General features: G+C 40.9%; 2 protein-coding genes across 3 annotated transcripts in view; one reads left to right on the top strand and one right to left on the bottom strand.

Moving 5' to 3' along the window:
- The window catches only part of LOC126291725 (N-alpha-acetyltransferase 20), an 18,216-nt gene extending 14,445 nt beyond the window's left edge, over positions 1-3,771 (top strand). For both annotated transcript variants that reach the window (XM_049985392.1, XM_049985393.1), the window contains exons 5-6: positions 108-244; positions 3,357-3,771. In XM_049985392.1, coding sequence (XP_049841349.1) covers positions 108-244; positions 3,357-3,442 — 223 coding nt within the window. In that variant the 3' untranslated portion in view covers positions 3,443-3,771. The remainder of the gene's footprint in view (positions 1-107; positions 245-3,356) is intronic.
- Positions 3,772-21,308: 17,537 nt separating this feature from the next.
- Positions 21,309-105,632, bottom strand: LOC126291727 (protein crooked neck). Its single transcript, XM_049985394.1, has 14 exons — positions 105,486-105,632; positions 105,273-105,362; positions 105,031-105,185; positions 104,432-104,634; positions 90,840-91,008; positions 89,192-89,324; positions 83,608-83,769; positions 76,969-77,097; positions 73,089-73,301; positions 53,433-53,579; positions 44,511-44,705; positions 29,391-29,651; positions 25,787-26,068; positions 21,309-21,506 (listed from the first exon to the last, which is right to left on the bottom strand). Exons 1-13 carry the CDS (start codon positions 105,522-105,524, stop codon positions 25,799-25,801), a joined length of 2,166 nt encoding a protein of 721 aa, XP_049841351.1. The 5' UTR covers positions 105,525-105,632; the 3' UTR covers positions 21,309-21,506; positions 25,787-25,798.
- Positions 105,633-106,165: the final 533 nt, after the last annotated feature.

Below are 106,165 nucleotides of genomic sequence, written 5' to 3' on the forward strand. Positions count from 1 at the left end.
TAGGTTATCAGATGTATTTTTTTTTTTTTTTTTTTTTTTTTTTTTCAAGAATTCCATGTAGATCACTTAGACTTTTTGTTTCATTCAGATGCAAAAATTTGTTACAGAAAGCGCGCCTACTTTGTTGATCTGTTTGTACGTGTCTCCAACAAAGTTGCAATAAACATGTACAAGACCCTAGGGTACATCGTATACAGAACTGTTTTGGAATACTATTCAGGTGATCCTGATGAAAATGCTTTTGGTAAGTGTCAGTAATAGTGTGTGTGTGTGTGTGTGTGTGTGTGTGTGTGTGTGTGTGTGTGTGTGTGTGTGTGTGTTTCGTATTCCAGTACTGGACTGAAAATAGTCAGCATAGTATTCTAGCACATATTACATTTGCTTTATGTACTAAGAAAATGAGCTTACTACCTTCTGTTTGATTGTTCCTTCTTTTAAGAGATAAAGTTCTTAATGTTTTCAGTTACCACCCCCACTTGCATTGTGAAGGATATGGACATTGTACCATTTTCTTAGCATTTCAATTCCAGTGTAAGTTTAAAACTGGAAGGAAGCATTAGTACCGCTTAATGTGTGGGGATTTCATGTAGTATAGGCAGGTGATGGGTGGAATACAAATAATGAAAACAGTAAATATGTCTCAGTGTATAGATGAGGTGTTGAGATCAGCAGCCACATGAACTGATACATTTTGTAAACAGCAAAGCAACAAAATCTCTGTTAATTGTGTCTCAAACAAAAATTCATTTCTAAAGTGATTTTTATTGTGTGCTACTTCACAAGTTGTGTATTTTTAAACTTAAATATACAGAGTTCAAATAGCACACACATCTAAGAATATTGTCCAGTAACTTATTTGTGAATATCTACTACTTACACTTCAGCTTTGTGATAAGTAGTTACCTTTACTCCTTAAGTTTGCTGTCTGTTAATTCACACTCTTTTAGTGACAAAGTTTCTCAAGATGATATTGCTGCAAGAGAAAGAATTCTTATGATGCAAGTTTGTATGATCAGGAGCTGTTTTGACATTGCACAACTTTCACTGAGCAAAACACAAATAGCACCTATTACATATAGTGTTACAAAATTATTTTTACTACATATTTCAGAAATGGAATAAGTAGTAAGGTGTGGTTTTCAAGTATAATGTTCACACATACCTAAAATTTCAGTGGCTGTTAGAGATCAATATGTGTACTGTCTGGCCTTGCACGCCTTCGTTAATGTGTGAAATTGCCGCTCTTACGCAAGTTAGCAGTTCCTCTACTATGGTTTGGTAGACTGCATGGAAAGTGCCAGCATATCAAAGTACAGAAATTCAAACTGTTCCAACACATCCAGATAAAAAGCCAAGGTTGACGCCTCTGCAAAGAAAAAGGACCTGCGACATAGTCATGATGCAGACCACATCACATCCTTACCTTTGGACCAAAATTTTCAGGCTAAGGTGGGTGCTCTTGGAGCCACAGAGCCTCACATGGCAGCTTACCTTCCTGGTCACATGAAAGCCAGCTTCACCCATGATCATTGCCTTTCTTTTCTCTCCAGATAGTGTGCCATCATGTATGAATTTGAGAATCTAAATTGCAAATGCTTTGTACTTCTGCCTGTTACCAGATTGGAGTACATGCAGCAGCTGCACCTTATAGGCTTCAGTATTCATTCTTCTGTGTAGCTTCCTGTGCACTGTGGTTAGTGGTTGCTGAAACTGTTGACAGTTGATGGATTTATTTACTTGGGCTCCATATAAAATCGTGCTGCACTCACATCTGCATACCTCATGATTGTATGCTCAGAACTTGTCCCCTTCATGATACATCAAAGTTTCTTGAACCTTGCGTGCCAGACATGATGGTGTGCATATCTGTAATGTCTGGAACTTCTGCTGGACCTGGGTGTCAGATTTGCTCTCTATCAAGCATTCCACACACTGTGCCATCTGCTGGGAGTGGTGGTTTTTTTAACAACAACCTGCAGACGTAGTCAACTTCAAACATGGGTGAACATTAAGCTGCCAATCGCAACTTTCTCTCTATACACTATATCCTGGAATTTATGCGATCAAGGTTGTAAAGATCACTTTGGAACATTATGTAGGAATTTCGTATCACATTTGATGCAACTGGTTAAGTCATTATTTTGTGTTTCATAAAACTTCTTGTTAATTGACTGATGCAAAATGTCCAAAGAAATCTACAGTTCATAGTCGTGGAAAGTCCACTAGCTGGCATACTAAACTATCTTTCCTGTATATTAATGGCTTTAACTTGCCCAGAAGTTGAGACAGCACCCAAGGCAAAACGAGCAGCCTTCTGCACTAAAATACTGGTTGTAATGTGATAAAAAAATTAATGTTCAGTAATGGAAGCAACAGTCTCTAAGAGTGGAGAAATGTCAGTACCTGGGGCACAGGAACTGCTCATGCCATTGAGGACATGAAAAAACCTAATCAAAAATTTTCCAGAATGTGCATTTCATATTTTGCCAAGACTAGTCTGTCTCCTTTCTCACCTGAACCTGTAATTGGTAGTTCATGCTTCAACTAGCATCTCCTTAATTTTGAGTCCAAGCAGAATGATGATGCTGTTTACTTCCAACAAAATGTTGGCATTGTCAAACATCTGTACAAGACTGTTGGATTGGCAAGGTTAATCACTAGTTATAATTTTAGTCTACTGGGCCTCTGCAATAATGTGATTTAATTTATTTTCAAGGGGATATCTTCAGATGTTCCTCTTTCAACACCAGATACTAGAGTTGTACAATGTTAGGATACGCTATGGATGAAGTTGGGTGCTATAGACACATCTGACATGTCACCCACAGCAGTGAATTCATATCGAACCTCCTTATTGATGTAGATATTTAGTGTGGCTGTCATGCGTGCCGACAAAGACAAAAAAGACAATGAACCTGTGTAAACTAGCTGAGCATTGTGGACTTCACAATTTACAACCTATTTTTAATAACTGTATGTTAATGTTATGGTGGAATAAACTGAAAATTGTGATGGCTTAAGTATGTGTCCTAAATGTGAATCCTGATAACTATGTTTTGGCATATATTGAAGGTAATTTCTTCAAACTACATCCAAACTTTAATAATTTTATTTACATTTAGCTATGATGATTAGCGTAGGGGTCCTGAAATCAGCCATTCTGTGGGCTGACGCTTCATTTGGTCGTGCAGAGAGGTATCTGAGATAATCTTTGCAGCCATTTGGGGTGGACAAAACGCTAAGCTGAGCTAATAATATACATAACTATTAATATAGCATACAGAAGTTCTTTATAATAGCTGGTTCTCTAGATATATTTCTTGGTTCATTTCTCATACCTGTGGGTTCTTTTTCAGATATGCGGAAAGCGCTATCTAGGGATGTGAAGAAAAAATCGATGATTCCGCTGACTCATCCTGTACGACCAGACGAAGTGGACTGACGACAAGTTGTCTACTGAATGTCCGTCGGCAGGGTGTTTGACATTCAGTAGATTGCTCTATGTGAAAAACTGTCAAAGCATTTCGTAGGCAACAAAATACCTCTGCTAATTCTGGTTCAAAACAATCTGACTGAAAATACAAACCGAAAATTTTCATTTCTCGAGTGATTTCTACTGTGTACTACTTCACAAGTTTTGTACTTTTAAACTGAAATGTGCAGAATGTTGAATATACACCTGAGCATTGGAGAAGAAACAATTGTCTGAACTATAAGTGCGTGCGAGAAATAAAGTTTTTCAGTAACAGGGAACAACCCTGTGCCTTGGCATCCCAACTTATTTTATTATATTTAGTCCAGCCCATGCTGCAGATTATCTACTTGGTATATTTCACATTCTTCCGTAAGTATTAAGATATGCCAAGTTCTTTTTGTCTGAAATAGTTTAATATGTATGACTTAAATTTGATACTTGTCCTATATTGTTAAATACCTTTACATCTACATTCAGACACTAGAAACCATTATGAAGCACAGTGCATGGCAGAGGAACATCAGGGTTCCTATCAATTGTCGAAAGTGGAAGTTTGCTAGCAGCTCTCTGACATGTAACATTTTTTAACACATTACTGATCAGCTATAATGGTTCCAGGTAACTGCAGTATTTGAGTATACTGCTAATAGACCCACACAACATTCATGCTCAAATCATTGGGGAAAGGATGACATGTAAGAAATATCAATATTTAGTTCAGTGCTCTGGAAAGTCTATGACTCTGATGGCTTATTATGGAAATTTATTTTTACTATGATTCAGTAGTGAGGAGATCCAACCTGTGTTCCAAACACTGTGCATTGTATTCGGAGGGGGGGGGGGGGGGGGGGGTGGGTGGAGAGAGAAGGTAGTCTTAAAATATGATTTCCTTGACTATATCAGAAATGCTGTTTGACAGCACAATAAACTTCTTAAGGGATGTCTTCCTGCAAGAATTGCTAAGATTACTGTTTCCATAGAGGCAACAAAAAGCTGTAGCTTTTCATAGCCACAACTTAACCCATACTACACATTTCCAGTAATACCACATTAATTCATTGCTTTTGTGCACATTCTTTACATACTGCTATGTATGTGTATTTAGGGGTATGAGGCATTGTTACTTTGAGTTGCTAACAGAATTTTTGTGAGCCCCTAACAATATGTAGCATTGTCACCAAGATTTAAAATGTTGTTTTACAGTAAAAGCTTCTTTTGATTAGGTCTCTCTGAAGAATTTATTTACCTCTGATGCTGTCAGCAGAAAAGAAAGCAAGTGTCCGTTTACCATTTTGTCAGTTGCTGTGAATATGTTCTCAACTAAGATATCATGAAAATTCAATTTAATGCGGACTCTGAAGCAACTCCAGAGGTGAAGTTAAGCTGGATATGAACTACAGACTAACTTCATAACCTAATATACATTGATTTGGTTACTACTTCTGTTACATCAATGCTTGTGTAGTTGCCACGACAGTTTCAATAGGTCCGACATCCAATTTTAGCACACGGAATCACACTTGCTGTCTATCTGGACAGCAAAATTGTAAATTTAAATTCACTTCTTGTAAAAATGGCAAAATTTCTTTGTGATATGAATCACAGGAATATTTTACATGTACTAACCTGCATTTTAACCTACTTTACTGGCATGGCTAGCATCATACACCCTGAACTCCTTTGGCACTCTTGTCCATTTTATGGGTGGACCACCCATCATTTGCATGACATCTTCCTCATAAATTTATTTGACTAGATCACAGGTAAACAATGCAACACTCCAGCAAGAGCAAAATCTGAAGTGGTGGATCACATATACTGTCCACAGGTTGGTTCTGCCTCCCATTGCATAATTTCCCACTACTCTATACAGATCAACACCACTCATATGTAGAGCCAAAGAATTAACCACTTCATTTGTGGACAGTTTTATTGGTTCATAATCACAACCTGTTTCAGGCAATTACAATCTCATACTCAGGTGTACAAGACTGCAAAACAGGAAATGAAGAAACTATAATAAGAGATTGTGTACTCTCGTTTGTTATAACAGTGGGGATTCACTGTCCAACTACAAATGAGGTTGATATGATGGATTAGTAAGAATGAAAAGATGGGTGTCACTCCAGGCAGCCACAAAATAATGTAGAAGGGAGCAGTCAAAGGAAGCAAAAAGTGAGAGAAGTCACCAAACGTGAGGCATATGGCATCCACGCACTGAACAGGTGACATACGGAATGACACATTGATAGAAGGCAGCTGCACACACAAACTAGTGATAGAATCATATTACAAGACGAAGTGATGCCATCTCGTGCCAAATAGCATGAGAGGTGACTGGCTAGTCTGAATATTAACAAATGGTTAATACACAACTGAATATAATTAAGTGTACTTCATCAAAATATAAAAATAAACTGGAAAATTGTGTACTTGGGTGCACAGTGAGTGAGTGCCAAACCATCTGTTAAAAATTATATAAAAAAATAAATATAGCCACAAATGAACCAGTAGTGTTGCTGCATATAAATAAAATGAGCATTAAGTATCCATAAAGAAAATATAGTATCAATTTGGCAACTAAAATTAGAGACATGAATAGAAAATTACTTTGAGTAATATTGATGAGGTTTGGATACTATTTCCAAAAGGAATAATTGTTTAGATGATGCACATTCAACACCGTTTGCTTGTTAATGGTGGTTGAACTTGTCAGAAATTATGCACAGTGTAAACATATTTCCTCTAATAAGAAATTAAGCATGTAACCTTTAGTATGACCAATGCCCATTACCTTTCAAATAACTACATTGGCAATCATTACACTCAATTCCAAGTCAGTCAAAGTGCACACTTTTAACATCAGATTCAAGAAAGATCAGGACCTTAATCATTCTGAGACCACGTTATCTACTCACTTGAAAGCCAAGGAGCACACTATTGGTGACATAAATAACTGTTCAAGTATCCTTAGGCACCATAAAGGTCACGTCACAAACTGCTCTGAAGCACGTGTATCTTGTAAACGATTCATTTTTTGGAACAGTACCCAAACGTCAGCAATATTCCCCTCACTTTCCTCTCAAAGGAGTTGTATTTTATTTTTAAATGTCGAAGGAATCTCCCAGCGGCCCTGCTTATATAGGCTTGTCTGATGCAATCCCCCGTGATCATGCGCATCTCCCATGTCATGTCAACCTTCCAGAACATTCTGTCATAGCTAGCCACGTAGCTCCAGCATTCCTTGCCTCAAAAACGCAACCTTTCCTGCTTCTCATCGTCCTGGCTGATGTTAGGTTCCTTTCCTACATGTTCATCTTATGCATTTCTACTCACATCCGAGATCCATTCACGACACCTCCCACTCCGAGGGGAAAATTTTGTAGTCTCTGTCCTCAGAGACTGCAAAATTTCGCTATCAATGAGTTAGCTTATGTGTCTAGCATTCAACTTTTTATTAAATCATAAAATTACATTTTCTTTATGCATTTACTTTTTCTTTAAATTGCATTCATGTCTTTTAAAACCATTTCTTTAGCAAAAATCACCTGATTCTTTTACGTTTCAATGGTATTTTACCAAATCCTATTATGAATATAAAAATTCATGAACAAAGTAACACTTTCTCTTTTCAATAGCATTTAAAATCATCTTGAAATTTACATATAGCTAATCAACCCCCCCCCCCTCCCCCAAATGAACCATGCACCTTGCCATTGGTAGGGAGGCTTGCATGCCTCAGCGATACACATGGCCGCACTGTAGGTGCAACCACAACGGAGGGGTATCTGTTGAGAGGCCAGACATACATATGGTTCATGAAGAGGGGCAGCAGCCTTTTCAGTAGTTGCAGGGGCAACAGTTTGGATGATTGACTGATCTGGACTTGTAACACTGACCAAAACGGCCTTGCTGTGCTGGTACTGCGAACGGCTGCAAGCAAGGAGAAACTACAGCCATAATTTTTTCCCGAGGGCATGCAGCTTTACTGTATGGATAAATGATGATGGCGTCCTCTCGGGTAAAATATTCCGGAGGTAAAATAGTCCCCCATTCAGATCTCCGGGCGGGGACTAGTCAAGAGGACGTAGTTATCAGGAGAAAGAAAACTGGCGTTTTATGGATGGGAGCGTGGAATGTCAGATTCCTTAATTGGGCAGGTAGGTTAGAAAATTTAAAAAGGGAAATGGACAGGTTAAAGCTAGATGTGGAAATTAGTGAAGTTCTGTGGCAGGAGGAACAAGACTTCTGGTCAGGTGAGTACAGGGTTATAAACACAAAATCAAATAGGGGTAATGCAGGAGTAGGTTTAATAATGAATAAAAAAAAAAAAAAAATAGTGCGGGTAAGCTACTACAAAAAGCATAGTGCGCATTATTGTGGCCAAGATAGTCACGAAACCCACGCCTACTACGTAGTACAAGTTTATATGCCTACTAGCTCTGCAGATGAAGAAACTGATGAAATGTAAGAAATTATTCAGGTAGTGAAGGGAGATGAAAATTTAATAGTCATGGGTGTCTGGAATTTGAGAGTAGGAAAAGGGAGAGAAGGAAACATAGTAGGTGAATATGGATTGGGGCTAAGAAATGAATGAGGAAGCCGCCTGGTAGAGTTTTGCACAGAGCATAACAATCATAGCTAACACTAGGTGCAAGAATCATGGAAGAAGGTTGTACAAATGGAAGAATCCTAGAGATACTACAAGGTATCAGATAGATTATATAATAGTAAGACAGAGATTTAGGAATCAGGTTTTAAATTGTAAGACATATCCAGGGGCAGACATGGATTCTGACCACAATCTATTGGTTATGAAATGTAGATTAAAACTTAAGAAACTGCAAAAAGGTTGGAATTTAAGGAGATGGGATCTGGGTAAACTGAAAGAACGAGAGGTTCAGAGTTTCAGGGAGAGCATAAGGGAACAATTGACAGGAATGGGGGAAAGAAGTACAGTAGAAGAAGAATGGGTAGTTCTGAGGGATGAAGTAGTGAAGGCAGCAGAGGATCAAGTAGGTAAAAAGACGAGGGCTAGTAGAAATCCTTGGGTAACAGAAGAGATACAGAATTTAATTGATGAAAGGAGAAAACATAAAAATTCAGTAAATGAAGCTGGCAAAAAGGAATACAAACATCTCAAAAATGAGATCGACAGGAAGTGCAAAATGGCTAAGCAGGCATGGCTAGAGGACAAATGTAAGGATGCAGAGGCTTATCTCACTAGGGGATACGATAGATACTGCCTATAGGAAATAGAGAGCCCTTTGGAGAAAAGAGAACCACTTCTCTGAATATCAAGAACTCAGATAGAAACCCAAGCAAAGAAGGGAAAGCAGAAAGGTGGAAGGAGTATATAGAGGGTCTATACAAGGGCGATGTACTTGATGACAATATTATGGAAATGGAAGAGGATGTAGATAACATGAAATGGGAGATACAATACTGCGTGACGTGAAGAGTTTGACAGAGCTCCGAAAGAACTAAGTCGAAACAAGGTCCCAGGAGTAGACAACATTCCATTAGAACTACTGACAGCCTTGGGAGAGCCAGTCCTGACGAAACTCTACCATCTGGTGAGCAAAATGTATGAGACAGGCGAAATACCCTCAGACTTCAAGAAGAATATAATAATGCCAATCCCAAAGAAAGCAGGTGTTGAGAGATGTGAAAATTACCAGAATATCAGTTTAATAAGTCACAGCTGCAAAATACTAACACTAATTCTTTACAGATGAATGGAAAAACTGGTAGAAGCCGACCTCGGGGAAGATCAGTTTGGATTCCGTAGAAATATTGGAACACGTGAGGCAGTACTGACATTACGACTTGTCTTAGAAGAAAGATTAAAGAAACGCAAACCTACGTTTCTAGCGTTTGTAGACTTAGAGAAAGCTTTTGACAATGTTGACTGGAATACTCTCTTTCAAATTCTAAAGGTGGCAGGGGTAAAATACAGGGAGCAAAAGGCTATTTACAATTTGTACAGAAACTAGATGGCAGTTATAAAGAGTCTAGGGACATGAAAGGGAAGCAGTGGTTGGGAAGGGAGTGAGACAGGGTTGTTCTCCCCGATGTTATTCAATTTGTATATTGAGCAAGCAGTAAAGGAAACAAAAGAAAAATTTGGAGTAGGTATTAAAATCCATGGAGAAGAAATAAAAACTTTGAGGTTTGCTGATGACAATGTAATTCTGTCAGAGACAGCAAAGGACTTGGAAGAGCAGTTGAACGGAATGGACAGTGTCTTGAAAGGAAGATATAAGATGAACATCAACAAAAGCAAAACAAGGACAATGGAATGTAGTCGAATTAAATCGGGTGATGCTAAGGGAATGAGGTTAGGAAATGAGACACTTAAAGTAGTAAAGGAGTTTTGCTATTTGGGGAGCAACATAACTGATGATAGTTAATGTAGAGAAGATATAAAATGTGGACTGGCAATGGCAAGGAAAACATTTCTGAATAAGAGAAATTTTCTAACATCAAGTATTGATTTAAGTGTCAGGAAGTCATTTCTGAAAGTATTTGTATGTAGCGTAGCCATGTATGGAAGTGAAACATGGACGATAAATAGTTTGGACAAGAAGAGAATAGAAGCTTTCGAAATATGGTGCTACAGAAGAATGCAGAAGATTAGATGGGTAGATCACAAAACTAATGAGAAGGTATTGAATAGCATTGGGGAGAAGAGAAGTTCGTGGCACAACTTGACTAGAAGAAGGGATTGGTTGGTAGGACATGTTCTGAGGCATCAAGGGATCACAAATTTAGCATTGGAGGGCAGCATGGAGGGTAAAAATCGTAGAGGGAGACCAAGAGATGAATACACTAATCAGATTCAGAAGGATGTAGGTTGCAGTAAGTACTGGGAGATGATGAAGCTTGCACAGGATAGAGTAGCATGGAGAGCTGTATCAAACCAGTCTCAGGACTGAAGACCACAACAACATCCTCCACATCACAGTTATTTACTCTCTTTGTATAGAATTCATAAGCACTTACATGAACATTACTATCACAAGGACATACACATTATCTAGTCATAACTCACTAGAAATATCTACTTTCTGTACAATCATGGGGACATAATAATTTCTTTGTTTTCAAGGGCACAAGAATAATTACATCTTGTATTATTACATTAATACAATCTTATTCTTTTATCTCATGTCTGATCTTGACATTAACATTACTGGTGATTGTCTTTCGATCTCTTCCGAATATCTTGTTGCTACTATCCTTCTTTTGTAACTCGCATGGACGCGCTCTCTCTTGCCTCGTATCTGATCGCATTCTTTCATAAATAATTTTCTCCAACTTCCCTATAAGCAGGTTGGTACCTAACCATTTCTCTACTTGGATGCTGATTTATAATTTTATTTCTTACACAGATCTTTTTACAACAATCATACCTCATATTCTTAAACATAAATTTGTAGCATTCTCTACAACATTTACAGTAGTTGCAATTACATAGAAGGATTATTATAATTACAATACTTGAGCCCATATAACTCCACATGGACATACTGCTTAGTGAAAATCTGCCCAAGGTGGTCCTTTGCTGATATAAAATTTCATTTTCCAATTCATCTAACTTATGTCTAGCTGCATTTGAGTCATCTAACTGTCTCACAACATGTTCAACTGTCAAATTTAAGGTAAGCTCTGTTATATTTTGGTTTTCTTCGTCAAAAATGCAACAATCTATCTCTGTATTCAGATTTGGAACAATATTATCATTTGTTACATTTGTTCTAATTATGTGCTCAGATTGTATTAATATTTGAGCACCATGAACTACATCTCTGGGCTCATTATCATCTTTTGGTGCTACAAATAACCATTTGTTACCACTGATTTGTGTCCATATGCTTTCATTTAATACTATATAACTTTGGTTACAATCTTTCGGTATCTTGGTAACTGGTTGTAGCTTTCTAGCTTCACACATCTCATGATCATAAGCAAACAAAAGAACAAATGTTTGCTTACATATTCTGTGACTTTGGTCTACTTTTTTACATAACAATTGCTCATAGTTTAATTTCACATATTGTCTTTTCACATCATCTATTAACAGTACCTCTTTCTCCGGAGATATATATGTAAACAACTATTTCATGGCATCTACTTCAACTGGTAGGGGCCACATTTTACACATATCAAATATACTGCTATCTATCAGGGGAATGTTTAATACATAACTTAGCGGCTATAAAAACATAAAGGTCAATTACCTTAAGTAACTGATAACCATTGTTCCCTGTAAGTGCTATTGGGAGTCTTTTGTCTTTTATATCATCTTTTATTAACTCCAAATATCTAACTACTTGCACAGGAATAATCAAACGCGATTCTAAAATACCTTTCTGTGATTAACAAACCATATTCCCATTCTAGCTCGTTGAAAATAGACAATAGTTTAATCAGCTGCTCATTAATGGTTATCAAAATAACTGCTCTCTGTAGCCACTTATCAGTGCTGTTTTCAAACTGTATAATGTTCTGACTGAGCCTTTCCATTCCTTGAGTAATTACCTGTTCATTTCTGTCTATTGAGCTGACAGTTTTAATCAAACTTGTTAATGGGGTCTTTACTATTATGACTTGTTCTTGACTTAATTTTAACAGCTGTTTCTGTTCTCCCTCTAACACGCAAATTTTTGACTTGAAATATGATGCGTCATAATCAACTAGAGTTCCAAATAAAACTTTACTTTTTTCTCCAACAAACTGTAGCACTACCTGTTTTCGTATTCTTCACTCCACTTCACTCAACTGTCCAATTAGACACGGAGATTTTTTATTTTTCCAATGCGCCATTCTAATGCATGTTTCGCACTGGCACATTCAGAAGCATTCGTATTAAGTAAAGCGAATCTTCTCTGATAGAATGTCACAGCTCTGGTAGCTAATACTTTGGTGTTTTCATATTTCTTTTGTAACTCTAGCAAGTCAAAATAACTTACAATTCTCCATGTCACACTATAGAGACTGACAATCCTGGTGATGGTTGGTATTTTGTAAGGTGAAGATGTAGATGAAGTGCCACTGTTTGGACCGAAGTAATCCTGAAGGCTATTATGGCCATTCTAATTATTGGCTGTGTCATTGCCATCTGGTAATTAGAAAAGTTCTTTCAGGTGATTGGCGTGTACCATCAGGTACTTATTGTTTCTTATCTGTATGACCACACTTGCTCCTTTAGTTTCTTTTACTATGTATGGGCCTCACCATTGACTATCTAATGAATTGGAACTCTATTGGATGCTGGTTTCTGTCATAATATTCCTTGTTCTTTAATCTAATTTGGGCATTATAGCTTTGCACACACTGGTGCATAGATTGCATTCCCTCTTTTAGTTCAAGCAAGTAACTGTCATAATTATTTGTTACTTCTGCTGGGTGCTTTTGTAGTACTCCCAGTACATTACACAACTTCACGAAGAACTCGTGCAGTGTGCACCCAGTTTATGCCCAATCTATGTAATGGTGGAGCATTTCAGTTAAGTTTGTGTGTGTTCTTCCTAGCACTCCATTAGTCTTCGGGCAGTATCAAGTGGTTTGAATTTTATCTATGCGCAATAATTTTCAAACTCTCCGCATTGTTCCACTAACAAAATAGCTGCCCATATCACTTAGTAATATGGATTGTATGCCAAACTGCAAAATGATCTTTAAATTGGCACTCTTGCTACCGTTTTGAAATGTTGTTTCTCCATAGGTTCTGCGACCAGAAATTTTGTTAATGCATCTTGAAAAGTAAGGATGTACTTATTGCCCTTGTCTGTGGGGTCATTGAACCAACAATATCAATGTCACACTTTTCAAATTCATGCTCAGGGGTAGTCATAATTTCCATGGGCATTTTAGTTTTGTTCTGTGTAATTTTATTCCTTTGACAGCTTTTGCATTTGTGAATATACTGCTCTATATTTACTTTCATGCCTTCCCATGTACAATATTCTTTTATAAGTTCTTCCTATCCCATGATGACCACCAATTTGTGAATCATGAAACTGTTTGAGGATTGTATTCTTCTCCTTTAAACTCAACTTAGTGACCGATTCCTGCACGGCTGCCTTTTTTTGTGACGGCCTATGTATCTTTGCCTTCCACATGGCCCTGCTTATCTCCCCTCCTGCAGCTGGCTCTTTTACGTCACCACTTGCGAACACAGAGACCACTTCTAAATTACTGCTCATCCCAGCTGTTTCAGCTGTTCCTGACTCCTTTCGGTCGCACACCTGTCGTCATCTACCTCGGTCGTTGCCCTCAGATTTCGTATTCTGGATAGGGCATATGATACCTGGTTTCGTTTACCACTTTTGTACAGAATTTGGTAGTCATATTTTTCTAGTTACAGTCTGAATTTCATTAACCTTGACGACGGATTGGTAACACTGCTTACCCATGTTAATGGCTTATGGTCTGTGCAAATTGAGAATTTTCGACCAAACAAATACAGTCAAAAATATTTCACTGCCCTACATATAGCTAACATTGTGTTCTCTCTATGGTGCTACATGATCGCTCAGCTTTACTCAGTGCTCTTGAAATATGTGCTACAGGTAAATCATTACCCATTGTGCCTTAACTCAAAATGGCTCCAATGGAATTTTGTCTAGCATCTGTGGTTACTATAAATTCCTGTCCAAAATCTGGATACTGCAATATTGGGGGATTTATCAGTTTTTCCTTCAACTGATGAAATGCTTCCTCTTGTTCCATTCTCTAATTATATATGAATCCCTTCTTTACAAGTTCGTAAAGGGGTTTTGCAATTTTACTATAATCGCTTATAAAACGCTTACAATACCCGCTGAGTCCGGGAAAATGTTTTAACTGTGTAGAAGTCCTTGGCTGCGTATATTGTCTCACTGCTTCGATCTTTTTTGGATCTGGCCTTAATCCTTCTGCTGTAAGAATGTGCCCCAAAAATTTCACTTCTTTACGTAAGATCTCATACTTGTTGACCTGTAATTTTAAATTATATTTCCTGAGTCTTTCAGATGTTTCTTCAAGTCGACTATTGTGTTCTTCCAGTGAGGATCCAAATATTACTACATCATCTAGGTATATAAATACCTTTTCTCCCTGCAGTCCCATTAACACTGAACTCAATAGTTTTTGAAACGTACTAGGAGCTGTCTTTAGGCCCACTGGCATCCTTTTATACTCGTAATGCTCATAGGACGTATTAAACGCCATTTTCTCTTGATCTTCCTCATTTAATCGCGTTTGATAGGCCCTTTAGCTAAATCAAGTGTCGAAGTAGTTTGCCTTTCCTAGGCCATCTAAGATCTCTATTATTGGAAGAGGATACATATTATTAATTGAGATCTCATTCAGGCGCCTATAATCCGCTACAATTCGCCATTTCTGTTTGCCACTAGCATCCATTTTCTTAGGAATCATCAATAATGAGAAATTCTATGCATTCTTGCTTGGAACTATATCGTCTTGCAACATTTTATCAATTTCCTCTTGCAAGACCTCTTTTTGCCTCTATGGTATTCTGTAGGGTCTTGAACAAACTATTCACCCTTCTGCTTCTGGTATTAATTTAATTTCATGTTTTGTAACGTCTGTATACATTAATTTATCTCCTGGCAAGTGGAAGATATCATTATATGCCATGCATATTTCTGAAATGGTATTCCTTTCTTCACTATCTAATGTTCAACCCTCAGGTTTCTCTCTCTTCACTTGCCGTCCCTTATACACCACCTCAGGTGGTACTGTCTCTGTCACTAATACCAGACACTTCACTTCATAGATAGTCTCTCATCCGTTGTGTTTAGTACACTTATACAAGTGCCCTCCTTAACTCGTACCAGTGCTTCTGGTACATGAACACCAGGATTCTCTTCCTGTTTAGGAATAATCACCCCTGATTCATTCCTTGCATTGGCTTTGATTCTAAGAATTCTCTCTTCTCAAGGACCCATTACTATTCTTTGCCCCTTTTGTTTCACTCTCGTGGTTTCTCGTCCGCACTGACTTAATCTCTGTGTCACGGCACCAACGGTATCCGTATTTTCACACTGTTTCGCAGTTCCATCTGCCATTGAACCGGCACCACCCACGTTCGACCTATATTTTTCTTCTCTTATGGCAAACGCATCTGAACTGTTGACTCTCCATTTCGCAGATTCTACTGCCATTGGACCGGTCCCAACTGTGTTCGATGTGTCTTTTATTTCTATTGCGACTCCAATTGCTATCGAACCAGGTCCAACTACATTCGTTAGTTGTTTACTTCGTGGCACCAGCCGCCTTCTCACTTAATAGCTATCTCTCGCGGCTACCGTCGCCATCCAACTGGTTCTGACCTTGTTCAATCTGACGTCTCGGTTTCGCGGCTCCAACCGCAACCGAACACGTACATCTCTTTCCTGCAGCTCCTACCGTGCTACCATTATAACTGTTTCTACAGAATTCCTTCCCTGTAGACTGACATTCCCATGCCGTTCTTAACTCCGCCTCCCACTAATTCATACACATTTTGCTCCATAATCTATCACTGAATCCTGTCTTGTTAGGAAATCTTTCCCTAGCAAACCTTCAAACAGCAGATCTACCTCTGTCTCTATAACATGAACTGCATGTTTTACAGGCAGATCCCTTGCAACTCTACTGAACCTTCAGTCTTTGCTACAGTATTAGTGATTCCCCTTATCCTAATACTGTCTCTTGGGTTACATTTCAGTGTTCCATAAACTTCCCTTTTTTACTTAACTTATTTGTGCCCCACTATCTATTAAAAACTTCACTGAATTTCTTTTTCCTTTTGTGCGCCCTAACTATATAAAATTGTTTCTATTTGTGCAGTCTACTGTAAACACCTTACTGAAAGTGGCACAATGTGACTGCCTCATTGCGCCTCCTTATAGTTTACCGGCCTCTTATTCTTTTGTTTCACCAACCGTGGGCATTCATTACACTGTCTTGCTTAACGGCCTCTCTGGTTGCATTTAAAACACATTACATCACTTGAATCTGTACAAGGTGCTTTGTGACCTGACAAATTACACCGAGTACACTTAACCAGTATCAAACTTTCTATTTCTCTACAGTGCCCCTTAAATTCTCTATTTATCTCTGCTAGCCTGTCAGCCCTCTCCCGTTCCAAGTTCGCTAGCCTGTCTGTATTTTCTTTCTCTACCCAAAGCTTTCTATCTGCGTCTTTTTTGAAAACTCATACACATCTGTGCACATGACAGTCTTTTGCCATGTGCCCCGACTTTCCACAATTGTAACACAATGGACTTTTAGTCTTGTCCATCCTTGGTGTTCCAACCATATTTCTCACGGTCGGCTTCTCTTTAGCCAATGCTATTGTGCTTCCCTCCATAGCAGCAATGTCAATGGCTTCAGAGTGTGTCATGGACTCTCCTCTAGCCATCAATGTTGTTTTGATTCTGTAGTCATAGAGTCCCTGTATGAACATGGCTCTTCCTAATTTCAACACTAGCACAATACTCCCAGCCAATTCAGCTTCTGCTATCACACCTCAGATGGCTTCTCTAAACTGATGATGTAATGTGTCAATACGTGAACCCCACTGTGCAATGCTTTCACCTCTTTCCTGATGACTTGCAGTTTCCATGCAAAGTAATCCTTGTGTTTACAAGCATAATTTTCAACAAGTATAGCATGTACATTGGACCAAGTGGTTTTCAAGTCTCTAACTAATAACTTACTTCTAGCTGCACCCACTATGCACACCTTGACAAACTTCAGTTGCACACCGTGCTGTTCAGGGGCCACTAACTCTAATGCACTTTCACAGTTGTCTAGAAATTCATTACCATCAAAAGGTTGAGGCAACAATTTTAATGCATCACTCAAACTAACATGTTGCCTGATTGGTAATGATTGCACAATATTATTACTGGTTGATTCTGCCTGCCCTGACTGTAGCATTTTGTACCAACAAGGTTTATCTTACATTATTAAGTGTCTTTGTAGTATGTGCTGATTTGTGCATCGTTTCTTGTTGCTCGCATTGGCTCGGCAGCCACACGCCTCATTATCTACTTCCAGCAGTTGACGGGCCTCTGCGGCCCTCCCGAGGACCGATAACGCCGCCTCCCCCTCTGGAGCTGCGTCCTGTTTACGCCACGCTGTTGACAGCTTCCTGCGTCTCGAAACAGTGCTGTGATGGACCTTCCCAGCCTGTCAAAGTCGTCTCCTTCTTTTTTCGCCTCAGTACGCACCTTGTATCAGATTGATTGCTCAAAGCCATTAGTCTTTTCTTGACTTTGGGATGAGTACTGCCAAAGGTTAAAATCATCCAACACCTATTCCTCAAATCCGTGGCCTGGTTAATCCCGGTACTATGTGTAAGACCAGCAAGGCTAAGGCTTCCACAAAAAGCCAACACCCATTAGAAGGGATGCCTGATTTGTGCCAACCTCACACCTGGCACCGAAAAGTGTGGATTGTCTGTCATGTCTATAGTTTCCTGCAAAAGCGGATCAGGATGGGAGCTAGATGCTAATTCCAGTAATGAGGTGGCTCATCCAACTCGAAATACTGGTGCTGGAAATTCTTTGCAGATAAGGGAACTTGGTGGGATAAGAGACATATACTTCTGACGAAATAACTGAGATTTAACACGAGGTAGGATAAGACCACTGTTGGACCCTAAGAGGCACAAACACAGTCAATGTAAGTTTTGCAATCCTGCATGTACCCTGTGCAGCTAAGTGCCATGAGAAACTAAGTCCCAGCATCTGAAGGGACTGTCAAAGGAATCTCCCAGCAGCCCTGCTTACAAAGGCTCGTCTGATGCAATACCCCGCGATCACACACGTCTCCCGTGTTTTGTCGTCCTTTCAGAACATTCTGTCATAGCTGGTCATGTAGCTCCAGCATCCCTTGCCACAAAAACGCAACCTCTCCTGCTTCCCAGCACCCTGGCTGATGTTAGGTTGCTTTCCTACATGTTCATCTTATGCATTCTTATGCATATCGACTCACATCCGTGACCCATTCGCGACATTGTCTTTTCATAAATTTATGAAAAGACAATGTAAAATCAGTATGACCTTATTGTAAAATCGCTTTTGTAATGCCATTTAGTCTGAAGCTGATGTATTCCCTCAAAACATGTCGCTAAATAAATAAGTAATACAATAGTTAACAAAGTCTGTGACTGGTAGCAGTAATTTTAAAAAACATTTACATATTTCTTGAGACAATCATGGTCGAAAAAAAGTCAAAGTGGCTTCAAATACATAATTTTCGTCTGTATTCACCATTTGTTAATGTTCAAATGGTCAGGCAACTCTTACACTATTCACCACTAGATTGCTTTACTTTCCCTTGTAATACCATGGTTGCTAGTTTTGTGTTTGGCTGCTGTCTACCACCACGTGCCTAGTGTAGCAATCACATGTCTCACAGTGTGTTATCTGACATTGTTCGCTGATGTTCTCATAGTATTTCTCTCCCTCTGACCACTCACTTTTCTTACGTTATTTTGTGGCTATCTCGTGCAACACCCATGTACTCATTCTAACTCAAAACCTTATATTTATAGCTGGACATTATATCCCCATATTGTTATAAGAAACAAGTGTTATAAAATCTCTTGCATGGGTCATCCTTGAAAGTATTAATTTTTGCTGTTATTGTAATAAAATAAATGCCTAATTCATTTGTGTGTAAAGAAACGATGTAATGTAACACAGATAAATGAAAGCTCACAAAAGAACATTTAGCAAATAGGGAAGAACTCACCACTATAACCAAGTAAACAAAAACAGATTTGTAGTAATGGTCTTGAGGTATTAGGAATATCATCTCCAGGTGATCATTTTGATCAATAAAGGCATTTCCTATGTAAAGATATCTTTACATGGCAAATGAAACATTTGCAAATATAAATATGCTTCTAATCTAAATGTGTGAATATTTACCTTTCTTATGTCCTGACATGCTGCATGCCTTTCTAACATTCAGTTTCAAGCTGCTGCTGCCACCTAGGGATATCACAAAGAAGTCTGAACAAGTGACAAAACAGAATGCACCAAATGTCTACTCTGATGCCTCCAGCATTCAGAAAACGCAAAAATAAATAAAACTGGCGGTATTATTATATAATACCTATGGACACTACAGGTTAAGCACATATTGAGTAGTTAAAAATTTAATACTAACTGTGTGGTTAATTTTATAAAAGGCCATGGAGTATTTTAATGAGACATGTTCAATTATTTTTGGTTGTTGAATAAGATATACCAAACTGTTTATTACAGATAGTTTAAAGTTCTCTTTCTTGATCTGCTGCTAGGTGTTTGCCTGAACTTTCTGACTACCTTCCAAGAATTCTTAATGGGGCAATTACCTGCACTGATTATTTAAATTTTTGACATTAACCTAACTTTACAGATAAAAGATTTATGTTGAATGGAAGCATTAATGTCTTTATTATTTCTTTTAACTTGATTTTATGCAAAACAAGATCCATTCTTTTGTGGTATCACTAGGATGTAAAATGACAACTGCAACTGAACTTGCCCTGTGAAACAATGAGGTGAAAGTCTGAATGAAAGATATTTCCAAATTCAACTCAAGAGTTAATTTTTTGTGCTAACCTAAGATTAACTGATTTATACATATGTCCTTCGACCAATTATGCTTGTTCTGAGAGACCAAATAGACATGCTAGTAACTTCACCAATATTGGTAACAAAAAAATTGGATTTTATATTCCAAAATTACATATTTTTGGCAATTAATATTAGATACTGTGAAACACCAATTTTTATAGAGTGGAAAAGTATTGCTTCACATTGCATTGGTATCGCTAAATTGTGGATAGGGTTAATATTGTACAGGATGTGATTCAAAAGTTTCAAGACTTAATTCAGAACTAGAAATTTATTGGACATTTAAGTACAGTGGACTAAAATTCTTCAAAATATGATCCTTCAGCAGCAATACGGTGCTGCCAGTGTGCCTTCAACTGTTGGTAGCCCTTCTGGAAGGCCTCAAGTGTCATGCTGTCAAGGGCTCTCATCGAAGCCTGCTGGATGGTGTCGATGGAGTCAAATAGCTTCCCTTTTAGGCCTGTCTTGATTTGGGGGAAGAGGAAAAAGTCACTTGGAGCCAAGTCGGGGCTGTAGGGTGGCTGCGGCAGTGTTGTCACGTTAACCTTACCAAAACTCCACCAGTGGCACGCGACATATGAATGGGCGCATTGACGTGGCAGAGAATCCAATCGCCCTTGATCGCCGGGTGGACACAGCGAACTCTGTCCCTCAAGCAACAGAGCACTCACACTAAGACTTTGGTCATTGTTTAGAAGTTCCCGACTTTCTCCACATTTTGATCTGTTCGGCTTGATGATTGCCCCCCCGGAGCGGTCGTCGTCTTCAACATTTCCATGGCGATCTTTGAAACATTTGTGCCACATGAAAACAATTGCATGGGACATGGCTTCTGCCTTAAAGTCCTCTTGAATCATACTGAGAGTCTCTGTGGCGGTTTTGTTCAGTTTCACACAAAACTAAATCACATAACACTGCTCCATTTCCGCCTCTCCCACTTTTCGACCGAGGTCAATGAAACGCATCCACGCTGCAAGCGATGTGCACTCTCCAGGGTTCCGGGGGCAACTGCCGCAGCATCAGTTAATTCCCTGAGACCCAACACTACTTCCCCCACTTGTCGGAACCAGTCCGCATGTGCTTCCTTACTCCAAAATGAATCACACCTTGTACATACACTTTCTTTTTTTGGTATCAGGGCAAATTTTGATTTTGATGTACTACAAATAGGATTATCGCTGGCCCTTACATGAATGTGGTCTCACTTCAGTCTATAAATATAAAATTTTATTTACAGTACAATTTTTTTTCAGTTCATAAATAACATTAAATTTACTGCATTATAAAATTTGTACATAAATTTGTGCAGACAGTGCACAATGGTCTCCATTACATGAAGACACTGCCGAAGAGGTCAGCATGGACTTTCTTTATAGTTGAGTTTTTCTTCGATTCTTCAGTGCCTAGAAAAATAAAAAAAAAATCTTGAATTCTGTACTAATAATGCAGATTGATACATATTTGGAAAATAAGGAGGGGGGTTCCGATTTCTACTCTTACATTCCTCTATTGGGAGAGGAAAAAGTGATGTCAAATTGGAAAATTCTATTTATCCATGAGAATCTGACAAAATTCTTTAAATTGGAGGTTCAGTCCTCTTAATTTATACCCACATTTTTTCCCTTTAAGCATTAGTGAGGTAGGCATGCTTCTGTCATAAATATTTATTTAGTTTGGCATAAGTTGTGAGACTGCATAAAATGGTAAAGGAACAGTTTTTGTGCAGTAGAGACTACACAATTTCTAACCATAATCATCAGCTTTCTAAGAGATGATCAGATGATGTGAAGTGGAATGATCTCATAAATTTAGTCGTGTGGAAGGCAGATTTTAAGGATGGGTAAATTACTCATGAAGGTGGTCACTTAAAAACATTGGTTCTACGAATTCTTGAGTATTATTTGTTGTTGTGGGATGTGTACTTAGGTTACTCTCAGATTTATTTACCAAGTGCAAGATGGAGAAAGTTTTACTCCGCAAGAGACCCCATTTTGAGTCACAAAATGTTACTTTACACAACGTATATTCATATCATTAATTTGAACCCAACATTTACCAAACAGCCCTCGCCAAAGATTTCCTCTATTATATTCATATCATTAATTTGAACCCAACAATTACCAAACAGCCCTCGCCAAAGATTTCCTCTATTATATTCATATCATTAATTTGAACCCAACAATTACCAAACAGCCCTCGCCAAAGATTTCCTCTATTATATTCATATCATTAATTTGAACCAACCATATATATATATAGTGATGCTGATGCAAAATCAGGACAACACACAGCTTCAGATTATAAGTAAAAAAAGAGGATCCCGAATGCAAGACAATGACAATTAACTTAAAAATACATACAGCAAAGTGAACACAAAGCTGACATGATTATGCCATAAGTGACCAGTTCTATTTGATAATTTAATTTCAACTGGTTGTGGCACTTTTTTGCTATCGGTGAAACTGAAGTACACAGGGAGTTGTGTGGGTTAGTATGGACAGAGGTTGTACTTGACAACTGGAAAAAATTATCAACTGATTTCTTTTATTGACCCCTGACTCGGGTGATATAGTTGCAGAAAGGTTCCAGGAAAATTAAAAACTCATTTCAACTATGTGGCCACCTCATATAAAAATAGTTGGTGGTGACTTCAATCTACCCTCCCAGTCGGTGAGAATACAAGTTCTAAGTCAGTGGTATGCATAAAACATCGTTTTAAATTTTACAAAATGTTTTCTCCACAATTATTGAGGAGTTAGTTCAGGACTCCACACAAAGTGTAAATGATTGTGATAATATATTAGACCTTTTAGTGGCAAACAATCCTGAATACTGTAGCATCTAAATCCACCAAAAACAAATGCAAAATATATCAATTTTAAAAAATAAAAAAAGTTGTCAGTTCAACTAAATACCTAGCGGCTACAATTATGAACAACTGAAATTGGATGCATCGCATACAAAAGGTTGTGGGGAAGATGGAACAAATCTGTCAAAGACACTGCATACACTTTTTCATACAACCCATCAAGAAAAGGAAGAAACTTCAGGGGTGCATACTGAGTCAAGGTTCATGTTTATTTCAGTTCAATATAATCAAGTAAATCAGTAAAGAGGCTGCTCCTTTGAGGAAGCAGCAACCTTTTTATTTTTCACTAATACTAGATAATTACTGTTGGTAGCTTAATAGTTACTTGATTACAATGGTATTTTTCAAATGGGATATTTAATAACTGTAAATAATACTGAATTCTATTTACAGTGCATTCCTAATTTTCATGCAGCTTTGGAACAAACACTGCTACTTGCCATGTCACTAACTTGGCCTCAATCTATAATTTGTAGACAGACAGGCTTATGAGGGATGTTTATAACACCTTTTCAGTTGGTGTGGTTTCCCAAATTTCCTGCTCTGTGTTAAACAGAAATTTGCTGAATATCTTCTCATTAGAGCACATTACTCCACTCTGAACCCTAGACAAAGAGGCAAAGACTACATGAGAATTACCTTTGTGTCTTTTATTTTGATCGTGTACATCACATTTCAACTTAAACTAATTGTGGCAGCAACAAAACTCATTCAGGAGTGGCTGCAATAATTCCAGAATCCTTAAAAAGACTTCTGCAAGATGCTCTCTTCTGCAGAATGAACACTTTATTTTCTTTAGGTGCACTGCTCCGCAAGATGATTCCAAACAACACTAGGGAGTAGAAATATGCAAAATTCTTGCCTTTAAGTCAACACAATGCTAGATGTTTATAAGGGCAAAACACAATGAACTTTAGCATCTTGATTAGTTTGTCCATGTGTTGACTCCACTCTAGCCAGTTATCCAGCTGGACACTAATGAATTTTACGCACAGTGTTTCTTTTAGTGTACAACTAAACTTCTTGTTCTAAAAGGTCAGAATTACTCATTTAGAACTGAGTCTTTGTGAGATTAATCCTTTAACTGTTAGCTGTGATCCACTTATACCCTTTTCAGCCATTATCTGAGCTATGTCTGCTAAGGCTGAGTTTGGATCCTTGATTGCTACAAGGAAAACATTAGTTTTGTTAAACAACCTTCAAAATTTCTTGAATATCATTTGTGTATGTTACAGACAAAAGGGGGGCACATACTGATCCTTATGGAATCCCCACATTTTACATTTCTCCATTTTGAGGTTAGTTTTATGTCTGTGGCACAATTTGTCAATGATGTCCTGTGCTTTCTGTCATGTTTGGCAGCTTAAGGGTAGTCGTATCTAGTCCGCACAATCTTTTAATACTCTTTAGAAACACCATTGTAGCCACAAGAATTCCTAGAGTTTCATGATATGGTGGATTCTGAATCCCCTTAGGGGTTGTAGTTTTGAAACCAGTGTCTGTTGGTGATGCTTGCAGTATCTGCACAAGTAAATCAGTTTCATCTGTATTGGATTGCTTATTAGAGGGTGCAATATCTGCTGCCACTGTGAGAAAGTAATCACTGAAAGTGTGTTATCAAGGAACATGTCAATGTAACAGCATCTTTACTGAAAAATTTTCATTATGTCTTATATTTCATTATACTTTCCCTAGCACAGAATTCAGTGGTGTGTGTTTACCAATCACACTGTAACACAGCAAGAAGGAAATACACTACGTGATCAACAAAAGTATCCGGACACCCCTGAAAACACACATTTTTCATATTAGGTGCATTGTGCTGCCAGCCACCTACTGCCAGGTACTCCATATCAGCAATCTCAGTAGTCATAGACATTGTAAAAGAGCAGAATGGGGCACTCTGTGGAACTCACAGACTTCGAACATAGTCAGGTGACTGAGTGTCACTTGTCTCATACATCTGTATGCGAGATTTCCAATCTGATAGTGAAGTGGAAATGTGAAGGGACACGTACAGCACAAAAGCATACAGGGCAACCTCGTCTGTTGACTGATAGAGGCCGCCGATTGTTGTGTAATAGGTAGACACCTATCCAGACCATCAAACAGGAATTCCAAACTGCACCAGGATCCACCGCAATTACTACGACAGTTAGGCAGGAGGTAAGAAAATTTGGATTTCATGGTTGAGCAGCTGCTCATAAGCCACACATCATGCCAGTAAATGCCAAACGACGCCACACTTCGTGTAAGGAACGTAAACATTGCACGATTGAACAATGAAAAAACATTGTATGGAGTGACGAATCATGGTACACAATGTGGCGATCTGATGGCAGCGTGTGCGTATGGCGAAAGCCTGGTGAACGTCACCTGCCAGCGGGTGTACTGGTGTTTTTCATGGAGGGGGCTTGCACCTCTTGTTGTTTTGCACAGGACTTTCATAGCACAGGCTTAGATTGATGTTTTATGCACCTCACTGCTTCCCACTCGGGGATGGTGACTGCATCTTTCAACACAATCGAGCACCTGTTCATAGTGCACAACCTGTTGCGGAGTGGTTACACGACAATGACACATCCTTGTAATCATTGTTTGTTCAAGATCTTATGACTAGGCAATATTCTGGGAAACTAAGACCAAGAAGTGACTTCAGTGGCACCTACAAAGAGAACACTTACAAAGGAATTGTGTCAGACAAAATTAAAAAGAAGGAAAGGTATAACGAATATAGACTGAAACAAAATTAGCATATGTTCATCATCTTCTAGCTAAGTTCACATTCACTGTGAGGTGTCAATAGCTGCATACCTGGAAACACTTTCACGATTCATTTCGTGGCCCATCGCTGTCCTGGTCGCCTTCCCGTTCCTCCTCTTCTTCACTATCACTGTCACTGATGCTGTCATCAGCATCCAGGTTAGGATCATCAAGCCCTGCTTCCCCTGCTCCCGATTCGGCCTCCTCCTGTTGCTGCTGCTGTTCTTGTTTCCTCTTCCAGGCCTTTGCCATCTCCAGCAGCTTAAGGTTTGGTTTCGTCGCCTCATCTTCAGGGAAGATGTAGTCGAAGAACTCCTCCCAACCTTCCTCAGACTGAAAAAAAAAGGGAAAATTAGATCTTCCTCTCCAGAACTGCTACAAACAAGATAAAAATGGTTACTTTTAATGTAATATGTCAACATTTTTGTGCACATTTTGTTTCACAAAATGCATACTAACAGCCACAGAAAAATGAGGCTTGATTGATCCAATGTTAGCATACTGGAGAATATATTAATCACTGTTACAGCTACCATTTGACTTCATCCAGATACTGAAGATTTCAGATTTAAAAGAGGGGTCAGCCATTCCATGTCACCAAATAGTCTCAGCAGCCATATAGGAAGTTTTCAGATCTTTAAATCAGGAAAAGAACCATTGAAGAGTGGAAATGAAAATTATTCTAAGTGCTCTTCTGTTCTTGGTAGTTGTTACATGTTTCTAGACTTGTTCCAACTGTAACAACCATAGACAACAGATATGCATTCGATGAGTCAGTTATGCATTCGATGAGTCAGTTGTGGACATGCAGCCACAGTGTGTCAACACTGTCACAAAACACAATGGAGCAATGAATTGAACATCTCTAAATAAAGTGTTGAAGACATTCTCCAGAATATTTTAAAGAAGAGAAAACTGTGAGAGAGGTTGACGCTGCACACCTTCAACTCTCGAACAATTGGATATAGACACTTGTCACAACTTGCTTGAATTAAAAAATATGGAAAATTCTTTTCTGATAAATGTCACCACAGGTGACGAAACTTGATGTCATCAATACAAGCCTACCATGAAAAAGAGCAGAACAAGTCCCTGATGGTTTGCCAAGACCAAAGAAGTTGTGAATGTGATGTGCAAGATTAACATGAAGCTCTTTTTTGAGAGTTTCACATTGGTGTATGAATGCTCTGTGCACTGCTCAAGTGGGAGAAGATGATGTATAACATGGCATTAAAACCATCACCTCACCTTTTCTCATTTTTTTTATCCAGTCCCAAAAGCATTTTGACTGACAAGATATAGAAAATCCTAGCAGTAATCCAAAAGAAATATGTGGAACTTGTATACACACAGAATGATGAATTCATGAAGCTCTTCCAGCCAACCATAAGTTGCAACTATTTTACATTTAATGGTAACATTTATAAGCAGTCAAATGTATCATAAGCAGTCAAATATATCATAATAGGGTCATTTCAAAAGTCCTGCACAATGCACATATGCGAATGTTACAGTAACATGATAAAGCTGAAATTTGTGTTCAGTTGTGAATGAGAGTTTATGTGTGATGGTTGTATATTTGTTTGCTCGTTCATGTGGCTGTGTCATGAGTAATTCAGTTTTAAAATGCAAGCTGAAATGACTGCTTACACATAGCGACCAGCATTCCTCTATGAAAATCAAATACCTACATGGAAATAATTTACAAAACTGTAAGAGAGGTGTGTGGGAATAGTGCAGTGGATCATAGCACACTATCAATATGCTCTGTTTGTTTCCATGAAGGTCATGTCAGCACTGGAAAGCCATCAACTGCAAAAGACTATGCCTCTCAGATTACTGTTGTTGAGAGAGGATAGATGAAAAACATGAGAGAAAATTGAATATGAGGCCAGAATGTCTGTCAGTAAGAAAAGTTGTTGCTAGATGTGATCACAGAATATGAGTGAAGAGCAGATGGCAGGTCACAAAAGAATTGCTTCAATGTTATCAAACAGAAAAACAGTTTCTGAAAAGGGTTGTGGCACTTGAAGAAACCCGGATTTGAGATTTTGAGCCTGAACTGAAGTCTCAGTCAGCACAATGGAAAATAATCTAAATATATCCATCACCAATAATCATAGGTTAAACTGATGATGATGTTTGCGTATGACACAATCAGAGTCATGGCTACAAATAGAGTGTCCCAGGGGACATCTGTAATAGGAGCATACTACAAGCTGATACTGCAAAATATTTTGCTCCCAAAACTTTGTCAAAGAAGACCACACATACTTGTTGCTTATGTCCTCATTTTTTACGATAATACAAGCCCGCGTACTGCCCTCCCAGTGAGAGACACGCTTGATGAATATAGGTCAGAAAAACTTCCATATCCACCATACAGTCCTGATATGAGCCCATCAGACTGATTTGTTTCCCAAACTAACTAACAACTCCATAAAAAACATTTTGATACAACTGATGAGGCTTCCACTGAGTCGACCCAAATAATGTGACAGCTCAACAATGAATGTCCCTTATCCCAAATACAGAAGTTGCCAAAATGTTGGGCAGTTGTCATAAGGAAAAATGGAGATTGTATTGAAGGCCTCTAAAGGATTTTGTAAAATAAACTATTTTCCTCAATTCTATCTTGCACTGTGCAGAACTTCTGAGACAACAGAAAAAAAACAATGGCCAACACCACAATCCCTGCAACTTCACGTCATCTGAATATTCATGAAAAAAAGCGGCACACAGGTCAGTGCTGCACAGGGTAAATAAAATACCATTTAACTGACCATGCAACAGGAAATAAAAAAATTGGAAATATTACAGTTGCCAATGACTACACAGCTTTCTCGGTTGACTTACTACTAGGAACAGTAAACACAGACCCTCACACAACCACATGACAGAAGAAGATAAAAACAAAATATTAATGTACATACATACTGTACATTAGCAATATACTACAAAAGATTTAAAATGTCTACAAATACCACAAAGAAATAACGGGATTTTCTACATCTAATAAACTACAACACAAACTAACATAAAATAAAGAGTAACAATGACTCACGTTCAAATTCTGGAATATACAAAAGAAGATGCCAGTTTAATGTGGACTCCAAACTCCAGAAGTAATATGTGACAGAGAGTGTCCTAGAACTCATGGGACATTCAATGCTACCTATGGGTTTATAATCAGAAACTTAAGCACCAAGCCACCAAGCTACACTATGAAGCACTAAGCCACCAAGCCACACTATGAAAAGTTGCACAACAATATACTTGGTGGGAGTATACATTTATTTTCAGCACTCCCTGTACTTTGAACATCAATCGCTCTCTCTCTCTCTCTCTTTGTGTGTGTGTGTGTGTGTGTGTGTGTGTGTGTGTGTGTGTGTGTGTGTGTGTGTGTGTGTGTGTCAGAGAGAGATTAAGTGAGTGACAGAGAGAGAGAGAGAGAGAGAGAGAGAGAGAGAGAGAGAGAGAGAGAGAGAGAGAGAGAGAGAGAGAGATTAACTGAGTGACAGAGAGAGAGAGAGAGAGAGAGAGAGAGAAAGAGAGAGATTGAGTGAGTGAGCGAGAGAGAGAGAGATATGTGTGTGGCAGGTCTTAATGCAATTATAAAAAAGCAAAGTATCTACAAGGACAGGGCGCTGCTCACCCCATCATCAGCCTGCACACGCTGCCGCTTCTTGACCCTGCGTGGCATGCGTGCTTGCACCCCAGCTACAGAGTCTGCATCACCATGACGCTTCTCAAAGTCGCGCCATGCCTCCAGCAACATCACCCTCTCCTCCTTGTCCTGGGCACTCCGCAGCGCCTGGTTTGCTCTCTCGAACACGCGGCGGGCAAGCGCTACTGCTGCCTCCGGATCTTCACCTCCGACAGCCGACATCTCAAATTGGGCATAGCTCATCCATACCTATAAAGGCCGGAAGAAGACTGTATGATGCAAAAGGTCTTATACATTACAAAAAATAATATTTCAGTTAAAAGCTACTGGATTACTGATAACTGTGTGCCAAAACATGTAACAAAAACTAGGACACATTATGCACATGAAGAGACAGGAATAAATTGTTTTATTTTATGACTACTTTCAGTGATATTTTTTGGATTTTAGTATTATTTATTCCCAACTGTGGTTTTACTTTTCTACAGCCAATTTTTCATTTCTTTATATTTGCTTTTGTATAAATAAGTGACAAGAAAGGTAATAAGAAACAAAGTTTCACAACAAAAGTAAGGATGTTGAGGTCACACACACACACACACAAGAAATCGCGGTAGGATTGTGATATAAAGAAATGAATAACTAAATTAGCGAAGCTGAGAACAAGTTCATGTGAGTGAAAGAGTCATGTAACAAGCAACATTGATGTAAATGTATTTTCAGTGAGGTTGCTCAATGTGTTATGCGCTGCCAATGTTAGTGAGCAGTGTCATTTTGTATACACAGAACATCTGACACTGACATTCAGTTGCATGCAAACTAACTCCAACACTTACAATGGTTAACAATGAATCGCTTTTCTTAAAGGTAAAGAATTTATCTTCTGTATTTTTGGGCGCCAATTCAAAAATTCAATCACATGGAGATTTATATAAATTGAGAATTTTCTTTGAAGTATGCAAAACGTAGGTATTTAATCTTTATACGAAAACCATTTATTGTTTCATGAACATTTGGAATGTAACTTGCTAAAAAAAATATATATACATATGATGTTTTCTAGTCTACTAGAGAGCCACTCATATACAGGATGTCCCTTCAAACTTCTCACATTTCAAAGTCCCGGGGAAACAAACTGCAGTAGATATGATAATGACACTGCATGCACTATATGCTGCTAGAGGATCTCAAAGAATTTATATTCCCATGTCAGATGTGCTAATTATTGTCACCAGAGCGCAGCCTGATCACATGAAGAGAAAATGGCAATTCCACAGCAGCATGTGCAAACAGTAGTGTTGTTTGCAGAAACATAATCACCAATTACTATGCAAAGAAATCATTTTAGGTAGGATGGATGTGATGCGCCTGATGTGAAAACAGTTAGGTGCATGTCATAGTGTTTAGGAAGGGACAGAGGAGTACATCAAACAACAGTTTCTCAGAAGTGCATGCAAGTCAACTGTTTAGGCATCTACACAATTTAAGGTACCCCGAGAAACATTGTTTTATGTAGTATATCAGCATCTTCATATGTGTCTACAAAGTGCAAATTCTGCAATATCTTATGTCGAACAACAAACCATGCCAACAACAATTTGCTATGGATATGCTGCCGAATACTGACACAAATACCAGCTTCCTGGAAAGATGCTTTCTTTTCATGTATCAGGGATGGTCAGCATAATATTTGGATTTGGAGCTCACTGCACCCGGATGCTGTCATTAAACATGTTTGTGACAGGCCTACACTGAACATCTGGTGTGTGGGCTAATGAACACATGACAGGACTGTTGGACTGTTCATCTTCATAGAAAACACAGTTAACAGGTCAGTGCATCTGGACATGTTGGAGCAGCTTATATTCCCTCAGGTATAAGACTTGCAACCCATCATCTTTCAACAAAACGAAGCTCCACCACATTGGTTAATGGCTGTTTGCAAGTTCCCAGATATTAAATTTCCCAATTGCTGGATCAGACACAGGTGATGCATTGCATGGCTACCAAAACATTACCCCACTGTATTACTTCTAACATTCATAACAGACCGTGTGAATGTGACCAGAGCAAATGATATTCTTATGTTAAAACGTTGCATCACTGAGGCGAATTCAACAATGACTGAAGACATGCTATAATGAACTACGAAAGAAATTTAATCCAGGCTGCTTCATATTACATGTGGTTCACATGTAGAGGTGTACACATGGTTACTATTGAACTCTTCTGAGATGCTGAAACATGATGCAATTTCATTATCATAAATAGTGTAAGTTTTTTCTGACCCTTTGAAATGTGAGGGATTTGAAAGGGATACACTGTAATTCTGTTAGATAGTAATGTCAAAGCCTTACATTTGTTTTGAAGGCCACTTCTCATGCAAAACTTAACAACTGATGATAAACTGACTGGTACCTGCTATTGCAAATTAATGGCTTCAAGAGGTGAAATTAATTCTCGTGACCACTTCTGCTACATCTGCAGTAAAATTGCAATGAAAAAGCAGCAGCAGACAATCTCAAACTTTGTTGAAGTGTGTTTTGTGTAGTTTGGCATAAAGACTGGTCGTCACATGTCATGGGCCCAACATCAAGTGTGTTCAAGTTGTGATGGAGGACTGTGCATGTGCTCTAAGCAATGGCTGAAATTTTTGTACTATGAGGTGCCAGTGGTATGGAGGAAATCTTGAAATCACAAACATGAAATACTAACAATATTATGAAAAAGATAGATGCCACTCACCATATAGCGAGGATGCTGAGTCGCAGATAGGAGCAACAAAAAGACTGCCACAAAATAAGCTTTCAGCCAACAAGGCCTTTGTCAAAACTAGACAAAACGCACGCGCGCGCGCGCGCATCCACCCACCCACACACACACACACACACACACACACACACACACACACACACACACACACACAGTGTGTGGCTTCAGCTGCCAGAGACTGCAGTCGTGTGTGTGAGTTGCGTTTCCAAAGCTGTTTCGCAGAGGAAGACCAGACTGCAGTTCCTTCTTTAAATCCTCACCCCCCTTCTAACAGCTGTGCACCTCAAGTCTCTAGAGGAACGGAAGGTTCAAAATGATTGGAAAAGAGCACAGGTAGTCCCAGTCTTCAAGAAGGGTCGTTGAGCAGATGCGCAAAACTATAGACCTATATCTCTGACATCGATCTGTTGTAGATTTTAGAACATGTTTTTTGCTCACGTATCATGTCGTTTCTGGAAACCCAGAATCTAATCTGTAGGAATCAACATGGACTCCAGAAAGACCGATCGTGTGACACCCAACTCGCTTTATTTGTTCATGAGACCCAGAAAATATTAGATACAGGCTGCCAGGTAGATGCTATTTTCCTTGGCTTCCGGAAAGCGTTTGATACAGTTCCACACTGTTGCCTGATAAACAAAGCAAGAGCCTACAGAATATCAGACCAGCTGTGTAGCTGGATTGAAGAGTTTTCAGCAAACAGAACACGGCATGTTGTTCTCAATGGAGAGACATATACAGACATTAAAGTAACCTCTGGCGTGCCACAGGGCAGTGTTATGGGACCATTGCTTTTCACAATATATATAAATGACCTAGTAGATAGTGTCGGAAGTTCCATGCGGCTTTTTGCAGATGATGCTGTAGTATACAGAGAAGTTGCAGCATTAGAAAATTGCAGCGAAATGCAGGAACATCTGCAGCGGATAGGCACTTGCTGCAGGGAGTGGCAAGTGACCCTTAACATAGACAAATGTAATGTATTGTGAATACATAGAAAGAAGGATCCTTTATTGTATGATTATATGATAGCGTAACAAACACTGATAGCAGTTACTTCTGTAAAATATCTGGGAGATTGAGTGCGGAACGATTTGAAGTGGAATGATCATATAAAATTAATTGTTGGTAAGGCAGGTACCAGGTTGAGATTCATTGGGGGAGTCCTTAGAAAATGTAGTCCATCAACAAAGGACCTATACTTGAGTATTGCTCATCAGTGTGTCATCCGTACCAGGTCGGGTTGACAGAAGAGATAGAGAAGATCCAAAGAAGAGCGGCGCGTTTCGTCGCAGGGTTATTTGGTAAGCGTGATAGCGTTACAGAGATGTTTAGCAAACTCAAGTAGCAGAATCTGCAAGAGAAGCCCTGTGCATCGTGGTGTAGCTTGCTGTCCAGGTTTCGAAAGGGCCCGTTTCTGGATGAGGTATCTAATATATTGCTTCCCCCTACTTATACCTCCCGAAGGGATCACGAGTGTAAAATTAGAGAGATTCGAACGTGCGCGGAGGCTTTCGGGCAGTCGTTCTTCCCGCGAACCATACGCAACTAGAACTGGAAAGGGAGGTAATGACAGTGGCATGTAAAGTGCCCTCCGCCACTCACTGTTGGGTGGCTTGCGGAGTATAAATGTAAATGTAGATGTAGATCTGCAACTCAGCATCTTTGCTATATGGTGAGTAGCAACTATCCTTTTCATTATATTGTTACATTCCATCCCGGATTTTCCATTGTTTACTCATGAATTACTTTCATTCTTGTAACAGACAAAGAAAACTTTAAAAGGAAATCTGTTATCCAAGCACTGGACCTTCACTGTGACCTGTGTCTCGCGGATTTGATATCTGTACCTCTGCCGCCTGTCAGTTTTAGGGAACATGACGTGTGACTTTTCTGATGAATATTATGAAAGTAAGACTGCTATGGGCCACAAGTGTTTGTACATTCTGACTAAAGACTTGTCACTTCTAAAAGATGCTGCATAGCTGTTATAAGAAACAGAATAAAATATTCTTCTATTTCTTTCCTCATCGCAACGACCTTTTATACTGCTCTGATGTTCCTGATTTGATACATGTGTTTGGAATTTAGCACAAGGCAGAACGGTAGAATTAATTCTCCAAACAGAAGTCTCAAAGCTGTCCTTCTCCATTACAGGAACAAATGTGTTTCCACACCTGTTAGATACTCAAAACATTTGAAAGAGAAGAATGGTTCTTTAGCCTTTATTGTGAACAAGCTTAATTACAAAGAATACAGGGGGACATATGTTAGGATTTGAAGGTACTCTACATGATCTTTGGTCAATAGGGTGGCTAACCAAGAACAGATGCTCACTGTGCAAATAGGGCAGTCACGCAAAAAACAAGCAATGATTTCAGAAAATTTGGCTCATTAAAAAAATGTAGTAATCAATACTTTAGGGTATCCAGGGAAAGCTTCTGCCTCCACTTCACATACAACTTTGCATTATGAAACAATTTATTAAAGACTTACCAAAAGACAGTAACACTTTCAAGTGCGCGGCCACTAAGTTATCAGATATGTTAGGATCTAATATGAAAGAAGAGGTTCTTGCTGGTTCTGACATTGGAAACTAATGAAAGACAAAACATCTGATGACAAAATGAATTAAATTATAAATCATCTTGGATCTCCTTTAAGGCTGTCAACAAGTTTGTTGGCAACTTCGAAGACTCTTTTAAATAGTACAGTAAGAAATATGCAGGATAACTTCAGAGTATTGGATGCCTCAATGGCTCATAGCTGCAATTTGTGAACTCCTACATCAGCTACTTTCCAGAAAATCGTGAGTGAGGAACGTGAAGAAAGGTTTCATCAAGACATTAAACAAATGGAACGAAAATACCAGGACTGATAGGCTGTCAGCATGAGACATGATTACCAGAGGATGCTGCCCAGGGAGTGTCCTCAGGCAGTGCACAGATGAAAACAGAATGGAGTTGCTGCTGTCTTTTTTTGAGGGGGGGGGGGGAGATATATTAAGATTTATGAATTTTTATTAGTCATGAAGAACACCAATTCATTTTAATATGTTATCTTTTGTTTAAAGTATTTTGACTGTATGTGTTTTGTAAGAATTTTCTGGATCTTCATCATTATTTTATATCTGATGTGATAGGAGGAAACCTTAGCCATGGTTGCCACAGGTTTCCCCAAGTGAAATTCCCTTATATTTCCCTGATTTCGAGACAAGTTTTAGAATTTTTCCATAACAAATTTTGAGATCTTAAGAGTAAGTAAAGAAATAAGCTGACAAAAAAATGTAAGGACTGTAGTATGTCTCCCATGTGAGCAAAAATCTTAGCAACACCTTTTGTAATGAACTGTTTTCAGATGGAGAAAGCAAGCCAAATGGTTGTGTGTTTAATTAAGATCACTGTTGTTATTTTATTTCAGTAAAACAACACACATTTGGTGACAAAAGAATACATTTCCTTGGAATTGCAAGACAGATTTACAATACCTTCACTGATTTCAGAAATAACCTCAGACAAAAGTAGGCCTCTTGAAAGAATTGTATAAGGCAGGGAAGAGTTTTGTAAACCAACACTATAGGTGACCACAAATAAAATGTTGGTTCTACTATGTTTGTTATTGTCTGTTCTTAGTCACTGTGTTATGTCTATTATTTTACAGGTATTGTGTGAGTTTTCTTTTGAGAAATATATGAGTACATAGCGTACAAACGGCCAGCAACTGCCACAATTTCCTTCTTCTCATCATCCATAATTTCTCACATTTAAATTATTTTTGAAGTGCCACACTGTATTAGAATAAATAAAATGTTTATACAATGCCACACACTACAATGTTCTTCTGGTGAGACAGTTGCAACTCCTGAAATCCACTGCCTGTGGCCCCTGGCCTGCCAAGGAGCAATGCAGTCCTGGGTTCTGGGATACACCACGAAAATCCGCCGCATTATGTCACACGCAAACAGACCACTTCTGCACACAGGTCAGTGGCACTAAACCCAATGGGCAGAGCTTGCACATTAGTGGGAAATGATGGTGGGCTTCAGATTAGCAAGGCTAATCCGTTATAGACACCTGTAGAAATGGCCTGCAGTCTTGACACATCATGGGAGTCCACTCATGTGGTCAGCTATTCATCTGTCACACACTCCATGTTGATGAAATGAGACCCAGGTGATCAATCCACGCAACAGATAACTTGTGCAAATACTCTGAGAATCAGTACTGATGAGGGTAGGTAGCAACTCACCGTAAAGATGATCGCTAAGCCATAGACAGGCATGTAGAAAAGACAGTCACACTCTCACAACTAAATTTTTGGCCACAGCCTTTGTCAGAAAACGAGAGCATACACACATTCACAGTCACTCAGACACAACTACACACACGACAGCCATTTCTGGCTGCTGCATCAACAATCTCCGAAAATCGGATACAAACAAACCACTCCTAACACCTCCCTGCCTCTCGTCGGCAGTTGCTAGGCCAGTGGCAAGAGGTGGTGGCAGCACTGACTGCAAGCTGAGGGGAGTGGCAGGAAGTGGAGAAGCAGTAAGAACGAGGGAGTAGGGAAGCGGCGCACGTACTCAGCTGCACCCAGCAGTGCCCGTGCATGACATCTCAGGAAACAAACCATTTCACCTACTAAGGCAAGAGCAAGATTTCTCCAGTGCTTCTTTTCTTTTCCTAAATTTCCCCGATTTCGCTGACACGTTTGGAATTCCCTGATTTCCAGAACTTGTGGCAACCCTGTTACAGGGTGTATACATGGACCAGGAAAAAAAAAATCCCTGTTTTCCCGGTTGAAAATACACTTTCTCCCGGGTGAAACAACACTTTTCCCGTGTTAAGTCACAGTACACTTTTCCTTGGCACTGTAAAACATAATCCTTTGATGGTTTATGGTTTTATACACCGCTGTAGAATTTCCCAGCACTTCAGAAAATCAAACTCAGGGAAAAAACATGTTTTGGAAAGATCTCTGATGTGCAGCAACATGTTTGGTGTTACAAAGGTATAAATTCAAATTCCACCAAGCACCACATATTACTTTCCGAAGCATTTAAATCGACATTTCGACGCGCTTTTGTAAGCCAGTCACAGCTTAAGTCAGGGGATCTCAAGTTGATTCCGTATTTCTAGATTTCCAGAAAGCTTTTGACACCGTTCCTCATAAGCGACTTCTAATCAAGCTGCGGAGCTATGGGGTATCGTCTCAGTTGTGCGACTGGATTCGTGATTTCCTGTCAGGAAGGTCGCAGTTCGTAGTAATAGACGGCAAATCATCGAGTAAAACTGAAGTGATATCAGGTGTTCCCCAGGGAAGCGTCCTGGGACCTCTACTGTTCCTGATCTACATAAATGACCTGGGTGACGATCTGAGCAGTTCTCTTAGACTGTTCGCAGATGATGCTGTAATTTACTGTCTAGTAAGGTCATCCGAAGCCCAATATCAGTTGCAAAGCGATTTAGAAAAGATTGCTGTATGGTGTGTCAGGTGGCAGTTGATGCTAAATAACGAAAAGTGTGAGATGATCCACATGAGCTCCAAAAGAAATCCGTTGGAATTTGATTACTCGATAAATAGTACAATTCTCAAGGCTGTCAATTCAACTAAGTACCTGGGTGTTAAAATTAGGAACAACTTCAGTTGGAAGGACCACATAGATAATATTGTCGGGAAGGAGAGCCAAAGGTTGCGTTTCATTGGCAGGACACTTAGATGATGCAACAAGTCCACTAAAGAGACAGCTTACACTACACTCGTTCGTCCTCTGTTAGAATATTGCTGCGCAGTGTAGGATCCTTATCAGGTGGGATTGATGGAGGACATTGAAAGGGTGCAAAAAAGGGCAGCTCGTTTTGTATTATCACGTTATAGGGGAGAGAGTGTGGCAGATATGATACACGAGTTGGGATGGAAGTCATTACAGCATAGACTTTTTCGTCGCGGCGAGACCTTTTTACGAAATTTCAATCACCAACTTTCTCTTCCGAATGCGAAAATATTTTGTTGAGCCCAACCTACATAGGTAGGAATGATCATCAAAATAAAATAAGAGAAATCAGAGCTCGAACAGAAAGGTTTAGGTGTTTGTTTTTCCCGCTCGCTGTTCGGGAGTGGAATAGTAGAGAGATAGTATGATTGTGGTTCGATGAACCCTCTGCCAAGCACTTAAATGAGAATTGCAGAGTAGTCATGTAGATGTAGATGTAGATCTCCTCAGCTGATTCTCACATGTAGTTCATCTCGTATAAAAGGAAATTTACTTTGAAAGCAACGCTTTTCAAACCACCATTCGCAATATTTTCCCATCGCCTGTCAGAAATAGGTTTGTTTCAGCAGTTGGCAGAGAGCACCACTGCGCTTGCACAGCTACGATGACACAGGAAGCCCGTGTGTTTGTAAGTGTAAAACATTTAAAAGATCTTGCATTAAAACAAATCTCGTGTAAACAGCTGTCACGTCACGCTCATCGGAGGCAATTTGTTGTTACGAATCATTGTATAATCTTCATGAAGCCTATGACACACTTTGCATTTGGCAAATGCTTGTATGAGCACTGTGTTTTGTTGCTGTATATGGCGCAATTCCTTTCCGACTTAAGTTTTATTTATTTATTTTTTGCTCTCGTTCATGTTTTGTTACTGCAGTATTATACTGTGGGAGTGGGATACAGTAATATTCTTTGTTAGAGTATTCGTGCTTACCAGTTAAAATCACAAAAATTTAACTGAAAACTAAAACAATGAAAAATTCCCAGAATTCTAAAAAATTCCCGGCTTTATCCTGGTTTTTTTAAAGCCGGGAATTTTTTAGAATTCTGGGAATTTTTCATTGTTTTAGTTTTCAGTTAAATTTTTGTGATTTATCCTGGTTCCCCCCCCCCCCATGAACCATGGACCTTGCCGTTGGTGGGGAGGCTTGCGTGCCTCAGCGATACAGATGGCCGTACCGTAGGTGCAACCACAACGGAGGGGTATCTGTTGAGAGGCCAGACAAACGTGTGGTTCCTGAAGAGGGGCAGCAGCCTTTTCAGTAGTTGCAGGGGCAACAGTCTGGATGATTGACTGATCTGGCCTTGCAACATTAACCAAAACGGCCTTGCTGTGCCGGTACTGCGAACGGCTGAAAGCAAGGGGAAACTACAGCCGTAATTTTTCCCGAGGACATGCAGCTTTACTGTATGATTAAATGATGATGGCATTCTCTTGGGTAAAATATTCCGGAGGTAAAATAGTCCCCCATTTGGATCTCCGGGCGGGGACTACTCAGGAGGATGTCGTTATCAGGAGAAAGAAAACTGGCGTTCTACGGATCGGAGCGTGGAATGTCAGATCCCTTAATCGGGCAGGTAGGTTAGAAAATTTAAGAAGGGAAATGGATAGGTTAAAGTTAGATATAGTGGGAATTAGCGAAGTTCAGTGGCAGGAGGAACAAGACTTCTGGTCAGGTGACTACAGGGTTATAAACACAAAATCAAATAGGGGTAATGCAGGAGTAGGTTTAATCATGAATAGGAAAATAGGAATGCGGGTAAGCTACTACAAACAGCATAGTGAACGCATTATTGTGGCCAAGATAGATACGAAGCCCACACCTACTACAGTAGTACAAGTTTATATGCCAACTAGCTCTGCAGATGATGAAGAAATTGAAGAAATGTACGATGAAATAAAAGAAATTATCCAGATAGTGAAGGGAGACGAAAATTTAATAGTAATGGGTGACTGGAATTCGAGTGTAGGAAAAGGAAGAGAAGGAAACATAGTAGGTGAATATGGATTGGGGCTAAGAAATGAAAGAGGAAGCCGCCTAGTAGAATTTTGCACAGAGCACAACTAAATCATAGCTAACACTTGGTTTATGAATCATGAAAGAAGGTTGTATACGTGGAAGAACCCTGGAGATACTAAAAGGTATCAGATAGATTATATAATGGTAAGACAGAGATTTAGGAACCAGGTTTTAAGTTGTAAGACTTTTCCAGGGGCAGATGTGGACTCTGACCACAATCTATGGGTTATGACCTGTAGATTAAAACTGAAGAAACTGCAAAAATGTGGGAAATTAAGGAGATGGGACCTGGATAAACTGAAAGAACCAGAGGTTGTACAGAGTTTCAGGGAGAGCATAAGGGAACAATTGACAGGAATAAGGGAAAGAAATACAGTAGAAGAAGAATGGGTAGCTCTGAGGGACGTAGTAGTGAAGGCAGCAGAGGATAAAGTAGGTACAAAGACGAGGGCTGCTAGAAATCCTTGGGTAACAGAAGAAATATTGAATTTAATTGATGAAAGGAGAAAATATAAAAATGCAGTAAATGAAGCAGGCAAAAAGGAATACAAACGTCTCAAAAATGAGATCGACAGGAAGTGCAAAATGGCTAAACAGGGATGGCTAGAGGACAAATGTAAGGATGTAGAAGCTTATCTCACTAGGGGTAAGATAGATACTGCATACAGGAAAATTAAAGAGACCTTTGGAGAGAAGAGAACCAAGTGTATGAATATCAAGAGCTCAGATGGCAGCCCAGTTCTAAGCAAAGAAGGGAAGGCAGAAAGGTGGAAGGAGTATATAGAAGGTTTATACAAGGGCGATGTACTTGAGGACAATATTATGGAAATGGAAGAGGATGTAGATGAAGACGAAATGGGAGATATGATACTGCGTGAAGAGTTTGACAGAGCACTGAAAGACCAGAGTCGAAACAAGGCCCCCGGAGTAGACAACATTCCATTAGAACTACTGACGGCCTTGGGACAACCAGTCCTGACAAAACTCTACCAGCTGGTGAGCAAGATGTATGAGACAGGTGAAATACCCTCAGACTTCAAGAAGAATATAATAATTCCAATCCCAAAGAAAGCAGGTGCTGACAGATGTGAAAATTACCGAACTATCAGTTTAATAAGCCACGGCTGCAAAATACTAATGCGAATTCTTTACAGACGAATGGAAAAACTGGTAGATGCAGACCTCGGGGAGGATCAGTTTGGATTCCGTCGAAATGTTGGAACACGTGAGGCAATACTGACCTTACGACTTATCTTAGAAGAAAGATTAAGAAAAGGCAAACCTACGTTTCTAGCATTTGTAGACTTAGAGAAAGCTTTTGACAATGTTGACTGGAATACTCTTTTTCAAATTCTAAAGGTGGCAGGGGTAAAATACAGGGAGCGAAAGGCTATTTATAATTTGTACAGAAACCAGATGGCAGTCATAAGAGTCGAGGGGCATGAAAGGGAAGCAGTGGTTGGGAAAGGAGTGAGACAGGGTTGTAGCCTCTCCCCGATGTTATTCAATCTGTATATTGAGCAAGCAGTAAAGGAAACAAAAGAAAAATTTGGAGTAGGTATTAAAATTCATGGAGACGAAGTAAAAACTTTGAGGTTCGCCGATGACATTGTAATTCTGTCAGAGACGGTAAAGGACTTGGAAGAGCAGTTGAACGGAATGGACAGTGTCTTGAAAGGAGGATATAAGATGAACATTAACAAAAGCAAAACGAGGATAATGGAATTTAGTCAAATTAAATCGGGTGATGCTGAGGGAATTAGATTAGGAAATGAGACACTTAAAGTAGTAAAGGAGTTTTGCTATTTAGGAAGTAAAATAACTGATGATGGTCGAAGTAGAGAGGATATAAAATGTAGACTGGCAATGGCAAGGAAAGCGTTTCTGAAGAAGAGAAATTTGTTAGCATCGAGTATAGATGTGAGTGTCAGGAAGTCGTTTCTGAAAGTATTTGTTTGGAGTGTAGCCATGTATGGAAGTGAAACATGGACGATAACTAGTTTGGACAAGAAGAGAATAGAAGCTTTCGAAATGTGGTGCTACAGAAGAATACTGAAGATAAGGTGGATAGATCACGTAACTAATGAGGAGGTATTGAATAGGATTGGGGAGAAGAGAAGTTTGTGGCACAACTTGACTAGAAGAAGGGATCGGTTGGTAGGACATGTTTTGAGGCATCAAGGGATCACAAATTTAGCATTGGAGGGCAGCGTGGAGGGTAAAAATCGTAGAGGGAGACCGAGAGATGAGTACACTAAGCAGATTCAGAAGGATGTAGGTTGCAGTAGGTACTGGGAGATGAAGCAGCTTGCACAGGATAGAGTAGCATGGAGAGCTGCATCAAACCAGTCTCAGGACTGAAGACAACAACAACAACATCCTGGTTTTCTCTCGGATGAAAAAATTCCCGGGTTTTTCCCGGATCTCCCGGTTGTCCCGGGTCATATACACCCTGCTATTAGTACTTCTGACCTTAGCATATCAGAATCACCTACAGTTATTAAGAAAAAATTGCACTGTATAAATAAGTAGACCTGTGTTATTGATCACATTTAGTAATTACTGGAATTCAATCACAGTAATCTTTCACTGCTGGTCAAATGGATTTCTTTCGAACCAAAGCTATTGATTCTTGTACACTATTTTCATACTGTAACAGTTTAGCTGCACGTTAGGAAACGTGAAACATAACAACATTACTTGAGAGTCTTAATTGTGCTGGTTGTGCTTGCATGTGTGGCATACAGCAGATGTTACCTTCACATCACCGTGTCAGTTTGACACAGTTTTCATATTTGAGGATCGTATGGGGCAGCCAATGATCAGCTGTTAACCATCTTTATGCCAGAAATAGTGAATTATTTGCACTGTGTGCATGGTCCTGCCCCCACAATCTGCTTTTGCCACACACTGATACATACAGCACTCACACATTCTTTATACTGAAACAGTTATTAATAAATCCGTCTCAAATATTGAATCTCATTATGGGTGACAGACCGATCTGTTGTGTCTGGTTTGCCCAAGGACTAGGCTAGATTGGAAGGTGACAGTTTACTTTTCAGTTGGCAGCTGATGAAGCTAATTAATGTCAATAAAGAATTGAGAAGGAATATTAGACTTGATTGTTTTTACATTCAGTGAAATCTGCAACTTCAATGAAATATGCAGCTACCATTTATAAGCCTCAATAAAATTGATTTTTTGTTCCAGATGTCATTGCTTTTAATGAAGACTTAAGTATTACATCATTTGATGTGAGTTTCTTTTCTGGGAAAATTCTGTTTGATTGCAGTCTTGTACCTACAACATTAAGATTATTGTCATGTAAAAAACTATTATTTGTTTCACCATAGCTGAAACAAAAACATAGCTACATCTACAGTCCTCAAGCCACTTTACAGTGCGTGGCAGAGGGTGCTTTTTGTACTAGTATCATTTCCCCCTTTTCCTGTTGCAGCTGCAAATGGTTCGCTGAAAGACTGATTGCTGGTAAGCCTCTGTGTGTGCTCAAATCTCTCTAATATGATCTTCATAGTCTTTTGCAAAATTAATATAGGAGGAAGCAATACATTAGCTGACTCTTCTCCGAACATATGCTCATGTAACTTGAACAGTAAATCTTACTGTGATGCAAAATGCCTTTGTTACAGAGACTGCTACTGAAACTGGCTGAGCATCTATGTGATGCATTTGCCCATTTATGAAATGAACATGTAATGAAACCTGCTGCTCTTCTTTGGATCTTCTCTATCTCCTCTATCAGTCCTCCCAAACAGATGAGCAATATTCAATTGTTGCTCAAACAAAAGTTTTGTAAGCTACTTACATTGTTGATAGACTACATTTCTTGAGGATTCTTCCAATGAATCTTGGTATGGAATCTGCCCTACCCATGATTCATTTTATGTGGTGGTTCCACTTTAAATCATCCTGTACACACATTTACAGAAGTAACTACTTCCAGTTATTGTTATACAATTGTGTAACCATACAATGAAGTTCAATAAAGTTTCTGTCTATGTATTGCCAATATGTTTTATTGTTTATGTCCAGAGTCAAATGCCACTCTCTGCACCCAATGTGAATCCTCAGCAGGTGTTGTCACATTTTGCTACAACTTTCCAGTGTTATGACATCTCTGTATACAGCAGCATAATTTGCAAAAAGCCTCACGGGCCTTCTGATATTATCTATCATGTCATTTATATGTATTATGAAAACCAATGGTCTCTCTGAAAAGCCTTAGGGAACTTCTGATGTTATCTGCTATGTAATTAACATACATTGTGAAAAGTAGTGGTTCTAGAACACTCGCTTGGAGCACACCTGAAGTTACATCCTTGGCTAAACAAGTCAACTGTTCCATCAGCTTAACTATCCTAGATACAGTGTGACACGTGTCACAAACATACACTTTCAAGTAAGAATGTGGATGGCCCTTCTTAAAGATTTACCAAATTTTCATGCCCAGTGTATAAGATTTGCAAGTGCACTAGCTGGATGCTTGCAAATTAATGGGTGGCACTTTGGACTGACCTTCACATGCAGTGTCCTCTCCAGAAGGCGCTCGTACAGTTCGCGAGCTCGGCCCATCTCCTCCTGGCCCACCTCAAAGTCAATGTATGCCTTCCACAGAATCTCAGGCATGTCCAGACGGGGCTGATTCACGGCCAGCTCGTAGATAGCTCGGGCACGGTCAATGTCGCCGAGGAGCGTTTCCAGCTCTGCAAACTGACAATTACTACACACTAGTCATATATACATATGTAAGGCAGTATCTTATACAAGGCTATAGCACCCCCAAAACACACACACACACACACACACACACACACACACACACACACGAGAGAGAGAGAGACAGAGAGAGAGAGAGAGAGAGAGAGAGAGAGAGAGAGAGAAGGTAGAGGGGTGGTGGGCTGTGAAACGTATGCAGCAACTGAAATATGCGAGGGCTATTTGTTTTCCAAAATGTGATCAGTTGCAAAATGGAAACTACAGTGAGGATCAAAACTGTTTCGGTTGCATCATTTAACTACAACTTGCAAGTACTTCTTTACATAGCTGCCAATGCGACTAACTTTCCAATAGCATCATTGTACAAAGCAGCTGCTTCTGCTTTCGTGCAATTCTCTATGCTGGTCTGCACCTCATTGCGTATGCCAAAATCCTGTCCTCATAGCCAGTGGTTCATGTGAGCAAAGAGATGAAAATCAGAGGTGCTGCCAAGCCCTAGCTGTCTGGTAGGTGATCAAACACTTCTCACCAAAATCACTAGAAGATTTTTGTTGTAGCTGCAGCGTGCGGCCAAGCAAGCCACAAAGAACAACAATGACAGATGACAACATTCATCTTCGCTTGTTCTGAAATGCTCTTCACAGACAATTTTCTTAAATTGCAGATCCACTCATTGAACAAGATCATTAGTTGCCAGTTACTTTCTTCCCTGAGCGCCTGCACCATGAATGTCTGTACATCCTGCTTTTTAAAGTTCCTGGCAGCACTGAAGCATTTTGCTGTCATGTATGACAGTTATGTTATGGAGACTGCATGATATCAGGTGGTAGCCCTCAGCATGAAGAAACTGAATAACAGCAAGCACTTCATACTTGGAGACACTATTGCCCTAAGCAACTTTATACACTCACTATGTATCAGAACTGAAAAACGTTATGTGATGCAACGTGATCGACAGGTGTACTAGAAATGCTGTGCAATGCGTCTGCACGGAGCTTCCATCAGATTTTCCCTGTGGTTATAATTTTGTAACTGAGTGAACCTTGGAAAAAAATAGCCATCATACTATTAACACTTCACATTCTGAAGAAGCATATGAAATTGAAGTTAGTTTGTTAGGTTTTTTTTTTTTGGGGGGGGGGGGGGGGACATGATATTAAAGGATAAACAAATAACAGATGCGTTATTTGTACTCTACAGAACACGTGTATTGGAAATAAATTGTGGTTAGACTTTCCCCACAGGAGTTACTGACACCATAAAACCAAATGGGGAACTTTTTACTACTCAAATAATATAGAGTAGAACTTGGATCATAACTACAGGAATAGAGCCAGAAGTGGAAGATACCAAATGCAATGACATGAAAATAGAGACCAATATGCCTGAAGTAACACAACTGAAGCATGAAATGGAACATGATATCACAGTAGAACCCAAGGAATGCAACATTAAAATGAAACCAAAATTTGGGTTTTAAAACATACATAGAATGTACAGGCAACTTTCTAAATTTCTTTCTTACTGCTGATCCACACATGTAAGCCATACTTTCTATTTGTGTTTCTAACTGCAATGACTGTGATGTGGTGATGATGATGACTGGTTTGTGGGGCACTCAACTGCGCAGCTATCAGTGCCCGTACAAAGTCCCAACTTTTACACAGTCCCATTTTTTTTCACAGTCCAATCTAGGCGCTATCAAAAATGATGATGATGATGATGATGATGGTGATGGTGGTGGTGGTGGTGGTGCTGGTGGTGAAATGATGAGGACAACACTAACACCCAGTCCACGGGCAGAGAAAAATCCCCAACCAGGCTGGGAATCGAACCCGGGACCCTGAGATCCACAGTGACAGTGATGTGCTTACAAAATAGAGGTATTTAATGGATTAATTAGTAAGTTAAAATAGTCCATGTCAGACGTGAATTTAACTAATTATGACTGAGTAATACATAGTTACTAAAGAAACATATCCATCAGTAACTCAATGAAACAAAGCAAATTAACTGTAAGCTAACATCAGAACCACTTTATTCTCTACAGATAATTTGTTTAACGTTAGTGAGTAATGATATTTCAACATTTTCTTTATAGCTGTAACACATCTGTGATACAAAAAGGACCATCTCCTTCAATCCAGAGTATTAACATTCTACAAGAAATTTCCTATGAATAGAATAGACTGCTACTCAGCATATAGAGCAGGCATTGAGCTGCAGACAAGTGTGTGTGCACGCGCTTGTGTTTGTGTGTGAAAACTTGCACTTTCTATTTCAAAAGAAGGCCTTTTGACTGAAAGCTTAAATGTTACGTAATCTTTTTCATTGTACCTGTCTGCAACTCACCCTCTTGTATGATGTTAGCAGCAATCTATCATTTTCATATTATTGTTGTTCTTCCAACCTGGACTTTCCATTATTTGTAATACATCTGTCCAATATAAACTCTGTGAATGGTTCCTTGGGACTGTATATTGTTGACTGATGCGGTTTCAAACTTGAGATAAGTCTCCACTAGATGGCAGTACCGGAAAGACACATACTGCAATATTAGAGACACACTACTGTCCGAGGCATTTCTGTTGGCTTTCAACACTGGAGCTCCTACTTTGAGTTTAAGTAAACATTCAGTTATCACAGACTGGGTCCCGTTCCAATCTTCCGTAAAAATCCATCACAGTTTCGAACCGAGGTAATCTGTGCATGAACCAGCACACAGTCAGACACTGACAATCACATCTGCATGGACTTCAACTCAGGCCTGATTTTGTTTACGACGATGGTTTGTTAAGTTTGGTAAGATAGCAACAAAAAATGTTTATTTCGTAAATAACTAACCTTACTTCTCGGCACAGTCTCCTTTGAGAGATATACGCTTGGTCCAGTGATCCTCCAGCTTTTTTATCACATCAGAAAACTATGTTCTGTCAAACTCTGTAACATATTTGTTGACTGCAACTATCACTTTCCAATTTCGTGACTCTTTCATCCCATCAAGCCAAAGTTTCAAGTAAGGGAACTGGAAGAAGTAATTTGGGAGCTATGTCTATGAATATTTTGTATGAGGTACCAACTCAAAGCCCAATTCATGCTCTTTTGCCACTGTTATTGCTGATGTATATGATGGTGCATTAACCTATTTTTGCTTTTCGGCCAACAAAAGTTTCACACACTCCAGCAATGAAGCATAATAGGGTCCAGTAATGTGACTTTTCCAAGTAATCTACAAGGATTATTTCTTGGGAATCCCAAAACAACAGTGGCCATCAACTTATTGGTTGACAAAATGGTCTTTGACTTATTCAGTGGACTTTCAACAGCCTTTGGGCATTGTTTTGATTGCTGTTTTGACTTGTGCGTATAACAATGGAGCCAAGTTCCATCAAAAGTCACAAATCAATGTAAAAACACATACAGACTGCGATAGAACATCGGCAACTATAGTGTTGAAGCGTTTGTGCTTTATGCGCTTTTGTTGGACTGTGAGCAATTGTGGTGCTCACCTTGCACATAGCTTCTTCATAGCCAATTCTCCAATCAGGGTATTATGAACTCGCTCAGTTGAGATGCCTACAGTCTCAGAAATCTCAGGCATTTTTTTATTTGTTGGTCTTTTATTTCCATACAATGGATTTTGTCATTAGTTTCCTTTGTGGTGAGCTCAGTTGGACGGGCAGGGTGTACTTCATTTTAAGAATTTGAACAATCATGTTTAAATACATTAATCGAAAAATAAATGGTCTTTGGTGACGGTGTAGAGTCCATGTGAACTTCATCAAATTCTGTTTTGATTTGCACAGCAGTCCATGCTTTCAAATGAAAATGGTTCATACCAGCAAACATTCTGCAATCAACACACTGTTCAATTCAGACAGCTGCCAACAATGAAGTGTACACTGCACATTTTTGAAATTCTTTATATGACCCTTGAAATAATCAAACTTACCAACCATGAAGGCACAACAAAAATGTTCCATTCTTTGATGCAAATTTACCAGACTTACCAAACCCCCTTCCTATATTTGGAGTACCTCACTGCTGTACGCGGATTCATTTCCGAAGTATCTCAACAACTTTTTTTTGTTTAATAAATGTAATAATTTTCAAGATTTCATAATTAGCTTCTTATAATATCACTGGAACTGCACCATATGCATTTTCATGGACATGTTCCAATGGAAGTTGTGTAGCCATGATTTCAGCCCCATACAAATATTCTTAGCAGATCATTCAAAGAATAACATGTTTTATAGCTAGTAGCAACCACTAAATAGTGGTTGGTAGCTTTTTAATATACTTACTTAAAAATACAACCACAGATTCATCAAATTGTCGTCTATGTTTTACAATATAATAAGCCCCATATGTTAAAAACCCAGCATTAAATAGATGTTTCATATGGACAGTGAAATGACACATCAACATTGCTATAGTGAGTTTTCAGTTTTTCCTGACATATTTTATAACAAAATGATCATTGGGATTACTAACAGTTGTTAGTGTTGAAAAAATACAACTGATGCTGTCACCATCATCAAGTGCGCTATGAAACAACCAACTGATGACTTTTGGGGCCACATATACAGTCATCCTCTCCCCCCCCTCCCCCCCCCCCCCCACACACACCGTCATCCTAACCCCCCCCCCCCCCCACACACACGCACACACGCACGCACTACACACACACACACACACACACACACACACACACACACACACACACACACTCCTCCCCTCTGATGATGTTCTATCAACAGCCCACTCTCAGATGTAAACTGTGTTCTGTAGACTATTTGCTCCCTACAGTGTGTGTCAGCGTGCTGACATCAGCAGTTCTATCAATCCTTGGAGTCAGTTCCCTTTGCTTGTGGAAATTGCTGATGTTGTAGCCAGTGCTGCACTTGATTGGTTGGTCTATGGTATAAAATTTCAATAGATTCCTTGATAACAAAGTTGCAGTAATGAGTTACTGGAACCAGACTCTGGTGCATTTGAACACCACTGTGAAACGGCTGACTTGTTGGGCTGCAATACATACGTATGTCAATGATGTTCTCAGCAGTGGTGTCAGATGGTTTGTATTGGGTGGGCAGAGCTTTTGAAGTACCACACTTTGGCACTAGAAAAGCATAGAGCGAACATACTAGAGTCAGTAATACAAGTGCGGAGGTCAAACTAGTTTTGGCAGGATTTATAGTGACTACTGTTTTGTGTGATTGTCGTTTTTGCGACAGGTGATTTTTGTGAACAGCGTATGTCAGAGAAATTCTGCTTTTTGCTGGGAGAAAGGAGACCAGAAACTCCTGAAATATTAAAAATGGTATACAAGGACACTGCTATAGAAAAAAACCCAAGCATTTTGTGATTTTCCTTTTCAAATAAGGTGAAATATCAATTGATGACAAACCCCATACTCATCATCCTTCCACAACGCACAAAAATGTTGAAAACATTCATGCAATCATCAATTAAAATCTACAACAGACTACTGAAGAAACTGGAGAGCTGTCGTGAGTGACTTCGAGTTCAGTGCAGCGAATTGTGACAGAAGATTTGGGAATAAAAAGGGTGGCTGCCAAAGTCATGCCGCAACTGCTGACTGCTGAAGAAAAACAAGGTTGCAAAAAAGGATGCTGTCCTTTGAAAGAACAGTCCCAAAATGTTCCAAACTTTTTTTTCAAAAATCATCACAAGTTACAAAATTTGGTGCTGTGCATACAATCCGGAATCAAAGCAACAATCAAGCCAGTGGAAGACTTCAAGTTCGCCTCACCTCACGAAAGCTCATCAGGTGAAATGAAACATTAAAACAATTCTGATCTGTGTTTTTTTTTTTTTTTTAATTTGAGAGCAGCCGTCCATTCAGAGTTCGTTCTCTAGGGTCAGATACTTAACCAGACTTTCTACTTGGAAGTTTTCAAAAGATTGCACAACAGTGTGCAGCAGAAATTGCCTGATTTGTGGCAGTCGGATGACTTTTCCATTATGACAATGTTCCTGCTCACACAGCCCTGTCTGTACAATAATTCTTAACCAAAAATGGTATGACCCCTGTTCCTCAACCCCCCCCCCCCCCATACTCATCCGACCTTGCCATGTGTGACTTTTTTATTTCCTAGAATGAAAAGAGATGTGAAAGAAAACTGTTAAGCGGATGATGCTCAGGTGAAGAAAAAAACAATGGAAGTGCTGTCAAACATCACAATAGATGAATTTAAACAAAGTTTTGAAAAACTGACTAAAAGATTACACAAGTGTATTAGTGCAAGTGGATGGTACTTTGAAGGGGATCGAAGGTTTGTGCTTTTTTTTTTTTTTAAGTTGAGTATCTTTCAAGTACCACCTCATACAGTCTTTTTGATGTATGATTTGCCATAATGAGAGGAGATATGGTACACTCTAGCCTTGTGAAGTGTCGGATTGTTCTTGACACTCTCCAGTATGATTCAACAGAGGGGTGGAACCTCATGGGCACTACAAACTGCATCTAAAGCAATCTTCTTAAAAAGAATGGAGGAACAGGAACAGAGCGCTACCACTGCATTTTTTACCATACACTAAGACTGTTATTGAGGAAAATAGGAATCATCATCCCAAAACACAGCTTTAAGATTTTGTTCTACACAATCCCTACAACAAAAGTGTTACTGGGAAGTGTAAACAATAACCTTATATTTTGCAAGGTTGAAGTGTGTTACCTAAAATCCTTTGTTAATATGCTAAACCATACAATGATGTGTATACTCCCAGTCGAAAGCTGCTACCAAAAACATTGACATCATACTTGTTTAATGCAGTCAAAGTCAGCTGCTACAGAACACTGCCTTTTGAAAACACATGGTATGCAGTGTGAAAACACTAGAGTCCTGGCTCTGACACCACATTCCTGAGACAGCATCACCAAGAAACCTATTGAGAGTTGACCAAGGATCAACTAATTAACTGCAATGCTGGCTACAACCTCAGCAAAGCTTGAAACCCCACAACTGATGTAATTAGGATCAAATGGAACACTGGCTGGGAAGAAGGGATGGGGGAGTGAGAAGGTACAAGCAATCCCTTAGGCACCAGACTGTCACTTTATCTGCACACTTGATAGTTCTGACACAACTAATCACTGAAATACTGCACCACTTGGCCACCTACAACATACACTACACCTAGAGATTTAATTTGTTAATATTAGTATTACACTTCCTTCGTCAGTCTATTCTCAATTCTGGTTATGACCCCAAGTAGCTATTTCTAAAAATGAACATAAGTGTCTCCAAGAAGTTATTACAGTCTGCTAGTGTTGAATGGTGGAAGATGAAGCAGATAATATGCCAAGAATAAGAGATAGTTGACAGCAAAAAATTAAATAAATGGAAAGCTGAAATTACTCGTATAGCAGAGAGGGATAGGAAATCAGCAAGAGAAAGACAAGCTATAGTTGAACAAAACAAGAAAACTTAATTCATGTCCAGAAATAGTTCCTCAAATCAATGGCACAACTTTAGGAATGGTTGTTGAATGCGAGGAACTATAATCCAACATCTACAAAAATGTATAATAGCTGTCAATCACCTGCAGTCAAATGATAGCTATTGACTAGGCCCACTTACAGATAGGATACTGACAATAACTTTGGCTGTTCTATGTCTATCTTTTGTTCATACACATGAGCAAACTATGAAGCTACTGTGATCACCTGGTCTCTTAAGTGTGCCTTGGTGTCAGTCACGATTCATCAACAGGTGATAAATTGCCAGACATTTTGTTTTGCACATTGTCCCCATCCTAGAAAAGCCATTATCATAAATAATGCATGTATCCAGACAAAGCAACCCAGTTCTGGATTGTCAGAGACAGTTTTCAAACAAAAGTTTATCAAACAACAATCAGTAGTTATATAATGAAAAGGACAGTTGCTACTCACTATATAGCTGAGTCACAGAAAGGCACAACAAAAAGCTTAGCTTTTGGCCAATAAGGGCTTTGTCAAAATTAGACAACATACACATATGCACTCATTCACACAAACACAACTCACACACACACACGACCACAGTTCTGGCATCTGGAGTTAGACTGTGAGCAGCAAGGCATTACACGAGAGGCAACTGGGTGGGGGTAAGGAGGAGACTGGGGTGAGAAGGGAGAGGGATAGCAGGATAGGGGTGCAGGATGGTAAAGTGCTGCTGGGAGAACACAGGGACACGGTGGAGAGTGGGACAGCTATGTGCAGTTGGGAGGTTAGGTAGAGGGGAGGGGAGGGGGTGTTAGCGGATAAGGAGAGAAGTAAAAAGACTGGGTGTGTTGGTGGAATATAGGGCTGTGTAGTGCTGGAATGGGAACAGGGAAGAGGCTAGTTGGGTAAGGACAATGACTAACAAAGGTTGAGATTAGGAGGGTTACGAGAACATAGGATACATTGCAGGGAGAGGTCCCACCTGCACAATACAGAAAAGCTGATGTTGATGGGAGGCATCCAGATGGCACAGGCTGTGAAACAGTCATTGAAATGAAAGACAATGTTGGGAGGCTTGCTCAGCAAAAGGGTGGTCCCATTGTTTCTTGGCCACAGTTTGTCGGTGGCCATTCACTGTTGTGCCTTTCTGCGGCTCAGCATCTCTGCTATATGACGAGAAGCAACTATTTTTTTCATTATGTTGTTAATATCATCCTGGATTTTCCATTGTTTAACAGTCATTTTTTATAGATATAAATCTTTACCTTCATCCACGTGACACAGTTTTCAGGTCCAAATTCTAAGAACTTCTGGTACAAAATGCGACAACGGTCAAATTCTCGGAGCTGGATTTCGAGATCGATGTATCCCCGGAAGAGCTTGTCCTTGGGACACATTCCAAGAGCCATGCCCTATAATTAAAAAGATATAATGTAAATGCTTTAATTACTTTTTCTGTAATTACTGGAATTAAGAAAAGAAAAGAGAAGTAACTTGAGACCACGTGTATCTCAATAGAGACAAAACGATAATGTTCCCTTTGATTAATTTTATGTGTAATTCTTCATGTAACCACAATGTTTACACTATAGTCTAAATGAAGTCATGTTTAATAAAACATTCATCAGAGATAATGGTATTCACTACGACCTGTCAGTGTGAGACTTTTTCTCTACAAACTATTTCTCATTTATTTAAGAATATGCTAATAATTGCTGTTACTGCAGCACAATTTCAACAGACAGCAACAATGGATCACATTACAAACCAAACTTCCTCCACACTTTGGTCATTGTTAACTTCAAGCATGAGATTGTGAGAAAGTTGGCACAGTGCTACTTTGCACTGAAATAGGTAAGAAAGGAACTAATGCTCATCTACAAAACAAGCATATTCAAATATGGAACATTATTTTTTTATAGTATTAAACACCGACCTCTGCTTTTGTGTTGATGACAAATTAACAACTACATGACATAGTGTCACACATGGGTTAGACTCCATCACACAATCGTGGAACGGGTCAGGGAACTAGACCGTGAACTCACGGGCAATAATGAAGTTTCCCAAGGCCAGCAAGTGTGACGGAAGCAGCTGTAATCAAGCAGTAAACAGTTTCCTTAAACTATTTCAAAACCAATTGTTCCCAAAACAGAATCTCCGGGTCAGCCCCTATTTTTAGTCCACTCACTTTCAAATTGTTGAAATACATTTTTAATTTCATGGTCACAGACAGAACACACACACAAAGTACATGGTAAGATCACATGCTATTTCGTAAGCATCTATTGACATATTTTATTTAATCTTATACTGAAACCTGAATGTCACAGCAGGCCTACAGTTCCTGAAAAAAGTTCAACAATTTCTTGAAATGTCTTTTGGTTAATTAGAATCCCTGCCAGCAGACATCATGATAGAGGTTGTGTCGGTAGCACAGTGGATCAGTGCGAACAACTGCCATGGGCAGGCCGACTGACAGAACTGTTTACCTTTGGATTTCCTATTTCCGTGAGCTCGGGCACCAGGCGCCCTCACCTGTCGTGTGTCGCATTCACCTCCATGTATGCGGTTTCGGACTTTCTGCTTCCGCTTAAGTTTGAAACGTATGATGAGTTTTGATTTCCTCCGGTGGGGCGACCATTGGCCCATACAGTGCCTTGTGCTTACAGTGTTGTTTACTGGTGTTGTCACACTTGTGCAGACATTAAAGTTAATGCTTCAATGTTTGGAGCGAAACATATGCTCATTATATGACTGGCTCCAGTCAAGTGACCATCAGCATTCCTAAGCCTTGATTTAATTACTGAAAAAGCACTTTCACACAAGTAATTGGTTCTGAACTTACTGCAGACTTGAGCGGCAATTTTAAACAACTGAGGGTACTGTTCATGAGGATACTTATTTCTAAATATTCTGCACTGCAAAATCTCTCTCTTTCCATACAATTATGCTGGAGGTCAAGTAGTATTTCAGGAAGCAACTCTTCAATGTACACTGCAAAAAGAATTGCTAAAATATCAAAACGCAATTAAAATTGATATAAATTACTAAATATATTGTCAAAGCTCTCTCTCAGAGCTTGTAAGTTTGTGATACAGTAATATATACAGTTAAATGTTTGGTTGGTTGGTTGGTTGATTGGGGTTGAAGGGACCAAACAGCAAGGTCATCAGTCCCTTGTTACAAAGGCGGTCAGTTCCGACAGAGGGACAGCTCAGAAGAGTCAAAAACGATAAAAGGTAAAAGGTAAAAGGTAAAAGGCTAAAAAAGTGCAGTTGTGTCGTCAATGATAAAAACACAAGGAGGGAAGTCAGTAAATGGGCAACCTCAAGAGAGGAAATATCCCACCTGTGATGCAGTACAAGCAAGACCACATGCTATTTAAAAGCGTTCAACCGCCAGAGTGTAAAAGGGCGGATTGTAGAAGGGATTAAACAAACCTAAAAGGCGATAAAAACAGTAAAAGGGAAAAAAGAAGGAACATGGCCAGGGAGGGGAGTCAGGAATCTCCAAGCACAGCCTACAGTGGGAGACATCCCAACCCTCACCGCCCTGCCCCTACTCCAGAGGGAGATGAAAATCCTTAAAACTGAGAATAAAAACCACTTTCACGGAGGAAACTGAGAACCAGTTCAACCATCCGGGAATCGTCTGCTAATATTAAGGGTAAAGTGCAGGGAAGTCTGTACTTAGTACGCAAAGCTAAAAGAAGGGGGCATTCCACCAAAATGTGGGCCACTGACTGGAAAGCTCCACAACCACAAAGTGGGGGTGGCTCACCACGCAAAAGAAAACCATGGGTCAGCCTGGTATGGCCGATGCGAAGACGACAGAGGGTGGTTGAGTCCTTTCGCGAGAGGCGTAAGGAAGAACGCCATGGGACAGGTGTCACCTTAATCGCACGAAGTTTATTAGACAAGGGGGTAGCCTCCCAGGATGTGGCCCATGATTGCGCAAAGTGGGATTTGAGATGAAGCCGTAAATCCGCCACAGGAGGGGTGACAGGGAATGGGGGATAAGTGACTGCTCCCCCAGCCAAACGATCAGCAAGCTCATTTCCTTGGATGCCCACATGGCCAGGGACCCAAAGGAAGCTAACAGAACAAGCAGCATGGTGGAGATCAGCGAGATGGTCATGGATGGAGGAGACCAAGGGATGACGGGAGAAACACTGGTCAAGTGCCTGAAGGCCACTCATTGAGTCTGTACATAACAAAACGCGATTGAGCTTGGACTGTTTAATAAAGGCCAGGGCCCGGGAGACCGCCATCAATTCCGCAGTGAACACCCCACATGCATTTGGCAGGAGATGATTTTCCATGCCTACAGAGGAGGTGAAGGCATAGCCCACACGATCAGCAGATTTAGAGCCATCAGTGTAAAAAACAACAGCATCCCGAAACTCAGATAAAATACGGCGGAAAAAACAACGGAACACCATCGGGGGAACGGAATCTTTCGGACCTCAGCAGAGATCCATCCGAACTCGGGGCCGAGGAACTAACCAAGGAGGTGTGTTGGGGAGGGAACGTGGGATACAGGAAAAGGAAGGAAGCTGAAAATCACGGCGAAGAGACGCTAGGCGGAGCCCAACCGGTAAACCCGCCCGAGGGCGGGAGTCAGGTGGGCGACTTCCTTGGGCAGGGAACAGGATAGAATAGGAAGGATGAGTGGGAGAGGAACGGACAGTGATTGCATACGAAACCAGAAGCTGGGAGCGCCGAACGGAAAGGGGGGGGATCCCAGCCTCAACCAGGAGACTATCAACAGGGCTAGTCGGGAAGGCACCGATGGCCACACGGATACCACGATGGTGGACCGGATCCAAGAGGCGCAATGTAGAAGGGGCAGCTGAACCGTAAACTTGACAACCATAGTCCAAGCGAGACAACACTAAGGCCCGATAAAGGTGGAGGAGAGTGGAACGGTCAGCACCCCAAGAGGTGTGGGCAAGGAAGCGAAGGACGTTTAGTTTACGGAAACATCCTATCTTCAGGCGTCTGATATGAGGCAGCCAAGTGAGCTTGTTGTCGAAAAGAAGGCCAAGGAAACGAAACTGTGGGACCACAGGTAATCGTTGTGCATTGAGATAGAGCTCTGGATCGGGGTGGACTGTCACACGGCGACAAAAGTGGACCACTCGCGATTTTAAAGGAGAAAACTGAAATCCGTGTGAGATGGTCCATGCAGAGGCACGCCATATAGCACCCTGGAGCTGCCGCTCTGCAGCGGCCATCGAAGAGGAACTAACCCAAATGCAGAAATCATCCACATACAGAGCAGGAGTGACCAAAGGACCGACGGAGGCCACAAGTCCATCTATAGCAATGAGGAACAGAAGTACACTCAATACGGAACCCTGAGGGATGCCATTCTCCTGGGTTCGCGGAGAACTTAAAACTGTACCAACCCTAACCCTAAACGAACGATGAAACAAGAACTGGCGGATAAAAATCGGGAGTGGGCCCCGAAGACCCCACTCATGAAGTGTAAGTAAGATATGATGGCGCCAAGCCGTATCATAGGCCTTGCGAAGGTCGAAAAATACAGCAACCAAATGGCGGCGCTGGGAAAAGGCCTGCCGAACTGCGGATTCCAAGTGAAGTAAATGATCGATCGGAGACCGTCCCTCTCGGAAGCCACACTGGTAAGGGGACAACAGACGCCGAGATTCGAGGACCCAAGTGAGCTGACGGGCTACCATCCGTTCAAGTAACTTACAAACAACGTTCGTCAGACTAATTGGCCGATAGCTGTCGACGAACAGGGGGTTCTTACCGGGCTTAATGACGGGAACCACGATGCTATCCCTCCATTGAGAAGGGAAGTCACCCTGGAGCCAAATACGGTTAAATACCCGGAGAAGATGTCGCTGTTGTGGAGCACTGAGATGTTGAAGCAGTTGGTTATGAATGGAGTCTGGGCCAGGGGCCGTATCATGAGAAGAGGAGAGTGCGGAAAGAAGTTCCCATTCAGTAAAAGCGTCGTTGTATGATTCTGACTGGCTGGGGGTAAAACATAAGGCGGAAGCTTCGGCCCGCTGTATCTGGGGAAGGAAAGCAGCCGGATAGGAGGCTGATGCCGCCGCTGTTGTTCCGCTGGTGTTCCGCGAGAATCAACAGGTCCGTGCAAAGGCCATCCGGGAGGTGAAGACCCGGGAGGGTAGACTGCCGATGGCAACCTTGGAGAGAGCGAAGTGTAGCCCATACCCGCGACAGAGGGACAGCAGAACCGAGGGAAGAAACAAAGCGTTCCCAACACATCCGTTTGCTCCGTTTGATTAAGTAACGGGCTTTTGCGCGAAGGCGTTTAAAGGTAATAAGATTGGCAACGGATGGATGCCTCTTAAGGTGTTGCAAAGCTCGACGGCGATCACGGATGGCAACGGCAATGTCCGAACTCCACCAAGGGACCTGCCGGCAGCGAGATGGTCCAGATGAGCGCGGGATAGCAAGGCTAGCAGCGTGAACAATCGCGTCAGACATGTCACGTATGACATCATCAATACCATCCGACAATGAGGGAGAAAAAACGACCTGTGCAGTATACAGAGGCCAATTGGCACGTTGGAAGGACCAACGAGGTGATCTGTCCATGGGGGAGCGGGAAGGGAGCGAGAGAATCAACGGGAAGTGGTCACTATCGCAAAGGTCGTCGTGCGGTGACCATTTTAGGGAAGGGAGGAGGGAGGGAGAAGAGAGAGAAAGATCAATGGCAGAAAAGCTACCATGACCGGCACTGAAATGGGTAGGGGAGCCATCATTAAGAAGGCACAAGTCGTGGTCGGTAATAAACTGGTCAATGAGATGACCCCGACTAGATGGAAATGCACTGCCCCACAAGGGATGATGTGCATTAAAATCGCCAAGTATAAGGAAGGGAGGAGGAAGTTGCTGAAGGAGGGCACTTAAGGAGGCAGGTGTAGGAGTTCTGTCAGGAGGGAGATACAGATTGCAAATTGTGACCCCAGAGTCCAGGTGGATCCTAACAGCAACTGCTTCCAATGTAGTTTGGAGAGGAATCCACGTGCTGGCAATGTCCGTTCGGACCAACGTGCAAACTCCGCCAGACGCCCGTAGGGGGCCGACCCGATTTCGGCAGAAAGCACGGAAGCCACGGAGGGTTGGTGAGTGACCACCAGTAAAATGAGTTTCTTGTAGAACCACACAAGCCGCAGAGTAAAACGAAAGAAGGGATTGCAACTCCGGTAGGTGACAGTAATAGCCATTACAGTTCCATTGGATAGCCAAAGAACGATGAGTCAATTGGGGGGTGAACAGGCTAATGTCAGTCATGCCGGTGGGTCACCACCCGTCACCGACAAGGAGGGGGCGACATCCATGAATAACAGGTCAGAGACAGGTTGTGAAGATGGGGACGAGACCTCTGGCGACACCAGAGACTCCTTGTCCCGGGACTTGTGCTTCTTCTTTCTTTCTGTTTGGGATCGTGGAGGGCTGTGCAACAAAATGGAGCCAGCCACAGCAAGATCGGGAACAGAAAGAGAGCGGGCGATCTGGGGGCCCGCAGACCGTGGTTCTCGTGGTGGCCGCGTGGCAGCAGACCTTTGGCCTGGAAGGTGCCGGGAAGGGGGATCCCGCGAGGGGCGCCCATGACCGGCAGACGCCGAAGAAGCAGGACACTTCTCCAGCCGGGGAGAGGAAGCGGTGCCCGGAGGGGATGGTGTGGGAACCACAGGGGGAGGGGGGAGGAAAGGGGTTCGGGACTGGGGTAAGGAATGAGGAGGAGGGGGTTAAGATACTACTGAAGCATAACTAGTTGTCAGGGTCACTGGATGAAGGCGTGTATACTTTTTACGGGCCTCGGTATAGGTGAGACGATCAAGAGTCTTATACTCCTGTATCTTTTTCTCTTTCTGATACACTGGGCAATCCAGTGACCGTGAAGAATGATTCCCACGACAATTTACGCACACAGGAGGGGGACACACAGGAACTTCCCTCATGGAACGGATGTCCACAGTCACCACAGAGGGGGGCCTGCGAACAGCACGAAGACATGTGGCCAAAACGCAAACACTTGAAACATCGCATAGGTGGTGGGATGTATGGCTTCACGTCACACCGATAGACCATAATCTTGACCTTCTCAGGGAGGGTGTCCCCTTCAAAGGCCAAGATAAAGGCACCAGTGTCAACGCGGTTGTCCTTCGGACCCCTCTGAACCCGCCGAACAAAGTGAACCCCCCGCCGGCTTAGATTGTCCCGAAGTTCCTCATCAGATTGAAGGAGGAGGTCTCTATGGAAAATTACACCTTGCACCATGTTCAAGGACTGGTGTGGGGTAATTGACACAGGAATCGTACCAAGATGGGTACAGGCACGGAGAGCTGCAGACTGGGTAGCTGAAGCAGTTTTAATCAACAGCGACCCAGACCGCATCTTGCTGATCCACCGCGCCAAACTTGTCTTCGATGTGTTCAACAAAAAACATAGGTTTCGTATGAGTAAAAGTATCCCCATCAGTTCTGGCGCAAACCAGATAGCGAGGGAAAGGTTTCGCCCCCAGCCGACGAGCCTGGCCCTCCTCCCAGGGGGTAGCCACGGAAGGGAAGGCGGAAGGGGCAGAGGAAGCAGCACGTGAAGAATCTTTTCCAGTCAAAGAGACGGCCGGAGAACGGCCAGAGTTGTGGACTCTTATGCGTTTCATGAGCATAGTGTCCGCCCTGATACCACCCACTCCGATCAGGGGCTCTCCTCATGGGCGCCACCCAGCCACAGCAAGGGCCGTCTGGCACGGCGGCCATTGCTGGGAGTTCCGATGCTCCAGGACGACAAGCAACCACTCCTAGGCTTACATGAGGTGGTCACAGCTCAGGTATCAGACGTGTGATCCCTGTGTTTTCAGGGGGCTCAACCAAAAGGGTACATAGCGACCCCACCACACGGGCTGGCTACCGTGCTGGCTATGGACCCTAGCGTCAAACAACGACGTAAAGGAAACGATGGAATCAATGATGATGGCACACGCCGGAGACACTAGGTAAGGTGCTCTTCGCCAAATGGCTCACACTACGGAAGAAAATTTAGTGATGGAGGTCAAACCCCAGAGGGGACCAGAGAATACCAAAAGGATGAAGGAATTACAGAACAAGGCCGAATTGCAAGGTCAACAGAACCAGGAGAATAGCAGGGCCAACATAAGGAGGGACACCATAAGTAGGGACACCAAGAGAGGGAGAGGAGAGGTCGGAGGGAAGGATGAAGGACAGGAAAGGAGGGGAAGGGAAAGGAAATGCAGCCCGGAAAAAGAAGGAAGGCTGCAATAGCTCGGGGCCCCGTGCTCGCCACGCACGTACTCACGAAAGGACCGCGAGCCCCCTGGGGGGAGTTAAATGTTTGTTCAAAGCCCTCCATTCTTCTAGATTTTTTCATTATCATCAGGCTAACATTTGGAAAGTGCTCTCATGAACAGTAGTTTCAAGGGCATCATGATCTGTTGACCTTGTGCCATTAGCAGTGTCCAAGTTAAGATCACATTTTTGCTAAAAAGCCATATTTTTGAGAATAAAACAGCCGAGGAGGATTCATGGTCTGAAAAACGAAAATCTAATGAATCTCTGCCCTTCAATCCACAGTGGGAAGAAATTTACTTGTTTATGGAACACAAAGGGGCCCACACTGTTTTGTAATATAAAATTATTGGAGGCGAACACGTGTAATCTGAAGTGACATTCACAACCATTTCAGGAGAAATTAGTCACCAGATAGAATGAAGGGAGGAAACCAACCACCTTGTGCATCAAAATATGTCATTTTTTAAAAAAAATTGTTACTAATATTGATAATGATTTGTGTGACTTTGCACTTGATTTTACTCCGTCCTTGGAAGATATCTACAGGAGGAAAATCACACTATTCTTAATCATGCTGCTATGAAACTCAGCTGTCACACAGCTATTAAAACAAAGAAAAAAGTGTGTCCTTGAAGTCATGGAGCATTTTCTGTCTGGGTGACATTCCTCTTCTCAAAAGAGACTGACTTTTATGGAGAACAGTTTTCTGTTATATTGAGGATTTGGAGACACAATGTAGCAGCACAGTTACAAGATGGGAATAAAGATTTGTTTTCTTGTCTTTGGTTTTGAATGAAACCACTGATGCAACTGACATGCTCAACTTGCTGTTGTATTCAACATCACGGAGGAACGCCTACATTTTGTCCCAATTCATTTTGTAACTACAGTGGACAATATATAATATCGCTTAGAAAAGTAATTCAGAAACATGAGCTAGATCTTTATCTTATTTTGGTGAGGAAAAAATCCACCAGGAAATAGCAACAGTGAAAAATGAAATGAAATGTCACAGCGTCATCACATTCATCTGTTGGAAAAATGCATTAAAACACATTGTGTTGTGGGCATAATTGTAAAGACAATTAAAACATTCAGATTGCATAATTTGGGACATCGATAGTTCACATCTTTTCGAGCGCAAGTCTGCTGTGTATGAAGCAATGTGCCTTGTTCATTTTTTTTTTTTAAGTACAATGGTTCAGCAGAGATGGTTGAGTAGAGACGTTTTCAGATGTTTTTTTCAGTTTGCTTAAAGACATACTGCTGTTTGGGAATATGAAAGGAAAGCCAGTACAACAGTTTGATGACTCAGTGAATATTAGATTTTGCCTTCCTAATTGACCTAACAAAACACCTATATCTGACAAAACAACTTTGCAGGGCAAACATAATTACCAAAAATTTTGTGGGGATCCACAGCCTCCAGGCCTAATAAAGTAAACACGGTCCATAGTAAGCAGTAATAAAGTTTATTTAATCATAGAGGGTCTATACAAGGGCGATGTGCTTGAGGACAATATTATGGAAATGGAAGAGGATGTAGATGAAGATGAAATGGGAGATACGATACTGTGTGAAGAGTTTGACAGAGCACTGCAAGACCTGAGTCGAAACAAGGCCCCGGGAGTAGACAACATACCATTAGAACTACTGACGGCCTTGGGAGAGCCAGTCAAGACAAAACGGTGCCATCTGGTGAACAAAATATATGAGACAGGCTAAATACCCTCACACTTCAAGAAGAATATAATAATTCCACTCCCAAAGAAAGCAGGTGTTGACAGATGCAAAAATTACCAAACTATCAGTTTAATAAGCCACAGCTGCAAAATACAAATGCAAATTCTTTACAGACGAATGGGAAACTGGTAGAACTCGACCTTGGGGAAGATCAGTTTGGATTCCGTAGAAATGTTGGAACATGTGAGGCAATACTGACCTTACGCCTTATCTTAAAAGAAAGTTTAAGGAAAGGCAAACCTACGTTGCTAGCATTTGTAGACTTAGAGGAAGCTTTTGGCAATGTTGACTGGAATACTCTTTTTCAAATTCTAAAGGTGGCAGCGGTAAAATACAGGGAGTGAAAGGCTATTTACAATTTGTACAGAAACCAGATGGCAGTTATAAGAGTCGAGGGACATGAAAGAGAAGCAGTGGTTGGGAAGGGAGTAAGACAGGGTTGTAGCCTATCCCTGATGTTATTCAATGTGTATATTGAGCAAGCAGTGAAGGAAACAAAAGAAAAATTCGGAGTAGGTATAAAAGTCCATGGAGAAGAAATAAAGACTTTCGATGACATTGTAATTCTATCAGAGACAGCAAAGAACTTGGAAGAGCAGTTGAACGGAATGGATAGTGTCTTGAAAGGAGGGTATAAGATGAACATCAACAAAAGCAAAATGAGGATCATGGAATGTAGTCGAATTAAGTCGAGTGATGCTGAAGGAATTAGATTAGGAAATGAGACACTTAAAGTAGTAAAGGAGTTTTGCTATTTGGGGAGCAAAATAACTGATGATGATCCAAGTAGAGAGGATATAAAATGTAGACTGACAATGGCAAGGAAAGCGTTTCTGAAGAAGAGAAATTTGTTAACATTGAGTATAGATTTAAGTGTCAGGAAGTCGTTTCTGAAAGTATTTGTATGAAATGTAACCATGTATGGAAGTGAAACATGGACGATAAATAGTTTGAACAAGAAGAGAGTAGAAGCTTTCGAAATGTGGTGCTACAGAAGAATGCAGAAGATTAGATGGGTAGATCACATAACTAATGGGGAGGTAATGAATAGGATTGGGGAGAAGAGGAGTTTATGGCACAACTTGACAAGAAGAAGGGACCGGTTGGTAGGGCATGTTCTGAGGCATCAAGGGATAACAAATTTAGCATTGGAGGGCAGCGTGGAGGGTAAAAATCGTAGATGGATACCAAGAGATGAATACACTAAGCAGATTCAGAAGGATGTAGGTTGCAGTAAGTACTGGGAGATGAAGAAGCTTGCACAGGACAGAGTAGCAGAGTAGCATGGAGAGCTGCATCAAACCAAGTCTCAGGACTAAAGATCACAACAACAACAACAACAATAATAAGATTGGGTAATTTCGACCAAGCATTGTTGTCAAGCATATTTATAACATTTCATGTAATTTTCAAATCACTCCCAATTACAAGTAAAATTACCAAGTTATGTTTTTGGTTTCAAGAGAAAATAATTGTTGTGGCTAAAGCAACTTCAGGGAGTCCAAATGTGAACTTTCCAAATTTTAGTCTGATTATAACTGGAAAAATCTGGAAGAAGGGACGTTGAACAAACATTTAGATGGACATATTACTGTACTAGAAGGGTTAGGCAGGTGGAGGAGCAACTCGATAACTGTCAGAGTGGAGTGGGCTGGGTTGGGGTGAGGGATGGGGGGTCGGGAAGTGGGATAGTAGCCTGGGGAGGGGGTGAGGGAGGGAGGGGGTGAGGGAGGGAGGGGGGGGGGGGACTTGCTGGCAACTGTTACAAGTCGAAGTGAGTACCCTTGCAGTCTTGCTTTGGCCAGTCTCTCAGAATTTTACAAGTCTTTCAGAACCACCTTAGGTTCTCCTGACTTTTCCATCAAATTCAGTTTCCTTTGTCAGGTTTTCAAGACAGGTTTCCACTCTGAGGCAAGCACAGTGCCCAATTGTTTCTGAAGGTGTCATCACTGACTGCACTGCCTGCCAAAGGTCATAAACGATGCAGGAAGCATGACGGTGTGCAAGTTTGTGTTACAACATCAGTTAAAGTGAGCTAAAACCCAGGCAGCGAGAAACTGTAGCCGGCCACAGGGAATGGATGTCGGTGCGGAAGCAGCCTCAGTTGAAGGCTCCCCATGGCAGTTGTCTGTGGCAGGATGCGTACCATCCACGCTTGTCCCATACAACATCACTGATACACCTAGAAGGGTCATCGAATGAATAAAATGAGGTAGAAAATGAAGACTTATACAGAGGGTCAAGACCCTCAGGAAACATATGACCTCATTAGTTGCTATCCAAAGGTTCACAAGTAACAAAGGTAGAGAGATAGACAAGTTCGAAGCTTGTCTCAAATCAATGAGCAGAGCACACACTGGGAGTATGGGCTACTGTGAGAGGACTGCCACAATTGCATTGGGCACGAGGGTGAGTCCTCCTGATGTAAAAGGAACTTGTGATTAAGGCAGGTGTGGATACTGTGTAGTCAGCACAGTATGACTGCATCTTTCCAAGAATCTTGAAGTGAAGTACAAAATGCCTTGGTGGTCTCTTAGAATGCCCTCAGCTTATTGAGCATTGATTGTTGTAGCCTCCCATGCCATATTCCAGGTTTCCGAAATTTGACATCTCAGTTTAATTGTAGGTCTGTGCCTAGTACTCTGATTTCAAGTGTCTCCCTCGAGGCTGCTTCTTCAGCTAATTTTTCAGTGAGTTCATTTCCTGGTACACCCACATGGTTTGATATCCATATGATCGTCAGAGTAGTTCCAGAGTTGTGGAGGTCAACTAAGAGGCCTTAGATGGTAGCTACCAAAAGGCTTCTGGGGTAGCACTAAGATGTTTCTTGTAAGACTGTCATGGAGTCACAACAAAGCACAAAGTTCTTAGAATTTTGATGTATTACTACACCCAGCATATGGCAAAAAATTCTGCAGTGTATACACTGCAAGTACTTGAAGAGAATGCTTCTCGTGTCCCCCTTTGTATGCAAAAGCATAACCAACACTATCACTGACTTTCAGTCTATTCATGTAGATGTATTTCAAATTGGAGTAGTTGTGGAAAACTGAATGGAATACATATTTCGTAGTGTGTGGGTTCTGCATTTTCCTTAGGACCATAGAAGAGGTCCCTATGAAACACAGGACAAAGTATACATCCCAGGGGACACACAGGGGGAATGTCCTGTAAACAGGCAAAAGAGGACAGTTGGAGGTCCTTGCACAGAGCCTCCAATTGTACTCAACCGGTCTTTCTAGTTTTTGGTGAGTCGCGAAGTCTGCATTGTTCGCTGTGAAACACAGTTGATTTACAAGGATGGTTAGGGACCGGTCAGGCTGTCATTGCATACTTTGCCAGGAGTTGCTGGTGTCTAACGCTCAGTGGTGGCACACGGGCTTCCAGCAGGAGGCTGTCTGTGAGGCTGGTACAGAGGGCTCCAGTTGGCAACCACACACCATTGTGGTGAACAGAGTCCAGCATGCTCAGTACTGACAGTGGTTTCGATAAGTAAGCAACAAATCCATTGTCCTGGAAGAATAAAATCAAATATTTGTAGAATCACAGTAGAAATGTGCGAGGAATCTGAGGGTATTAACTTTCCTCATAAAATTTGCCTTTAGCTGATACTTATTGCCAAACAAAAGGCCTAAAAATTTAAAAATTTCTAGAAACTTCAAGTAATTAGTCACCTCAAGTGAAGTTCTGTGTGAGGATGGACACTCCCGAGTTAAAAAAAAGGACCCAGTTTTGTACTTGTTTATGGCTCCCTGAAGCTGGTGCTCTTCATGCACAATGATCGAGAACAATAACACATCCAAAGCTCATCCACATACAGAGACAGAGAGGCCACGGGTCCTGCAATACTGTCTTGTATGTGGACGACCAATGACTGCAATGACGAAGGGGGTTATGCTCATATCTGATCCCTGAGAGGTCCTATTGTCATGTACATATTGGTTCCTAAGGGCTGAACTTACCCAAACCTGGAACTCTCGGAGGGATATGAAAGTCTGGATAAAAATGAGTAAGCAACCCACGAAGCCCCACTAAAGCAGGGTAGACAGGAAATGAAGGCACCAGGTGGTATCACACCATATGCCTTCTACAATCAAAGAACACAGCAGTCAGTAAGTATTGGCAAAAACACAAAAACATTGCACAATACAGATACAGCTCATCTGTAGTATGTTGCTCTGTATTTGCAATAAATAACCTCTGTTTTGTATTGCCACAGTCTGCATTTGACCATTCTCTCAAAAAATTTACACAGTTCATTCATTAAAGAGATTGGCCACTAAATCATCATAAGTTGAGGGTATTTTCCAGGTTTCAGGATAGGAATAATAATATCCTCCCGCCATTGGGAGGGAAATTCTCCTCTTAGCCAAATATGATTGAAAAAGCTAAGGATGTGTTTAAAGCTGTAATTGCTAAGGCGTTTAAGCATTTTATTGCTGATTTTACTAGGTCCAGGGGCTGTCTCTCACACACTGCTAAAGAACTATGTGAGGATGGACACACCTGAGTGAAAAAAAAAAAATAGTATGACAGGACCCAGTTTTGTACTTGTTACTTGTTTATGACTCCCTGAAGCAGGTGCTCTATCATGCACAATGATGGAGAAAAATAACACAGGCAAAGGTCATCCACATACAGTGCGTGCATAATAATGCAAGGTTTTAGATATTATGCCCATCTCGCAGAATTTTATTTCATTATCACCTTCCTGGTGAACATATTCTGCTACGGCTGATTTATCCACGTGACTCGGGTGGCAATTCCTCTTATTTTCAACAAGACGGGTGTTCACACTTCTCTTTGTGTATAAAAATCTTTGTAGTTGTGGACAGGTTTATATCAGTACTGCAAACAGAAGTGTCAACACCCGTCTTGTTGAACATATAACGAATTGTGGCCTGGGTCACACAGGTAAATCGGCCATAGCAGAACATTTTACCAGGAAGGTGATCCTGAAATAAAATTCAGCAAGACAAGCATCATACCTAAACCTCACATTATTATGCGCACATGTATAGAGAGGCTATTGAGATTGATAAACACAGTTATAATTTTAACAGGAAAGACTAAACTGTTAAACTGGATAAAATTTGGATGTTGGATGACACCATTGCACCGAAAGCATAACGATCGACTATTTTCAACAGAGAATGTTGGCATTACCAGAGACAGTCTCATAGCCGACATCATGTGACGGATGGTGGTGCCCTCTGTACTGCCTATGTAATCAGCACTTCTTTGATTTCTCTTTGCAGTTCACCGCTTCACCTCGGAGGATGTTTCCCGCAGTCAGAGATGAAACGTCGGCGGAGAGTTTTATACATCGGCCACGGCCTATCAGCCTGGAAGTTTTAAGTGAAGATAATACTGTAATGATTCCTCAGCCTCCATGTTTGCCAAACGTGGCCCTATGCCAATTCTTTCTGTTCATTTTACAAGCACAGATGAAATTAAAAATGTATGACGGAGAGCTAAAAGCTTTCACAAGAGTATTTCAGAGAATGGAGAAAACACTGGAATATATGTAGCAGAAATTTGAAATAAATAATTATCCCACACAGTCACGGTCCACAAACATACCCATTATGACTGAAAATAATTATGATTCAACCAGCCAAGTTGTGAAAGTATTTCATACATACAGAAAAATTAGATTAAAGTTACTTAAAACATGTCTTGATATAAAATTCAACAAAACCTGTCTATACGAAAACATAGGACCTAAATATGTGAACATTAAGACTAACTGTAAATCTATCTCAGCACAACTTGCTAAAGCTGGAAGTGAGAAGTTCTGGCTAAGATGTGAAGTAAAACATTTATACAAAAAGAAAGAAGACCTAAACTGATTAGCTCACAGCACCTATCTGGAATTAATGTTATTAGCACATCTAGCACAGATCCCATTACTCCATGATATCCTTGGAAACATAATAAAAAACACATGCAATAAAATAAACAGCACTCATCAAAAAAAGCTTGACAGTTTCAGAAAGAGAAACAAGCTGCTTATTGATAAATACACAAATAATAAAAGTAATCCCCACAAATATTTCCCAAGAGTTTTATATTCAACCAACATTGAATTCAGTCAGACAGAAATGACACTACTAAATAAGGGTTTGAAGCATAATATAAATCCAAGCATCAATCACAAAAAACATAAAAGACACCATATGCTCACTAAAGATAGCCAGTGACTTTGCAAAACTTAATAACACTGAACAAACGCTAATAGGCCACAAGGCTAATCAAATTATACACAAACACACAACCACAAAAGCAACAAAAACAAACAACTTTGAAATAAATGTACTCCAGTCAATCATTAAGAAACTACACATAATGCCCTGGCAGTAAAATCTGATAAAGGTTCCACAACAATGATTGTGATTATATACACAAAACACTCGAATTCTTTGCAAACCACCACTTACTCGAAGTCCAAGTTGACCCCATAGTAAAGTTTCAAGCTAAAATAAGAAATTGCCTCAACAACAGTAACTTCCTTTTCACTAAGAATGAAGTACGAGACCTTATTGTGATGAATCCAATAGCCTCCAAACTCAGAGCACAACCAAAAGTCCATAAAACCAACACAACTCTCATCAGGACTATTGTGAACTCAATTAATAGCCCAGTCTACAAATTAATGAGAGAACTAAATGACATACTTTTAGAAAAATACACATTTTAAAAATCATATTCCATAAAGAACAGCTATGAACTTATCAAGAGTTTGAAAGATTTGACGGTACCACATCAAGCCAAGCTTCTATCCCTAGATATTGTTAACCTTCACAGCAGTATACCTGTAGATTAAACAGAGATTCCAAGACTTACCAAGCGGGAAAGCGCCGGCAGACAGGCACAATGAACAAAACACACGCACAGAATTACTAGCTTTCGCAACCGATGGTTGCTTCTTCAGGAAGGAGAGGGAAAGACGAAAGGATGTGGGTTTTAAGGGAGAGGGTAAGGAGTCATTCCAATCCCGGGAGCGGAAAGACTTCCCTTAGGGGGAAAAAAAGGACAGGTGTACACTCGCGCACACGCGCACACACACACACACACACACACACACACACACACACACACACACGCACACATATCCATCCGCACATACACAGACACAAGCAGACATATTTAGGCAAAGAGTAGATTAAACAGTTGAGATAATAAGAACGAAACTATTGAGAAACAAGACAAAGAGCAAACCAGAAATCATAGAACTTGTAGATGTACTTAATCTAGTGCTCTCACCAACTTTGTTTGTGATGTTATCATTTAGTGTTAGAATTTTATTTTCTATATAGTTGATAAATATTTCAGCTAATAGGCCACTGAGAGGGCTTCCCATTGCTAGTCCTTGGTCCTGCTTGTAAATTTTATTGTTAAGCATGGAGATGACATTCTTAATGAAATAACGGTATTCAAAAACTCAAAATTCTTCAACAGTCTTCAGCCAGTTCTACCTCTATAGATTCAAGAAATGTCAACATAAATAATTGACTTGAACCAAGAATATCGATACAAAACCTCGATAACCGATACAGACTCTCATGTTACAGTCCGCCATCTTGTGTTGTGTGTATAACATCGAAGCAATTTGTGCAGTGGCAATCAGTGACAAAATATAATGTGCAATAGTGCAATGTCAAACAACAGCTCCGCCATTACACCAGTGATACAAGTGAAGCAGCAAGAGGATGAAATTGTAAGTGATCAACTGTCAAATAAAAACCTTTCACACTATTTTCGTAACACATAACTGGAGCAAATCTATCTATATACGATACAGGCTGTAATATACATAGTCAACAACAAAGAAGAAAACCAGCAGAAGACATCACTGATTTTGATTTCTAGATACACACTGCCCACCTCCTTCCCCCAAATGCCACACCAACAGCTACATTAAAAAATTAAAAAACAATGGGCAAAGTGTTCTAGTTTAAGACTGTTTATTTTTAAGTAACATGTATGTATGTATGTATGTATGTATGTATTAACGCTTGAAAATGGACAGAACATGTTCGAAACATGTTGCATTATGTTAGATTAAGGATAAAATAAAATAAAAGTGACTGGGAGCAGAAACTTGAAATAAATAATGTGTACAACAGGTAAAGGGGATTATTTTCAAGAAGTTAACATTGATACATGTGAATAACTAAAATTCTTTTCCAAAACACAAAAATTCCAGTTATTTTTTTAACTCTTCTCATGTATCAATGACTTGCCACAGTTTTCGGACTCAAGTGTGAATTTATGCACCAAAGTCATTCAATGCACAAATTCAATAAATCGTCAATATTTTTATAAAACAGAAACTGGAATAACAGCTTTAAAGCTATATTAAAATTTAATAAACATTATACATCACATACCAGTTATTTAAATACACTCCTGGAAATGGAAAAAAGAACACATTGACACCGGTGTGTCAGACCCACCATACTTGCTCCGGACACTGCGAGAGGGCTGTACAAGCAATGATCACATGCACGGCACAGCGGACACACCAGGAACCGCAGTGTTGGCCGTCGAATGGCGCTAGCTGCGCAGCATTTGTGCACCGCCGCCGTCAGTGTCAGCCAGTTTGCTGTGGCATACGGAGCTCCATCGCAGTCTTTAACACTGGTAGCATGCCGCGACAGCGTGGACGTGAGCCGTATGTGCAGTTGACGGACTTTGAGCGAGGGCGTATAGTGGGCATGCGGGAGGCCCGGTGGACGTACCGCCGAATTGCTCAACACGTGGGGTGTGAGGTCTCCACAGTACATCGATGTTGTCGCCAGTGGTCGGCGGAAGGTGCACGTGCCCGTCGACCTGGGACCGGACCGCAGCGACGCACAGATGCGCGCCAAGACCGTAGGATCCTATGCAGTGCCGTAGGGGACCGCACCGCCACTTCCCAGCAAATTAGGGACACTGTTGCTCCTGGGGTATCGGCGAGGACCATTCACAACCGTCTCCATGAAGCTGGGCTACGGTCCCGCACACCGTTAGGCCGTCTTCCGCTCACGCCCCAACATCGTGCAGCCCGCCTCCAGTGGTGTCGCGACAGGCGTGAATGGAGGGACGAATGGAGACGTGTCGTCTTCAGCGATGAGAGTCGCTTCTGCCTTGGTGCCAATGATGGTCGTATGCGTGTTTGGCGCCGTGCAGGTGAGCGCCACAATCAGGACTGCATACGACCGAGGCACACAGGGCCAACACCCGGCATCATGGTGTGGGGAGCGATCTCCTACACTGGCCGTACACCTCTGGTGATCGTCGAGGGGACACTGAATAGTGCACGGTACATCCAAACCGTCATTGAACCCATCGTTCTACCATTCCTAGACCGGCAAGGGAACTTGCTGTTCCAACAGGACAATGCACGTCCGCATGTATCCCACGCCACCCAACGTGCTCTAGAAGGTGTAAGTCAACTACCCTGGCCAGCAAGATCTCCGGATCTGTCCCCCATTGAGCATGTTTGGGACTGGATGAAGCGTCGTCTCACGCGGTCTGCACGTCTAGCACGAACGCTGGTCCAACTGAGGCGCCAGGTGGAAATGGCATGGCAAGCCGTTCCACAGGACTACATCCAGTATCTCTACGATCGTCTCCATGGGAGAATAGCAGCCTGCATTGCTGCGAAAGGTGGATATACACTGTACTAGTGCCGACATTGTGCATGCTCTGTTGCCTGTGTCTATGTGCCTGTGGTTCTGTCAGTGTGATCATGTGATGTATCTGACCCCAGGAATGTGTCAATAAAGTTTCCCCTTCCTGGGACAATGAATTCATGGTGTTCTTATTTCAATTTCCAGGAGTGTATGTGAATGGAGAATATGTCAGAACTCACCAGTGTTTTCCTCGCCACCTGCAGATTCTTGCACCTAACTTCAAACTGGGCATAAAGCAACCATATCTTCGAAAAGGTAAATATCTTATGAGGCAGCAACTGAAGACATGCCCTGTAGACCTGCCTCGTCCGTTCTTCATCTTCTGCTTCCAGCTCTTCAAACAGGGCGTAGTTGATCCAGAGATAAATATATCTACGCCAAAATTGCTTCTCCTGGAATGCACCACAATGCTAAGACCATGAGGGCTAATCAAGGAATGTTCCATTTGAAAAAAATGCAATTTACACTTTCTAATTCTTATGTCTATCATTAACTGCTAGCCCAAATTACACTCTTGTGACTGTAATGATGTTAAATGGTTAACAGTTCTAAACGATGGACTGGAAGAACAGAAGTCTATTAAAACCAAGAAATACATGCATTAACCCTTTGACTGCTGGGGATATGTTAACTCGTCGTGCCTCGCTGTTCCCCTGGCGCACCCAATTTGTTTAAGTGCGGCTCTTGGTCTTCCCTACAGTGCTAAGGACACGTTGACGCATACCGTACCACCGGCCTTGCCATCGCTAGGGACGAGTTTAAGCGTGCTGAGTCACAGCTAACTGAGAACAACAGATGTGTAAACATGCAGAACTGTCTTTTCGCCTCGCTCTTCCAGTAGCTGTGCAGTGGTCTGACTGTATTGTTCGAGAGTGCAAGTATGTTTGTTGCCGTATTGCCTCTTTGCAGAATTCGATTTCGCGTCCCGAGTTTTCACCAATTTTCTTGTGTTCTAAAGGAGAAATGTCACGTCACCGTGGATGCACAGATTAATAGATCCTGGATATGCTCACTAGGAGTGACAGTGAGTACGAATTATCTGAAGTTGCTAGCAGTGATGAGTCTTCAACAGAATCTCAAAGCTTTAATCTTCAGCCTTTTATATCAGAGGGGAGAGCAAGAATTACAGTCAGCAGTTCTTCTGAATCCGAGAAATCAGAAAGTGAAAGTGAAACGGTTCAGAAAATAGCGCGCTTAAGTGACACATTTGACTGGAAAGAAACCAATTTCACCTTTAAATCATTACTCTGCTGACTCGAGTTCAGGACACAAATGCAAATTCGATACTGACCCAAGCATTCTTTCATTTTTTGCAATATTCAGTCTGAAGAACAGTTGCAATTTATTGCAGACAAAACAAATCATTTTTACGTTTACACCAGACAAAATACTACAGGATCTTTGAATTCTCGACTGTCAAAGTGGAAAGACACTGGATTTGAGGAAATGTATTGTTTTGTTGCTATTTGCCTTCTAATGACATAAGTTAAGAAGTTAAAATTAAGTTATTATTGGTCCAGAGATACACTTTTGAACTCACCCGTTTGCAGCGAAATTATGTCCCGAGATCGTTTTTGTCTACTTCTGAGAATGTTACACTTCAGTGATAACTGTGTGAGCACAGGAGGCAACAGTCTATTTAAAATTAGGGCAATTGTTGAGAAGGTTCGTAAGACATTTCATAATTAATTTCATCCACATCATAAGCTTTGTACAGATGAAAGTCTGTTGCTGTTCAAAGGACGATTATCTTTTAAGAAATTTATTCCAACCTAGCGAAGTAGATTTGCAATAAAGACATTTGTTCTGTGTGACTGTAAGAGTGGGTATATTTGGGATTTTATTGTACATACAGGCACAACAACAGAAATTGGGTTCCACAATTTAGGAAAAAGTGGCAAAGTAGTGGCAACTCTTATGGGACTGTATTTGGTACAGGATCATATTCTATATATTGATAATTGCTACTCCAGCCCAGACCTGTTCCTCTTGCTGCACAACCGTGGAATAGCTGCTTGTGACACTGTACGTAAGAACAGGCGCAACATGCCAAAACTGCAGAAGAAATTAAAATGAGGAGAAACTGAGTTTAAGTCCACTGACATGACCCTTGCTATCAAGTGATGTGATATGAGACAGGTGTGCATGTTGACCACAAGTCACACAACACAAACAGAGAAGACTGACATAAATACTAAACAGAGAAAACTGACAGAAATACTGGCAAAAAATAAAGAAAATACAATGTATTGTAGATTGCATTTCGAGTATAGGTGCAATTGACCATTGTGACATCTTACTGAGCTCAGTGGGATCAGTGTGTAAGACTGTGAAATGGTACAAGAAACATTTTTTTTTCTTCACATTCTGGATTTGTACATTATAATGTTCATGCTCTCCACCATTTGGTAACACGGCGAAAAATGGCATTCACAGAGTTTCATCTTTCTCTCGTAAGGGAGACTGTAGAAAAATACTCACAGGGAGACATTTTCTGGCTGTTATCGTGAGTGAACATTCGCAGAAAATTACGTTAATGTGCAGATGCGTGGTTTGCACGTAACAGAAAGTGCATCAGGAAACTAGATACCAATGCAAAACTTGCAATGTTCTATTATGCGTTGTACCCTGCTTTGAGACTTATCTTACAAAGAAGCATTACTAATCATTGAGAACTAAATCTGAGAAAATTTATTGACCCTTTTGAAAGAATTACGAAAAAAAGGAAAAGACAAAAATGTAAAAAATATATAAATTTGTTTTTAACTTCACCAGTGCTGGTCCAAAGCCCAGATCGAAAAGAAGGATGGGAAATAGATGCAACAGGTGTAAATTTATTCAAACAATGCCTGACTACTTCGTATGTAGCAGATCACAGGCAAGTGAACAGTCTTGGTGATTGAGATGGCACAATAGCTGTACCATGGCAAATGTAATTACACCGAGTATGTTGCACCAGTATAGCAAACCCCATGTATTAATCTACATACGATACATTGAAATTATTAACATGTAACATAGACAGTTATATTCTTTTATCCTTAGTAGTACAAATATGGATGACATTCGACTCACTGTTCTGGGGAGGGTGGGGGGCTTAAAATTGGTTGTTCGAATGAGACTGGCTTTGAAGCACTGACAGAAAATAGTACTTGTAAAAGTAGTATTGAATATACCCTGATTTTATCTTCTCATAAAAATGAATATCACTTCGACTAATTTGTAGATTATTGGAAAACAGTAGGAGAATAAAATTTTTTAATCCATATCATTGTGATATCAATCTATTCCACCTAAATTTCATTTTTATCATGTGTTCACTCTACGAATCTGAAGTTTACATTGTTTTCGGGCCTGATTTTTGCGCCCAACTTTCATTCCAATTGTACAGCTAGGAATGTTGTACAGAGCGTAGTTTTTTGTAGCAAAATCAGAATGAAAACCCCACATTTTTAATGTTTCTACAAAATCTGCAATTTTGCATTTAATTCATTCAGTATTGGAAAGTGCTACAGAAATGAACTTTATATTGAAGAAAATTGTGTTGTTAGATTACTACATGTGAAGTTTCACATTCGTCATAGCATTAGTCCAGGGGATGCAAGAAGCCAAACTTAGAATTTTTATGGGCACTTATGTTTTGGCCAATTTTACCTACAATATTCAGACTCAATACGGCTCATAAAATTCTTTTCATTATTATTCTTAAGAGAACGCATAAAGTTGTAAAAGATGGCTATATCTGATTTCTTTACAAAACTACTGCCCGAGATATTACAGCTCAAAGTTGCCAAAAATTCAAACTGGCTTTGTGCGGATCGTAATCAGCCCAGAAGTATTCAGCTAAGGTGTGGGTTGGGCAGCACAGGTTGCTCCGGTCCTAGCGGCGACTCCGAGGGACCGGCACTTAGTGCAGGTAGTCGGATTATGCCACAGGCCGCGGTGCCTCAGCACGCCCAGCAGATGGTGCACCTCCAGCAGTCAAAGGGTTGGTGCATCAGTTCTACTGAACTGTAATTGTAACTGAAATCAGTCAGAAAAATGTATCATTATACTAACCTTTGTAGGTGGAACATTTGCTATTGCTCTCTCATACGTATCCCGAATTACATCTAAATTTCCTTCACTCTCAACTAGTCGCAAGTAATCAAACCATGCATCATAGTTAGTTGGATTGGCTTTCACCTCCTGAAAATAAACATGTCAGACAATCATTTCACTTATTCAGGGTTACAGAATGCTTGCTGTACAAAAATGTTCAGGGCAATGAGATCAACCATATAACATGACCTTTACAGCACCTATTCATAAAACTATGACAAAGTGCTATAAGTCATTTTTTTGAAAACTAGAATTCAGCTGCTACATAAAATGGATACAATAATACACTATTCAAATGTAAAACAAAGTCCAAAAAATCATATTTCATCATATAGATTACATAACACTAAGAAAAATTTGTGTAATTGCAGCTTTGCAAGTGCGACAACTGTTATTTCTTGATAATATAGTCTTACCTCCATAATATTTCAACAACACTTATTGCAATACTTTTGGCTATGTGAACACAACAGCAAATCCGCCTGCTAAAATAGTGTGTGGTCTACGAGTGACTTGAGAGTCATACACACCAAAAATATTAAAGAAGATACAAATTTTTGCTTTGACAGTGAACAATGCATGCAAGGGTTTTGTCATTTCAGAGAGGCTGAGTAGCAAATGCGAAAACGTTCCAGAATTATTCTTCTGAGCAAGTATAGCATGGAGAAACCCACGGACATACACAATCATCATTAGCTAAACGTGTATTCAGATATATCACCTCCATGAACAAAATAAATTAGTATGCTGATAACTCTCTGTTTCCACTAGTCGTGGAGCTGTTTGCATACAACTGTATGGACATCAAACCAATTGTAAAATTTGAGAAGGATGGCAAAATATAATTTTTGGATATCATCGTCAAAGACTGAAACATGAAAGACACTGAAATACCTGGAAAAGACACAATCATCCCTAAGTACCAAGCAACAAAGTAACCCACAAGTCTTGTAAAAGTTCCCTTTTATTATCACATGATCAAACAACCAGCAAGGACATGGCATTTTAAATTTTTAGGACTGAAGATAAATACATGGCATTCTTGGAAGTTTCACATTGAGCATCTTACCGTATTTACTCGAATCTAAGCCGCACTTTTTTTCTGGTTTTTGTAATCCAAAAAACTGCCTGCAGCTTAGAATCGAGTGCAAAGTAAGCGGAAGTTCTGAAAAATGCTGGTGGGTGTCACCACAACTAACTTCTGCCGTGAAATACATTTAGCGCAACACAGGTCTGCTTTGCAGGCACAAAGATAAATACTGGCGCCACAACATCTGAATCAGTAAATAAATTAAAAGAAAAGGTAGAAGAATGTCAACATTATGCCATGTATTCTTTCGTGTTTGCTGCTATCTCATTTAAAGCCTATCTGCCTAATAAAACTACAAAACTAGAGTGAGACAACAGCAAATGCGGAAGAATATACATATCATGTCATGTAAATTCGTATTATTCTTAAGCTGAATAGTGATACAGTCAGAAATGAAGCATGGCAACTGACTAGATTTTTAAATCTAAGATGACTAATTTCTATGCAGAATGTAATGTACCAAAGAGGCGTCTGCAAAGATTTTCAAACGAAGAAAAATTTTCCACTAAACTCTCGTTCAGAACATCATCTATCATATGCAGTCTATTATTTGGTTCTTGTTGATCATTATCAAAGAAAGCAGCAGTGTAAGTAACAACAAATAGCAGTCTCTTGGCATTGTTTCGCTTATGAAACAATTCTTCTCTTTTTGTTGTTATTGTAAGCCGCGGTAGCGCGCACAAAAGCAAGCCATGCCACAAGTGGCAACAGGTCATAAACACTCATTATCAGAATGTGACAAACAAGGCATGACAAAGTTCAATAATGCATTTTCAGCTTAGAGTGATGTAAGCCCCTACAACAAAGAGAACAGCACTTATCAGATCAAAGCAAAATAAGCAATCTATTCAAACCAGACGAAGCACGTGAAAAAGGAAGAGTACCTGTATAAATACGGACGGAATGCCTGACACGTAGCAATGGCTACTTTGTTAAGCTTAACTGTTAAGCTTACGATTTGAACCAAACTACTGCAGCTGTATCTTCATCCATTCGAACTCAATTGTGTTTCACGTTACAATGGAGCAACTTTGTTTCGATTTGGAGGGGCGGTCTAAAACTTCTCTCTCACCTTGAATTTTGAGTCTTCAATTTCAGGAGCGGCTTAGATTCAAGAAATTTTTTTTCCCTTCATTTCGAGTCTCATTTTTCAGGTATGGCTTAGATTCAAGTGCGGCTTAGATTCGAGTAAATACGGTATTTAGAAACTAAGTATTGCAGCAGTTTCAGCTGTCAATAAAATTTCAATTCGACTGATTTTAAATTTTGCTTATTTACTGCTGGATACCCACACATTCATGAAAAATATTCTTAGCCCAGCAAAGTCGTCTCAGAACAGTGTACAAACTTCATGCAGGTCACTGTTCACTTGCCTTTAAATTTGAATACTGTCATCCCAGTGGACATGGGGATTTGCAGTTATTAACATTGTCTTGTCTGAAATGTAGTGTAGTGCTCACTGAACAGTATATAGAGGATACATTTCCACATGAATAACATTCCCTTATCAGGGAAGTAGATAACACACAGACATTCATGCAAGCACAACTCACACACATATGACCATTGTCTCTGGCCACCAAGACCAGAATGTCTCTGCAGCCAGAACAGTGTGTGTGTGTGTGTGTGTGTGTGTGTGTGTGTGTGTGTGTTTTTTGTCTACTTTAAAAGAAGGGCTTTTGGTAGGTAAAACACTTGTTTAGCAGTCTTAATGTTGTGCCTGTCTGCAACTCAACATCTCTACTATATAGTGAGTAACAATTTATTCTTTTCACAATATTTTCACTTGAACTAAGTATCTGATATTGAACCACACTAAACCTCACTAACTACATATCAAACAAAAGAAATAGGCTGCCTGTTCACTGATATAAATAACTATCTTAACATAACTGACAGAACTTAAAAGACCATACATCTGATCTGTATGAAGAATACAAATTTTCATTGATTGCACAATAAATGAAATGAAAGTTCTTAAGCCTTTAAAATCAAATTTATTCAATTAAAATCAAAAGACAATAATGTAAATTAGCCGATCAAAGATGTTAGGTCAGTTCCAACCAGTTCATCACAAACGTGTGCACAGTTTCACAGGGGGAAGCAATGCTTTCTTGTTCTGTGAACTAGATGTTCATAAAAGGTGTAAATAAATGATTCATAGATTAACATACACTATTAGCACTGCTTTCCTCCTCCTTTCCATTATGCTTTATCCAGCCAACACCAGATTCAGACTGGTATATGGCTCTTCTCTAATTTCATTAGCATTTATATAGGTTCTAATTACAATGGAGTCACCTTTCCCATCAGCAGTTTAAAGCTACTGCCAGCAACTCTCCAGGGAGGAATCCATGTATCCCTCCCATCTGTGTCTGGTGTAATCAGACAGTCATGTGTCACACTGTTTTTCAAACCATACGCAAATTGCCTATCTGAGGCGGGATGCAGAACTAGCCCTACATTTATCTAGGTGAATTTCTAAAACCACGAAAAAAAAAACCACATCCATTCTCGCCGGCACACCAGCCCCCGTAGTTAATTTGTAGGCCACATTCAATCCTGGGCCAGTTCACCTCCCCTTGCCCCACAAGCTAGTGCTTTAAACAAGCTCAACTATCCGGGCAGGTAAATTATTAGCACTGTTTTATGATATTAATTTATCCAATAGATTTAAGGTTCCCAGATATGTAAATGGCTCAAAGACTTCATAAGTAATCGTACACAGTACACGGTCCTCAATGTCAAATGTCCATGAGAAACAAAGGTACCACGAGGAGTGCCCCCAGGGAAGTGCAATAGGACCAGTCTTATTCTCTCTACAAACAAATGATCTGATGGACAGACTAAGCAGCAATTTAAGTATGTTAGCTGACAACACTTTTTTTTTTTAGGGCGCACAACTACAGTGGTCATTAGCGCCCAGACTAAGTTATGAATGTACTGCAAGGCACAAGGTCACAACAGCAACTAAAAAGAACAACACTATAAAAGGCACATTAACAGGCAAGGGATTAAAAGAAAACAGCATAATCAAATGTCTTTACACAGGTTTGTCAAGTGGATAAAACAAAGAACGCGAGCAGTTGCACCTGGATCATCCGCTAAAATGGCATCCAGAGTACACGGCAGGCCAAGATCAAAGTGCAGCGTATTTAAATTCGGACAGGATGTTAAAATGTGGTGTACCGTCAGCAATTGCCCACACGGGTAGAACAGCACCAGCGCAGCCGTCAGCAGATGGCGGTGGCTGAACCGGCAGTGTCCAATCTGTAACTGGGACAAAACAACCTCCTTCCACCGAGAAGGGTGTGAAGAGTTCGTCCGAGCCGTGGGGAGAGGTTTCGAGGCCCGAAGCTTGTTTTCAGTAAGTGTAGACCAATCGGCATGCCACAGTGATAAAATGCGCTGACAAATGACCCTGCTAAAATCAGATGAAGGCACACAACAAGAAGCTGTCCGAAGGTGGAAGACCACAGCCTTGGCTGCAGCATCTGCAGTTTCATTCCCAGGGATACCTACATGGCCAGGAACCCACATAAAGGTAACTGGAGAACCGTCGTCCGCCAGCTGCTGAAGAGAGCGTCGGATCCGGTGCACGAAAGGGTGAGCCGGATACATATCACTGAAGCTCTGGATGACGCTCAGGGAATCAGAGCAGATGACATAAGCAGAATGTTGGTGGCGGCAGATGTAAAGAACAGCCTCGTAGAGGGCAAATAGCTCAGCTGTGAAGACCGAACAATGGCCATGGAGCTGGTATTTGAAACTGTGTGCCCCGACAATAAAAGAACACCCACACCGACATTGGTCTTAGAGTCATCTGCATAAATGAAGATCTTATTAATGAACTACGAACGAAGTTCGACAAACCGAGAGTGGTATACCGAAGCTGGGGTAACCTCCTTTGGGAGCGAGCTGAGGTCAAGGTAAACGCGAACCTGAGCCTGGAGCCAAGGTGGCGTTTGGCTCTAGCCCACTCAAAACGTTACAGGGAGTGAAAAATCGAGGTGCCGAAGGAGGCGACGAAAGCGAACTCCAGGGGGTAGCAGGGCAGATACATACAACCCGTATTGACGGTCGAGACAGCGGTCTTAAAAGGAATGATATTACGGGTGGTCGGGCATTGACAACAGCTGACAGGCATGCCGACAAAGCAGTACATTGCGCCGGTAGGTTAGTGGCAATCCACCGGCTTCAGCACGAAGACTCTCGACGGGACTAGTATAGGACACTCCGATCGCAAGACATAACCCCCGATGCTGTACAGAGTTGAGGCGGCATAAGATGGACGGCTGTCCAGAGGAGTATACAAAGCTCCCATAAACCAGCTACGAGCGGACGATCGACCGATATAAGCAAAGTAGGACGGTTCGATCCGCTCCCCACGATGTACTGCTGAGAACACGGAGGACATTTAGAGGACAGGTACGACGGGCAGCCAAATAGGACAGATGTGGAGACCAGCAAAGTTTCCTGTCAAATGTAAGACCTAAAAATTTTGTCGTCTCCACGAATGGGAGAGCGGCGGGATCGAGATGTAAGGCCAGTAGGAGAAACTCTCTGTAGCGTCAGAAGTTAATACGGACCGTCTTCTCGGCAGCAAACCGGAAGCCATCGGTGACACTTCTGATGACACTGTGGTGTATGAAAAGTTGTCATCATTTAATGACTATAGGATGCAGGACAACTAAAGACAGAATTTCTAATTGGTGTGGTGAATGGCAGCAAGCTTTAAATGTATAGACATGTAAGTTAATGTGGTTGCGTAGGAAAAACAATACAGTCATATTGATCAAATATCGAAGCACAAAACTGCAAAGCAATATAAAATAGAATCAGCACATCAGGTTAGTAGTAGGGAAGGCGAATAATTGATTTTGTTTTATTGGGAGAATTTTGGTAACTCGCAGCTAACCTCTAAAGGAGTCATTACATAGAACATTAGTATGACCTATTCTCGAGTACTGGTAAAGAGTTTGTATTTCCCACCAGGTCAGATTAAAAGAAGACATTGACGTGATTCAGAGGCTTGCTGCTAGATTTGTTACTAGCAGGTTCAATCAGCACATACACACTATGGAGGTTGCTCCACAGAGGAAATTTAGAGAACCAGCATTTGAGGCTCACTGCAAAACAGCTCTTTTGCCACCAACATACATTTTGCATAAGATAAGATAAATTAGGGCTCATAACATACTTACGGATAGTCATTTTTCCCTCGCTATGTTTGCAAGTGGGACAGGAAAGGAAACGACTATTAACAGTATGCAGTAGATGTAGGTTTCCTTCGCTCAGGGGTATTATTTTGTTGCCTACTACATATATTTTCTTATATGAATGGTTATTAGCCAAAAATACATTTTAAGGCTCCTAATTTTCCACTCAAAGCTGCAAATTTAATTCAAGTTTGATTATAATTAGCAGCTATAAGTGGAAAAGTACAGCTTTTAAATATAGCGTGAGGAACACATGAGATCCAAGAGATGACGCAGCTGTGCCCTCACCTCCTCGTACTGGAACTTGCGCTTGCTCACAATCACATCCTCGATGCCAGTCCTGTCGCCGTACTTCTTTTCGTGGATCGTGTATGCTTTGTACAGCTCCTGAGCACGGTCTTTTGGTATGTGCTCCAGTGCGTACTTGTAGATTACACGAGCTCTATCATGCTGGCAAAAAAACTGATATCAACCACACTGCATGTTCTGCTGAAACTAGGTTCACAATTGCATCAGTCTAAGAAGAGACAAATGCATCACTCTAAGCAAACAAGCACATACACAGAAAAGACAGACAAGTACACAATCATAAAAATACACACACAAACACACACACACACACACACACACACACACACACACACACTAATTACTGCTCCATAACAAAACGTAATGGCAGACAGACTAGTTTTGTGACTCAACTTGCTTTCAATAACACACTCCTATGCAATTTCATCATAGCAATATGCAAATGAAAAGACTAGTAAATTACGAGACAGAATTGCTAAATAGCACTTAACTTCACAAGGTGAAATGTTTATTGTTTTCAGCACGATTGATGAATGCTGTACTTTAGGATATAGTCTTTAGTTATTGCCACCGTCAATATACTCCCCTCTTCTGTCCCTACAATACTATTTGCAAATTCTCCACTGATTGAAACAGTACCGGATGTCTTATTTGGTGAATACCTCGACGATGCTCTTTCACTGCTTCAGATGACTGAAATCTTGTTCCTTTTAACGCAGATACAACCTCGAGGAACAGATGAAAGGAACATAGGTGCTAGGTCAAGTGAGTAAGATGGGTTGATGCAGTACTTAGCTAGAAACCTCTTTCAAGACAATGCACTATGAGACAGTGTGTAGTTTTGATGCAGAGCCCACAATCTGTTTTTCAACAGTTCGAGTCATTTTTTTCTTATTTTCTCACGGAGTTGATTCCACGTGGGAAAAATATATCTATAAAGATGATGTGACTTACCAAACAAAAGCGCTGGCAGGTCGATAGACACACAAACAAACACAAACATACACACAAAATTCGAGCTTTCGCAACCGGCGGTTGCTTTGTCAGGAAAGAGAGAAGGAGAGGGAAAGATGAAAGGGTGTAAGGCAAGTCTTTCCGCTCCCGGGATTGGAATGACTCCTTACCCTCTCCCTTAAAACCCACATCATTTCATGTTTCCCTCTTTCGCAACCGGCGGTTGCTTCGTCAGGAAAGAGGGAAGGAGAGGGAAAGAAGAAAGGATGTAAGGCAAGTCTTTCCGCTCCCGGGATTGGAATGACTCCTTACCCTCTCCCTTAAAACCCACATCCTTTCATCTTTCCCTCTTTCCTGATGAAGCAATCGCTGGTTGCGAAAGCTCGAATTTTGTGTGTATGTTTGTGTTTGTTTGTGTGTCTATCGACCCAGTCATTGCTTTGAATCTTTTATTTTGTTCATTTGAGCCTTTTTCACTCTTGGTGAAGCTCGACCTTTTCAGTGGTGCATAGACTAGCTGTTACTCTCTGGATCACAAGTTAAAAACCAGGATTCATCACATATTATCACTCTCCCCAAGAAATTAGGATCATTTTCAGTGATACTGAATATATCACTACAAACATTATCATGACCTCCTTTTTGTTCGATCGCGAGAACTTTTGGCACCAGTTTCGCACACACTTTTCTCATCTTAAACTGGTTACGCAAAATATGCATTAGGGATTACTTTTCAAATACTCAACCCATGGTCAGATCAAATCATATTAGCCTACCCACTTTTTCAATACTTTCTTCCATTTTTGATGCTGAAGGGCATCCTGGGGGTGAGTCATCTCCAAGGTCTTCTCAGTCATCTTGGAAACATTTGACCCACTCAAAAACTCAATTATATAATACACAGTCTTTACCATACACTTCTCTGAGTAAAAGATAGATCTCAGTGGCAGCTTTTCCAAGTTTCATATGAAACTTCACAATAATTCTTGCTCTGTTATTACACTTACCATTTTTTTGGCAAAAAAAAAAAAACAAAAAAAAAACATGCTGCATTTGACTGAGAACGTTTCATGGTTCACAGCTATTGGGCATCCACCTTTGGCACATGTGTGCTTACTCTGTGACAGGATCAGTTCCGTTATTTTTTAGCCACTCTTCGTGCAGCCAAGTTGTTTCAATGAAAACAACTCAGATGTACAGTCAGAAGTACACCTTCATATTAATATTGCTGATAGACACCTATTATTGTTGTTGTTGTTGTTGTTGTTGTTGTTGTCTTCATTCCAAAGACTGGTTTGACACAGCTGTCCACACTAGTTTGTGCTATGCAAGCTTCCCCATCTCTGCACAAAGGCCACAACTTACGTACATTTGGCCCTGTAGCTTTGGTCTCCCTCTACATTTTTTCTCTCCCCCCCCCCCCCCTCCCCCAATACACCGATCCATTCTTTAAATCAAGTTGGACCATAAATATCTTCTTCTGCCAATTTGAAACAGTACTTCATCTGTTATTCAATGTACTCATCTAATCTTCGGCATTAGTCTACATTCCCTTATAATCTGAATTGTTTATCGTCCGTATTTCATTTCCATACAAGGCTACATTCCAGGTAAATACCTTGGAAAATGACTTCACTAAATTTAAATTTATATTAGAGGTTAACAAATTTTCCTACTTCAGAAATGTATTCCTTCCTACTGCCAGTCTGTGTATTATATCCTCTGTGCTACAGCCTTTGGCAGTTATTTTTACTGCCCAAAAAGGAAAACTCATCCATTACTTTTAATGTCTCATTTCCTTGTCTAACTTACTCAGCACTGCCATATTTAATTTGATTACACTCCATTGTTTAACTTTTGTTAATGTTCTCATCTTACATTGTCCTTTCAAGACAGTATCCAGTCTCTTTAACTGTTCTTCTAAATTCGTTGCTGTCTGTGGAGAGAATTACAGTGTCATCGGCAAGCTTTAAAGTTTTTATTTCTTCTCCAGGAACTTCCGACTCCCTTCCCAAATTTCTCATTGGTTTCTTTTACTGACTGCTAAATGGACAGACTAAGTAACTTTGGGCATAGGTTATAACACTGTCTCACCGCCTTCTCAACTACACCTTCCTTCTCATGCCCTTCAACTCACAGAACACATTCTGGTTTCTATACTAGCTGTAAATAACATTTCCCTCTCTGTATTTTACCCCTGCTACCTTCAGAACTTTAAAGAGTGTGTTCCAGTCAACATTGTCAAAGGTTTTTTTTTTTTAAAAAAATCTACAAATGCTATCAAGATAGGTTTGCCTTTATACAATCTTCTACGATATTCACCTTCTACCAATTTTCTATTCTTCAATAAATAAACTGTGTGTATTCTGCAAATATGACTTATTAAAATGATGGTTCAGTAGTATTCAACTGGCAGTTCTTTCAAATGGAAATATTACTATCTTCCCACACACACTTATGAAAGCAATAGTGGCAACAATATCCTAGCTTTCAAAACAATTGGTACCTTCCAGAATGAGAGCACTTGCCCGCGAAAGGGAAAGGTCCCGAGTTCGAGTCTCGGTCGGGCCCACAGTTTTAATCTGCCAGGAAGTTTTATATCAGCGCACACTCGGCTGCAGAGTGAAAATCTCATTCTGGAAACATTCCCCAGGCTGTGGCTAAGCCATGTCTCCACTATATCCTTTCTTTCAGGAGTGCTAGTTCTGCAAGGTTCGCAGGAGAGCTTCTGTGAAGTTTGGAAGGTAGGAGACGAGATACTGACAGAAGTAAAGCTGTGAGTACCGGGCGTGAGTCGTGCTTCGGTAGCTCAGATGGTAGAGCACTTGCCCGCGAAAGGCAAAGGTCCCGAGTTCAAGTCTCGGTCGGGCACACACAATTAGTACCTTTCTTGAGAAGGAGATGATTAGGTCGCAGAAGACTGAAAAGGACCAGCAGCTCACTCTCACACAAAATGAGAGGGCCCATTCAACCTTTAGTGAGTTCTCTCTTAACAAGCACTATCACCAAGAACTAACAGTTCCAAAAGCTAGGATAGTGTTGACACTTTTCCTTTTATACGTGTCTCTCAACAATACTAAACACATCACCTCCTCAAGTGAGTACTGGGGAGTAATACTGTCTCATAATTTCTTAAACTCCTTTATAATGCTAGTAACACATAAAAGGACATTCTAACATAAATAACACATAAAGCAAAACTGTTAGGCATTCATATTCTCAATTAAACCAAGATGAACATATTTTCATGTACCAAAGATGACATCTCAAGTGACCTACATCATGTTGACACTGACAAATGGCCATTAGTGGTATTCCAGTGATAATGCAGTTTGAATTTTTTTACATAATATAAGGACACCACCTGTCATGTCAGTAATAGGTGTGAGGGGTAGTTATTATCAATAGTGAGACGACATGGTCGCTCGTTCCCCTTATGCAGCACTGGTTCTCTGGAACATTTGGAGCTAAGTATGTCTTTTCTGGCAGAAAGTACTCAACTATTGTTTTGTTCAACAATGCCTAACCACTACTGCCCACATGCCTTTATCTGAGGCAAAAGAGTTGTCATTAAGGTCAGGTATGGAATGGACCTATGCAGTCGAGTTACTTACGATTTAAAATTGTAAAAAATAATAGCCCGCAAGTGTTCTCCAGTCATGTTCATTTTTTGGTACACACAAAATCTTTAAAAGATGATAATTAAGAAACTACTGAACAAACAATATGACAATCAACTCATAAAATATTCGAGAGTAGCTGTGAAATACAAATAAATTTCATTGGTTTTAAGAATCATGGCATTCTAAAAATTTCCAGTGCCTTCCTTGTATCATTGGTGGGTATGGTCTGGTGATCATAGATCTTGTGCAGAAGCAAGTGTAAAGTGTTCTGTTGAATTTAATGTGTACTGAATGGTGTTAACTGGGACACAGCTGCAGCTCTCACCATGGACCTCTTTTGGCAATGATGAATAACTGCAGTAATTGCTGTGATTTCGTCTGGTGTAAATACAGCTAGTGTGAATCCAACATTCCCCACTAATGCTTACACCATGTTGCCAGACCAATGACATCTGTAGTAAAAAGTCGTCTCTGGGTCTTTTTCAGAGTTAAAGCGATCTTGGAAACAAGAATTGTTATCATACGACTGAGAATTGTTCAGTGATTTTCCAGCACCAGTAACACACACTGTTCCAATAAACAGACTGTGTCATCTACTTTCTTCGGAAGACACATACTGGCCATTAAACTGCACCAGGGAACTCCGTTGATGCTCATTTGGTGATGCAGTGGGGACTTTCACGTGGCAGGCACTGTACGGTGACTGCAGAAACTGTTGCCACCTGCCGATGATATTTGGAACTGACTCAGGAAATTGTGTATCTACTTCATTTGGTGTTCTCAAATGAAACACCACTTGTTGGAACACCATATCATTCACTGTTGCCAAGTTTTTACCTCAATGTTAGTAGGTTCTTTGTGAAATACACTTTACTTGTAACAATGATATTAATATTAGCAATTATAGAGGCACGGCTAAGTGTTACATTCCTTAGTGCCAATTACTGATGACAAAATTTAAATTTGAATGTTAAAGCTATACTTACTTCTTTCTGGCCTTCCTCGAACTTGGCAAATGCAATGTACAATTTCTCATCCATCATTTCTTCACCATAGAATTCCACTGCTCTTTCATATACTTTTCTCGCTCCACTAATAAATCCATGCTGTTCTTCAAACCTAAACAAAAAATTATTATGTACATAGCTGTCTCTATAGCAAAATCAAGAAGGAAAGCTGCATGTTTTATTCAAGCAGCTGAACAGTAAACTAGTGTCAATATTCAATGTATAAATTTCATGAGAATGTGCAAAAAAAAGGTGCAAATTTGGACACCAGGTAAGTAGTCTGTTTGCATTTAATGTCTAACATAGCATCCAATACTACGCTTTACTCATGAGTTCTGTTACATTGTTCAATAGAAAGAACTTTCTGTCATGGTACTAAATACACTCTCAGTCAACAACAACTATGACAATCAATAGTTAATGTGTGCCTTTTCTGACGAAATAGTTCACATATTTATAATTTCTTTTATTCTGCAAGCCACAGCATGGTAAGTAGTGAAGTGTAAGTCATGTTACTAGTCTACTTTCCAGATTTTTAGGAAGGAAATAACTTTAGAGTTTAACATCCTGTCGACAAGGCAGTCAGTAGACAAGGATCACACGCTCAGGTTACAAAGGCATTGGGAAGGAAATCAGCTGTGACCTTTTCAAAGAAACAGCACTTGCCTGGAGCAATTTATGGAAACCACAGAAAACCTAAATCTGGATTGCAGGACAGGTATTTGAAATGTCATGCTCCGCTATGCGAGTCCAGTGTGCTCAACAGTGACACTCTGTCAGTCAGTTTTAGTATGAGAGTATTATTAGAAAAGAAAAAGATTCTGCGTATTTCCTCACTCAGGAAAAAAAACAGCTGGAGATGGTGAGAGCTTGATAAACCAATTAAATGCCTCAGAAACAAAGCTGCAATGTGGAAGAAGTGCATTTCAGATGAACAGATACACCTCATCTCAATAAATTGGCAGTTTCTAAAAATTTTAGTAAGTTTTAGTCAACAAGTCCAGGATGCATAATGGACAGAAACACATTTCAACTCCAGTCAACAAATCACTATTTGCCCACAATAAGAAAACTGTTCTTACTGGTGCTGTCAGTTGCAGAGAAAACTGGTGTTAACAAGAACATACTGCATTTATTTGTCTTTCAGTACTGTCAACATTTCCACGAGTGTCACCTCTGCTTTCGTATAAACAGGGAACATGGGTGATGGGGTCAGCACTGAGGGAAGGAGTCTGTGCTACCCTCCGCTTACACTCTCCCCCCGTGGCAGTCCTTATGCAGGGCCAAGGCACGCTTTCTGCCATTCCTGACAGCCACCACACAAAAGGTCTTAATATTGTGACCAAACAGTAAATTATACAAGAGCAGCTCGTATTTATGTAGTATTTCTAGCTTGAAGAGAAAAGTGTGTATCTAACAAGCAGCACTATCTTTAACTGAGTAACTGTGGGTTGACACAACTGCTCTGAAATCACTTTTATTCAATTTTCAAAGTTTCTAATAACGTCTTTTTAATAAATGCTACACCTAAGGAATTCTAGTAGATACTGTGCTATGCTTCCATTGTTAACCACAGAGATAAAATGTCATACTCTGCAAGAAATTCGGCCTAGCTGTCTCTTCTTACCTTGCATATTTAATCCAATTTCTGATTTCTGCATGCACATAGACAAATCGCTCATATATCCCTCTTGCGCGATCTATCTCCTTGTACCGCAGTTCAAACTTTATATAAGTGAGCCACGCCTGTTCATCAGGTTCCCATTCCATCCACCTTTCGAATACAAGTCTTGCACCTGTAGTCAGAAAGAAAACTGTGTTACTCACACACTTACACACATGAGTTTGATCCTTTGTATCATGTTGATTACAATGTGATAAAGTTATTCTGACAAAAGTAGTAAAAGGTTTACACATAAATAAAGCTGTATATATCATATAGGATGTGTGTGATCTGATTAATCTTTGTTGACTGTATTTATTTCATTACAGTACTGAAACAAGCAAATCTTTAGTATATGAGGCAGGTACGGCCGTGTATATGATTCCAACAAATTCTCCCATGAACTTCAATATTAAAATCTTTATTGTTCAGAATGCAACAGACACGTGCCTAATGACAATGATATTAGTAGATTGTGTAAAAAGAATGTATTTAAGGAAATATTCAATTTTTTTAATATTCAAAAATCATGTGCGCTTGAAAATTTAATCCCGCTAATAAGTATTTGTTTTAGGATTGGCATACGTCATTTGAAAGTCCAGATTCTCTTCAATGCAAAGAATATCTTTTATGTTATTTCTAAATTTTGAAATTCAGGAAATATCACTACTCAAAAACTCATTCAAATTTTAGAATATAAATCTTTCAAAATCTTTTTCTAATAGTTCTATTTTTTTCTGTTTCTAAAAATGTACACCTCTACTTTTAAAAAACCACTAGTTAGTTAATAAAATATCATAACTATAAAACTGGACTGCTAGGAAAATCTTGCCAAGCTTTGCTAGGTAACTGTATGCCTACAAATCGATTCCAAACTATAGGTCATATTAATGCCTTTTTAACAACATACAGTTGATAATTGAATGAACTAACTCTACCGCAAGACGTGTATAAAAATTATCTATTATCCTCACCTTCTGTGCTACTACTAAATATAGTATGTAACTGCTCTGTATTCTGATATTTTGTAAAAACCTTCCTATGCATGTCTTTAAGCAGGCGCAGTCAGTCTCTGCTAAGGTTTCAATAAGAAATTTTCTGTAGAACCAGTCTCTGTTAAAATGTCATCAAATAACACTGAAATAAGCAATGGGCATAAATATGGGACTGAACCAGCGTACCTGCACACAAACATCCCAGATCCGAGGTCTCAAGGGGACATTATTACCATTACCAACAGTTAGCTTTTTTATATAAGTAAAGGAAAAAGGTAATTACAAAACACACACACACACGGGGAGAGAGAGAGAGAGAGAGAGAGAGAGAGAGAGAGAGCCTCTGCCCCTACATGGTGCCCGTTGAGGGCAGTGTGAGGTGGAGTGGGTAGAGGGAGAGGGAGGTGGCACGCACAAAGAGTGACTGTGGATGAATGGCTAGCAGCTGCGACAGAGGTGGCCAGTTTTCCACCTAGAAATGCAGGAGGGAGGTGTTGCAGGTACATAACATGGTATGACTGAAGTGGCCAGAAGGAAGCAGTGCACAGTGAAGGCGACATAGAGACGTGAATTTGGAGAGGGTGGCAGAACGGAGGAAGGGGAAACTGTTGGGTGGGGGGCGCAGGGACAGGGGCTTACCTGAGATAGAGGCCAGGATGATAATGGATTGGTGGGTTGGTTTGGGATATAAAGGGACCAAACTACATGGTCATCAGTCCCTTTTTTTCTGAGGCAAGTAATGGTGAAGGTACAAAAACATCCAACACCACACCTAAAAAGAAAACAAATGGAACAAACAAAAATTGAAGAAAACGTACACCACAAGGAAAAGCAGCAGAAGATATTAAAACCTTAGAGCATATGGTCTGGGCTGGCTGGGAAAAAAAAGGGAGGATGACCAAGCCACTCTGCAAACGCATTAAAATGTGCACCCCAAAAATATAAGGTGAGATGGATACATGAAGGGAAAAGACGACCACCAAGTCAAACAAATGCAGAGAAAGTGCGACAGAGTTAAAGTGGACCGAGGGTGACAACCTCAGAGAGAAGGCTAAATGCCCATCCTTAAATGGTATGATAAAAACTCCCCGCATGAACAAAACATAAAACTAAATCTGCTATTGAGGTATTGTCGCACAACACCAAAGGCAGGGTGCTGGAAAGGTTAAAAGTCCGCCACAGAATGGCTAAAAGTGGGCAGTCCATCAAGATGTGAACAATAGTCATACGTGAACCACAGTGACACCAAGGTGGGTCCTCAAAACGGATGAGGTAGCCATGTGTTAATCACACATGGCCAATGAGGAGCTGGAAGAGAACCACAGAGTCCCTGCAAGAGGCCTGTATGAAGGTCTTATACACATTTGTAGTCTCCTTAAGGGCATGCAGTTTGTTGTGCATACTGAGATTATGCCATTTCATCTCTCAAGGCTGAAAAACCTTGCTGCATAATAATGATCGCAGGTCAGTTACAGGGATGCCGATCTCCAGAAGTGGTTTCCGTGTAGTCTGTTTGGCCAGCCTGTCGGAAAGTTCATTTCCTGGGATTCCATCATGGCCTGGGGTCCACACAAGCACCACAGAATGACTGGACTATTCCAGGGAATAGATGGACTCCTGGATGGTAACTACCAACGGATGGCAAGGGTAGTATTGGTCAATAGCTTGTAGGCTGCTCAAGGAGTCAGTACAGTGAAGAAACGACTCGCCAAGGCATGAATGGATGCGCTCAAGAGCATGATATATGGCCCCCAGCTCTGCAGTGAAAACACTGCAGCCATCTGTTCAATAAGTCTTCCATGAACAAATGTAAAGCCAACATGACTATCAGCCATTAAGCCGTCAGTGTAAACCACTTCATGGTCCCGGCACATGTCAAGAATCGAGAGGAAGTGACAGTAGAGAGCTGCGGGGTTAACTAAGACCTTAGGACTATGTGAAAGGTCCAAGCGGAGCTTCGGCCTAGGTGTACACTGTGGAGGTGTACATGAATGGACTCGAGTACAGATGGTAAAGGCAAGGGCTCCACTTCAGACAGAAGACATCAGACGTGAACCACGATCTTATGCCCTGACCTCTGCCTCCAATGTGGGAGATGAACAGCCATAGGTGGGAAAAGGAGGTGGTAACTTGGATGCTCAGGAGAACTATGAATGGATGCAATGTAGCTGGTGAGCAGTTGTGCATGCCTAACCTTCAATGGAGGGACTCCAGTGTCCATCAGGACGCTGGTCACCAGACTCATCCTAAAAGCTCCTGTTGCCAGTCAACCATCACAGTGGTACACTGGATCAAGTAAACGCAACACTGAGAGTGCCGCCGAACCATAAACTAGACTCCCATAGTCAAGGCTCTGTAGAACTGCAGCTGCATAGAATGACCTGCACCCTGGTTGGTGTTGCCCAGGCTGCGGAGGGCATTGAGGTGCTACCAGCACTTCCGCTTCAGATGACGAAGATTAGGAAGCCATGTCAATTGGGCGTCTAAAACCAGCCCCAAGAATCGGTATGACTGGAGTACAGTGAGTGGATCGTCATTAAGGTAAAGTTCTAGTTCCAGATTATCAGCACAACATCAAGATAAGTGCATGACCCACAACTTCGCAGCTGAAAACTGGACGCCGTGGGCTAGAGCCCATGACTGCACCTTGGGGATGGCTCCCTGTAGGTGCCACTTGGCAACACCAGTACTGGCGGAGCAGTACGAACTGCAGAAGTCGTCTGCATACAGAGAAATTGAGACCAAAGGCCCATCAGCTGCTGCTAGACTGTTAATGGCAACTAAAAATAGAGATACACTCCTGGAACTACGGGAAGCACCAACTTGGACTCGGAAAGTACAGAGCGAGAGGAAATTTTGGATAAAAATTGGGAGCGGGTCCTGGAGACCCCAATAATATAATGTGGCAAGGATATGATGTCGCCAGGTCGTGTCGTAAGCTTTTCGTACATCAAAAAAGACGGCAACCAGGTGTCGGCATCTGGAAAAGCATGTTTGAATGGCAGACTCGAGGGAAACTAGATTATCAATGGTAGAGCGACCCTGACAGAAACTGCCCTGGCATGAAGCCACTAGGCCACATGACTCCAGGACCCAACACAATGGCCGACTTAACATACATTCTAACAGCTTACAAAGAACGTTGGTAAGGCTGATGGATCGATAGCTATCCACACCAAGCAGGTTTTACTGGGTCTGAGCTCTGGAATGAAGGGCCTCTCTCGCCACTGCGATGGAAAGGCACCATCGCAGCAAACCCGGTTAGAGATGATGAGGAGATGTCACTTGTTGTTGGATAAGAAATGTTTGATTATGTGACTTTGGATCCAATCTGGCCCAGGAGCTGTGTCAGAGCAATGAAAGACACTGAGAAGCTACCACTCTTATTATTATTATTATTATTATTATAAGGTTCACTGTGACATTCAGTGAACAAAAGGGTTTTCCTTTCCACTTGCCATTTGGGGGTGTGAAATGCTGGGGGATACTAAAAGGTATCAGATAGATTATATAATGGTAAGACAGAGATTTAGGAATCAGGTTTTAAATTGTAGGACATTTCCAGGGGCAGATGTGGACTCTGACCCCAATCTATTGGTTATGACCTGTAGGTTAAAACTGAAGAAACTGCAAAGAGGTGGGAAATTAAGGAGATGGGACCTGGATAAACTGAAACAACCAGAGGTTGTACAGAGCTTCAGGGAGAGCATAAGGGAACAATTAACAAGAATAGGGCAAAGAAATACAGTAGAAGAAGAATGGGTAGCTTTGAGGGATGAAGTAGTGAAGGCAGCTGAGGATAAAGTAGGTAAAAAGACGAGGGCTGGTAGAAATCCTTGGGTAACAGAAGAAATATTGAATTAAATTGATGAAAGGAGAAAATATAAAAATGCAGTAAATGAAGCAGGCAAAAAGGAATACAGACGTCTCAAAAATGAGATCGACAGGAAGTGCAAAATGGCTAAGCAGAGATGGCTAGAGGAAAAATGTAAGGATGTAGAAGCTTATCTCACTAGGGGTAAGATAGATACTGCCTACAGGAAAATTAAAGAGACCTTTGGAGAGAAGAGAACCACATGTATGAACATCAAGAGCTCAGATGGAAACCCAGTTCTAAGCAAAGAAGGGAAAGCAGAAAGGTGGAAGGAGTATATAGAGGGTCTATACAAGGGCGATGGGCTTGAAGACAATATTATGGAAATGGAAGAGGATGTAGATGAAGACGAAATGGGAGATAAGATACTGCGTGAAGAGTTTGACAGAGCACTGAAAGACCCGAGTCGAAACAAGGCACCCGGAGTAGACAACATTCCATTAGAACTACTGATGGCCTTGGGAGAGCCAGTCATGACAAAACTCTACCAGTTGGTAAGCAAGATGTATGAGACAGGCGAAATACCCTCAGACTTCAAGAAGAATATAATAATTCCAATCCCAAAGAAAGCAGGTGCTGACAGATGTGAAAATTACCGAACTATCAGTTTAATAAGTCACAGCTGCAAAATACTAACGTGAATTCTTTACAGACAAATGGAAAAACTGGTAGATGCGGACCTCGGGGAGGAACAGTTTGGATTCCGTAGAAATGTTGGAACACGTGAAGCAATACTGACCTTACGACTTATCTTAGAAGAAAGATTAAGAAAAGGCAAACCTACATTTCTAGCATTTGTAGACTTAGAGAAAGCTTTTGACAATGTTGACTGGAATACTCTCTTTCAAATTCTGAAAGTGGCAGGGGTAAAATACAGGGAGCGAAAGGCTATTTACAGTTTGTACAGAAACCAGATGGCAGTTATTAGAGTCGAGGGGCATGAAAGGGAAGCAGTGGTTGGGAAGGGAGTGAGACAGGGTTGTAGCCTCTCCCCGATGTTATTCAATCTATATATTGAGCAAGCAGTAAAGGAAACAAAAGAAAAATTTGGAGTAGATATTAAAATTCATGGAGAATAAGTACAAACTTTGAGGTTCGCCGATGACATTGTAATTCTGTCAGAGACGGCAAAGGACTTGGAAGAGCAGTTGAACGGAATGGACAGTGTCTTGAAAGGAGGATATAAGATGAACATCAACAAAAGCAAAACGAGGATAATGGGTTGTAGTCAAATTAAATCAGGTGATGCTGAGGGAATTAGATTAGGAAATGAGACACTTGAAGTAGTAAAGGAGTTTTGCTATTTGGGGAGCAAAATAACTGATGATTGTCGAAGTAGAGAGGATATAAAATGTAGACTGGCAATGGCCAGGAAAATCGTTTCTGAAGAAGAGAAATTTGTTAGCATTGAATATAGATTTATGTATCAGGAAGTTGTTTCTGAAAGTATTTGTTTGGAGTGTAGCCACGTATGGAAGTGAAACATGGACGATAACTAGTTTGGACAAGAAGAGAATAGAAGCTTTCGAAATGTGGTGCTGCAGAAGAATGCTGAAGATAAGGTGGATAGATCACGTAACTAATGAGGAGGTATTGAATAGGATTGGGGAGAAGAGAAGTTTGTGGCACAACTTGACTAGAAGAAGGGATCGGTTAGTAGGACATGTTTTGAGGCATCAAGGGAACACAAATTTAGCATTGGAGGGCAGCGTGGAGGGTAAAAATCGTAGGGGGAGACCAAGAGATAAATACACTAAGCAGATTCAGAAGGATGTAGGTTGCAGTAGGTACTGGGAGATGATGAAGCTTGCACAGGATAGAGTAGCATGGAGAGCTGCATCAAATCAGTCTCAGGACTGAAGACAACAACAACAACAACAACAACAACAACAACAATTCTCTGACATGGAGACTCAGCAAAGTGCTAGGCAATTGCACTTGTGTCAGTAGATAACACGCCATTGATGTTAATGCCAGTAACACCTGTCGGGGTCTGGTACCCACAAACATGTCTCATGTTCGTCCATACTTGGGACAGTGATGTATGGCACCCAATGGTCGAGACATACCTCTCCCAACACGCCTGTTTCCATCTTTATATAAGAAGGCGAATGTGGGCATGGAGCCGTTTAAAAGCTATTAGGTGCTCTAGGGAAGGCTGCCACTTATGTCGCTGTAGAGCTCGCCCTTGCTCTTTAATAGCCTCAGTGATTTCCAGCAACCACCAAGGTACTGACTTTCACTGGGGGCACGCTAAAGAACAAGAAATCGTGTTTCCTGCCGCAGAAACGATCATTCTAGGGACCTGCTCAACTAGCACATTGATGTTACCTTGTGGGGAAGATTAAACGGTGACAGCAGAGGCGAAAACTTCCCAGTCTGCCTGTTTAAAGCCCATGTCAGTAGACATCCGGGGGAGTGGCAGGAAGATGGGAAAGTGGTCACTACCACACAAGTCATTGTGGGCTCTCCAGCCCTGGACTGCAGAGGGATATATCAATGGCCGAGTAAGTGCCATGAGCCACACTGAAATGTATGGGGGCCCCAGTATTTAAGAGGCAGAGGTCGAGTTGACACAGAATGTTTCAGCATCTCTACCCCGGTCAGTAAGCACAGTGCCACCCCACAAGGGGTTATGGGTGATGATTCAGTGCAGCCAATGCGTTCAGGGGTACTGTACCATTTGCAGGAAGATATATGTTGCAGACAGTTATTTCCTGCAACGTCCTTAGCCACAGCTTCAAGAGGGGATTGAAGGGGCACAGGTTCATTGGATCCTATTGTTGATGAGGCACCAGTGACATCCAGGTCATCAGGAGACTCCGAGATCTCCACCTCACCCGCAGGTGCAGAACTGGTAGGGAGTGGTGGTGTTGGGGCCACCAGACAGGACTGGGAAGCTCTTCGTCCAGCAACTTTTGGCTCCTTTAGTCACTAGCGAGAGTCTGCTCTGGCACTAGTGGAGACCTTGGGAGAGAGGGTCCAAAGGGAGCCCTTCCGCACCACGAGAGGAGCCTGTTGCTTCTCCAGCTGGAGGGAGGGGACCGATGTCCAACGCATTCCCGCCCCCCTCGGAGGGAGTGGGAGTCTTGTTCCTGAAGTAGGTACTTCGGGGGCAACGGAAGGAGATTTTCACTCTACTACCAAGGGGGCAGGTGTATTCTGGAGGCCCGGAGGGGAAACTGTTCATGGCACAGTGAAAGGGAAGACTGGTACTTGTGATGGCAATGGTAATGTAGCTGTAGCGTATGTGGACATCAACCGAACAGGGCCTAATCATTCAATTTACAATAGCCTCTTGGTAAGTTAAACAGTCCCGAGTCTTGTACTCCACGATTTTCCACTCCTTTTGGAGTACTGTGCAGTCTGGTGAGCAGGGCGAGTGCTGCTCTCCACAGATGATACAAGTGGGAGGAGGCACACAGGGAGTATCTAGATGCAGTGGATGTCCGCAGTCTCGACATGTGGTAAACCACCACCTTGACTTTTTCAGGCAATGAATCACCCTTAAAGGCCATGATGAAGGCCCCAGTAGCAACCCTCTTGTCTTTGGGTCACCTGTAAACTCGACAGATGAAATGAACACCTCACGGTTTTAGACTGGCGTGGAGCTCGTCGTCAGACTGCAAGAGGATGTAATGATGAAAAATAATCCCCTGGACCTTGATGAGGCTTTTATGGGGAGTCAGTCAAAGTGAGTAACACCCGGGATTGGGCTGGAGATGCTGTCTGAATCAAGGCTGCACCACACTTCTCATCTTGGACAAAGCTGTCACTTCTCCAAACTTATCCTCAAGATATTCAACAAAAAATTGAGGCTTCACAGGTAGAGAGGAGTCCCTGTCCATTCTGCTACACACTAAATACCGAGGCAAATATGGCTCTCTTCTTTTTGTAGCCCTACATTCCTCCCACGGTGTAGGAGGGAGGGGAAATGATTTAGGGTCATACCTATCAGCACTATACTCAATCTTGACCTCCTTAGAGGCTGCTGGCACAGTACAGCCACCAAAAAGAGATGACTTAGTCCCCTTCATTGGGGGTCATCTGCCCTGATGCCAGCCACTCCAATCAGGGGCTCTCCCATGGGTGCCACCCAGCTACAGCGCAGGCCACCTGGCATGATGGCTGTAGCCGAGAGTCCTGATGCCCCAGGAAGACAGGCATCTACTCCTTACCATATCTGGGGAGTTTACATCTCAGGCATCAGCAGTGTGATCCCTGTGTTGTCAGGGGGCTACCACCAAATGGGTACATGATGGACCCACCACAATGGGCTAGCTACCACACTGGATACTGCCCGCAGAGAAATCCAATATTATCATGGGGGCAAAGGAGGCATGAGACAATGGAACAAGAGGACATAATCCAAGAAAGTGTCCTCGACCAAATAGATGAATTGCAGGTGGACAGGAGGTTCAACAAATCGATTTTAAGAGCACTACGGATAACTCATGCACCACGTAAGGCATCCTTCCCCATATGGCCAGCACTTCTGTACAATTTGGAAAGTGGCAGGTCAAACCACAAAATGGGATCTGAACTTATAGGGCCGAAAATTGAGAGACTCCTTTTAGTTGCCTTTTACGACAGGCAGGGATACCTGGGGCCTATTCTAACCCCCAGGCCTGCAGGGGGAGATGATAATGGGAGTGGAGGATGTGTTGAAAGGATAACTCCAATCTGCATACTTCAGAGAAGCTAGTGTTGGATAAAAGGTTCTGAATGTGAAGCAGCCTTTGAAATTCAACAAATTCTGTACAGCTTCATGTTGATTCACTGGATGGTCAGCATTGTTCTTAACAACAGTTTGGTGGTGGCTCCTCACCCACAGATGGACAACTGATGGCAGTGTGGTTGGTATATGACATGGTTGCTTTCACAGACCTGTGACAGAATTAGAGTACAGAATGCTGGGTGAATGGAGTGGGCAGGTCTTGCACCTTTATCTGCCACAGGGTTGTGATCCCTGTAGTGACGGGGTGGGAGTGAGAGTGACATACCGATGGACTACGATATTGTGGAGGTTGGGTAGGCGACAGAACAACACAGGCATGTGGGTAGGATCTAAGATAGGATGGCCCTCATTTCGAGGCCGGAGAGAGGGAGAGAGAGAGAGAGAATCAAATCCACAGCAAAGGATATAATTCAGTCGTTTCAGTCCAGGGTGTTACCGGATTACGCGAGGGTGTTCCTTTGTAGCTAATTCTTGGGCATAGCGTGAGGACTGGGGGTATATGAGGATATGGGACAGGAAATCAATTTGTGGACTAGATTTGGAGGTTATTGCCTGTTGGTGAAGGCCTCTGTGAGGCCTTCAGCGTACTGCGCAAGGTAGTTCTCATCACTGCAGAATCATCTTCCATGGGTGGCTAGGCTGTATGGTAAGCATTTTTTGGTATGGAATGGATGGCAGCTGTCAAAATGCAGGTACTGCTGGTAGTTACTTGGTTTAATGTGGTCGGAGGTGTGGATAGAACCATCAAAGAGATTGAAATTAGTGTTAAGGAAGGTGGCACATTAGGTAACGAAGGACCAGGTGAAGATGTTGGAAGGAATAGGGCATCCACGTCACAAAGATATTATCAATGAACCTGAACCAGAGCTGGGGTTGGTAGTTTTGGGAGTCTAAGGTTTCCCCTAGATAGGCCATAAACTGTTTGGCAGTGGGTCAGGATATAGTTGGTAAAATGTATAATGAATGAGGTACTGGGTTTGGAGTCTGAAGGATGTTGGGAGAGGTGGCATTCGATAGTGGCAAGGCCATGGGCATGGGCGATTTTGGTGTATAATAACAAGTAGGGATCCAGGAAGCGAAGGAGTGGGGATGGCGAAAAGTTAGTGAAGGAAGTGGCTAGTATCTTTGATGTGGGAAGTTAGATTTCAAACAATTGACTGGAGGTGTTAGTGAGCTATAGAGGACATTCTTTAGCGGGAATACAACAGCCAGCAACAATGTAACATTCAGGATTGTTGTGTTTGTGGGTTTTTGGGGAGCACATACAAGGCATTGTTGGGGTGAGGAGGGAGATGGACTCACGGGAAAGGCTCTGGGAAGGTCCTATGGGTTCCTGTAAGGATTGGCAGTTATGTTGCACTTCCATGATAGGATTGCTTTGACAGAGCTTGTAGGTGGAGGAGTCAAAATTGTGGCAGATGCCTTTTGTCAGATAGTCACAACAACTCATCCTGACATTGGTGCAACCTTTGTCTGCAAGGAGGATGATTACACACCGATCTGTTTTCACATTGTGTATGATTGTCTTTTCTTCTGCTGAAAGGAAAGGGCCAAGGAAAGGATAGAAATGCCAAGGTTTTCCTGGAAGCTGGCTATTGTCCATTTCTTAATGATTGACCCCTGACTTGGAGCACATTTCTGGTCACATTGCATGACAAACATCAATGTGATATACCTCACTAGAATCATGAAAATGTCTACTTTTACTTGGCATACGAATATTACACTTTAGTTGAAAAGGGGGCAGCATACGCGATAATATTTAAGAGAATGTGTGCTTTTCTGACCATTTTTCGGTGAGTGTCAAATTTGAGGATTCATAGAAGTCAACAACAATTACGAGAAAAAGTTCTTTTGCACAGTTTACTGATAAAAGCAAACTCAACTTTGAGACGAATTGTCCTTCCTTTCCAATTAGTTGTTTTGTCCTAATAATTGTGGGTGCAGATTGCAGCAATTTGCCTAATGGTGATACTTTTTTACAAGACAAAAAGCATAAATACAAGCTCTGTTGCTGCTTTTCACAGCTATTATGTTTTTGTGCACTTAAATCTACATCTTTAATTTATTTGTTTTGGCATTTCTCTGTGCTGTATGTTCATATGTTTTATGTTGCCAGACCCCTGTACAGTGCTTCCACTTTACTGCTCATTGCTGCGGTATTTACATCGCAGCTTCCTGTCAGACAGGAAACAATCATGCTCGTTTTTGTATAACATGATAAGTCATCTTGTTCTTGCATGAAACTATGCATCATATATAGATTTGGGAAAACTCTATTGTGATCAGTGTGCATGCTTACTTTGAGGCCAAAAAAGAACACGGTGCAATCAGTTCCGTACCACAGCCAGTAAAGAGATCTTCTGAAGTCTCTATTAGTGAAAGTACAAAGTACAGTGAAACAAATTTCAAGAGAATATAGAGAAATTTCATGTCTTATCTAAGAGAGAGAGAGAGAGAGAGAGAGAGAGAGAGAGAGAGAGAGAGAGAGAGAGAGAGAGAGAGAGTTCTGGCAGGCGACAGAAGTTTGGACGAGTTTATACAGGGAGTCACAAGAAGAAACATTCATGACTTATCTGGAAAATCAGTTTCCAACAGTGACAGCTGTGAAGGAAAAGTTGAAGGTTGAAGTGGATGATTTTACCAATATGAGTGAAACAACCTTTTGGCATGCTATTTGAAAATTGGGTTGCAGATACAAAATGTTCAATGAAAAACCTGTGCTGATGAAAAATAATCAGGTAGCAAGAAAAAGAGAAGAATTTTTGTGAAAAATAAAACATGTCCACGACACTGATTTGAGGTGGTGTGGTGTGAATCATTCCAGACTGTTTGGTTGGCAGGAATAAAAAATGCCTTGTGCATCAGAAAATGGATATGATTATCACAGACCAACTGTTCAAGAGTGGAATGGTTGGAGTGGTTTAAGAGTGCTATCGAAAAATTACCAAACAGATCTGTGATCGTTTTATATCAGGCTCCATATCACACAATGATAAATTCTACATCACAAAATCCATCTACAAAATGGAGAAAGGATCCTATTATTGAATTGATGGAAAGCAGTAATACAGAGCTTCCATCGAATGCCATATCATATGAGGAATTCACTAAAGCTGACTAACTGGAACATTTGCGACTGCACTTCAGGGTGCAGGAATACCTTTTGGAAAGCATACTGTGATCAGTGGACAAGGAAATTAAACTTCTGTGGTTGCCTGTAGGGCACTGCAAACTGAACGCCATTGAACTTATATCGGCATCTGTCAAAAACAAGGTAGCAAAGGAGAACAAGAATTTTAAAATAAATGGTACTTTACAGTTGTGTCACTTTGCTTTGGAATGTGTTTCTCAAAGTGCCTGAAGGAACTCGGCGAGTCACGTACACAAAAACAATTATCTAGAAAGAGCCCACCATCTTGACACAGCAATAAAAGCATTGCTGATCCACGTAGACGAGTAGATGACTGCAATAGCAGCAGCGAGACCTCAGCCAGCAGCGAAAGTGATTAAGATTTTATTTCAGTCATCATTCTTTAGTGCAAAATTGATTCGAGCAAATTGACTTTTCCATTTACTGTTGACATGTGCTATACAAATTGTCAGCTGCTTGGATATCGGGCATTTATTTGGAATTTTCCATATTATGTCTCTCTACTTGCAGCAAAAATTGAAAGCAGCAATGCTGTCCAGGAATGAGACTATGAAGTTGGCATTCTTCTCTGGTGAACAGGCACTTATTGTACTTTACAACACTGGTGGCATGCTGATGTGAAAAGTACACTCCATCACAACTTCACATATACTGCAGCTACTACAACAATTGCTTTGTGCAATATGCAGTATGAACAAACACAAAATTCTATGAAGACAGTAGTATACTGCCAATTTTTCATGACTAGAAAAAAAGCAGTTCTCATAGATTTCTAAAACATGCACACACACGTACCCGCTATGTTCCCCAGCATTTCTTCCATATATGTGTATTTGTACCAAAACTGATTGGCACGAGGTAGTATAGTGACTGCTCTGTCCCATAGATTGCGCGCATGGTTTACTTGTCTGTTCCGCATTTCCATTTCGGTATACTTCAACCAAAGGGTAATGTTGCGATGATCTACATCCAATGCACGTTCGTAAATGGAGCGTGCTCTGAAAACAAACATTTATGTGCAACATGTGTCTATCAGGATATGAGAGAAAAAGTATATTCAAAGTCTTAGAATAATTACTTCTGAGAAGTGTAAAGTAGGCTAATATAAAACTCACATTACAATATATATTTCTACAGACATGTTTATAGGTATTCAAAATTGATACCCACTAATGAAAACTATTTTTTGCAACAATAATGTAATTCACATGAATGCTGTAAATTAGCATCTAGATCAAAGGCACAAAACATACACGTTGGAAAGAAGCTGTTGAGTGCAGGAAACAGAAGATAATTTTTTTACACTGTTCTCTGTAAACAATGTCCTGTGTCACATTTCCCTAACACATGCAACAAACAGGTTGTTTCCTGAAGATAACTCACGACATTGGTACCTTTGGATTTCCTTCTGACTTTCTTCCCATTGTGCGTATTTTATCCAGTTGCTGATAACTGTCCTGTTCTTTCTTAGGCTGTCTTCAAAACCTCTTCGCTTCCTATGCTGGTAATCCGCTAATTCTTCTGGATCAGAGATTTTTTGTTTTGGAGGCTAAGGAAAGAAATTAATGGTTTGTTATTAATATGCACACAGTACAGAATACCATTTATCATAATTCAAATTTCGCTGTCGACGTACCGGCGGTAGTATCTCAAGATCCCTTTCCTTCGCTTCACGCAGAAGTTGTTCTGCTGTAATCTGGATTTCTGCTGGTGCTTTATTTTTTACCTGAAACAGCAAAACGTATGCAGAACATCAAACAAATATGTAAACATTGGTTAAACAGACGGCAAATGTGCAGTTTCTCAAATTTATTTTCAAGTAATTCAAAAACAGATCGAAAACACTCACTTTTGCCACTTTGGGCATTTTCTGTGGTTTGGTTTCCATGTTTTTCTCCGTGACCTACAATACACAAATATTCCCCACAACACTACTCAAACACTCACTGTCAACAATCTCATAGATTCTACACCTGTATGCCTGTAAGTCAGAGATCACTGCTGTATTTAGTAGCTAGCTATCAGAGAGTATTAAAGAAGTTTCAAAGATGTGACATAACATATACCAAAGCTACAATGATCGTTAAGGTCGATTAATTTAATACAGTTGAATATGTGTAATGTTGTTTAGAATAATGTTATAGTTACAGCTAGAGTGAAGTTAACTAATCTCGAATGTCAAGTCCCACTAAAAGCTGTATGCTGATATAACCAACGTATTATTTGCACTTCGCACATATTATGTGGATCTGTCGGGAAGGGATGTCACTTCGCTCTCAAGTTGTGCTATACGTGGATCTTCCACATATTTTACTATATTTTCGATAATATTCGACACAGAGCATGCTAATACTGATTTGCGTCTCCACATGGTGTGGTGACAAATTGGTCAAAAGTTACTGCAAAAGAGATTTTAATGGCGCCCATGTCGAAACTGGCCAATAGCACACCAAATAAATGCTAAATTTACAGCTATGATGAACTATGTTTTCTTTATCCTAGCGTTCTTGTAACCGTAGTTCTTTAACT

This window comes from Schistocerca gregaria, chromosome 9 (genome assembly GCF_023897955.1).
Source record: "Schistocerca gregaria isolate iqSchGreg1 chromosome 9, iqSchGreg1.2, whole genome shotgun sequence".
Taxonomy (NCBI): Eukaryota; Metazoa; Arthropoda; class Insecta; order Orthoptera; family Acrididae; genus Schistocerca; species Schistocerca gregaria.

What these genes read in the sequence shown, in the direction of transcription:
- LOC126291727 (XM_049985394.1), bottom strand. Translation starts at nt 105,524, where the DNA reads ATGGAAACCAAACCACAGAAAATGCCCAAAGTGGCAAAA. An exon ending in AATGCTGGGGAACATAGCGG is followed by an intron (nt 91,009 to 104,431) that starts GTACGTGTGTGT and finishes TTCTGACTACAG; the next exon opens with GTGCAAGACTTGTATTCGAA. An exon ending in ACTGTGTCACGTGGATGAAG is followed by an intron (nt 44,706 to 53,432) that starts GTAAAGATTTAT and finishes AGTAATTGTCAG; the next exon opens with TTTGCAGAGCTGGAAACGCT.